General features: G+C 39.7%; 13 protein-coding genes and 1 long non-coding RNA gene across 20 annotated transcripts; 10 read left to right on the top strand and 4 right to left on the bottom strand.

Annotated features, from left to right (window-relative positions):
- Positions 1–806: 806 nt before the first annotated feature.
- LOC104423282 (vacuolar-processing enzyme) lies at positions 807–3,146 on the top strand. The gene is made up of 6 exons (XM_010035794.3): positions 807–1,047; positions 1,223–1,387; positions 1,500–1,945; positions 2,165–2,402; positions 2,566–2,772; positions 2,894–3,146. The coding sequence occupies exons 1-6, from the start codon at positions 850–852 to the stop codon at positions 3,038–3,040; spliced, it is 1,401 nt and encodes a 466-aa protein (XP_010034096.2). The 5' UTR covers positions 807–849; the 3' UTR covers positions 3,041–3,146.
- Positions 3,147–25,285: 22,139 nt separating this feature from the next.
- LOC104423281 (vacuolar-processing enzyme) lies at positions 25,286–27,733 on the top strand. The gene is made up of 6 exons (XM_010035793.3): positions 25,286–25,538; positions 25,694–25,858; positions 25,974–26,419; positions 26,663–26,900; positions 27,067–27,270; positions 27,398–27,733. The coding sequence occupies exons 1-6, from the start codon at positions 25,341–25,343 to the stop codon at positions 27,542–27,544; spliced, it is 1,398 nt and encodes a 465-aa protein (XP_010034095.2). The 5' UTR covers positions 25,286–25,340; the 3' UTR covers positions 27,545–27,733.
- Positions 27,734–36,916: 9,183 nt separating this feature from the next.
- Positions 36,917–54,430, top strand: LOC104424218 (vacuolar-processing enzyme). The gene is made up of 7 exons (XM_039303061.1): positions 36,917–37,521; positions 51,527–51,568; positions 52,388–52,451; positions 52,587–52,751; positions 52,862–53,322; positions 53,554–53,791; positions 54,284–54,430. The coding sequence occupies exons 1-7, from the start codon at positions 36,917–36,919 to the stop codon at positions 54,428–54,430; spliced, it is 1,722 nt and encodes a 573-aa protein (XP_039158995.1).
- A 2,571-nt stretch (positions 54,431–57,001) lies between these two features.
- LOC104423279 (pyrophosphate-energized membrane proton pump 3) lies at positions 57,002–65,108 on the top strand. The gene is made up of 15 exons (XM_010035792.3): positions 57,002–57,245; positions 57,940–58,163; positions 58,626–58,829; positions 58,960–59,111; positions 59,204–59,351; positions 59,430–59,562; positions 59,955–60,127; positions 61,109–61,229; positions 62,393–62,580; positions 62,785–63,222; positions 63,372–63,536; positions 63,625–63,780; positions 63,866–63,977; positions 64,149–64,368; positions 64,636–65,108. Exons 2-15 carry the CDS (start codon positions 58,062–58,064, stop codon positions 64,733–64,735), a joined length of 2,412 nt encoding a protein of 803 aa, XP_010034094.1. The 5' UTR covers positions 57,002–57,245; positions 57,940–58,061; the 3' UTR covers positions 64,736–65,108.
- A 720-nt stretch (positions 65,109–65,828) lies between these two features.
- On the top strand, positions 65,829–66,835 carry LOC104423278. Its single transcript, XM_010035791.3, has one exon. It carries the CDS (start codon positions 66,052–66,054, stop codon positions 66,511–66,513), a length of 462 nt encoding a protein of 153 aa, XP_010034093.2. The 5' UTR covers positions 65,829–66,051; the 3' UTR covers positions 66,514–66,835.
- A 381-nt stretch (positions 66,836–67,216) lies between these two features.
- LOC104423277 lies at positions 67,217–76,886 on the top strand. 2 transcript variants are annotated; one of them, XM_010035788.3, is made up of 16 exons: positions 67,217–67,530; positions 67,673–67,834; positions 67,935–67,978; positions 68,175–68,212; positions 68,861–68,954; positions 69,369–69,474; positions 69,571–69,641; positions 70,550–70,619; positions 71,119–71,181; positions 71,643–71,714; positions 71,793–71,894; positions 72,418–72,492; positions 73,322–73,444; positions 75,024–75,140; positions 75,913–75,969; positions 76,542–76,886. In XM_010035788.3, the coding sequence occupies exons 1-16, from the start codon at positions 67,471–67,473 to the stop codon at positions 76,599–76,601; spliced, it is 1,314 nt and encodes a 437-aa protein (XP_010034090.1). In that variant the 5' UTR covers positions 67,217–67,470; the 3' UTR covers positions 76,602–76,886. The 2 variants fall into 2 exon arrangements, with proteins under 2 accessions (XP_010034090.1, XP_010034091.1); XM_010035789.3 differs by having other exon boundaries at positions 67,315–67,530; positions 73,334–73,444.
- Positions 76,887–77,676: 790 nt separating this feature from the next.
- Positions 77,677–78,771, bottom strand: LOC104423276 (auxin-responsive protein SAUR72). The gene has a single exon (XM_010035787.3). The coding sequence runs from the start codon at positions 78,682–78,684 to the stop codon at positions 78,148–78,150; it is 537 nt and encodes a 178-aa protein (XP_010034089.1). The 5' UTR covers positions 78,685–78,771; the 3' UTR covers positions 77,677–78,147.
- A 14,326-nt stretch (positions 78,772–93,097) lies between these two features.
- LOC104423275 (probable mitochondrial adenine nucleotide transporter BTL1) lies at positions 93,098–96,787 on the top strand. The gene is made up of 6 exons (XM_010035786.3): positions 93,098–93,415; positions 93,685–93,834; positions 94,790–94,884; positions 95,428–95,761; positions 95,923–96,160; positions 96,359–96,787. The coding sequence occupies exons 1-6, from the start codon at positions 93,392–93,394 to the stop codon at positions 96,607–96,609; spliced, it is 1,092 nt and encodes a 363-aa protein (XP_010034088.1). The 5' UTR covers positions 93,098–93,391; the 3' UTR covers positions 96,610–96,787.
- Positions 96,788–99,364: 2,577 nt separating this feature from the next.
- Positions 99,365–103,256, bottom strand: LOC104423274. Of its 5 annotated transcripts, none has more exons than XM_039302875.1 (6): positions 103,038–103,256; positions 102,590–102,799; positions 101,656–102,176; positions 100,676–101,080; positions 100,398–100,582; positions 99,365–99,917 (listed from the first exon to the last, which is right to left on the bottom strand). In XM_039302875.1, the coding sequence occupies exons 3-6, from the start codon at positions 102,089–102,091 to the stop codon at positions 99,672–99,674; spliced, it is 1,272 nt and encodes a 423-aa protein (XP_039158809.1). In that variant the 5' UTR covers positions 102,092–102,176; positions 102,590–102,799; positions 103,038–103,256; the 3' UTR covers positions 99,365–99,671. The 5 variants fall into 5 exon arrangements, with proteins under 5 accessions (XP_039158809.1, XP_010034085.2, XP_018720092.2 ...); XM_010035783.3 differs by having other exon boundaries at positions 100,377–100,582; positions 103,038–103,255; XM_018864547.2 differs by having other exon boundaries at positions 100,377–100,582; positions 101,656–102,173; positions 103,038–103,255.
- Positions 103,257–103,856: 600 nt separating this feature from the next.
- On the bottom strand, positions 103,857–104,912 carry LOC104423272. Its single transcript, XM_010035781.3, has one exon. The coding sequence runs from the start codon at positions 104,761–104,763 to the stop codon at positions 103,984–103,986; it is 780 nt and encodes a 259-aa protein (XP_010034083.2). The 5' UTR covers positions 104,764–104,912; the 3' UTR covers positions 103,857–103,983.
- A 134-nt stretch (positions 104,913–105,046) lies between these two features.
- LOC104423273 (V-type proton ATPase catalytic subunit A) lies at positions 105,047–111,954 on the top strand. Its single transcript, XM_010035782.2, has 20 exons — positions 105,047–105,312; positions 105,836–105,962; positions 106,130–106,185; positions 106,302–106,358; positions 106,445–106,556; positions 106,674–106,711; positions 106,865–106,966; positions 107,612–107,668; positions 107,775–107,846; positions 107,931–108,032; positions 108,131–108,193; positions 108,276–108,408; positions 108,805–108,911; positions 109,081–109,275; positions 110,009–110,095; positions 110,220–110,324; positions 110,611–110,708; positions 110,840–110,918; positions 111,307–111,395; positions 111,489–111,954. Exons 1-20 carry the CDS (start codon positions 105,235–105,237, stop codon positions 111,601–111,603), a joined length of 1,872 nt encoding a protein of 623 aa, XP_010034084.1. The 5' UTR covers positions 105,047–105,234; the 3' UTR covers positions 111,604–111,954.
- Positions 111,955–112,963: 1,009 nt separating this feature from the next.
- On the top strand, positions 112,964–115,137 carry LOC104423271. Of its 2 annotated transcripts, XR_721383.3 has the most exons (3): positions 112,965–113,232; positions 113,620–114,416; positions 114,826–115,137. It is a non-coding gene; the product is annotated as an uncharacterized LOC104423271 (long non-coding RNA). The 2 variants fall into 2 exon arrangements; XR_005546875.1 differs by having other exon boundaries at positions 112,964–114,416.
- Positions 115,138–115,293: 156 nt separating this feature from the next.
- On the bottom strand, positions 115,294–123,788 carry LOC104423270 (mediator of RNA polymerase II transcription subunit 8). Its single transcript, XM_010035780.3, is given in 12 exon segments — positions 115,294–115,755; positions 115,911–115,971; positions 117,665–117,715; positions 118,252–118,455; positions 119,391–119,663; positions 120,073–120,137; positions 120,274–120,381; positions 120,854–121,037; positions 121,465–121,589; positions 122,867–122,991; positions 123,359–123,382; positions 123,384–123,788. Coding segments are annotated over 12 exon segments (1,650 nt in total). The 5' UTR covers positions 123,596–123,788; the 3' UTR covers positions 115,294–115,537.
- A 4,578-nt stretch (positions 123,789–128,366) lies between these two features.
- LOC104430875 (expansin-A25-like) lies at positions 128,367–129,394 on the top strand. Its single transcript, XM_010043586.2, has 3 exons — positions 128,367–128,544; positions 128,656–128,991; positions 129,108–129,394. The coding sequence occupies exons 1-3, from the start codon at positions 128,367–128,369 to the stop codon at positions 129,392–129,394; spliced, it is 801 nt and encodes a 266-aa protein (XP_010041888.2).
- Positions 129,395–141,162: the final 11,768 nt, after the last annotated feature.

Genomic DNA, 141,162 nt, shown 5'->3' with positions numbered 1-141,162 from the left:
TAAATGCATGGAGGCACATGCTTTGAAGATCGGTGCCTTCTGACAATTCTGGAGTACAATATAGTCCATTGATTTGTTTTGTTAAATACTATGGGTATCGGGTATAAAGTAGGACTGGGAAACACTTGAGTGCATATGTGATTGTAATCCTGTAATTTTCCGATTTATAGTGGATTGATTTGCTGGCTCTCCCCGTGGACGTAGGTTTCGACATTCGGACCGAACCACGTAAATTTCCGGTGTCCTTTTGTTCCTCGTTTTATTTCAATCAATTTCTATAGCTCCCCACATAATTGCAAAATATACGATCCGCTTCCGCTGCGACGCTGATTCATTACAACAGCTTCTTCATTAGTCTCCATCCTTTAGCATCTTACTTATCGATACCCTAATCATCTACGATAGACGCATACTTCTAAGCGCTTAAATTACCCTGTAAAGGACGCACGTAGGAAAGGAACTTATTGACTACTTCGACTTATTGAGTAATCGTTTAATACCCAGAAAATGAGCAAAATGAAGCATTAAAGAAACTATCCAATGAATGGCGAGAGAAGATGGTGATGAAGGAGGAGAATTTTGCAATGGGTGGAGCCTACGAGAAGTCTGATGTGGCACCAACGAAAATCCATGTAGTACGTTGGACGTATCATTCACGTCTTTTATGGAATGGGGTCAACGCATTCCCCCGAGGTGGATTTGCCATCAACAATTATTTCATGTAGACACACTTTAGACATATCTTTGCGCATTGAGTCTCCGCTTTCCCACCTCTATATAAACCTCCCTCCCATTCCCCCATCCCAGCCATCCTCTTCAATCTCATTTCTCATCAAACTCCCCATCGTGATGATGATGACCTCCTTATATGGCAGCCTTGTTCCTTTTTTTCTCCTCGCAGCACTGATGATGGCACCTGTGAGCGAGAGTCGGAGGAGCTTTCGAGAAATTGTGCCGAATTCGGGGGGTAGTCATGGTGAAAGTAAGGGCACCCAATGGGCTGTTCTAGTCGCCGGATCCAACGGTTATGAAAATTATAGGCACCAGGTGATCCCCACTCAAAATCAGCATTAGCTACCGCATATCATCATATTTTCATTGTATATGTATAAAATATGGTATGGAAAACTTGCTGGCAGTACATACTTCCGTAATACATGAGCAGCACGAAGATTATATATATTTGTATATATATTGACCTGTGGTATGTGTGTCTATGTAGGCGGATGTGTGCCATGCCTACCAAATCCTTAAGGCAAATGGATTGAAAGATGAGAACATTATCGTGTTCATGTACGACGACATCGCCCGTAACAAGAATAATCCCACCAAGGGTATCATCATCAACAAACCCAACGGCCCCGATGTCTACCATGGAGTTCCCAAGGTCTTAGTTCAACACTCTTTATCTAGCTACTTTTTTACATCCACTGTATAGGAGGATCTATATTGAGGTGATTGATTTTCGACCCTAATTAACCAATAAGGTAATATCGTAGGATTACACCGGCGTTGCGACAACAGCAGCCAACTTGTATGCAGTCCTTCTCGGGAACAAGACGGCCCTTAGCGGGGGTAGCGGCAAGGTCTTGAATAGCGGCCCAAATGACCACGTCTTCTTCTATTACGCTGACCACGGGACCACGGGACTAGTGACCATGCCTGTGGGGGGCTACGTATACGCGAACGACCTGATGAAAGTGTTGAAGCAAATGTATAAGGCGAAGAAATACATGAACATGGTGATATACATAGAGGCATGTGAGTCGGGGAGCATGCTGCAAGGGTTGCTTCCAAAGGACATGGGGATCTATGCGACCACGGCATCGAATGCCGAGGAGAGCAGCTATGGCTACTACTGCCCTGGAGATACTACTGACGGTGATCCCTCCAAGTACGACACTTGTTTGGGGGATCTCTACAGCATCGCTTGGATGGAGGACAGGTATTATTATGCCATTTCTCTATATTTGATAGTAACTGTACACGCACACTCGATCATAAGAAATGACTCTCTTTAGAAGGAAAAATAAAAGCTAGCTAGATGAGCACACGCCTGTCTCTATATGAGTGGCATGATTTCTATGCCAAATGTAGAAGTAATCATTCCTTGTTCTCTCTATTTCTGTCTCCATTAATCCGAATTTTGGGTGTGTGAGAACAGTGATGCCCACAATTTGGGGAAGGAAACATTGCAGGAGCAATACTTATCTGTGAAGAAGAGGACCAATATGTCCCATGTGATGCAATATGGGAACACCGTTCTTAGCCAGGCCTTCCTCTCTACTTACATGGGCCAAAGCACCAACAAAGTCTCTTCCGTTCCCTTGGAGGAGCTCTTTTCTTCGAAATCCTGGGCAGTTCCCCAACGGGATGCTAATTTGGTCTTTTTCCAACGCAAGGTCCGTCTCCATCACTGTTGATTCTGTTGCATATTAATTTATCCGTTCTGACTAGTAATTAAACAAAGAAATGTGATTCTTTTTAAATAGTGTTTCTTGCTATGTCTGTCTTGCCTCTTGAGATTGGGACTCCTTGTTGATGACTACTTGAGGGTGGTTGTAGGTGCAAAAAGCTCCGAAAGGGTCTGCTGAGAGTGTAGAGGCACAAAAGAGACTGGACGAACAAATTGCTCGCCGATCACATATTGATCGCAGCATCAACCAAATTGTCAACCACCTCTTCGGAGGCTCCAGTGACGCAAGCATGTTGACTGCTGTTCGACCTGGAGACCAACCTGTTGTTAATGACTGGGACTGCCTCAAGACATTTGTAAGTCTCCGTGATCTCCTCATCAATTACTTGTCCGATCCATATATGATACATGTGCATGTGCAGCTAATTTATCTCGTGAACAGTTTCTAATGTCGAATTTGTTCATTCTGATGTATAGGTGAGGACTTACGAGCAATATTGTGGACGCCTGAGCGAGTATGGAATGCAATACACAAGAGCCATGGCGAATATGTGCAACGCTGGAGTAGACAAGGATCGTATGGAAGCAGCTTCCATTCAAGCTTGTTCTGGAAAAGCAAAGTGAAAATGATTATTAGTGTCCTCATAATGCTTGTGTAAACCTTTTGGATTACATATATGGAGTATATGTGCTGCTTCTAAGAAATTGGAATAATTTTACATTGGCAACCCCTCCAGTTATCTTGTGAATGAATCAGCAATTTATGGGCCATACACGTCCAATCTAGATGCCATTAGCGTGCAATCTTAAAATAGATTGATAATCAATAGAAATATCATAGTTATCTCTAACTTAAGAAAAAAATCATATAAACAAATTGCCACATTAGACTTATGGCAACACTAATTAGAGTTAGCATTTAAGCGATCACCTTGTTTTTTTTAAAGAGTGGACTTAAGTAATTTGGAAAAAAAAAAAAAACCTTTTGAAAATAAAGTGAGCGTCGTACAATACTTTTGGCACTTTTAGTGTCCTTCTACCCCTTAAGGAAAATGGATTGAAAGATGAGAATATCATCATGTTCATGTACAACGACATCGCCCATAGCCAGTATAATCCCACCAAGGATATCATCATCAATAAACCCAATGGCGCTAATGTGCACGATAGAATTTCCAAGGTCATAATTCAACACTCTTTATCTAGCTACTTTTTACATCCAGTTTATAGAAGGATGCATATTTGCGTGATACAATCCTAAATAACCAATTGGGTAATATTGCAGCATTACACCATTGATGTGACCACAGCAGCCAAATTGTATGCAGTCCTCCACGAGAACAAGACGGCCCTTAGTGGGGGACGACAAGGTTTTGAACAGTGGCCCAAACAATCACGTAGTATTGCATTACATTGACCACCGAAGCACATAACTAGTTTGTATGTGTCACGGTCCATGAATCCTCCCATACTCATGACACTTGTGAGTGGTGCTTGGGGTTATCGAGTGAAGAGTGAGGAGACAAGAGGGGACGAGCACAACTCTGGTCCGTGGGAGTGGCGTTAGGACGGTTAGTGCTAGGAATTCTAGGATGGAAGGATTATATCACTTAGGAGCTCTGAAAGTGGGGTTAGCCTCCTATGCACAAACTGGTCGAGAGCTCATGCCGCTCTCCCGACGAGGCTATGGCAAGTCAAAACCATTTGTTGAGCCTAAAGAGATCTACTATCTCACTTAATGGACTAGACGCCCGATCAAAGCTGAGCGTGGTACAATCTCATACATAGAAGCTATTCACCGTATTGTTCGCTAAAACAGCTATAGAAGGAAGGCTGGCCTGGCGAATTCCACTTGTCAGGCACCACACGGGTTGTTCCGTGGCCAAGGAAACTATCAACCCGTGACACATGGTATTAGAGTAGGAATCCCTCTAGTGAGTGGATGAGTCGGAGAATCGGACTCCTCACTCCAATGTGGGTTGAACTAAGAAGTACTAGTGGTCTACTCGGTCCTACGAGGGCAGAGAGTGAATCGTCGAGGTAAAAGGTGCTCAGACAAAGTGCGGCTGTCGACTAAGCTTCTAGGATGACAATGGGGGCACTAGGAAGAATCAGCCTTCTTGGTTGGTTGCAAACACTTAGTAGTAGATCACACTATCTCACTAAGTCACTCTTTTGGTATAGTGAGTTAGACAAGAAGAACCGAATCGGTCCATGATCTCCTTAAATACTCCTCCACTTTGCTGAATGGGGATAATATTACCCATTGGACAGCTGGATCAATCGTTGAGTGATAAAGGTAGAATCCCAAATTGATTCCGTGAATTCATAAGTAAAGCTTCTTCGTATAGAAAGAAAAAGAGGAATCAATCAAATCAATCTGATCACTCGTTATACGTTTCCAACAAGGAAAGAACCTCCATTTGATTTGCCGGGGTCAAGATGCTTAGTAGGCAAAAACGATGCTGCCAAAAGGTGTGATTGGCGAAAAATGCAACACTTGCCAAAGAAAGTGCAAGTGACTGAGAATGGCCCGAACAGCTGAGATCAAAAGAGACTACCAAAGGAGCGAAACCTGTTTTGTTGGGCGACCATGACCATTCGATGTGAAATCCCGAAAGTGGTGCATCAATGGTTAAGGGACACAAGGAAGTGACAAAATAAAACGCAACGAGGGCGTTGCGTAATTGAGTGGGGAGAATGTCACAATCCATGAATCCTCCTGTACTCATGACACTTATGAGTGGTGTTTGTAGTTATCGACTGAAGAGTGAGGAGGCAGAAGGGATGAACACAACTGGTCCGTGGGAGTGGTGTCAAGACGGTTGGTGCTAAAAGTCCTAAGATGGAATAATTATATCACTTAGGAGCTCTGAAACGGGATTAGCCTCCCATGCACAAATTGGATAGGAGCTAATACTACTCTCCTAACGAGGTCATGGCAGGCCAAAATCAGTTGTTGAGCCTATAGAGAACTATTATCTCACTCGATGGACTAGACGTCTGAGCAAAGCTAGGCGTGATACGATCTCGTACAAAGAAGCTATTCACCGTATTGTTCGCTGGAACAGCTATAAAAGGAAAAGGCTGGCCTGGCGAATTCTGCTTATTAGGCGCCACACGGTCATTCCACGGCCAAAGAAACTGTCGACCCGTGACACATGCCTGTGGGGGAAAACATATGCGCAAACAACCAGATGACTCATGCTAAACTAAATGTATAAGAGGAAGAAGTACATGAACATGGTTATGTACATAGGGGTGTGTGAGTTAGGGAGCATGCTACAAGGGTTGTTCCCCAAAGACATGGGTATAGATAAGAATAAAGATGTGAAAGAAAAAAAAAACATGTTGAATTTTAAATATAATTTGATATCTATTAAAAGAAGAATAAATCAAGCTATTTATAAGCTTTTCTTTATAACTATTCTAAGATCATATATCAATTAAGGGTAAAAGAATAACCCAAGTGCCAAAACTTGACACAAGAAAATACTTAAATACCAAAATTTAAGAAAACGTGTCACGTCCCGATCCTCCAAGCACGTGTCCATCCCTCATTGATCGATTAAATAGCGACGTCCCATGACGTATCGCCAACCCATTCATTTTAATACACATGCGGAAGCATATAAATAATCCCCGAACAATAAAATAATAGGATAGGAAAGTAGGACTATATTTTTCAAACTTAAAAAAAAAAAAAAAAAAACCACAACAAACACTTTTATACAGTGTAACCCATATAGTATATACTACGATACTATTAACAAAAGTTAGGTCCTCCACAACACGGGGTTTGCAAGACAGGGGTGAGGTTTCAATCCTCATCTAGATCCTCCTCCGGGTCCTCCTGGGGATCCTCCTCGACAATCTCTCCTTCTTCAAAGCTCCAATTGGAGTCCACTATTGAGCACTTTGGAAAGTTAGGATCATCACCAAGCTTGGGATACTTTGCATCCACCACCGATCTACCCTTAGGATCTACCGTCCCCTTCCCAAACGCTACCTCTAAAATGTACAGAGATACATCAAATTCCGATACAAGGCCCACCCTTCGTCCATCATTGTAATGACGATACCACGACCGGTATTTGTGAGGCACCTTTTGAGGTTTACGCACATCAACCCAGACGATGGATTTCACCAATACATATTTCAAGCCTTTAGGTGATGGTGTATCAAAATGTGATAACCTGTCTCAGCGATTTCCTCCGGATACCAAAATGCTCCGGAGGAGGTGGAGGTGCTGCCATTTAGGGACCTGAAATGTTGTCCCACAATAGGATGAGACTACGTCTTAGTGAGTTCTATCCTCCTAAGACTCGATTAGGAAGCAAATACGGCCTAAGTGCTGCCTAAACACACCACGGGTCAAAGGACTTACCTTGGCCTCAATTCCATCCTGCAAATCAATATCATTTATAAATGCCTCAAATCACATAAATCAATCAATTCATAACATCGAATCAAATCATTGATCAATCAACTTAGTCAATTACATGTTATCACGACCACCTCATGATCGGCCCATTCAACACTATCTATAAGTCCACCCATAATACGATTGCGCACTCTATGCTGATGAATAGATAGTATAGCTCTCGCTAAGCCGACATATCGCCCGCAGGCTGATATAGTACACTAATAATGCTCTCTCTCTCTCTCTCTCTCTCTCTCTCTCTCTCTCTCTCTCTCTCTCAGCTGATCATATTACCCTCGCTAAGCTAATATACCACCCCAATCAATTAATCAATTCATCATTTTTATCATACCCGATAAAAATAACCGTGTGTGGGTACACGGTCGACCTTAGCCAAAATATAAAAATTTCACTTTTTAAACATCCCGCTAGTTTCAATAGTCCATAACATATTTTTGGCGTTGTAAACCGACACCTGGTAATTTTTCAATTAATTACCAAAATTAATTAATTAAGAATAAAATCCTAAACTCACAATTAAATCAATTTAGCACAATTTAGAGCTCAAATAAATAAACAGGCTGTACCACAATAACTAGCATAAAATTCTGGTCACCGACTATCCCGGTCTAATTTCAGGAAACTAAATAATTAATTAAATAATTACATAAAATACTAAATAAATGCCAATAAATCCAACTTAGGCAAGTAATGCCTAATTGAACGCTAAAACGAACCCGGAAAAATTCCAAGACTCGCTAAATAAATACTATGGTCTATTTACTCGCTAATTATACTAACTATCCACCTAACATGCATCGGCAAATAATTAAATTCACTAATCTAATCTAATCTAACCATCTAATCCATCTTAGCCTAAACTAATCAACCCTTAAGCATGATTAACCTACTAAGCGAGGATTAGTGAGTTAAACTCACTTGCTCGATGATTTGGTTGATGCAAAACGACGGGGACGCAACAAGGCTCACTTCTCTCCAAAGCAGGCCTAACTTTCGGGGTCGAGATCGACCTCAAAACATGCCAAACCTAAGTTGAAAACCCACTGGTTTTGCTCTTTGTTCTCGCTAAAACAGAGGAAAACAATGGCTAGTTAAGGCAAGCAGGGATCAAGGAAGGTTGAAGGGGCCAAGCCGGACCTAGGCGGGGACTCATGGTGGTCAGAGGAAGTTCTAGCAACCTCCACGCAGCCCTAGCAGCACCCTAGACGGCGAGACAGAAGGCTGGAAGCAGCAGGGGACGTCGGGGTTACATGGTGGTGGCGGAGCAACGACGGTGCGCAAGGATGACGAACGGCAGTCCGATGGTGGCGAGCGGTCGTGACAGCATGTTGACTAGTTGCGGCTTCACCTCTGGATTTTTTGGTCTCTGCATGGCAGCTTGGATGGAGGAGGAAGAAGGCTCAGACGGTAGATGAGGGAGAGAGGGAGAGAGGGAACAAGAGGGGGCCACAAGCCTTATTTTCTCTTCCATGATCCCCTTGACCATCCACCACCACCACCAGTCTTCCTTGACCTCAAATCAGCCACCAAGACTCATCTTAGGACACTTGAAATGGTCTAAAAGCCCTAGGCAAGGAGGAGTTACGAATTTCAAATATTTTTCCCTCAATTGGACATCGATCTTTCTCAACTCAACACAATTTGGCCTCAATAAATCCAATCGACATCTCTCCGATCAAATTGGTATTTTTCCTCACTAATTGATCCCACTTGCTTCCCAATTTCGTAATAAAAAAGGGTCCCCGACTTTATCTTAACAAAAACGGCCCTAGAACGACTTTTTCCCAAAAAGTTTCGATTTGTAAAAAAAATATTCTAAGACTGAGTTGACGCTCCTAAAATTAATTGTGACACAACGGAACTTTCAATTTTGAAATCAGACTCAAATTTGCGGTTAATTTCACTCAAGCACGTTTTTAACGTGACCTAGGCTATCGGATAAATTTCAAAAAAATTTAGTGTAAATAATCCGTAGTTGATTTTCTTCAAGTCATAATGAACCTACTTGATGCATTGGCGACTCTCGATTGTCATGAAAATCTTGAGAATTCAAATACGGACACAATGTACCAAAATGATAGAAAAATCATTCTAGTGCCGGCCAACGAGAATTTTCTAAATTAGTGGAGTCACCCACATTTAGCCACACATTTCAATCGAACCGACCTATCTTTGATCCCTAATTGATTTTTAACTGTGCCGTAATGGCCTCTAAAGATGAGCACCGTCGAGAAGCCGATTTCTGATCGAATTCTCAAATCTATTACATTAAAATTCCTTAATGACTTCCCTGGATAATCTAGTTATCTCAAGAGCAATCAGCTATGAGAATAACCATATAGGTGCGTCGATGAAATGCTCGATTTATTCAGTGGAAAACAGAATTGAAAAGTTGGGATGTCACAAAATGACACTTAAGTGCTACTTTATTTTTTTTTTTTTGAAAACTAGGACACCTAAATGCCAAATCTAGAAACCCCCATCAGAAATCTTACGTGGCAGTTTTTCATTATTAATGCTCACCCACGTGACTCACCTGAAAGCTAACTAAGTAAATAAAAGCCAAAACGAAATCATTTTGACTTGAATTTGAATTTTAATATATATTAATTAAACTAAATTTAAAACTAAACTTAATTTTTTTTAAAAAAAAAGGAAGATGAAGATTGAGTGAAGATTGAGCCCTCGTCGCCGTCTTCTAACCGATCGGGCGAGGCCGGTGACCCTCGCCGAATCTGGGGGAGGGTCATGACCCTCACCTTAAATCTAGGCAATGGCTCACAAGCCCTCGCCGCCAATGGGCCGAGGTCGCCGCCCCCGGCTAGTGCCTAGCAACCCCAACCGACTCTTCCCCCACCATCGGCAGCCCTTCCCAACAATAGTGGGGAGGCGGCGGCGAGGGCTCAATCCTCGCCACCTGCAATCTCCATCTCTTTTTTAAAAATTTAAATTTAGCTTTAAATTTAATTTAATTAATATTTATAATAATTATCTACTCGTGACAATAGCAAAATAACATCGTTTATGCACTTGTTTAGCCACATTAGCATGTAAAACAACGTTGTTTTGCACTTGCCTCATCAAAAAGTTGCGACGTTAGCATTTTTGCTGGATTTTCTCGTCATTGGCACTTAATCGATCTATTTTATTTCAATTTTGGGATTTAAATATTACTTTCCTAAGTTTTGGTACTTAAGTATTTTTTGTGCCAACTTTTGATACTCTAGGGGTCCGAGTCTCCTCAATTAAGTTATAAATAATTAGAAGGAGATATACATGTAATGTATATGTAGTACATGTGCAATCTTAAGAGATACGAATAATCAACAAAGACATCATAATTATCTCTAACATAGTAAAATAACCTGGAGAAATCTCTAATTATCTTTAACATCCCCTCAAACCAAAGGTGACTAAGTCAGCTTGAGGTAGAATTCAAGTCAAACAGTGCCACGATCACTTGTTTCCCATGAAATTAGCACTCAATGCTAGGCTTGGCGGATCCATGGCAACGCAGTGCATGTGATGGCTCCAAGTTTCCATTGACAACGAGATTCCAATATGTTGCTCGTCTAATCACATCAAGTTTGGTGGTGGTGTAAACTTCTCAAAACAAGAAATAAAAAGTCAAGAATCGAAGGCAAACAACACATGTCCTTTGTGATTGACTTTATTGTCGAAACAGCACTAGCACAAATGCAGCCAATACAATTGGCATGGCCACAGCAAGTAGAACGAGCCAGGTTTTGTTAAGTGAGGTTACTATGCGAAGACACATCTTCGCCGCTTCAAAAAATTCCTCCATGAAAAAGGAAAACTTAACTCAGTAACCCATCACCGTGTTAGTTGGGTTCACTCCTATGTAGAGGAAACCCAATGAGTTGCAAGCCCAAAAAGGGCTTGAGCCCATATGATAAGTTATATGAGGAAATAGGATTTCTCACTATCTATATAAAGAGGTAGCCGCAAAAAAGGAAACAGTAACAAGAGAAAAATATAAAGCAGAAAATTTGGTGTTTGGGGCAACATCTGATTTACATCAAGCTAGCGTCGGAGGTCTTCGTGGTCCGATTAAGCTGAAATTTTGTCAACATATTCGTAGCGCAATTTTATCGAATCTGAACAGTTTGATTTTCGTTTGAAACTCCATACATTAGGTTTTTCGTGGATTAATCAAAACCTGCGTTTTCTGTCAGATTTATCCTTGATCTCTTGTGAAGTTTATGTGTATTGCCAAGAATTATATTCTTGAGATCTTTGCTGCTATGTACCTCTAGTATATGCTAGAGAAGAATAATTTTGTTGATAGTGAAGAATTTTAGGTGGACTCCAGTCCCGTGGTTTTTTTATCTCCTCACGTCGAGGAGGTTTTCCACATAAAAAATCGTCTTGTGTTCGCATACTTGATATTTATTTGACTCTACTATATCAATTCCTATTAGGTTTACACAAGAAGGAATATTATTTTATTCCGCTACGTTGATTCGATATTATTTGAATTGTTAACATTCTCCCATCAGAGTGGTATCAAAGCATCATGTTATTGCTTGATTTTTTTGCCTTGTGTTAAACAATGGAAACAAATACGAGTAGAATGGTTACACTGAATGGTTTGAATTATCATATTTGGAAAGGGAAGATGGAAGATCTTTTATATGTGAAAGATTTTCATTTGCCCATATTTGTTGAGGAGAAACCGGAGAATAAAACTGATGTTGAATGGTCTATATTCCATCATCAAGTGTGTGGTTATATCAGGTAGTGGATAGATGATAATGTTTTGAACCATATTATTGAGGAAACACATGCAGGCAGTTTATGGGATAAGTTCGAACAGTTATATTCTCGAAAGACTGGGAATAATAAGTTATTTTTGATAAAACAGATGGTGGTTCTGAGATATCATGATAATACTCGTTTGACTGATCATTTAAATTCTTTTCAAGGAATTATAAATCAGTTGACTGTGATGGGAATCAAGTTTGATGATAAGATACAAGCACTATGGTTGCTTGGTACTTTGCCGGACTCTTGGGAGATGTTCCGAACATCTTTGTCTAATTTTACCATAGATGGTACAATTATCATGGATTTGGCCAATAGTAGTATTTTGAATGAAGAGATGAGAAGGAAGACACAAGGATTGTCATCTTCACATTCTGATGCTTTGGTTGTTGAGAAAAGGGGAAGAAGTGAGTCTCGAGGTCCGAGAAATAGAGATAAAAGTCGAGATAAAAGCAGAGGTAAGTATAATAAATTTGCTAATGTTGAGTGCCATTATTGTCATCAAAAGGGACATATTTAGAGGTTTTGTCGCTAGATAAAAAGGGAGAAACAAAAGGAGAAAGGTAAAGAGAAGAAAAGTGATAATGTCAATGATGACAATCGTGTTACTGCACTTAAAGAAGACTTTCTCACTATTTTTTATGGTGATGTAGTGAATTTTTTTTCTCATGAGACCAGTTGGGTAATTGATAGTGGTGCATCCGTTCATGCTACGTCTCGTAGGGATTTCTTTACATCATACAGGTCAGGTGACTTTGGATCTATGAAGATGGGAAACAATGGACTAGCTCAAGCTATAAGCATCGGTGATGTGTGCCTAGAAACCAGCAATGGCACAAGGTTAGTATTGAATAATGTTAAACATATATCTAATATCCGCTTGAATTTGATTTCTACAAACAAGTTGGATGATGAGGGGTATTGCAGCACCTTCAGTAATGGTCAATGGAAGCTCACCAAAGATTCTCTTGTTGTGGCTAGAGGTGAAAAATATTCTTTATTGTACATTATGCAGGCAAAGTTGTCCACAGACAAAATTAATGCAATAGATAGCGAAGATGCAGCTGAATTATGGCATAAGAGGCTCAGTCACATCAGTGAGAAGGGTTTGTCAATATTGGCCAAGAAGAAGCTCCTTTCAGGATTGAAATGTTCAGCGCTAAAAAAGTATGCTCACTGTTTAGTAGGAAAACAAAACAGAGTTATATTTAAAAGCTCCCATCCTTCAAGAAAGTCAGGTATACTAGAATTAGTGCATTCTGATGTTTGCGGTCCCATGAAAACAAAATCACTTGTTGGCTCTCTTTATTTTGTTACCTTCATAGATGATTTTTCAAGGAAAATTTGGATTTATACCTTGAAAACTAAAGATCAAGTGTTAGATGCTTTTAAGCAATTTCAGGCTTCAGTTGAGAGACAAACTAGAAAAAAAAATTGAAATGCATCAGAACTAATAACGGGGAAGAGTATATTGGACCTTTTGATGAATATTGCAGACAACAAGGTATTCGGCATCAAAAGACACCTCCCAAGATGCCTCAGTTAAATGGCTTAGCTAAGAGAATGAACAAAACACTGGTTGAATTGGTAAAATGCTTACTTTCACAGTCAAAGCTACTTGGATCCTTTTGGGGTGAGGCTTTAAGTATAGTTGTGCATGTATTAAATCTTACTCCATGCATTCCTTTAGAGTTTGATGTTCCTAATAGAGTTTGGACAGGCAAAAATATTTCTTATGATTATTTGTGTCTTTGAATGCAAAGCATTTGTGTATATTCCCAAAGATGATAGGTCTAAACTTGATGTGAAAATATGACAGTGCATATTTATTGATTATGGACAAGATATGCTTAGCTACAAATTTTATGATCCGATTGAAAAGAAAATTGTAAGAAGCAGAGATGTCGTGTTTATAAAAGATCAAACAATAGAGGATATTGAGAAATCGAAGATAATTTCAGCACCACAAGTTAGTGATAATTTGGTTGATTTGGATCCAGTTCCTCTTACAAATATTCTTACACCAGGTTGATGAAGAGCAACAAGAAATCAATGTTCTAAATAACGCACATGTTCCTTAACATGTTGAAACAGATAATAATATTCCTAAACTAGAAACTCAATTAGATGTTCCAGTCGGAGATCCGTTAGAGATAACGACCTTCCACCAAGTATTTTGAAGATGAGTATGTATTATTGACTGATGCAAGTGAATCGAAGTGCTATGCAAAAGCAATAGAAGATGAATACAAAAGCAATTAGTTCGATGCTATGCGAGATGAGATGCAGTCACTTTATGATAATCATACTTTTGAATTGGTGAAGTTATTTAAAGGTAAAAGAGCTTTGAAGAACAAGTGGATATATAAGTTGAAGCAAGATGAACATACTTCACAACCACGGTACAAAGCTAGATTGGCTGTTAAAGGATTTGGTCAGAGAAAGGGTATTAATTTTGATGATATATTTTCTCCGGTAGTGAAAATGTCTTTTATCCGTGTGGTACTAGGCTTAGCAGCTAGCCTAAATTTGGAAATTGAGCAAATGGATGTTAAAACAGCCTTCCTACATGGTGACTTGGAGGAAGAAATATACATGGAACAACCTGAGGGTTTCAAAGTGAAAGGGAAAGAGGATTATGTGTGCAAATTGAAAAAAGATCTCTATGGCCTAAAACAAGCACCGAGACAATGGTACAAAAAGTTTGCGTCAGTTATGATAGAACAAGGCTATAAGAAGACTTCATCGGATAACTGTGTATTTGTCCAAATATTTTATGATGATGACTTTATTATTATCTTACTTTATGTTAATGATATGTTGATTGTTGGCAGGAATGCTTCCAGCATTGAGTTATTAAAGAAATGGTTGAGCAAGTCTTTTGCCATGAAAGACTTGGGCTCGGCGAAGTAGATTCTTGGCATTAGAATTACCCGAGACAGAGATGCTAAGAAGTTATTTTTGTTGCAAGAGAAATATATTGAGAAGATCCTTCAGAAATTTTACATGGACAAGGCTAAAGTGGTTAGTACTCCTCTTACTGCCCACTTTAAGTTAAATATGAAGCAAAGTCCTACGACTGATAAAGAAAAGAAAGATATGGAAAGTGTTCCATATGCCTCAATTGTAGGAAGCTTAATGTATGCGATGATATGTACACGCCTAGACTTGGCGCACACAGTTGGCGTTGTTAGTTGCTATTTGTCAAATCCAAGCAGAGAGCACTGGAATGCAGTGAAGTGGATTATGAGGTATCTTCGAGGAACTTCAAAGTTGAAACTCAGTTTCGGGACCGGAAAACTTGAGTTAGTTGGATACGCAGATTCCGACTTGGTAGAAGATATTGATACTGACCTAATAGGTTTTCCGACTTCTAAGATCCGTCTCTCGTAAATCTACTTCTAGTTATTTGATTTCTTTTGTGGGTGGAGCTGTGTCATGGAAGTCAAGATTGCAGAAGTGTGTTGCACTTTCTACAACCGAAGTTGAATTTATTGCAGTGACTAAAGCTAGTAAAGAGATGCTATGGATGAAGAAATTCTTAGAAGAACTTAGGTTCAAGCAAAAGAGGTATGTGCTATTTTGTGATAATTAAAGCGCAATTCATCTTGATAAGAATTCATTTTTTCATTCTAGATCAAAACATATTGATGTTAGATATCATTGGATAAGGGATGTTCTAGATGAAAAGTTGTTGGAACTTGAGAAAATTCATACAAATCATAATGGCTCTGATATGATGACGAAGACTCTACCAAGAGAGAAGCTTGAACATTGTCAATTAATAGTAGGGATGATGAATCCCTCCACATTGTTGTGAGTGGGAGATTTATTAGCTGAGTTCACTTCTATGTGGAGGAGGCCCAATGAGTTGCAAGCCCAAAAAGGGCTTGAGCCCATATGATAAGTTATATGAAGAAATAGGATTTCTCACTATCTATATAAAGAGGTAGCCGCAAAAAAGGAAATAGTAACAAGAGAAAAAGAGAAAGCAGAAAATTTGGTGTTTAGGACAATATCTAATTTACATCAAGCTAGCGTCGGAGGTTGATTCATGGTCCGATTGAGCTGAAATTTTGTCAGCATGTTCATGGCGCAATTTTATCGAATCTGAACGGTTTGATTTTCGTTTGAAGCTCCATACATTAGGTTTTTCGTGGATTGATCAAAACCTGTGTTTTTTGTTAGATTTATTCTTGATCTCTTGTGAAGTTTATGTGTATTGCCAAAAATTATGTTCTTGAGGTCTTTGCTGCTATGTACCTCTAGTATTTGCTAGAGAAGAACACTTTTGTTGATAGTGAAGAATTTTGGGTGGACTTCGGTTCCGTGGTTTTTTTATCTCCTCACATTGATGAGGTTTTTCACATAAAAAATCGTCTTATGTTCGCGTACTTGGTATTTATTTTACTCTACTATATCAATTCATATTAGGTTTACACAAAATGGGAGATTATTTTATTCCGCTACGTTGATTCAATATTGTTCGAATTGTTACCGTTCTCCCATCACGCCAGTATCGTAACACAAACACCATGGCCCTTGATCAAGACAAAGTGAGGCATTTGGGTGAACACTATCAAGTGATAGGATGGATTTGTTTTGCTACAGGGAGCATCGGGTGCAGGGGTGCATTGGGTGTGCATTGCATTGGGTGCACTTATCGTTTCTTCAGCAACAATGATTTTGATACCAAGATAAGAATAATGATGCGGAAGAGAATAATTGTAGAATTCTTTATAATTTAATAACTATTAATGAAGAACACATCAGCCTAAATATAGGTTTTGTTGAATAACTATTCTAAAAAAGAATTTCAGATATGCACGTGTAAAGGGAAATATGCATGCAATTTGTATGTGATATACATGCAACATAGGTGCAATATTAAAAGATACGGATAATCAACAGAAATATCATAATTATATCTAACATAAGAAAAAAAATCAGATAGAAAGTATTAATTATCTCTAACAGGTATCTATGCAGCCACGGCGTCTAACGCCAAGGAAAGCATGGCTACCACGGCCCCGAAGCCTACCCATGGTGATCCCTCCAATTATGACACTTGTTTTGGTGACCTCTACAGCATCGCTTGGATAGGGGATAGGTATTATTATGTCACTTCTCTATGTTTTGAAGTAACTATACGTGCACATTCGATTGTAAAATGCAAAAGCAAGAATTGACTTTCTCTTTCAAAAGAAAAAGAAAAAAGCTAGCTAGATGAGCAAATAGCAAGATAAGCACGAGTGTCTGTCTCTGTATGAGGGGCGTGATTTCTTTGCCAAATTTACATGTACTCATTCTACGTTCTCTGTTTTCATCTCCATTAATCCGACTTTGGGTGTATGAGAATAGTGATTCCAGGATTTGGGGAAGGAAACATTGCGGGAGCAACACACAGCAGTGAATAATAAGGCCAATCTGACCAACGTGATGCAATATGGGAACACAGTTAGCAGCAAGGCCTTCCTCTCTACTTATATGAGCCAAAGCTCCAAGAAAGTCTCTTCCGCACCCTTGGACGAGCTCTCTTGTTTGAATTCCTGGGCAGTTACCCAACGAAATGCTAATTTGGTCTTTTTCCAACGCTAGGTCTATCTCTATCACCGTTGATTATGTGGCCTGTTGCAGAATAACACCAAAATATCCACAAATCGAAGCACAAATAACAAAAGTTAAAGCAAAATCAAAACCGCATGCAAGATTTAGCTGGGAACCCAAGACGGAAAAAACTACAGGGAGGGAGATGAGTTTACTAATTTCAACAACAAATACAAGAGTACAAACCAAAGAGTACAAACCCAAAGATCTAACAAGAAAATAGAAATAGGAAAGAAGTGAGAGAAAGTGGAGACTAGGGTTAGAGATGTGTACCTTCTATAGTCCCCCTTCAAAAAGCTCTGAAACAAATATGCATGGTTCAAAATCCCCTTGTCACTAATTTGAAAGTCAAAACTCAGCAACATTCCACCTTGACTTCAAATTTGCATAGAAGCGTTATGCCAAACACCACAAGACCTTGTGTCCTCACCACCAAAAGTGACCACACAAGGCCATCCTCTAGATGGCAAAATCAATGATGCATGTAGGAAACAAGGGATCAAAATGCCAATTCCACTTAGGCAACTTTAATGGTGAGAACGTCAATCAAGTCCTAGCAATGCTTGAACTTGGTTAAAGGAATTAGTTTAGTCAACATATCTACCGAATTATCCACCATATGTACTTTTTTTCACCATAATTGTACCTTTAGCAACCTCATCATCCATAAAGTTATGCTAGATATCAATATGTTTCATTCTTTTGTGATACATTAGGTTCTTGGTCGACTAGATCAAACTTTGGTTATCACAAATGATAACAAAGACTCCATCTTGCTTCACCCTAAGTTCTATAATTAAACGCTTTAACCAAAGTGCTTCTTTTGCCACTTCTGTCTTTATCATGTACTTTGTTTCAGTGGTAGACAAAGTTATTGTGTCTTTCAAGATTTCTCTCCAACTAATCGCAGAACCATCAAGCATAAAAACATAAATGTCAAAAATCTCTATTTGTCTAGATCGCCTACATAGTCAAAATCAATGAAACTAACAACCAAATGTCCTATATCATAACCTTTGCTAAAAGCCAAACACACATTTAAGGTACCCCAAATGTATCAAAGAATCCATTTCCCAACTTGTCAGTAAGATTTGCCCAAATGTGCGATATACCTGCTCACAACACTAATTGTCTAGGAAATGTCTAGATGAGTGCAAATCATAGCATTCATAAGACTACCCACAACACTAGAATACGGAATTCAAGGCATCTCATATTACTCTTCTTTCATTTGAGGCAACAAAGAAGCTTAAAGCCTTAAATGGCAGTACTCATTATTTTGGCATTCTCCATGTTAAAATGCTCAAGCACTTTCTCAATGTACCTCTTCTGTGAAGACTTCCCAACATGTCTGTCTCTACAAATCTCCATACTTGGAATCTTCTTAGTAGCTCTAAGATCCTTCATCTCAAACTCCTTGTTAAGTTACCTCTTCAACCATTGTATCCTTAACATGTTCTTCGCTATGATAAGTATGTCATCCACATACATTAACAAATAAATAAAAGAACTCACATAATCTCTTACAATACACATAACTATCATGTGCGCAATTGGCTAGGACTCATCATAAAGTTATCAAACCCCTTGTATCATTGCCGTGGAAATTACTTAAAACCAAAAGAGCATTTCAACCGACAAATGCGATCTTCTTTACCCTCAACAACAAATCCCTCGAGTTAAGACATACAAATTGTCTTCTCAAGCTCACCATACAAAAAAGTAGTTTTGACATCAAGTTGCTGAAGTTCTATATCATTTACAACCACTAACGCAAGCAACACATGAATGGAATTATGTTTCTCAACTAGAAAGAATGCTTCATTGAAGTTAATCTCATCCTTCTTACTAAATCAACTTTTTAAATCAACAAATGTACTAATCCACCAATTTATTATTGTATTGCAATATTCCAGCCAAGTCTACTGCCATTACGTCAAGTGTTGATTGATAGAACTGAGAATGAAATTGTCTTTCCTTCTCAGCCCAATTATATATCAAATGTGCTAGTAGATTAGTATACCAAGTTAAAACAGTCTTAGATAAAGACAAAGGAAACAACCTAAGCTTTAGACATTCATTCTTACCTGCCTCACCATATTGAGCCAAATATCAACCAGCATGCTCCATGGTCGATCAATCATCTTCACTTGTAAAAAGGGCAAAGTCTGACATTTTAAATGCTGTCGGAGAGGATGGTTCGACCCAAAAAAAAAAAAAAAAAAAAAAAACTCTAGGATATGGAACGGTGTTGACTAGAGGTGCCAAAATGGGTCTTAGACCCATATTTGACCCATTTAAATCATAAATGTGTTATATATGGGTCACTTATTTTTTGAAGAAACTAGTTAAATGAGTTTAACAATAAAAAACTTAAGATAGGAGGGTCTTAATTGGGTCTTAAATGGGTTGAATTTAGAACCCATTTTCAACCAAAACCTCACAATCTCTATCTTCCTTCTTTAACTTTACAAAAATATTTTTTACAAAAATCGAAATTATAATTATTTTTTATTTTAATTTTCTTTTCTTTTTCTTTCCTTTTTTTGTTCTTTCTTCTTCCTCCTTCCGGTGGCTGTCACGACGATGGCCGACAACGGCTAGGAGAGCCTCGAGCTCGCCGATATCCGGCAAGGCTCGAGCCTCACCGATCGGCAAGACTCGAGCTCGTCAACATTCGGTGAGGCTCGAGCCTCATCGATCAGTGAGACTCAAACTCGTTGGCGTCGGGCGAGACTCAAGCCTCACTAGATCCAACAAGGGCGAGCTCTAGCTCACCGAATTTGGAGCTCAAGCTTGCCGGATCTAGCAAGGCTCGAGCCTCGCCAAATTTGGCGAGGCTCGAGCCTCGTGATCTAGCGAAACTTGAGCTCGCCAACGTTGGCGAGCCAAGCGAGCTTGAGGCTCACTTGTGGTCGGTCGCCGATTGTTGTCGTGGCCAGCAACCATCCAAAGAAGAAGAAGAACAAAAAGAAAAAAAAAAAAAATTAAAAATTAAAAATTATATTCTTAAAAAATAAAATTTTAAATAATTAATATTTTAATTTTTAAAAGTAAAAAATTATTATAATTTGATTTTTAAATAATTATTTTAAAAATTATAAAAATTGTCTATTAAATTTGTCTTGTATAAAACTATTTTAGCAGTACCATTATATATAAGAAATCGGCTCCTGTTGTAACAACACATTGGTTGTTTGTTCAATCCTTTATTAGCTTTAGTTAAATGGGTTGAAGTATTGCCTCACCAAATGGTCCTATGTTATTGACGTTTGGCATTAGTCCAACAAGCTTAACATTTTCCACATTTGGCATAAGCAATTTTTGTTCAACATTTTGATTTGCCAAATTGTTATTATTATTTTTATAAATAGACTAACTTGATTAAATGGGTTAAAGTTCCAAGTCTTTGTAGGAGTCCCCCTAGTAGTGGAATTACTTGGCTCAAACGCCAACGTTATGATACTAAGCAAAAGTTGCGGGAACATACCCAATAACTGCTAGATTCCATGTTTAGGTGGACTCCAGTCCCGGAGATGAAAATGGCATTGATGATCATTTTTATCATGGTTAGACGTGTCTCCTCAAACAATCTCTTCATGGTGGTCACCATAACTAGATTTGGCTCCATTTCTATCCTCTGCTACTCGGTGGGATGCCTTGGAATGTCGACATTCCCACTTGGGTTTTGCTTTGCCGCTACTTGGGTGGTTGACGATTTGATAGAGATAGCCCTATCGTTACCATTTCGACTGGTTGTTGCCGACTGCATTGTCAAGGTCTTGCTGATTCCTAATTCTTGCCATTTCACTTCCTAAAATCAAACCACAATAGTCTCACCTGGCATGCCAAAAAGATGTTATACTAGATATTGGGATTTTTCCAATTAGTGAAAAACCTCTCACCCAAGGTTGATCTTTAATTTTATTTTTATTTTTTGTGAGTTCAGTGGCAATTTGGACAAGAGTTGAATTGCATAATAAGGATGAATAAGAATGAAAAGGGAAAAGAACCACAAATACGGGAAAGTGGAAATATAATGATAAATTAGAAATACATAGAGAATTTGTTCTTTATGATCGTAGTCCTCTTTACATTCACTACTCACTAAACAGCTGCCTACAAGCAATTAATACTCTACATGCAGCTACAAGTAGTTACAATTGCAATTCTACAATTTTAGGCCCCATTGACTCACATCAACCTTATTCATAAGCAGTTACAACTCAAATGCCATTGAGTTCAACCGTCAATCGATATTTAACTTCAATATGGATCTTCACTTTGTCTCCTTTCTTCATTTCCCTGCATCCGACACTTGGGCAAATTTCCTATAACATTGGTCATATATTGATTTTATCATTCAATTGATATATACATCAACCATTGTGTATCGATAGCTATACTTTATGGTCGCTGATAATCATGATTCATAGTTATCGATTAAACTCAACATAGTCAATAATGACATTATATAATTGTGTTGATTGTCAAATCACTTGTTGATAGCCATATTGATCTTATCACGGAGCTCTATGTTCGAACAAATCAGTCGGTCATTTTTCTGGGGTCAGCAAATACTCAACTTATACAAAACTGCTTGGTTTCTTTGTCGTTCACTCGATGCACTTTCTTGGGAGCCGAATAACATTCAGCAATTACAATTGTCAACTTCTCGTGATTTTAACCAGAATAATTCGATGACATGATTTTGGCGAAGGAGAGGATTTGCCAGTCGGCTTGAACTGGTGATTATCAGAGGGCCCAATTAATACTTCAAAGGCACGCCATGTGGTGTGTTTCAAGTTTCAACTCAACAAAATCGAGCCCCTTAGCATTTTGTGGATCTTCTTTTATCAAGTTATCATGCATGGGCTACCCATCCCAATGCCAGGAAGACGTATATTTATGTGTGTTTAAATATAGTAAGGGATTATGGAACAGACCATAATAGTCTGAGATAAGTATGCTATCCCACCAAGACGGCCATCATGCCTTTCTTTAGGGATTGCCTTTTAGTCTCCAGTCATCATGCATCTATTCCATAATGGCTTTAGGTTTCAGAAGTGTTTTCATATCCATAGGAGGTCCACAAAGTGAAAAGTAGAGAGTATACTCACACCTGGAATTTCTTGTCCCGGGGGAAAGGAAAAAGGAACTCAGGAAGCCATGAAAGGAGTGTGTAGAGTGTGTCCGTTGATAAGATTAAACCTCATTGGGAAGGGTGCGTACAAATCAACAATGACATGAATTAAACTTCAATTTTTAGTCAATTGTTTCTGGAGTCAGCTGTTTCTAAAAGTGAAAGAAGGGTACGCAAGCCAGCAACGCAGAAGAAGTAAGTGCAAGAGGAAAAGTTTTCATCGGCCGCCTTCGAGAAATGACAGGTCAAGTCAACCCCAAAAAAGCCAAACCAGACAACACGGAAGGCAATCTCTCAGGACTAATCAATCAATCACGCAGTCTGAGCTGCTAGAATATGAATAAGAAAAGGCACAGAGAGAGTCGGGGGGTCCACTTGAATATGAAAAATTCAAGACATTAACTTTGAATATGCAATACACCATTCTTCTTATTGTACCCCACCCGTCCGCCGTAGGGGTCTCACACTGTCTCTTGATACTGAGAAAACGACTTGCCGGAAAGCTTCCAGTATTATGTATATATTGGTTGCTTTTTCTCAACCCTCGTCCGATTAAGTCATTCTCCCACGGGAAGCATTCGAGGATTAAAGAGGTTGATTCTTTCTGGTAGCCAGTCCAGTAGTGGTCTTCTAAAGCTGAGAGAAGGATGCGAAGGAGACCACCCTCTCATGCTGCATGAGATGCTCCTATATCTTATGAAAATGGCAGGCCACGTCTTTGCAGGGTCAATACCTAAATGATGAAACGCGTTACCGCCTAACGAATTGGACTGAGGTTTAGTATTCGAACGTGATCGCAGGGGTAATACCTTCTTTTTGACCAACTGGAATGGGGTTTGCCATTTAGGTGTGAAGTGGAATCACCCCCTTGTATACTCTCAGCCACTAGTTTTGCCGCAATTGTTTTTGTCGTGGGGACTTGACACATCTTGTCCACATCTCCACCACCTTTGTCAAGTCTTTCACATTTGTGAGATCGGTTTGTTTTGGTGAAAATAAAAGCTAAAGAGGAAAAAAAAAAAATTTGCTTTTTCATGAAAATCAAGAATTTTAATTTAAAATTTCAAAATCTATAAAATATCATCTGTTAATTTGCATATCTACCTCTATATTGTACGAAAACTTCAAATTGTGTCGGATATGAAAAAGCCCAAATAAATTAGCAACATGATTTCGACTGAGTAGAAGTAAAAAGTAAAACTCAATCGGGACATGCCTAAAACATACTTTTATTTTGTATTATATATGTATATATATAGAAGATCCACATACTAAATTTTAAGAGGAATTGCTTAGGAGATTGTCAAGTGCTTTATTGGATGGTCATTGCTCTCGTGCAAAAAACGATCTTCTCAATTATATCAAACAATCAAAAAGTCCAACCCACAACGGAGACCACGCAATTCAAAAGGAAGTTCTGATTAGAAAAGTTGGTTGTACGATCTTTTAATGATGCGAACATTTGGGGGATTATCATTCTCATTGCCGCCTATCGGCGACTACCGCCCGCCACCGATTGCCGCTGGCGCGCAGTGGCAGCCGGTGACTAGCGGCAACAACAAATGGCAGCCAATGACGATGGATGAACAACCGACTAATAATAAGGATAAACGATGAAAAGAATTTTTATTTCTCAATTTTATTCCAAAAATAGAAAAATTAAAAAAAAAATTACTTCTGATTTCTGTTCCAAACCTCTTTTTGGAGTAAAAATCTATTCCAAAAATAGAAAAATGAAATAGTTTTACCAAACTAATTTCTATTCCAAGAACAAGTCTGGAATAGAAAAATAATTCTAGAACAAAAATAGATTAGTTATCATGCGTGCTCTTAGTCTCAGTCTAAAGAAAAACACCTAAAACTCTAGTTGATAAAATCATTACATATGAAATCATCCATTCATTTAATAGTTTAAGTTTTTAGAATAAATGATAGTGGTCTTCCAAAAATCTCACACTAGTGTTGAGAGAGAAGGAGCACCTTCATGGACCTATGATTAAATCCAGCATTATATTTGCAATTTTTAAGGTGTAAACCCCCCACAATATCATAGGCCTACCAAATAAACGAACAAGAGACAAATTGTGTCTATAAGGCAAATATATCTATATATAACCTGAAGATGTTTTGCTGTGAGAGCAAACTCTGGAATAAGCGGCAAGGATATACATATGAACCAAATGATAAATTGAGATGAGAGAATGAGTCAGGAATGTTTAGGGAAATCTTTCTATTTTATTTTATTTTATTTTATTTTTTGGTCGAAAGGGAAATCTTCCTATTTGCTACATGCAATTCTGCAAGAAATTATAATTGGGTCCAAAGCTGAGATATAGTGCGAAGTTGTACTTCATGTCTACTTTAAGACCCAGGTTTGTGTTGATGCTTCTCGGGATCTCATTGTCCCACGAGTCCCTTTATGTCCCTCCACCTTGTCTACTGCGCAAATTGCTCCGTCAGTTGCGTCTTGACAAATCTCCATCCTCCAAGATATTATTTATCAATAGCTTAATTATCTACGACAGGCACATCATTTTAAGCGCAGAAATTACCGGGGAAAAGACGCACGTAGGAAAGGAAGGAATTTATTGACTACTTTGACTTGTTGAGTAACCTTTAATACCCAGAAAATGAGAAAAATGAAGCATTAAAGAAACTATCCAATGAATGGCGAGAGACGATGGCGATGGAGGAGGAGAATTTGGAACGGGTAGAGTAGAGCCTACGTGAAGATTGATGGGTTACCAATGAAGTCTTTCATGGAATGGGGTCAACGCATTCCCCCGAGGTGGATTTGCCAGCAACAGTTACTCCATGTAGACACGCTTTAGACATATCTTTGCGCATTGAGTCCCCGCTTTCCCACCTCTATATAAACCTCCCTCCCATTCCCCCCATCCAAACCATCCCCCTCAATCTCATTTCTCATCAAACTCTCCATCGTGATGATGACCACCTCCTTATATGGCAGCCTTGTTCCTTTCTTCCTCCTCACAGCACTGATGATGGCGCCTGTGAGCGAGAGTCGGAAGAGCTTTCGAGAAATTGTGTCGATTTCGGGTGGTGATCGTGTTGAAAGTGAGGGCACCCAATGGGCTGTTCTAGTCGCCGGATCCAACGGTTATGAGAACTACAGGCACCAGGTGATGCCCCACCCAAAATCAGCATTAGCTACTGTATATGTATAAAGTATATTATGGACAACTTGCTGGCTGTACATTCTTCCGTACTCCATGAGCAGCACGAAGATTATATACATAATGAACTGGAATGACCTGTGTGATGTGTGTCTATGTAGGCTGATGTGTGCCATGCCTACCAAATCCTCAAGGCAAATGGATTGAAAGATGAGAACATCATCGTGTTCATGTACGACGACATCGCCAATAACGAGAATAATCCCACCAAGGGTATCATCATCAACAAACCCGACGGCCACGATGTCTACAATGGAGTTCCCAAGGTCTTAGTTCAGCACTCTTTATCTAGTTACTTTATACATCCACTATATAGGAGGATGCATGCATATCGGAATGATCGATTTCCGACCCTAATTAAACAATTGTGTGATATTGTAGGATTACACTGGTGATGCGACCACAGCAGCCAACTTGTATGCAGTCCTTCTTGGGAACAAGACGGCCCTCAGCGGGGGCAGCGGAAAGGTTTTGAACAGCGGCCCAAATGACTACGTCTTCTTCTATTACGCTGACCACGGGAGCACGGGACTAATGTCCATGCCTGTGGGGGATGACATATACGCGAACGACCTGATGAAGGTGCTGAAGCAAATGCATCAGGCGAAGAAGTACTTGAACATGGTGATATACATAGAGGCATGCGAGTCGGGGAGTATGCTGCAAGGGTTGCTCCCTAAGGACATGGGGATCTATGCGACCACGGCGGCCAACACTGAGGAGAGCAGCTATGCCTACTACTGCCCTGGAGATTCCACTGACGATGATCCCTCCAAGTATGACACTTGTTTGGGGGATCTCTACAGCATCGCTTGGATGGAGGACAGGTATTATTATGTCATTTCTCTATATTTGAAAGTAACTGTACGCGCACATTCGATTATGAAATGCAAAAGGAAGAAGTGACTCTCTTTTAGGGGGAAAAAAGTAGCTAGATGAGCAAAAAACAAGATAAGCACGTGTGTCGGCCTCTATATGAGGGGCGTGATTTCTTTGCCAAATGTACATGTACTCATTCTCTGCTCTCTGTTTCCGTCTCCATTAATCCGAATTTGGGTGTGTGAGAGCAGTGATGCCCACGATTTGGGGAAGGAAACATTGCAGAAGCAATACTTAACGGTGAAGAAAAGGACCAATTTGTCCCACGTGATGCAATATGGGAACACTGCTCTCAGCAAGGCCGTCCTCTCTACTTACATGGGTCGGCGCTCCAAGAAAGTCGCTTCCATTCCCTTGGACGAGCTCTCTTCTTCAAATTCCCGGGCAGTTCTTCAACGTGATGCTGATTTGGTCTTTTTCCGACGCCAGGTCTGTCTCCGCCACTGTTGATTATGTTGCATATTAATTTATCTATTCTGACTGGTAATTAAAAAAGGAAATGCGATTCTTTTAAACTAGTGTTTCTTGCTATATGTCTGTTTTGCCTCTTGATATTGGGACACCTTGTCGATTGATCACTTGAGAGTGATTGTAGGTGCAAAAAGCGAAAGGGTCTACTAAGAGTGTGGAAGCACAGAAGAGACTGGACGAACAAATTACTCACCGATCACATCTTGATCGCAGCATCAAACAAATTGTCAACCACCTGTTCGGAGGCTCCAATGTCGCAAGTATGTTGACTACTGTTCGACCTGGAGACCAACCTGTTGTTGATGATTGGGACTGCCTCAAGACATTTGTGAGTCTTCATGATCTACTCATCAATTACTCGTCCGATCCACATATGATACATGTACATGTACATGCACAGCTGATTTATCTCATGAACAGTTTCTAATGTCAAATTTGTTCATTCTGATGTATAGGTGAGGACTTACGAGCAACATTGTGGACGCCTAAGTGAGTACGGAATGCAATACACAAGAGCCATGGCAAACATGTGCAATGCTGGAGTAGACAAGGATCGTATGGAGGCAGCTTCTATTCAAGCTTGTTCTGGGAAAGCAAAGTGATAACGATGATCAGTGTCTCCTCTTATGTAACGTTTATGGAGATTATGTGCTCCTTCAAAGAACTTAGACTAAATTTACGTTTACAAACCCTCTAGATATCTCGTGAATGAATCAGCAAGCCAAAATGCTGAAAGTATGTCAGAATCTTTTCAGATCGTTAATGATACGGTCAGTCTTTTGTTTAGCAAATATCGTGGATCGTCCTTACAACACTTGTAACTAGATACGTACCATATCTTTTTGAACCCCGTTAACCTAAGCGAGACGACTGGATGATCGTATCACTACACCGATGGATCACAATCAATTCTTTTTAACTCTGCGTATATGAATATCTAGAAGGAGAATTGTTTAAAAAATTATAAACTTATTACACTTTTATCAATTTAGTCATCAATCTTTTAATTGTACCAATTAAATTAGAAATCTTTTCTCATTTTACCATTTGAGTTCATCTAACTAATTTTGGTAAAAAATCACTAACGTTTATATTAATTGTGCTATATGACTGACATAAATAATTTTAATATTTTTTTAATATTTTTTAATTTTAATTTTTTTCCTTTTTCTTTCTTTACTTTTTTTTTATCATTTTTAAGGGCCACCAAGTGAGGCCCGGCAACCCCGCCGACCAATGGACAAGGGTGAGAACCCTCATCCAATTGTCAATGAGGGTTTTTTGCCCTTGCACACGGCCAACGAGGGCCATCAAGCAAGGGCAACGAGCCCCCACCCAATGGCCAATAGGGGTCATTGGGCATTAGCTAGTGGCCGGCAACCCCTTCCGTCCCTTAACAAAAAAAAAAAAAAAAAACAAAACAAAAAAGTAAAGATGAAAAAAGAAAATAAAAATATAAAATCTTCAGAAATATTAAAATATTATCAAAATTATTCATTGCGCCAACCGTACCACATAAGACGATTGGTATCCGTGTTAGCAAATTCTAGCCAGAATTGATAGGATGGGATTAATTAACAACACGTGAAAAGATTTATAACTCAACTGACATGATTAAAAAGTTTAAGACTGTATTAGTAAATGTGCAACCGGTTTATGACTTTTTGGATAATTTTCTCATATTTTAATGTGAAAATACATTCTTTTTAATAATCACTTTCTATGTTATATCTATATAATTATGTATGAATGAATCTACAAGGGGTTAGAACTTAAAACGCAGTGTACTTTGAGCAATAAAGTTGATCAGGATAAATTCATGTACTTTTCCCAAAGAAGATCATTCTTTCCAAACACACTAAGATTTGCTTCTTATAAAGCTTACAGATACTTTATAACCACGGAATTTTTCATTTATATTTTTGCATAACAGGAGCATTTGTCATTTAATAGCATTAATAGTAATTGTTTCATATAATTGCATTCTAATCGGACTAGCGTGGGAACGTTCTGAGCCTAAGTGAACCAATTGGAGAAAGCCTATTGGAATAAAAATTCAGCCAAGTGAATGTTTCCTTCTATATGGTTGAACTTGCCATGAGCATAGGATGAGCATAGGACGTGGATGTCTTAAATTAAAGAGTTACTACCATAAAAAAACCTCAAATTAATTTTTTAACCACTAAAATCCCCAAAGTAATATATTTGTGATAAATTTACCCTCCATTTATTTCTATTAAATTGAATTAATATCACGAAAAATCACATGCTAGTATATCTATGACAAACGGAAGGTAAAATCCCAAACTAATACATCCACTAATTATTACGTATCATTCAACTTAACAATTTGACGATAAAATTTAGTGGAAACTAAAGAACTCGTAGCATTAACTTTAAAGCAGATTTGAATTCTTCAATCAAATTTGGAAATCAAGGATATAATATGTGCGAATCTTGGCCATTATGAGGAAAGATACGACACACATGACTGAGAGCACATGGTTAAATGAATTGAAATTGGAGGAAGATTTGGTCACCAGCCAGGTGGACAACGTAGGCAATGGCAGGATTAAAAAGAAAGGAAAGAAAATTGCGATCAATCTATTCGGCCATGCAAAGGTATATCTCATACTTGCCGAAGAGCAAAAAGATAATATATGATTATTCTTCAGAAGGAAAGAAGGATTGCAAGAGAGAAAAAGAGGGTAGGCCTACAAAGATATGTGAAGATCTTTGCTCACAGGGCAGGAGGCTGAGAACACACACTGCACAATACAGAGAAAAGAGACGGCCACAAAAGATAAGAGTGACATACGCAATAGAAGAGACACGGTTTGCAGGAGGGGAAGACATGATCTTAGAGTAGAGAGGGCGAGTTCCTACCGCCGTGCACTTCCCGCTCCGTGCCCCGCACTCCTCACGGCTGGACCGCACGCGCAACCGTACATCCTGAAGCTTCCACTCTCTGTTTCGCCCTCCGCATTTGGCATCCTCACGTTCACAAGACATAACACCTGCGGTCCCTCCCTCCGCGAGAGGAGATCACGACTGAGTTGGGAGGGTAAAGTCAGTCAACATTCATCCACCGCTTAGACTTTGAGGGGGCACACGCAGCTAAGGATACAAGAAGACATTTTTCGGTGAAGTCAGCTCGCTGAATCCACCACCGAGCATCACCGAGTCAGTCCACCGGCACGTTCAGAGGCCACGCCGTGCCAGTTCCTTACTGTGCGTCTCAGAGCCACCAACAGTGCCAGCAAGCGGCTGCATTTTCTAGAGAACCAGACTTCTCTGCCCGACGCCACAACAAACCTACCAGCCATCGTCACCGGTCACAGTCTGTCTTGCGAGCAAAACCAGCAAGTCCAGCGCCGGCGTGATTCCAGTGCACTCAGTAAGTCCCTGCAGCTTCTCGTGTAATCGCTCCAGCAATTCACAGCATGTATCTCAACCAGTGAATATCGCAGCATGTATGAAAGATTGCGCCAATGCAGAATGTAGCAAGATAACGTGTCAAAGCGTGGAAAATTATTCAAAAAGTTACAAAGCTATAGTACTTTTGCTAATTCAGTATTGAACTTTCCACCTAGCTAATTTTAGGCGAAAATAAGACATAGACATCGAGCATCCTATGTCTAAGCCAATTGAGTTAATTTCAATGTGCTTGCTACAATCATGGAAAACATCACTATGAGCTATTTGAATAGCACTTCGGTTGTCATGATGGATGATTATTCCACCATTATGACTAGGACCCGCCCAAATCACTCGGAACCGGACTGGAATCTCTGAACTAGTGGTTCTTAAGGGAACCGATCCAATTCCTGATTCCAATTTATGGGAACCAGTAGGTACTAGTCTAGAACCCGGTTCCATTGGTGGATCCATCCACTTGCCCACCTGAACTGGACCAATTATAATATAATAATATATTAATTTTTAATTTAAAAAAATTGTTATGATTAATCTCTAATTTTGAGATATGCCCAAATTTGAGTGCGAAAGATATGCAATATCACCCTCTCAGTCCATGCCGCGAAAGATATGCAATATCACACTCTCAGTCCATGCATGCCACATGTTTGAAGAAATTCCTAAACCAAATTTGTTAGGATTAATCTCTGATTTCGAATTGTCAAAAGGAGTACATGAATATATGGTGTGTGGTATAGTCTTTTTGTTGATTACAGGGTTTATTTTCAATCAGATTTAATCTCTACTGACTCCAAATATCTTCAATCTTTGGTTACCTTCGCTTTGTGCATTGGTCATATCGCTGTGAATGTCCTCTGTATTTGTGATGTGGCTACAATCGTAAGCCTTGAATGGATGATGATGAGGATGAATGCTGGCAAATTCCCATTTGGTGGTCGGAGGCAACCAGAGATGGAGGTCTGACGATGGGTCTTTTGTTTGAGCATGCGGTATTATAGGAGCTTTGGCATTCTAGGTTTACTATCCTATTTCTAGGTAATGAGATGGAGAATTCGATAAAGAAATAAAATAAGACAAAAAAGGGAAGAAAAAGCTTCTTGATCAGTTCCATGGATCCACTCGGGAAACGAACCAGACCGATCCATTTCCCTGGTGGTCCCTGCAACTAACGAGCAATTTTCGATTCCAATTTTTAGAAACCAGTCCTTAACGGGTGGTTCCCAGTTCTAAGGTGGGAAATGCCCACCCAAACCATGCATACCCCTGATTGTGATGGATTCCTATGTCTTACAATAACCATCGTAATCAAGTAATTTTGATGTTGTATCAACAAGAGCACGATATTACGCATCAGTGTTAGATTGAGCAACAATGGTCTGTTTCTTGCTTCACCATGATATGAGTAATACCAAGAAAGAAGCAGTAGCCTATAGTGGGGTAACGATCAAGAGGGTTACCAACTCAGTTAGCATCAAAATAAACATTTAACTCCAAAGTAGAGTTGGCAAAAAAGATCAAGAGGTTTACCAGCCTAATCAACATTAGAATAAGCCTTTAACTCCAAAGTAGAGTTGGCAGAAAAATGAAGACCATGAAATAAGATAGCAAAGTGAGTTGTACGCAGTGTGGTCATGAACTGACTAAGTGAACGGCATAGGCAATGTCAAGACGAGTAATAGCGAGGTATACAAGACTGCTAGCCAACTGTCAATAAAGTGTATGATTCAAAAGAGCAATTCTATCGTTTGCATCAAATTTGGCATTTGCCTCAATTGGAGTTGTAGCAGTTTTGGTATCAGTGAATCTCATGCGAGAAAGAAGATCAATGGTGTATTTTGCTTGAGAAAGCTAATAACTTAAGGATTCCGAGGCAACCTCCAAGTCTAGAAAGTAATGGAGTCACCCAATAACTTTCATTTCAAACAACTGAATGATATACTGCTGGAGTTTTGTAGTACCAATATGATCATAGCCAATAATAACTACATGTTCTACATATAATAGTAGTATAATTTATCCATGAGTAGTTTTCTGAATAAATAGAGAATTGTCATGGGATTGGATCTAAAACAATAGACGTTCCATGATGGAACTGAACTTAGAATACCATGCACGATGTTTCAGTTCATATAAAACTTTACATAAGCAACATAATTTATTAGAATCTGTATTGTACTAGGAGTTGGCTCCACATATACTTTGTTAGTAAGACCATCATTAAAAAGGGCATGTTTAACATTTATCCGAAATAGAGGCTGTTGGAAGATATGCGGATTGCGGATTGCCCGAGATGTCTTGATCTTAATTGATCATGATTTGTGTATATATGTTAATTAAATATTAGATTTAGATCTAGATTGATTTTTTAGATCATTTACTTCCTTACACAGAATACAGCTTGTATTATATCTTAGGAGATTTGTACATTCAGAATTACAATGAGAGAATACACAAAAATCTTCCTACGTCTCTCTCTCTCTCTCTCTCTCGACTCCGTCCAATCTTCCTTCTTCTCTTTGCCTTCTTTCATGGTATCAGAGCCTCTTGGTCTTTGACTCACTTCCGCCTCAAGTTGCTGCCAAAGTGAATTCTCAACCTGCAGAGGGATTAACCTTTCGGCATTAGGCATACTCTCGAAGGAAGAATTTTTTTAACTTACCATGGCTTCTTAGCAAGACCCAATCTAGCTGTTGACGACAGGACCACCGGAGAAGAAGATAGTCCTCAAGCTCCGCAGATCCAGAATCTCACTGCAGTAATTCCAGTATCCGACCAACAATCAGCTTAGGCCCAACCCGTGCAGTGGCAGCCCACATAGGCTTAGTTCCAATTGAGGCAACCCACGACGGGCCAACCATACCAGTGGATTCCATATCCACTTTATTTTGGGCCAAGCCCAAGTTCCTTATCGCCTATTTTCATGGGCCACCAGAGTTACGATGGGGGCCCACCAGCGACGAATGGGGCAAGCCCAACCATCGAGATGGAGCAGACAGGCGGGTCGGGCTAGTCGGGTAGGGGACATAATCCCTACTCGGGATATCTAAATACGGGTTATCCAGTCGGGTCGAGTGGATTGGGTCAAGGGACGAATCCCTACCCAAATTTCACTCCCGGATTTCTGCCTGTTCCAGCGGCGGCGTTCACTGGGCGACCAGAACTTGGCGATCCTTCGTACGTCTCCAACGTCGACGGACCGGAGCTTCGACTAATAAGCCAGCAACTAACCAGACCAGAGGTCTATTCGAAGTGGTCACAAGAGCTCCAACGGGCACTGGTGACAAAGGACAAAGATGGGTTCCTCGATGGAACCATCGCAATCCCCTCCAATGAATGCCTAGCCTGACACTAGCGGAAGTGCAATCAACTTGTCTGAACATGGATCAAGAATTGCATATCCCCAGAAGTCGCGGCTGAGCTTCCACCCACAGAGGATGCCAAAACTATGTGGGAAAACGTACGAGAAATGTACAGCAAACTTGATCAAGCAAAAAAATTTAATCTCATGCAGGAAATCAACGAGCTTAAACAGGGAAATATGACGGTCACGGCTTGCTTCAACAGGCTATCGTCTCTCTGGAATCAACTCGAGGCGGTTGAAGAAAAGCTTGAAGGGCCGGAATCCTATGTAGCACTGACACGGACACGCGACACGAGACACGACACATCAACACGTTATTTCTTAAAAATACAGAATTTTACACGTTTCGACACGTTATATATTAAATATATTTTTATATATAAATACATAAATAAATAATAATAAAAATAGCCTAGAATTAATTTACATGAAAAATATTAAATAATATCATTCATTATTTTAATTTGTTACAATAATACACAAAACTTAGAGGAAAAAAACATTTTTTAAAGAAAAATGCTAAAATGATATTTTTAAATTTATTTATTTATCATATATAGCATTTTTTATTACTTCTTTATACTAAAAAACTTTTTAAAAAAATAAAACAATTCTAAAAAAAAAATTGACCCCATGCGTGTATATTTATAGCAATTTTATTACTTCTTTTATTACTTCTTTTGTGTATATTTATATTTTGACCTCTCAAGTATTAGAAATTTTTAAAATTGACCCCGTGCGTGTCGGAATCATGTGTCGGAATTTTGGACTCGCGTGTCAAAAAGAGTTGAGCACATGTCAAATTTTTGACACTCGTTGACCGCATGTCGAAGCGTGTCGGGATGTGTCGGAGCGTGTCCAGGACGTGTCGGAGTGTCGGACACAACACGAAGGCTTATGGAGAGTGTTTGTGCTACATAGCCGGAATCTACCCTCAAGCAGTATAAAAAGATCAAAGAAAGAGAAAAAGCCACGCGATTCCTGCAGATCTTAAACGAATCATACCTCATGTTTCGGTCACAGATCCTTGCCATGGATCCCATGCCACCGATCGGGTGTATTTTCCAGTTGGCGATGCAGGAGGAGAGTCAACGACTCGCAACGATCAAACACACAAGGAACAGCGAGAGCATCGCTCTCGCAGCCCGCGGTGAACGGAGAGACGTAGCCGCCAGGACAACCCTAACCCTAGCTCGCGAAAGGGAAATAAAAAGTCCCTTATGGTTTGGCGACGCGGACTCCCGCGACTTTAAAAGGGATGGGACGAACGATCCAGATTACACACGAGGATCGAACGGCCCAGATTACATGCGAGGATCAAACAACCCAGATTACACGCGAGGATCGGACGGTTCTCAAGGGGTCGAGATTGCACCTAGATCGGACGGTGGACAAGAGATCGCGTTCAAAGGAGCGGATGTCCAGATCTTTGCCACGTCATCAAGGAATTTCGCAAAAAATTCAAAAGGAAAGGGTAAATTTTTTTGCGATTATTGCAAGCGTACTAACCATACCATTGACAGTTATTGGAAATTACACAGAAAACCCGGATAAAAGGAGAAAAAAATTTCCATAGCTTATCAGGTCACTGGACCAACTGGTCCACAAATTGACCAGCCTATTTCATATGGTCAGTATCAGCAACTCATGCAAGCATTGCAGAAGATGGATATATCCAACAAAGGAGGAAGTTTCTCAGGTATTTCACATTGCCTAATTAGTTCTATTTCCAGAAAGGCGTGGATTATAGACTCTGGGGCAAGTGACCATATTATATGCGACAAGGGATTCTTTTCACATATAAATGAAAGTTTGAATTTTCCTGTCTACGTACAATTACCCAACGGAAATATTACCCATGTCAAAGTGACAGGAACAGTGAATCTCAGTCCTCAGATTATTCTCCAGAATGTGCTCTATGTCCCAAAATTTCAATTCAACCTCATATCTATGTCTAAAACTTGCAAAGAGAACTCTTGTCGGGTAATTTTCGATGCTGACACCTGTTTATTTCAGGCCCTTTCGACAGGTAGACTGATAGGCTTGGGTAATCTTTCTGAATGGCTCTATTTCTGGACAAGTTTTCCAAGTAATTTAAATTTTTCCCGCAATCCATTGAATAAGAAATCATTGTGTAATTCAACTGCCAATGATAGAAATTTTACTATGCATATGAGATTGGGTCACAATGCCTTATTTTCATTTCCTGAGTGTCCTATACGTCCCCTTGCAAAGCAATCACATACACCATTTCCCTCTAGTACCTCACGGTCTAGTGAAATTTTTGCATTAATTCACGTGGACATTTGAGGACCTTATCACACAATCAATCATGATGGCTCTCGTTATTTTCTTACGATAGTAGATGACTGTTATCGGGCAACATGGACTTTCCTTATGCAATCTAAGAATCAAGTCTATTCTCACCTGAAAAATTTCATTCTGCTGTCCAAGACTCAATTCATGAAATCCATTCAGTGGATTCGTATTGATAACGAGAGATAATTTTTCAGTCATGAGTGCTCCCTATTATTCAATTCTCATGGTATTCAACACGAAAGTTCATGCGTTTACTCACCACAAAAAATGGAGTGGTTGAACGAAAGCATCGCCATCTACTAAAGTTGCTCATGCCTTAAAATTTCAAACCTCGATTCCAGAAAGTTATTGGGGAGACTGTGTCATCACAGCAGCTTATCTTATTAATCGTATGCCTACTCGGATCCTCAATGGACGAACACCATTCGAGCTGTTATTTGGGAAGAAACCTGAATTGAATCACCTCAGGATCTTCAGATGTCTCTGTTATGTTACAACAATGGGATCTCGAGATAAATTTAGCCCACGAGCACGGCGATGCATCTTTATGGGATATCCCAATCTCCATAAGGGATATCGGGTTCTTGAGATCTCCACAAGAGAATTCTTAGTAAGTCGTGATGTAATTTTCCATGAGAATATTTTTCCGTTTTCTGAAAGTGCATCTCCAGATGAAGGCTTGGAGACAGTTTCCAGCCATCATAATTTTCTCTCTAATGAGGCATCATATCAAGACCTCTCTTACATACCAGTAGCACAGCCACAGAGTCTTGTCCTAGCTCCGTCAAATTCCAATACAAATTCGAACTCTTCAAAACATATTCAAGAAGATGCATTGGAAGATTCCATTACCAATATGAAAGTTTTTGACACTGCACCAACTTCCTCCTCAAAGACATCACAGTCTACCACTAGAGCAGAGTACCCTAGGCGGTCTGGACGGGCTACAAGACCTCCAACCTGGACAAAAGATTATGTTTGTGCTACTCACCACTCTCTAGGTATTCAGTATCCGATATCCTCATATGTTTCCTTTCATAGATTATCTCCAAAGCATAGATGTTGTATTTCTCGTTTATCTGACGACAAGGAACCGTCCAATTATGAAGAGGCTTCCACTAATCCAAAATGGCAAGAAGCAATGAAGGCAGAGTTGAAGGCACTTACTAATAATCATACATGGGATCTTCTCCCACTACCATCTCATCGCAAACTGATTGGATGCCAATGGGTCTACAAGATCAAGTATCGCGCTAATGGCTCTATTGAACGGTATAAGGCCGGACTGGTAGCCAAAGGGTTCACCCAAAGAGAAGGTTTTGACTACCACAAGACGTTCTCTCCAGTTGCCAAAGACGTAATAGTCCGTTCATTCTTAGCTATTGCTGCAATTAATGACTGGCACCTACATCAAATGGATGTCCATAATGCATTCCTCCACGGTGATTTAGATGAAGAAATGTACATGGATATCCCTTAGGCATACGGAGACAGAGGGAGAATAAGGTATGTCGTCTCCGTAAATCCCTTTATGGATTAAAACAGGCATCCAGACAATGGTATGCTAAATTTGCCAGCGCTCTTACAATAGCAAGCTTCAAGCAATCCAAGCATGATTATGCTTTATTCTCAAGAACTAAAGGTATGTCATCTATCTATTTGATGATTTATGTCGATGACATACTTGTTATGGGAAATGATAGAGCATCTATAGAGAATTTCAAGGAATATTTGCATGCCACCTTTCATATTAAAGACTTAGGAGCACCAAAATATTTTCTTGGAATTGAAATTGCTCGATCTGATAAGGGGATTTCCCTTAGTCAGCGGAAGTTTATATTAGAAATTATATCAGAAGCTGGTTTATCAAGATGCAAGCCAACTGTAATTCCCATAGAGCAAAACACTAAGTTGACCACCGCAGACTATGATAAGGGAATATCTCGACATGATGATCCTGTACTAAGTGATCCGTCAAGCTATCAAAGACTTGTTGGGAAACTTATATACCTAACAATGACTAGACCTGATATCTCATATGCGATTCAGACACTTAGCCAATTTATGCACTAACCGAAGCGTTCTCATTTGGATGCGGCCTTAAAGGTCGTGAAATATCTGAAGAAATGTCCAGAACTTGGGATATTGCTATCTAAAAATGTGACATGAGGATGATAGCATATTGTGATGCAGACTATGCAACATGTCCTATTAGTCGAAGATATGTCACTGGATATTGCATTAAGTTGGGAGAATCTCTTCTTTCTTGGAAGACCAAGAAACAAGCCACTGTGTCCCTATCCTCAGCCGAAGCAAAGTATCGAGCTATGGCTAAGGCCACTTGCCAAATAGTTTGGATACGAGGATTACTTAAGGATCTTAGAGTATAAGTGCAAGGACCCACCAATCTATATTGTGATAATGATGTGGCTCTTAAACTTGCATCCAATCCTATAGTACATGAAAGAACCAAACACATAGAGGTGGATTGTCACTTTACACAGGAAAAGATCCAGGAATGAGTAATTGAGACAAGAGGAATTGGGACAACGGAACAACCAGCAGACATGTTCACCAAGCCCCTATGTCAGAGACAACACGCATATCTATTAAACAAGTTAGGCGCCTTGAACATCTATAAGCCACCAACTTGAGGGGGAGTGTTGGAAGATATGCGGATTGCGGATTGCCCGAGATGTCTTGATCTTAATTGATCATGATTTGTGTATATATGTTAATTAAATATTAGATTTAGATCTAGATTCATTTTTTAGATCATTTACTTCCTTACACATAATATAGCTTGTATTATATCTTAGGAGATTTGTACATTACAATTACAATGAGAGAATACACAAAAATCTTCCTACGTCTCTCAACTCCGTCCAATCTTTATTCTTCTCTTTGCCTTCTTTCAGAGGCTATTGTTTAATAGATGCAATGGCAAGAAGACTTCAAACTAAAGTTAGACGTGCAATTGAAGCAAATGTCTTGCCATAGTCAATTCCATACTCCTGAGTGAAACCTTTTGCTACTGGTCTAACTTTGTAGCATTCCACCATACCATCTACCTTAGTCTTACTTTGATATGCCCATCTACAATCTATAGCTGCTGGCTTTCTAGTAGGCAAATCAACCAATCCCCAAGTATGAGATTTGTCTAATACTAGCAACTCATCTGTCATTGCTTGCTACTAAAGGGGTTTAGTTCAAGCTTCTCTCTATGTACAAGGCTCATGAAGGGAAGCAATAATTGAGTAACAATGCAAATCACGAATAGAAAGTTGACTTACTCAGGTGGAGTAAAAAATAGGAGAAGAGGGAATTATCAAGGGTGAAGAATCTGTGGATGGTACAGTCAACTCAGGAGCTACCAAAGTGGTATTACCAAAGGTACCTGCATCAAGATTAGAAGAAGACAACTCTGAAAAGGAAGATTCAATCATGTATCTTCAGGAAATAGATCCACCAAAGGATTGGTAAAAAACGAAAGAGCTAGAGAGGAGTCGAAGGGATGAAGCCAAGAGAACATCTTGTATTCCCAAAAGGTAACATGACGAGATATACGGAGATTATTAGAGATAGGATCCTAGCATCGATACTCGTTGTGCTCAATCCCATACCCAAGGAAACGACATAGACAAGGATGAGGTTCTAATTTCGTGCATTCATTTGGAAGAAGATGGAAAAAACAAGCATTGCCAAAGACTCGAAGAAAATTATAATTAGGAACACTACCATACAAGAGCTCATACGGAGATATATTACCTATAATAGGTGATGGAGTACGATTGATAGTACATATAGCAATATGAGAAGCCTCCCCCAGAACTGTTCCAAACAAGAGGCTAAGATTAGAAGGGTGCAAACAACATCTAAGATTTGTCGATGTTTATGCTCTACTCAACTATTTTGTTGAGAAGTCCCTAGACAAGAGCGATTAATGACAGTACCATTTTGAGAAATAATTTGAAGAAATTTTGTGTCTTTATATTCCATAGCATTATCAACAAAAAAGATCTTGATGCTTTGAGAAAATTGTATTTTGATCATGGCAACAAAATCACGATAAATACAAGGCAATTCAAATCAATGCTTCATAAGGTAGAACCATGCATGATGAGAATGATCATCCACAAAAATCACAAAGTGGCTAGTAGGAGTAGGAGTGGGCCGAAATGTTAAAATGAATTAAATCAAAGGGAGCATGAGAGACAGATTCACTAAGATCAAAAGGTAACATGTGATATTTTGCCAACTCACTTGGCAAGCAATCAAACTATTTATTATCAACAAAACCTAAATGACCACTAGAAATTAGATGACTTAATCTTGAAAATGAAGTATTATCCAAACGAGAATGTCAAGTTTCAGATGATATTGCGGTAGCATAGTTACTAAGAGCATTTGGAATCTTTAAGGAGATAAGCTCAAATAGCCGTCTCACTTTAGGCCTATCCCAATTATTTATCCTGTTCGTGGATCCTACACACGACAACCATTAGAGAAAAAGTGAATATCAAAGCCAAGTTCACATAGTTGACCCTCATATGTCTAGTTTAAGGAGAGTCTAAGAATCACAAGAGTGTTTGATGGTGACAATGTGGACATTGAAATGTTTCCTCTATGGTTAACTAGCATCTATGAGTTATCAACTGTATGAATAATAGGTATTTGTGAAAGTAATGATTTTGACTTAAACAATTTGGTGTTAAAGTCATGTAATTGCAACAGGGGGAATCAAAGAACCATGAATTAGAAGTACTTGGAGTCACAAACAGAGCATAAGTGCTAGGGATAGAAAAATTAAAGGTAGCGAATTCTCGAAAAATGGAGCAAAGATCCTCTAATGACAAAGTAACAACGGCTTATTGGAAGAAACCTCAATAGTAACAGCAACGGTAGATGAGCGTGCAAGTGGACCTATCAGTTGCTTGTCCCTGTAGGTTGCCTAGGTTGTCACCAATAGCAAGTAGACGCAAAGTGACCAACCAATGATAATATGAGCAATATTTACTATGCGATGAGGAAGAGGCAGGCATGGCAAGTATTGCATACGTAGGAGTGGATAAAATCAGACAGTGTGCCTATAAAGTAGCAATCTAAGCCTTTTTAATCAATAACTCTAAAACAATTGCCTCAAGTCGAGGTAATGGATCTCTATGTAGAAATGAAACTTGTGAAAGCTAGTATGAGCACCTAGAGAGGGGTGAATAGGTGCAAAAACAATTTTGCGAGATATATGCAGTGCAAATCAACAATAGATTATGAAAATGAAATTCTCAAAACGAATTACGATCAAAGTAGAAGAGTGTAAAGAAGAGAATATGAACACAAAAATTATAGTGGTTCGGCTTAATCAAGCATACGTCCACTCTTCCGCACTGACAGCCCACTGGCTGGATTTCACTATGAACAAAAGAGTTATTACAGTTAGGCTCTTCCTTGAATCCACGGTGTAGAGACTCTACTACACTTCCTCAAGGTCTCTCAATGATATAAACTCTCTTTTGCGTACAAGATTTCGCTCAGTAGTTTAATTGACTAAGAACAAGGAGCTTCAGACTTTTGAATTCTTCTATCGCGCATACACTTGAACAAGTGGAACGTCTTCCTTATATACTCTTTTATACCATCATACCCGTTGGCACTTACCAAAGGAATTTCTTCCAATCTACCCGTTGGACATAATCAATTAGGAAGATCTTCGAGCTATTTAAAGAACATGACGATAGCCCATCAATCATGCTCGCTCATACAATCAGGATCTTGGTTTCCATAAGTAGAACCTTCCAAGTATATTTCGTCAATCAATGAATCCACGATTCCCAAATCAATCTTGATCAAAACAAAGGATTCCGACATGCTATATCCAACCAAAAGATCTACTCCAGTCGATAAAGTCAAATCATTGACGAAACATCCAGTTCTGGATAAGTCTTCTTCGACGGTCTAGAAACTATCAATGAGGATAGACTTTGAGTCTTGAGTCTGGTAGTCCGGAGGTCTTCAGACTTTGATGGAAGAGTCTGCAAGTCTTCAAACTAGACTGATGGAAACGTTTTGTCAGCTTCAAAATACTCAATGAGGTTTTCTCCAACAATCTCCCCCTTTTTGATGGTCACAAAACTTTCCTGTAGATTTGGATAACTTTGACCTGCAAAACACTACTCAAGCAAATATGGATATCTCATAAAGATAAATGGCTTAATAATAACACTAGAATCTGCATCCATAGAAAGTAGGTTAGTCTTATGAACAAGGCCATGAGATATCAATAATACTTAAGATAAACAGATGTTCAAACAGTCAAAAACAAATTCAATCCAAATCCAAACAGCCAAACACAAACATCAAGTCAAAAAACATTTAAATCTAAACAGTCAAAAAACTAGTCAAATCTGCACATCTCTCCCCCTTTTTGTCATCATTAAAAAGGTAGAGATGAAAAGAGAATGAAATTAAGATGGCTTGGGAACACGGACAAGCTGGAAATCTCTCATTGACTGAACAATGCCTTCCAGCCTTTTTAAGTCCTCCTTCAGTTGCCCTACTTCTTCACCCTTAGTATTTGTCTGAACTTGAAGAGCAAAGGCTTGGAGTTGATCATTCAAAGAAACTGAGGAAGCTTGTCCTGCATTCTGCATATTCTGAAGTTCGCATCCCATAGCATAGATTTGACCTTTCATCTCCAAAAAAACATCAAGAATTCTGCGAAAGTCTGCTGAATTATCAGTCTAAATACTTGCTTCTGCACGATCAGACGGTGTATCAGCATTGTCACGTAGATTGGGCGATGAAACATCATGTCCCTCCTCAGGAAATTGTGAGGCATGGATGTCCTCTGGATTTGCTGGAGAGTGACTTACTCCTTCACTGGTGACAGAAATTGAGGATGTTCCTCTTTTTTCAGGATCTTCCCCTGTTTCCATGCCTTCTGGTGAAGAAGAGTGTTCTTCATGTTCTTTTTCTACTCTCTCCTCTTCTTCTTCTTCTTCTTCTTCAATTCTTTCCTCCTTGCATCTCTCTCCTCTACTTCTTTCTCAAAATCTTCACTTTCTCCAATCCTCTGTTCTATTTCAGCCGTATCTTTTTCCTGTCTCTCCGTTGATTCTGGTACAGAACGACTCAGGTTCTTCAAAGCCATTGCATAAATGGTAATGTCATCCTCATTCTCTTCATCCTCAACGATGAGAGCTCTTCTTTTCTTGGATGGAGCAACCATGGGCTCCTTCCCTTTCCTTTTTGCAACCGAAGATATTTGATGAGTCTTGACAGGGGTTTTCTCCTTGAACTTCTCTAACTCATTGTTGAGTTCCTTTAGACGCATTTTAGAGACCATTTTCGATCCCACCACCATTTGATCGCACGCTCGACCACAAAGAATTCGGGGAGACTGAATATTCAAGTGTCTAAATAACTTGGTCACAAGAGCTGGATAAGGAAGTTGTCCCTCGTCCTTCACCATTGCCCTGTACATATGGAACATAATAGTGTGTGGAAGAGAGAATTTTTTTTTCCCAGCATTGATGGCATACATCAACTTTGCCTCCAAGTTTGAAACATCGGTCTTTGAAGTAGATTTTGGTCTGAGGTAGTTAATCACAATCTTGTGAAGTAGAATGTTGGTTGCATTCATCCTCGAATAGGAAATCTTGTCTTCCATTCTTCGATCCTTAACAAGTTCCAACGTTGCACGAGCAATAGACACACGGATAGGTTGATATTTCCCTCTTTCAACCTCAATCACATCAGCCAATGTATTCATGTCAACTACATGGTCCTGATCTTGAATACTAAAAGAGAATCTATTCGTATCCAAGAAACTAAGATTCGAATAGAAATAAGCAGTAAGTTCAGCATAAGCTTCTGTAGATTCAGAACAAAACTGTTCGAGTTGAAGAAGACTCAATTTCTCCCATAGATTGACATTCACAAAGTCAAGAAAATCAAAATCCACACTTCTAGGGTTTATCACCCCACACTTCAGCAACTTAGAGTACAGTTGCTTGTGGTCATCCGATCTAAACAAGTATATCATTTTGCTTTGGATTTTTGCCGCAACACCCATTCTCGGTTTAAACTGACTGTACAACCTATCATCGTCATTCCCATCTGGCTGACTCAGCCCTCCAACACGTGGATCAGTTGGGATATTTGCGAATGCCTCTTCCGTCGATCTAGCAGGGGCAATTCCCAAACGTTTCATCGTACGTAGAAAATAGGTTTCATTTCGATACCATTTTTCTTTCAAAAATTCATCAATGTAGTTTAAAGGAGTACCACCCCTCTTCAAAGCACGGTAAAGCTTATAAGTAAAACCAGGCTTAAGAGTTCTTACCGGTTCTGCGTCTTCGACGATTTCTTCCTCTTCTTGATGTGCAACATTCTAAAGTCTAGATGAAGGAGATGGACGCTGCTGAGAATGTTGTGGGCTCTGTTGTTGATTAGGAGATTCCTCTTCCTCGGTGAGATCAAAGTGCGTAGGCCCCTCACGCATCTCTTTTGTGGTCCCTTGTTCGCGATCCTCGAAGACTTTCTTTGAGAAGACATTTTTCACAGTATTGCAGGGATTCCAAGCTTGTTTTCCCAAGAAAGATGACAACTTTTCGAAGATTAAACAAGAGGAGAAGACAGAAATGGAAGATATGTACTCTCTTAGGGTTTTTGTGAGTAAAATGAAGAAGAATCGACAGTATATAAGACAGTTGAAGAGGTGCATACGGAACGTCGTAAAAATGAAATATAAAGATACCTTTTTGAAAAAATAACTACATTTTCAAAAATTAGATAACTGTCATTTTAAAAATTTAACTTCTTTTTCCAAAAAAAATGCATTAATCACGGAAATTGAATATTGTAACAATCAATTATGGATAGATGATCGTACCTTTTCGAGATTTGATCTAAGAGAAAATAAAATATCTTACAGTCAAAAATCTTGATCATCTGAGTCTGAGAGTCTTTAGACTTTCAGTCCTAAGTTTGAACTTCCTCAGACTTTAAGATATTAAGTCTGGAACGAATAGCTTCAAATTGATTTTTCTCTAAAGGCTTTGTAAATATATCCGCCAGTTGATTCTTTGAGTCAATAAGCGAATTGAAACTTCTCCCTTTTGAACATGATCTCTAATGAAGTGATGTCGAATCTCTATATGTTTTGCTCTTGAGTGAAGAATCGGATTCTTGGTGAGATTGATTGCGCTAGTATTGTCACATTTGATTTCAATGCATGAATCTTCAATTCCAAAGTCTCTTAACTGTTGTTTTATCCACAGAATTTATGAACAATAACTTCCAAGAGCTACATATTCTGCTTCTGCTGTAGAAAGAGCTACTGTACTTTACTTCCTTGAAAACCAAGACACTGTCCTGCTTCCAAGTAGTTGACAGATGCCCGAGATGCTCTTTCTATCAACTCTGCATCCGGCTAAGTCTGCGTCTGAGTATCCAAGAAGAGTAAAGTCTCCTTCTTTAGGATACTAGAGACCCAAAGTTGAAGATGAGGCAATGTATTTGATAATACGTTTTGCAGCACTTAAATGAGATTCTCTCGGGTCTAATTGAAACCTGGCACAAATGCAAACACTTAACAAAATATCAGGTCTAGAAGCAATAAGGTAAAGAAGTGAACCAATGATGCTTATGTATAGCTTCTGGTCAACTTTCTTTCCTCCTTCATCTTTGTCCAACTTCAAGGAATTTGACATTGGTACATCGAGTCTTTTGCAATTCTCAGTCAAACTTTTTGACAAGATCTTTAGCATACTTTTCTTGATGAATAAAGGTTCCTTCCTTCAATTGTTTTACTTGGAGCCCAAGAAAAAAGGTTAGTTCACCCATCATGCTCATTTCAAATTCATCCTGCATAGACTTAGAGAATTTCTTGCACAGACTTTCATTAGAAGATCCAAAAATAATATCATCAACATAAATTTGAACAAGTAGAAAACTTTTGCTTTCTCTTAAGATAAACAATGTACTATCTACATTACCTTTGACAAAGCCATTTTGGATTAAAAACTTACTTAATCTATCGTACCAAACTCGAGGTGCTTGCTTTAGACCATATAGGGCTTTTTTTAGTCTAAAAACAGAGTTTGGTTTCCTTAGGTCTTCAAAACCGGGTGGTTGTTCCACATAGACTTCCTCTTGGATAAATCCATTTAGGAAAGCACTTTTGACGTCCATTTGGAATAACCTGAAATTTTTATGACAAGCAAAAGCAAGTAATAATCTAATTGCTTCTAACATTGCTATTGGTGCGTAAGTCTCATCTTAGTCTATCCCTTCTTCTTGCGTATATCCTTTGGCCACGAGTCTTGCTTTGTTTCTTACAACCTTTCATTTTCGTTCATCTTGTTTCGAAAACCCATTTAGCTCCAATGATGGATTTACCTTTCGGTTTAAGAGTCAATTCCCAGACATCATTAATACTGAATTGCATGAGTTCTTCTTGCATGGCTTCAATCCAGCTTTCATTAGTTAGAACTTCTTTTATACTTTTGGGTTCTATTTTAAAAATAAGAGCCACAGCACTAGACTCTTCGCGCCTTTTGGATCTTATGCGAATTCCTTCATTAATATTGCCAATAATGAGATCTGTGGGATGATTGAACTTATGCTTCTAGTTGCTAGTTGATTTGTCAGACTATTGATCTTTTTCTTCATTTGAATCTTCGACAATTATTTGTTGCTTGTCTTCTGAAGTCTGAGCTGCTTCTGGAGATTTAGACTTTGTAGAGTCTAGAGCAAGTTCAGATTCTTCAAGTTGAGTCTGAATCGATTCATTTTGCATAGAGTCTTGAAATTTGACATTCATTGATTCCTCCACAGATTGTGTTTTTTTGTTGTATATTCTGTAGGCTTTGCTTGTAGTCGAATATCCAAGGAATATCCATTCATTTGATTTTTCTTCAAACTTTCCAACTCGATCATTTGCATTTTTCAAAATAAAACATTTATATCCAAACACGTGAAAATATGAAACAATGGGCTTCTTACCTTTGAATAACTCGTAGGGAGTTTTTTTTTCCATAATAGGCCTTAGAAAAACTCTATTAATGATATAACATGCTGTAGAAACTGCTTCGGCCCAAAAACGTGAAGAGATGTTTCTTTCAATTAAAAAAGTTCTAGCCATCTCTTGAAGCGATCTATTTTTTCTTTCCACGACTCCATTTTGCTCTGGAGTGTATGGAGAAGAGAACATATGCTGAAAACCATATTCATCATAAAATCTTGTAAAGTCTTGATTTTCAAATTCGCCTCCATGGTCAGTTCGTATACTTGAAATAACATACCCTTTTTCATTTTGAACATTTTTAGCAAACTTTTGAAGTAAGAAAAGGTTTCAGACTTACTTACCGGAAATGTACCCAAGTGAATCGTAAGTAGTCATCCACAATTACTAGGCAATATTTCTTACCTCCAATGCTTTGAGTTCTGGTTGATCCAAAGAGATCCATATGCAGAAGCTGCAGTACACGATTAATGGCAACTTGATTTATTGGTTTGAATGAGTTTCTTACCTATTTTCCCAACACACATGGTGTACATAGATCAGTCTTTTGAAATGACAGATTGGGTAGACCACGAACGAGCTTTTTTGCTGAAATTTTGGCTATTTGCTTCATGTTGATGTGCCCAAGTTTTTTGTGCCATAAGTTTGCTTCTTCTTGAATTGAGATTAGACATTGGGCTTCATCTAGTTTGACATCCAAGAGGTAGATATTTCCATGTCTTTGACCCGTGAAAAACTGAGAGGAATCTTTATTGGTTCCTGAACATATTCCCTCTTGAAAGTTGATTTTGAAGCCGGTGTCGCACAGCTGATTGATACTAAGAAAATTGTAGTTGAGTCCTTCCACTAAAGAAACATTACTAATCGTGAAACTTCCTTTGTTGTTTCCTCCAAATGAAACTTTTCCACCATTAACTTGAACAAGTTTTATGAAGCAATTTGAATTTCCTGTCATATGCCTTGAGCATCCACTATCCAGGTACCATTTAATCTTTCTCTTGATAGTGACCTGCATTTAGAAAAGAGACTCAAGCTTTCTTTAGTACCCATATTTTCTTGGGTCCATTGGTGTTAGTATGATATATTGTCTTTGCTCATACTTTCTTAACAGGTTTCCAAACCAGAGAACATTCTTTTTCAAGACGATCTGAACTATTGCACTTAGAACATTTAAGAGCACTGCGACCTACTGGTTTTACAAACACTTTTTGGAAATGATTTTTATAAGCATTTCTCGTAGGTTTTTGCTTAATTCTTTCTTTTACTTTAGGAAAATCAATTAGAGGAATGGTTTTGATAGTCATTCCTAAACCTGATTTATTGAAATAAGGTCTTTGTGCTAAAAGAATTTTCTCAAGTTTCTCAGATCCTATAGAAAATCTTTTAGAAATATTTGAAATGTCATTTTTCAAGAATGCATTTTCTTTTGAAAGATTGTCTTCATTTTCTTTCAAGGTAGAAATACTTTTGTCTAAACTTTTGACATTTTTCTTTCAGAACAATTTCCTGTTGTTTTAGTGCAGAGTTTCTCTTTTGAGTTCGGAAATCCTTTTAAGAGAAGTCTTGAGACTAAGACACAGTTCATTAATGTATGTAGAGACTTTAGTAGGGATTTTCAAGTTACTTACCTCGATTTCACTATCTAAATCTGAGTTTGTTTGGAGACGGAGTCTGATTGTGCCATGAGACAAATGTTGGCATAATCATCATCACTTTCTTCACATTCTGTATCACTCCAAGTTTCTACTTTGAGTGTCTTTTGATACTTCTCATTTTTTTCCTTTCTTCTTCCTTAGAAAGGGACAGTTGCGTCTGATGTGTCCTTTTTTCTTACATTCAAAACAGACTATATCTCTATTGGATTCATCATCCTCAACAGACTTACTCTGTTGCTTTTGAAAGCTCTGTTCCTTTGGATTGAATCTTTTTCCCTTTCTGTTTAACTTTTTGAATCTTCTTATCATGAGAGAAAGCTCTTCATCATCCATATCGTCTTCAGAATCTGTGACATCAGAATCATCATTAGATTTTAATGCAATGAATTTCTTACCTTTAGGATCTTCATCTTCGTTGATTTGCTCCACTTCATAAGGCGAAGAGTCCCAACCAACTCATCAAGAGAGTGGCATGATTCTTTGTGTCTCCCTTATTGAGGTCTTTATGTGATTTCAATCCTTCAAGAGTCCACGCAGTAGCTTGTTTACTTTCATGGGATCAAAATTGGTTGACATTGATTTTCAAGACCGTTCACTATCTCTGTAAAACGACTAAACATGTCAGTGATAGATTCTCATGTTTTCATTTTGAATTCTTCGTATTGTCTGAGCAAAATGTTGATTCTGGTTCTTTCAGTCGGTCAGTTCCTTCATAGGTGATGTGTAATCTATCCCAAACTTCTTTAGCTGTTACACAAGAAAATATTTTGTTATATTCAGTAGGTGATAATGCACAATATAAAGAATAAATCGCTTTTGCATCAAGAGCTTGTCTCTTGGTTATCTCTTCTTGAGTCATTTCTCTAGACTCAACAACTTCTTTTCCTCTTTCTGAGACAGGTGCAGTTTTAGGAATAATTTATTTGTCTACCACGTCCCATTCCAAAGGATCCTTTGATCTTAGGAATGCCTTCATCTTGTTTTTTCATATGTTGTAATCATTTCTATCAAAGTAAGGCGGTCTGATATTGCTTTGCCCTTCAACCAGTCCTAGAGCCAACATACTAGCCATGAATCTTTAACTCTGAAGTAAAACACTTCAATTCAAGTGAATACACAAGCTCAGATACCAATTGTGAAAGTTAGTATGAGCACCTAGAGAGGGATGAATAGGTGCAGAAACAATTTTGTGAGATATGTGCAGTGCAAATCAACAATAGATTATGAAAAGGAAATTCTCAAAACGAATTACGATCAAAGTAGAAGAGTGTAGAGAAGAGAATATGAACACAGAGATTATAGTGGTTTGGCTTAATCCAAGCCTACGTCCACTCTTCCGCACTAACAGCCCACTGGCTGGATTTCACTATGAACAAAAGAGTTGTTACAGTTAGGCTCTTCCTTGAATCCGCAGTGTAGAGACTCTACTACACTTCCTTAAGGTCTCTCAATGATATAAACTCTCTTTTGCGTACAAGATTTCGCTCAGTAGTTTAATTGACTAAGAACAAGGAGCTTCAAACTTTGGAATTCTTCTATCGTGCATACACTTGAACAACTGGAACGTCTTCCTTATATACTCCTTTATGCCATCATACCAAAGGAATTTCTTCTAATCTACCCGTTGGACAGAATCAATTAAGAAGATCTTCAAGCTATTTAAGGAACATGACGATAGCCCATCAATACTACTCGTCCACACAATCAGGATCTTGGTTTCCATAAGTAAAACCTTCCAAGTATACTTCACCAATCAATGAATCCACGATTCCCAAATCAATCTTGATCAGAACAAAGGATTTTTACATGCTATATCCAACCAGAAGATCTACTCCAGTCGATAAAGTCAAATCCTTGACGAAACATCCAGTTCTGGATAAGTCTTCTTCGATGGTCTAGAAACTGTCAATGAGGATAGACTTTGAGTCTTGAGTCTGGCAGTCCAGAGGTCTTCAAACTTTGATGGAAGAGTCTACAAGTTTTCAGACTAGACTGATGGAAACGTTTTATCAGCTTCAAAACACTCAAGAAGGTTTTCTCCAACAAAACTCGTATAGGTTCAAAGTCATCATTAAGCGCCATTAAATATTGCACAACACGCATATCATGATATTCAACGAACTTGTGAGCATCAGCATCAACTTCCCATTGCGGCTCAGATTAAGCCAATTGTTCCCAAACAACATGCATAGAGGACAAAAAAATCATTAATAGACCAACATGTCTCTTGATGCATGCAATGAAAATTTTCTAACAACTAATACTAATGAGCAATATCCAAGGTGGAGTAATGGCCAGCAAGCAAATCCCATGCTTCTTTTGTTCTATTGAGACAACCAAACTAAAGCCTAATAGGAGTCAAAGTATTTCGAAACCATGTTAAAATCCAATAGTTCTTGCTGTCCCACTCCTCCATAAGCTTAATAAATTTTTCTCGAGTTTCTTCAGCAATCCTTGTAGGCACGCAAATATCACCGATGACATAACACCAAAGTTTGCATACTCTCAAAAAGCTTGACGTTTCTTGAGCCCATAAGATATAATTTAATCCATTCAAGATAGTTTGAATGGGTATTGGCATGTCCATTTTATCCATTGTAATAAGCACCAAGAAATAGTACTAGGATTGCAAATACGGAGCAAAGAATGCCAAAAATGAATCAACACGTCAAAATACCTCGAGAAGCAATGGGTCAACTCTAGTCAATGGTCAACGATTGTGGTCAAAGGTTAACGGTTGGTCAATGATCAACCCTCAACTCTGATATGGTAGGTGACGTGGTAGTAGACGTCGAGGTGACGTGGTGATGGATGATGCAATGGTGGATGACAATGTTTTATCTCTCTTATTAAATTTTGGAATCCTCACCTGTTGCAGGTCGTTTACATTTATAGTCAGAGTCGAATATGTGGCTTTGGAATGTTACAATGAGCATCTTTATTTTTTAAGGTTTAGATCATATGATAATTATTGATTTATTGATGGAGGTTATCTTCGTTATGCATTTGCAATTTCTTTAACAGAGAATCATGAGAGATCCTTAAGTCTATTTATGTATTTTTAGGTTTATTTATATTAATATAATGCCCATATCAAATAATGAACACGATAGTTTCTTATTGTGATTCACCAAAAAATGATAAAATATCGCAAATTCCCTAGATGAATTACCAAAAGAAGCTTGAATTAGGAAAGTGATCTTTGGGATATATTCAGAGTCATTGTTTTGCAACTGCTTTAATGCAATTGATTTGTTAACGCTTTTGTAACTTTGTTTTGATGTATTTCTTTATTTGCTTATAAAGAGCAATTTCAAATCCCAATAAAAACATACCGTGAATAAGAAATTCTATCCTTTTCTTTCGTTTTATCAGCTGCGTTTATTGTTGTCCATATTCCCTCTGTATATTCGATGCAGAGTATAGAGCAAGATCTGTCGTCAGTACCCTGAGAGCGGGATTATCTGGATATTTTTGTTCTCATTTTTCATCTTCTCCAAACTCTCCATCTGATGACGATGATGACCTCTTTATATGGCAGCCTCGTCCCTTTTCTCCTCCTTACAGCATTGACGATAGCAGATGTGAGCGAGAGTCGGAGGAGCTTTCAAGAAATTGTGTCCAAGTCGGGTGGTGATTATGGTAATGGAACGGGCACACGATGGGCTGTTCTAGTCGCCGGATCCAGCGGTTATCAAAACTTCAGGCACCAGGTGATCCACCAATCTCAGAGCGTCAGCTACAGTATATCACCATATTCTCTTCGTATGTTTATAAAATATATAATGACATCCCTACTCTATATATATAATGAAATGGAATGAGTTGTGTGATGTGTGTCTATGCAGGCTGACGTGTGCCATGCCTACCAAATCCTTAAGGCAAATGGATTGAAAGATGAGAACATTATCGTGTTCATCTATGACGACATCGCCAATCACCAGAATAATCCCACCAAGGGTATCATTGTCAACAAACCCAACGGCCCCAATGTCTACAAAGGAGTTCCTAAGGTCTTAGTTCAACACTTTTTAGCTAGCTACTTTTTACATCCACCGTGTAGGAGGATCCATATCAGGTGATTGATTTTCGACCGTAATTAACCAATAAGGCAATATTGCAGGACTACACCGGTGATGAGATCACAGCAGCCAATTTGTATGCAGTCCTTCTCGGGAACAAGATGGCTCTCGACGGGGGCAGTGGCAAGGTTTTGAACAGTGGACCAAATGACCACGTCTTCTTCTATTACTCCGACCATGGGACCACAGGAGTTATGACCATGCCCGCGGGGGACTATATATACGCAGACGACTTTGTGAATGTGCTGAGGCAAATGTACAAGGCGAAGAAGTACAAGAACATGGTGATATATATAGAGGCGTGTGAGGCGGGGAGCATATTGCAAGGGTTGCTCCCCAGGGACATAGGGATCTATGCGACCACGGCATCCAACGCCGAGGAGAACAGCTGGGCCTACTACTGCCCTAGTGGCCCACCAGGGCGCGTGCCTATTGGCGGTGATCCCGCCAAGTATGGCACTTGCTTGGGGGATCTCTACAGCATCGCTTGGATGGAGGACAGGTACTGTTACGTCACTTCCCTACTTTGAAATTACACATTCAATCATAAAATGCAAAGTTTTTCAAAATGAAAATAAAAATAAAAAGCTAGCTAGATGAGCAAATATCAAGATAAGTATTTGTGGCTGTCTCCATATGCGGGGCGTGATCCCTTTGTCAAATGCACATGTACTCATTCTCTGTTCTCTATGTTTCTGTCTCCATTAATCTTAATTTGGGTGTGTGAGAACAGTGAAGCCAACGATTTGGGGAAGGAAACATTGCAGGAGCAATACTTGAAGGTGAAGGATAGGACCAATCTGTCCCATGTGATGCAATATGGCGACACCATTCTCAGCAAGGCCTTTGTCTCTACTTACATGGGCCGACGCTCCAATAACGTGTCTACCATTCCCTTGGAGGAGCTCTCCACTTCAAATTCCCAGGCAGTTCCCCAACGGGATGCTGATTTGGTCTTTTTCCAACACCAGGTCCGTCTTTATAACCATTGATTATGTTGCATATTAATCTATCTATTCTGACTAGTAATTAAGCAAAAAAATGTGATTCTTCTGAACTAACGTTTCTTGCCATGTCTGTCTTGCCTCTTCATATTGGGACGCCTCGTCGATTGACTACTTGAGGGTGGTTGTAGGTGCAAAAAGCTCCGAAAGATACTGCTGAGAGTCTGGAAGCACAGAAGAGACTGGACGAACAAATTGCTCACCGATCGCATGTTGACCGCAGCATCAGCCAAATTGTCAACCACCTGTTCGGTGATTTCAATGTCACAAGCATGTTAACCGCCGTTCGACCTAAAGACCAACCTGTCGTCGATGACTGGGACTGTCTCAAGACATTTGTGAGTCTCAATGATCTCCTCATCAATTACTTCTCCGATCCCTACATGATACATGTGTAATCACAGCTAATTTATCCCGTGAACAGTTTCTAATGTCAAATTTGTTCGTTCTGATGTATAGGTGAGGATTTACCAGCAATACTGTGGACGCCTGAGGGAGTATGGAATGCAATACACCAGAGCCATGGCAAACATGTGCAACGCTGGAGTAGACAAGGATAGTATGAAAGCGGCTTCTATTCAAGCTTGTTATGGGAAAGTAGAGTGAAAATGATGATCAGTGTCCCGACAATGCTTTTTATAAACAGTTTCTGAATTTCATATGGGGTATATGTGCTGCTTCAAGGAAATTGGAATAAATTTAAATTGGCAAGCTCTCTACGTGTCTTGTGAATTAGGCGGCTCATCAAAATGCTCAAATTCCGTTCGAACGTATGTCGGAATTTTTTCAAATGGTTAATTACAATACATGTAATTGGATATACACCATCACCTTTTCAACTCCATTAACCTAAAGGAGATGGCTGGATGACGACCACTTTCAAGAGAATGTTCTGATGAATGGAAGGATTGACGCCAAACAAGAGAAGCACCTGAGCCAGAGTAGAGTGACAACTAGTTTCTTAATGAACCTAATTCACGAGTTGGAGATAAAACGATTGATAGAAAACAGGCAGCAGGCGCAGACAAGCGTGTACTTAATCTGAGGCACCGCACCTCAGTTCCATCAGACCGAGCTCATGAATACTTACATTCATTTTAAAAGTAGGTTAGAGAGCACTGTCAACTAATGCTCAAATGTATTTTGTACTACTCAAAGGGATCATTTAATTTAATTTAGTTTAAATTTTATTTTTTTTGGGTCATTTGAGTTGATCGAGAATAAGATATCGGCTTTTCTATGTGGAAAGGTGATGGCTCAACCGCTGAAGGTAAAATGCAATTATGCATGTGGCTATGAGACTGATATGGTGGATTCTTGCAGAAGCAGGATCCATTTTTGGTTTGGTTGGTTGGTTGCGGTTAGGCTGAAAGGCGAGTGGTTTTTGGACTTCGCCCGTCTCAGCCAACTCCTCATTCATTTGAAGGAAGATTTCGAAGCTTAGAAATGACGTCGCGCCTCTTATCAATCGTGTCATCGGAACATGGAAGATGTACCTCCTTTATTTGTGGCATGATGGTCGGCGTCCCGTATGCCCTTGAGCAGCTGATGTCATACGGGACGCAAAGACTGGTTTTGGCCTCCTGCTGTAGCTTTGCTTGATCAGAGGGCTTTCGGTATGGAAAGGGATTTGTTGCTGGATTTGCTTGAAGTTGATTGGGGACGTGGCTAGCTTGCTTCAATGGGCGAAAGCTCTCCTTTGTCCATGGCTCGAAATCTGTTGCAATCGTCACACTAGTTATCGTGCGTTCGAAGCTATTTAATGTTTCCAGTCGAAACAATGGTGCAGTACCACTCATAACGTAATTGAGCAATCTTTAGCACTTTTGTCTACAAATTATTATCGGACGATATCATTACCGGCCCGTAATTTTGCATCCGTTCCAGCGTATGTACTTGGACCACAATAAAACAAATAACTTTGACGTAAACATCAACTAATTCACATGATTTGATGGGGAAGTTGTTGGGAGTGCGTAACAAAACTCCGATACCTTCCACATAGGGAGATCACGAAGAGGGAGTCCAAATTCGAACCCCGTAAATATATCCAATTGAATCCACATTTACTCAAGAGATTACGTTAACGAAGTTATGAGTCAATTATGATATATTAATTGCTTTACACCACATCAATTATTTGGTGTGGGACTTCCGTGCATCATAACAATCTTCCCCTCACGTGTGAGATTAGTATTAGGCCTGCTCTCTTTTAATTCAAGTATCTTTCTAACCCAATATCATCCTTATGGTCCACGTCGGTACACCACAAAGCCTACTAGTTCGGAAACCACAATCATTGACTTTGATAACACTTTGATTCGAGAACAGTAATAAGCCCAAACAATGTCGGATTAATGCAACAAGATAGAATAATTTCCCATCTTGTGTAAATTTAATAGAAACCAATATAGTAGAGCAAAATAAATATTAAGCACGCAAACATAGGATGATTTTTTGACCAATTAGGATTTGAGCTCCTTCTTGGTGATCTCTCTAGGCACGCACTCTCAACAAATGGTGTAAGATCTCGGGTTTACTAATAAGTCTAGACCCAAGAGTTATAGGTTGTTGTGACTCCTAATCAAGGCCCAATATGTAAGGTGGAGATTAATGGGATTTATTTCATTTCTATTATAGAAGGAGTAGGTGGTTAATTTATAAGCGTGAACGAAAAGTTCATTTTTTGAGCTAGTTTTTGGAGTGGAAAAGTTCAAGATCATCCAATAAACATATTTATATATTTATTTTTTTCCCCAAAAGAAGGCTATCTTCTGTTTCCACATTCGCTAAAATTTGCTTCTTCCAACGCTTGCACAGACACATCATAACCGTAGAATTTTTCGTTTGTCTTATTTATTTATTTATTTTTCACAACTACAGAATTATCCAGAACAATTAGATAAAGAATTTTCAACCGGGAAGAGAGAGAAAAAGAGAGGCGGAAAAGATGACATGGCAACCAACCCGATCGAGCTTTGCAATTGATTGGTTACGTGGCGAGACGGCATTGGAGATGGTGACCTGTCGAGAGAGAAGCGAATATGCCGAAGAGAGCGTATCGACTGCAAAACTTTTAAACATTTCGGTGAAAAACGCAGCCAAGCCAAGAGCAAAACGAAAAAAAGAAAAAAAAAAAATAAAAAGGAAAAAAAAAGGGAAGAAGAAGGAAGAGAAATCGGAAACCGAAGAAGAAGGGAGGAGGAGGAGGGAGGAGCGAGGGAGGTTGCAGTTTCTTCCGGGGCAGAAGGAAGAGAACTCCGTTTGCTGAGTTGACTCGGATTCCGATCGATCCTGCACCTCCCGTCGACTTCATTTTGCAGTCCGAAATCAATCGGTGGCGTCTCGGGCCTCGGGCCTCGGGCCACGATACACAGCCGGGCGCGCCATTCTCTCCCGCCGCCGGTAGCCAGCCGACCAGGTGACTTCCCGGAATCCCTTCCTTTTTCCCGTATCTCGACTCCAGAATGCACCGCCTTCCCTCGATCTGCAAGTCTATCCCGAGATGCCGAGTCGCCGCTGCCTTAGATCTTCCCTCGGGAGTTCGTCGCCGCGGTGGCCTCGACTGGTTCGGTGGTGTCGGATTTTGAACAGATCTTGGGGTTTCGCGTCCCTGTTTTGCTTTCAGTGCCCCCGACTGCGCCGCTCGTGTCTTGCTCAACTCCGAGCGGGCTTTTATCTCGTCTCTTTTCCCCGTTTTGTGTCACGCGGCTGGTTCGGTCGAGACGAACCCGAAGAATGTGACCGCTGGATTTCGATGATTTGGTCGTGGTCGCGGATTTGCGGTAGAAACCTCTCGCTATCTGGTCATGTAGCTGTGTTGCGGTTATGCTGGGCGTTGTGCGAGTTTGCTTTTCCTATGTCGATTGTTAGTTTCCTTTTTGTATGTGATACGTGCTGGATACTAGAGTGCCATGGACATTGGTGTTAATGACTTATTGATGTCAGATTCTTCAGGCATTCGTTCTTGGCTGGGGAAAACCGTGTCTAAAGTAGTCTTGCCTTCGTTTAGATTTCTCGGTAAAGGACTAGGGAAGAAGTTGCTTACCTAGAAGGAGAGCGGAGCTGTACTCTTTCTTTAAACTTGAAAACTCATCCTAGATTTGGGCTTGCAGATTCTGCTCCTGGTGGCTGAAGCACGAGTACCAAAATTCAGCGACCAGGTTTAGGGGGTGACTCGCCCCAAGTTGGTGAGCACAACCCTTTTCCTGTTGCACGGAGAGTGAACTCCTCCCAAATGATTCCCATGGATGATGACATGGAGAGTGGAGTTTTGAGGTCCTACCAGGACAAGCCCAGGACGTTTCCAAGCATGCGCAGTAAGCCTCACACCCCACGGGTAAGGATATGCTGTCTTCTTTTCTGCAATTTTTTCATCAAAGTGTTAACTTTCTTTGGTTTTACTGTCGCGGTGATCATTTAGCCCTGTGTATGCTGTTAGTTTGTCACATCTTTTCCATTTTCTTCCCTACTTATATCCTCCACCTGCCATTGACTTGATAACGATTCCATTGGAACAGCATTTTAATGCATTTTATAGGTTGCCTTTACAATATTGGGTTTACTTAACCATACCACTTTACCCAATTTCTTGTTTCAGCATTGATTCGTGCTCATCATAGTTTAAAAATTGTGTAAAGTTTTCAAGGATATGTGTGGCTTTTCTTGTTGACCCTCTTTTAGTGGTTGACTCTCTTGCTTGATGAATGATAAACAGTATGTTGACTGTTGAGCATCTTTATTTGCTTTTTATGACTTAAGTTCAATCTCAGGGATATATTGACCCCATTCTATTCTTCAGATTATCCGCTTGTTGATGGGAATCAATGTTCGGGTTCTTCTTATATTGCTGCTTTTGGTATTCGGAGGGGTCTTTTACATTGGTGCAAAAACTTCTCCAGTCATAGTGTTCGTCTTCTCTGTTTGCATTATCAGTTTCCTTTTGTCAATACATCTCACGAAGTGGGTACTTTCAAAGGATGAGGGCCCTCCTGAGATGGTTCAGGTACATTGTTTTTGGCAATTACCTCATCTATATGTTTTGCTTCTTATTTCCTCTTATTTATGTTCTTTCTTCTGGGCTTAAGTTTTTTTTTTCGTCTGACCATTTTGAACTTATGATATCACTTGTTTAGATATCAGATGCTATTCGTGATGGCGCTGAAGGTTTTCTTAGGACCCAGTATGGGACTATCTCCAAGATGGCAGTATTACTAGCTTTAGTCATCCTCAGCATTTATCTGTTTCGCACTCCCTCACCACAACAAGAATCTTCTGGTCTGGGGAGGTGATTTCCACTGTTACTGGTTGAGTGTAGTCTTTTCCTCTTCTTTTTTATCCATCAATTGACAAGCATATTCATTGGGCTCATTGGTACAGGTCAGCATCTGCTTTTATCACTGTTGCTGCATTTCTTCTGGGGGCTTTGTGTTCAGGTATTGCGGGCTACGTTGGTATGTGGGTGTCTGTTCGTGCAAACGTTCGAGTCTCTAGTGCTGCCAGACGATCGGCAAGAGAGGCATTGCAGGTTTTTCATCTTCTTCTGTGCTGATTATTTGTTGGTAAAATATTGGATTATGTCACTATCAATGAGAATTATGTACAGATAGCTGTTCGTGCGGGCGGCTTCTCTGCATTGGTGGTGGTCGGCATGGCTGTTATTGGAATAGCTATCCTATATGCTACATTTTATGTTTGGCTGGATGTGGACTCTCCAGGTTCCATGAAGGTTACTGAATGTATGTCTCGATTACTCCTTGAGTTTTCCATAGATATAGTGCCTTAAAGTAAAAAAGCTTATGCTCTGGCATAAGTTTTAGTCGATCATCTATGGTTAGCTCCTTATTGTTTTGTAAATCAAGGACTATATTATGCATGGAGCATTCTTGTTGTTGTTCAGTGCAGAGTGAGATTCATTCCTAAGATCCATTTATCAGTACATTAGGCCACAAATGCTAATAGGGTATTCTAGCATGTGCAATACATGGCATCAATTTTTGTTTGCTTTCCCGAGAGAGAGAGAGAGAGAGAGAGGAAAAGAGGGGGGTGTGTGCGATGTTTGAACGGTGCCTTTGGAGGGGCAATGACGTTATAAAGTCTACGACATGACTTCTATGTTTGTTATTTGCAGTGCCCCTTCTATTGGTCGGATATGGTTTTGGAGCATCATTTGTGGCTCTGTTTGCTCAGCTGGGTGGTGGAATATATACAAAAGCAGCTGATGTCGGTGCTGACCTCGTGGGCAAAGTAGAGCAGGGAATACCGGAAGATGATCCACGGAATCCTGCTGTAATTGCTGATTTGGTAATTGGTTGTTCACTTGTGCTTTCTAAGACCAAAGATTATTTGCTTCATGGTGCAGACATGTATTACTGTTTTTTTGCAAGTTTCTTTATTAGCATTGTAAATTTTTGTTTCTAGAGGTCAGGACCATTTATATGGTTGGTGAGACAGTTACATGATGTTATTTTACTTGCACTCCCAATTTCTATTTTCTTTACACATCTCATGGAGAATAGCATCACACATTTGGCTTCTTCTTTGGATGATAGGAGGTTGGTCTGTTTTTCTCAGTCATCAGGTCTCCTGGGTTCCAATATGATGCATTGTTTGTGTTGATTTGTTGACTGAGTTTTAAAAGTGAAGATTGGGGATGGTTGTTTGGGGAGATGCAGTTTTCTTCAGTTGTGGCATTTGGTAATATTGGGGAAAGAGTTCATTGCTTTAAGCTCAGGATTTAAAAAATATCCATCGTATATAAATAGACAATCCACAAAGACACAAGGTGCATGATAAGTAATTCACCAGAAATGAATGATTTTCACAACCTTTGTGGTGAATGAATGTTTTAATGTAATGAACCTGATTTGGCATCCTTAGTTGAGCAGTTATTTTAAAAAAGGACTTGAATTGTTGGTTGCTCATAATGCAAGTGTTGTTGGAGCCGTGTTACTTCGTGCTGTTGATTTGGCATCCTTGTGTTACTCTAGATATGTAAATACATTAGTCCATTTGTAGCATCAAGAAGCAAGCCTTTTTCCTCCACAGTCCTAGACCCTGTGGCTCAGATAGGTGCCTTCTGTCCACGTCGCCCTTTCTTTTGTATGTTCTTTCTCTTCCATTGGTGTGTGCTGAGATAAGAATCCTAAAGCTGGCTTCTAAGCATTCGTTCAGCTAAATTTGTCTGTTTGCCAAATTCTTTAGCAATTTTGGCTCTATGGGTAGGAACTTTTCCTGCGAAGCAAATTATCTTCTGAGCAGCAGACTTAAGTTTGTTCATTGTAGGTAGGAGATAATGTGGGTGATTGTGCAGCTCGAGGGGCTGATCTTTTTGAAAGTATTGCAGCTGAAATCATTAGTGCTATGATACTTGGAGGAACAATGGCCCAACGTTGTAAAATTGAAGGCAAGTCTTCCTGCCCCAACAGAGAAATAATCAGGTCTTTTAGTACAAAAGTAAGATAGATGAAGAAATGACACATTTCTTGGTATATATTCTTTCTGGCCATACACTTATGTTGAATTTAAAGTTACACATGTTTGAATCGAGCAGTTCTTTCGGCATGATATAGCCCATTGTAGTATGAATTTAAAGGGGTGCAACCCAACTACTGTTGCAATATATAGGAGAGAGAGGCCTGTCAAGTAAAACATAATTTTCATTTTCTTTTTTGAACTGTATGTCACAATGGTTTTTATTTATTTATTCTCCAAACTAAAGCTTGGTGTGTCTTGATAGTTTAGTTTGGAAGTTGTGTTGCAGCAAAGTTCACTTAGCCAATGTGTAAGTCCGAATGAGTGAAGTTGAATTGGAAGTTTTGATAATCTGATCACACTCACAGTTAGTTCAATGATTGAACTACTGTGAGTGGTGAAAATTTAGGACACGGGAGTGTTATTTGTTACTTTAGAGCTGGAAAGACTGGTTAATGTACAGCATCTATTTTGATTGGGGATAAATGCTTCTGTGCTTCTGTGGCTTCAGTATTGACTCTAATTAAAATTTCTTCTTCAGCATTTGTGACTGAAAGCAGAAACGTGAGACATTTAAAAGTCAATCAATCAATGGAGTATCTTTTTAATGGGAGAGCTAACAATTGGGGAAAGGTGCTTTCTTTATGGGTACATAATGCCTTACGGCTTAAAGTTGAAAATGCCAAACTCTGTAAGAAAACAGCATACAAGTACAATTCTTGAACCCTACATTCTACCAAACATAATAGAGGACCTCTATCAAACAATAAGTTGGAAAGTTCATCCCAAAAATCTCATCCAGAGCTCACCGAACAACCTACAGAGGTGGTTGTGGTTTCTCTGAGTGAACATGGAAAATAACAAAGTTGTAATGATCCACTCTCGTTCATAAAATGGTCTCTCAAGTTGCATTTTTAATAGCCAAAACAAAATGGTTGTAATTTTGTAAGAGTTTCATCTTTGAAAATCAACTCGATGGAAGTTGTCACACAATTCTCCATGCTGAAGATGTTAAGAAATCACAGATTGAAGTGACAACCACTGCACTTCTTTGCTTATTTACGAAGACTAATTTGGTGGTTTGCTTTCATGCAGATCCATCCGGCTTCATCTTGTTTCCTCTTGTTGTCCATTCCTTTGACCTGGTAGTGTCGTCAGTTGGAATACTTTCGATCAGAGGAACACGTGAATCTGGTCTGAAGGCGTCCATTGAGGATCCAATGGCAATTCTTCAGAAAGGATACTCTGTTTCTATAGTTTTAGCCGTTCTTGCTTTTGCCGCGGTATTGTTTCTCTGACTGTTCTCAAATTTTTTTCCTTTGCTTTCAGTATTCATTGAAGGATACAGATGCAGAAAACGCTTTCTTGTAATTATTTCTGTTGTTTGTCAAATTTAAAATTCACCAACTTGCCCTTGCCTCTATTTTTGGTATAAGTCATGTGAATAGGTTCTGACACTTGATTTTACTGGATTGAAATCTACACAGTCTACACGGTGGATGCTTTATACTGAACAAGCCCCTTCTGCATGGCTGAACTTTGCTTTGTGCGGACTGGTTGGTATTATGACAGCCTATGTTTTTGTATGGATCACAAAGTATTACACAGACTACAAGCATGAGCCCGTGCGCACGCTAGCTCTTTCTAGCACCACAGGTCATGGGACTAACATAATTGCTGGAGTAAGCTTGGGTTTGGAATCAACAGCTCTTCCAGTCCTTGTTATAAGTGTATCGATAGTTTCAGCTTTCTGGCTGGGCCAAAGTTGTGGTTTACTGGATGAGGCTGGCAATCCAACTGGAGGTCTCTTTGGAACAGCCGTAGCGACAATGGGCATGCTCAGCACTGCTGGCTATATTCTCACTATGGATATGTTTGGTCCAATAGCTGATAATGCTGGTGGAATTGTGGAGATGAGTCAGCAGGTAATGACTGTATTTCTTTTAAATTTCCACTTCATTAAAAAAAATTAACTTGAAGGAAAGGTCGAAAAACCTTTAGTTGAGAGAATTTTAAGCTCTTTCCTAAATTTGAATGGTGTGGACCCTCACATGCATGCATTTATTTCATGCAGCCAGAAAGCGTTCGGGAAATTACTGATCTTCTAGATGCAGTGGGTAACACCACTAAAGCTACAACCAAAGGTTTTGCAATTGGATCAGCTGCACTTGCATCTTTTCTTCTGTTCAGTGCTTACATGGATGAGGTGTCTTCATTTGCTCGTGAATCTTTTAAAGAGGTGGGTGATTTCTCGGTCATGTAAATCCTTCTATTTCAATAGCTTTTGAGTGTAGCATCTCACCCCGCAACTGTTATTTGATATTCAGGTCGACATTGCAATTCCAGAAGTCTTTGTTGGGGGGTTGCTAGGATCCATGCTTATTTTTTTATTTAGTGCATGGGCCTGTTCAGCTGTTGGCCGAACTGCACAAGAGGTTGTTGCTGAAGTGAGGAGACAATTTATTGAGAGGCCTGGTATAATGGTGGGTATCTATTATCAGAGTGTATTCTCTGGTGCTTATTTTGGTCAGGTTACTTGATGACCATATCCTTCTTTTGTTGGCTCAGGACTACACGGAGAAGCCTGATTATGGTCGATGTGTTGCCATAGTAGCATCTGCATCATTGAAGGAGATGATAAAACCCGGGGCTTTGGCTATTGTTTCACCTATAGCAATTGGTGGGTCGTAATTGTTCATATTGTGTGAACTTATTGTTAGTTGGATGATAAGTAGGTCATGACTTCTTGTCTGTTGTTTCTCCTCCTCGGCCACTTCTGAGCTATAAGCTTATGTTGTGTAGGCAATGAGATGTCCGCCATGGTCACTAATCTTTGCACGTATCTTTGCAGGTCTTATTTTCCGGATTTTGGGGCATTACACAGGACATCCTCTTCTTGGGGCCAAAGTTGTGGCTGCCTTTCTAATGTTCGCTACAGTTTCTGGTATTCTTATGGCTCTCTTCCTGAATACAGCAGGTGGTGCCTGGGATAATGCGAAGAAGTACATTGAGACAGGAGCTTTTGGGGGCAAGGGTAGTGAGAGTCATAAAGCTGCAGTCACTGGAGACACGTGAGTTTGACAAAACTTTGCCATTTTGCTTAAATAAGGGCGAGAACATCTTATAAAATAAGTGGTGATTATGTTTGATGGGATTGCATAAAGATGCATGGTCATGCCTTCCTATGTGTGCTTGCTGTGCTTTTTATGACACGCTCATTTGTGCTCTTGTATGCTGCTACTGTATCTGCCAGAATTTGAAAACCTTGTGATAATTCCCTCTTTACACATGAACAGCAATAACCTAATTGCTTACTGATTTTGGTCTGTCGGATGCAGTGTGGGTGACCCCTTCAAGGACACGGCTGGACCATCCTTGCATGTGCTGATAAAGATGCTTGCAACTATAACACTTGTCATGGCTCCTGTGTTTCTGTGAGAGTTTGTCCATATATACCGGGATTTTCAATAGTGAATCCAAGCCGGCACCCATCTTCATCTGAGTAGTATACTTTGCCAAATGCATTAGATAGGAGTTTTTGATTTGATGTATATCCCCAGGGTGTCGAATTGAATGTCATACTAACATCTTTGTTTGAATAAAAGAGACGTTTAAGTTGCTATTCATTCTAGTACACCTGGTGTAGCAGAAAATCTGTTGGGGGCTTTTAAGTTAGGAACGAAGGCTACTCTAGTGCCGTGAGTTGTGGCAGCTCAGTAGGGGGGGCTTGGTTGGGCGTGGATGCGCAGTTTTGTAATTCTCTGCTGTCATGAAATACTGCTTCATTGAGATTAGGTAGCTTTCTTTGGAATGGTGTTGGTTCTGTTCTTCGTGCAGTCAGACTACTAGGAATTTTGCTAATCTTTTTCATCATTTTTGAGTTCCAACTCTTTAACACGAGTATTCAAGGAGTGAATCTCGAATGTATCGAATCAATGAAAGCGCGTGCCCTCTTTAAATTACCAAAAGAGATGGACTTGTTGAATCGCAAGAAAGTTGATTTAGGCTTCACCGAAGCGCGCTAAAACAAAAAGTAGGTGCGCACGTCTCGAAGAGTTTTTATGAGTACCATTGGATTTCAATTGCAGAGCGCTAAAATTAGGTTCTGTATGACCGACGCTCACAAATTAAATGGGCCTTTCATCAGCAGCACCCATGACTCATGGCTGACTCTTCTGAAGGAAGTCAAAAACATTGATAACAAGTTCGTTAAAGAAGGAAAGATAAGGCGAGGTGGCATCAAGAGAAGATCGACGACTGATCATGTCATTCCTTGTGATGTGATTTATAAGAGGTATTTGTGGTCATTTCGCGAATCTGGGGAAGGCAGACAATGTGCCGCGATCAAGAGAAAAACGTCAACATCCCCTCGAGCAATAACCTCTCGACATTCGAGGAAATCCACCCAAAAGAAAAAGAAATAGCGGAGATCAGCTACTTTGGGCCCAAGCCCAAGCCCAAGGTCTAAAACCCACATTGATTTCGCCAAGTCGGAGTTGGAGCGAACTTGAAAAGCAGAAAGAACGGAAGAGTAGCTTCGCCGATCCCACTTTTGGTCTTTTTCCAGGTCCCGGTTTCTTCTCCTCCTTATCCCTTTCCCTCTCTGAGGAGACAAGCCCATCCTGCAGCACCAGCGAGCGGCGTTGCCGGCTTGCAGCTCCACACTCTAGGGTTTTGTCCAAAAAAGCCCCCCCCAAAACTTCACTCCCCAACTCTCTCTCTCTCTCTCTCTCTTTGTGTGAAGGAAGAGGAGGATGCAGAAGCCGGGGAACCCCATGGGCGCACTCCCAGGGCAGGAGAAGACGAAGGCGGAGGCCCCCGGTCAGATGAAGAAGATGCCCAAGATGCCCAAGATGCCCTCCCCTCAGGATCTCCTCTCCCACTACGAGTCTCAGGGACTGGACTCCCGCCAGGCCTCCCTCAAGGCCATTGACGACCTCCAGAAGTTGCTCTTCCGCGTCGTCTCCTCCTCCCGGGGCCCCAGGGCCGACAACAAGGCCCCGCCCGACCAACCCCCCCGGAGGCTGGACGCCGTCAACGGCCGGCTCGCCGTGCTGGAGATGAAGGTGGACTCCAAGCCCGGGTACGCGGGGGCGTTCGCCATCGGGGTGGCTTCCGGGGCCGCCCTCAACGGGATGGGGAGCCTCTTTCCCCACGTGCTGCGCTCCCTCTCTCAGATTTGGACCTCCGTCACGGATCCTCACCGTCACCAATGAAAGCCAAACTGGAGCAGCAGCAGCAGTAGTAGACTGATCCTTTGTTGCTTTCCGCCATTGCCCATCAATCCAATTCGAACTCGGGACTATCTTGATTTGTTGTTGGGTTTCTCTTTTTCCAATTCCGTATTTGAAAACAGAGGAGGAGCAGTCCGTGGGTCATCGTCGCCAGCCGCCATGTACCCGTCGCCCCTTCGTTGTCGCATCGTCCTGTGGTGGATAACAAGGGAGCACGGCGATATCCGACGTTGTTACTCCTACTAAAGACCTGAACTTTAAGATTAAAGAGGCGCCCTCGGGTTCCAACTCTTGACTTTTATTATCACTGATATTGGTCCGTTGAGTTCTAATAACATTCCGAATTCTGGGAATAAAAAATCTTTAAGCAACACGGAAATGTAATCGGCTCTGAAAAGATTTTTCTTTTTTTTTTTTGTTAAAAAAAGGTTATATAATATGGACCGAGATTGGGCGGTTTCTTTGTCCCCTCAAGGAAATGGTACATTTTTCGTGCTACAGAGAGATTTCACTTTATCAGAAGTGCAAATAGTAACAAGAGTTTATGACGTCAATAAGAATTCCAGCAAAGACGATTCATGTCTCCGTGCCGATGTTGTAGATGATGTAATGACTCGCTCCACATTATTATTGGCGCATTCTCGAGAAGGGAAAGGTTAGAACTTTTTATTCGAGATTTGGTTTCGAAGATCGATTTGCTGAAAGAACGCCATTGGATTGCCATGCCCGTCGAGCGTGACCATTTTTTTGTTCACATTTCCCCCTTTGCAATTCATTCTATGGGCTTAAATGAACTAATGGGGGAAGAGTAATTCTGGCCATTGCTTAAGTCAATCTCAGCTCCCTCTTCCATCCTCCAGCCAAGCGTAGTGTAGGTGCTGCCCCGGCCACGTCGACGACTGACGTGGCAGGCGAAGGATTTAGATATGGTTTTGGCCAATGGTTAGGAGGGTCCTGTCAGGAGATGAGCAGCGAGCAGCTCGCTCGAAAGCCATACAGGTAAAGGCGAGCGCGAACTGAAACGGCGCCGACGGCGATATGATAGCAACTGTTGCTAATTTTCTTTCGTCGCCCTTTTCGGAGCAAGACCACCGTAGTTTCGTGCCATCTTTTGAAGTGACGATGCTTCGATGATCCCCAGAGCTCCGGCGCAGCGACGAAGAGGCGGGTCCTTCGGATTATGTCTCTCGCGGCCACCCCCCACTCCGCCACTGTCTGCCGGAACTTCAACCCATTCGGCCTCCGACGGATAACATGCTCCTCCTCCGAATCCAACCCGAGGCGTGGCTTTGGGACCAAGAAGGTACGCCACCTTCTCTCCCTCTTCCTGTTCTTCTGCACGTGCTTCTCCATGACGAGTTCTGAGTCAGGGAGTGAACTTTGCTTTTTTCTCAAATTGTCAGACCAACAAAATCTCCAAGGACGGCGATCCCTCCTCCCAAAAGAGGTATACCCAAGATCGCCTGCACTCCCATTTTCTGGCTCTGCAGTTTTTAAGCGCAATTCCGGCTACTTCATTTTAAAGCCCGTTCTTTTTCTTGTTTGCTTTTGTTTCGTTTGCTATCTCCTAGGTGAATTGTTCCGTCCTGGCAGGCTGTTTCCCCGCGTCGGTTTCGCTGATCTCATGTCTTTGCTCGGTGCAGGAAATCCACGCTCGATCAGCCTGGTCGTCTACCGAGTCGTGAGTCCATGAATCTCTCTCGTTTTCGTGGCCAGCCATATATGGATGTTGTGCTTTTTTCTTCTGCTTGGCAAAACCGAAGCTTCCAAATGATACTCCCAGATTCTTAGATTTGATTTTCCTGCTCAATGGTGCCCCCATAAAATTACGAGTACAAAATGGTTGTAGGATCAAAATTTTAGGACCAACTGTCGAATAGAATGAGTGCTCCACCTGGATATAGCTTTTTCTGTTTTGAAAGAACGTTCATCCCTTGTTCCCTTTTTTTTTCTTTTTTTTTTATTTAAGTGGGGTAGCATCACCTGCTGCACTAGTGAAGTCTCAGCTTGTGTGTCTTTGAGTATTTGCTGGTGTTATGTCAATGCCTATGTGTCGCTCATGGTTCACCATGTTTAAAATGGATGTTCGTGAAACCACATTGTCTTTTTGTCTTTCGTTTCTTCTCTGTTGAGTTCTTAGGTAATGCATTTCAAGGCACAATTCATTTTGATTTCATTTGTTTTCTTCATCTCCAGCTGAAGGCCCATTTGTGTTGTATTCTTTGGAGTTATTTTTTTCTTCTTTTTGCTTGTATTTACATGACATAGGTAGGAAATATTTCTGTCTTTGATTGTGCATCATTTCTCTTATGCGGAACTTTTCTTGTAGAGGCACCTGGTGTAAGTTCCAGGTTTGATGGGAACTATAGAAAAAGTACTTCTACCGACCTTGACTTTGAGGAACGGCTGAAAGCAGTTAGAAGGTGCGGCCTCACCATATAACACCTTGCTTCATGACATGCGTCACTATGTGAGACACTATCTGAAGATTGAGGTGTGTCCAAGATGCTGCCTGCATCATTGGGACATTCACTGTCTGCAGCAACTGAACCGTATAGACATCTAGCTTTTAAGTCATTCTTGTCACTTGGACTTGCTAGAGAAGCGCCGTTCAGAGTCCAGAACAGGCATATTATTCTGTGTGGTCACAATCTCTAGTTTACATGTTGTGACATATTGACTGAGCTCTCCAAAATGGTTGAATTGGACACTTATCTTTCAATTGATAATTGTCTCCAGGAAAACATTTTCTCCGTTCCTTCTCAATTTTCTCCTTCCTTTTCTTCGTGTGGAAGAGATTAGGTTCTTACAGCAAACTAAGCATCCTTCCTCTTCAGGTCAGCAATTGAGCAGAAAAAAGTAGATGAAATGAAAGGATTTGGAGCTATTGACTATGATGCACCGGTTGAGACAGATGATAAAACCATTGGACTTGGTACAAAGGTATCATTGTGATCACATGTTGAATTTAGAAGTTCACATTTTGGAATTGTGGTCAGCTGATCCTAAACCTCTGATTTGAATTTTAATGTCAAATAGATTGGAGTTGGACTAGCAGTTGTCATCTTTGGTTTGGTTTTTGCTCTTGGAGATTTTCTTCCCTCCGGAAGGTACGCTTTAATGAAGGCCTTTTCTGCATCTTTGAACTTGTGGGCGTGTTGATCCCTTTTCCAGTGTCACTTCTGTTTGGATGAGACTTCTTGACTTAAGACAGGCTCATGTGTGTCTGCACTCAGCAAACGCTAAAAGATTGTGTGGTTTCCCTGTGCAAATGCACATTTGTGGGATTTCTTAGTATTATAGACTTTGATTGTTGGCAAAGATTCTGTTCACTAATTTCTACTCATGCTCTTATCTTCCTTGTGGGTTTTCTTGAACTATTACTCTATAATAAACTATCCATCTAGATCTTCCTCCTGTTCTTCCACTCAGTTCGCATGCTTGTTCTTTTTGTGGGCTTTCTTGTGACTCAAGGTGCTCTTAAGCTCCTCATTGTCACTAACAAACTTTTGACATTAGTGATGGCTATCTACTCATTTCTGGCTATTATGCATTAGCTTGGCTTAGGCCTTCTCTTGCACCGCATCACATTGTGAGTGAGTGTGAGAGTTTAATTACAGAAAGCTAGACTTAGTTTTTCATTTCCCCTAAAATCATTTCTCATATACCATGTGACTAATTTTAGTGAAACTAATAAAAGTTGAATGGCCGAAAGCAAATAAAAATTGCTAATGGTGAGAATTATTCAAGGTTTTCTTTTTAGTTATTTGGAATATAGACTGAGAAGTAACCACAGAAATAATCTGTCTATATCCTACACAATGAACTTTTAGCAGCATGGCAAAAGAAATGGAGGAAACTCATTAAACCAAACCAGCTATGGATTAGCTAGCCAACAAGGACCATTGGTAGTTATGTGCCCTTAGCGTCTCTTAAAACCTCTTTCTAAAGGGTTGATCTGCAGTCTGCACACCATTATGGTTGGAGTTATTGATCTTTTGAAACCTTTATATTCCAGTGATAGTCCCTCTGAAGAAGCAGTGGTGGCCAACAAGAAGCTCTCAGAAGAAGAGAAAGCTACTCTTCAGGTGCTTGAGAATGAGCTGGCTTGATGTTTTCACTGAAAGTATTATTTTCTGCATGAAATAAGCCAATTTTTGGTCTTGAGGAAAGTTCACATTTTCAACAGACTTTGACTTCAAAAGCAATGAAATCCTTGCATACCACTATTTACTTGCTGAAAGTAATCTTCACTGCACATATTTCAGTGTTGTGATTGAATTGTTCTCTTGAGAAGAAGTATATGAGGGAGATGAAGTGTAAATGAATAGAGTTGAATGATATTTTGTTTTCCTACACTTAGAGCTGAGGTAATTAAATTTTTTGTGAGTTGCATGACACATGTTATTCAAAATCCTTTCGAATCTGAGCTCTTGGTCATCTCACATTTACAAGTATTAATCCGGTAGGATGACAGATACTGTTGCCCTTTCTCTTGAGCTTTACATTGAATGACCCAAGAGAGTGCATAATTATTCAGTCATAGTTAATACTCAAATTCTTTTCTTCTATTGAGATCTGTTACAGAAAAGGCTGCAAGAGTTTGAAGCCACACTTACTGCTTCCCCAAGAGATACCACAGTGCTTGAAGTAAGTAATGAGTCTAATATCAGCTCTCTATTTGCGTTTTGCTCTCTATACCAGATATAGACTCATAAGTTTATATCTGCTATGCATGGCTTTGACTTTTAACTTTACAAAGAAGAGAGGATCTGTGCTATTCCTATATATGACAATAGGTGACCTTGAAAGGTGCCCATTTATTGAGTAAGAATTATGAACTTTCAGCTTGCATACTGGTTGAAACACTCTCAGGTTGAAGCATGTATATAATATTCAAAGGTGGTCATTCTATAAACTTCAACATATATCTATATGCCATATACCAGGGCACCTGAACAATGAGATACACCATAAGTGGATAGATAGCTGTGCCAATTGTCTTTCTTTTCTCTGTGTATGCAGGTTTGCCTTTTAGTATGTGCATCTAATATGCGTTTATTAAAATTGCTTCATCATCTCTGCTGCATCAGTTTCTTTTATGTCTATAGGGAGCTGCAGTAACATTAGCAGAACTAGGGGAGTATACTAAGGCAGCTGCTCGGCTCGAGGAGTTGACTAAGGTTTGTCGTTAGGCCAACATGATTCTTAGTATAACGTGCACTATTTAGCAAGCATCTTAGGCTCCAACATCTCTGCAGGAGAAATCTAATGATCCTGATGCTTTCCGTTTACTTGGGGACGTCAAATTTGAACTCAAAGATTATGAAGGGAGTGCTGCTGCATACAGGACTGCGAGCAAGGTGTCCTTTTAATCTTTTTCAAAAAAGGCAGGACTATTGTCTTGTTATTTTGATTTTGTTGCTTAAAACATAGGGGAAGCTCTAGTCGAGTCAAGTAGACATGAGTTCTGACTTTCATGGAACTTATTAAAATTGAACTATTTTGAGTTTCATGCCTATATGCATATCATTTGTGTATCATGGCTTGTCAACTCGGACAACAACAGAAGAGGCAACATGGCTGGTGTTGATCTTGCCCTTCTAGAAAGCTCCAAGGGCTGATCCCAATTCAATAGACTGTTCATTGTATCATAAGTTGGCTGTACAAACAGAGTGGGATAATGCTTTCGAAAGTTTCAAATATTCCATTGGCACTTGCACGTCAAGAAACTATTAGTAGTTACAGGAGCATGCATGTGAAAAAGATGATTGCATTTAGCTACAATTTATTTGTAAAAATATAAATTGGATTCCATGAATGCCTTAACCCATGAGATCTGCTCTTACATTGATATCATCAACCTATCCTTTTAATTGTCTGCAGTTGTCCACAGATATCAATTTTGAAGTTCTGCGTGGCCTTACAAATGCATTACTTGCTGCCAAAAAACCAGATGAAGTGAGTCATGGATGTCATTTGAGTTGTTATATTATAAGCTAAGAACATGTTGGTGAAGCTGTGTTTTAGCATTAAAGGTATACTAGATACAACATGATGTAGCATAAATTGTCTATGGTGGTATTCATGGATTTAGCAGTAGATAGCCTGCAGACCTTCTGAGGCGGTAGAGACTTCTGATAAGGATACCTGCCCTGCCCCAGAGACGATGCTTTTAATTTTAAGCAACTTTTTGCTTGGATGCGTCTTCTTATTTTCAGCAAAATGAAAAGTTTGTTAGAGCATTTCCATAGTAAATAATGCATCCATTAAACAGATTAAGCTTTGCATTAGCCAATTTTCACCACACTGTAACATTGTGGTCTCCAATTTTCACCAAGGTGTATTTTTTGCTTCATTTTTTTTCAATACACAGATCATGGTTCTAATTACACAGACTATGTAGCCTTAAATAACCATGTAATACCTTGTATTTTAAAATACATAACTTCATCAGTAATGTGCTTTCTTAAAATAAAGCAAGAATTCGGCAAAAAGTCTTAATTATGTCATGGACGTAGGCTGGAATCTTGAGAAGTTCATTTAATTCATACATGTAGCTCTGCCTCTTGATCTCTCATCAGAAGAGTAGGGAGTTCGTTGTATATTTTGTGAAGTATCAATATCTCAGTACTTGCGCCACATCAGTTTGAGTCTTAATTTCGGCAGGCCTTATCTGCACCTGTTTTAGCCTATTCTCAATACAGATTGTGTACCTATTCATCTATTTGGTAGTGTTCAAGCTATCAAGTTTAGTGACCTGCAGCCATTTATGAATTTCTTTGATGAGGTGGATCTGCAGGCTGTTAGAGTACTCCTGGCCTCTCGAGACCTCATGAACTCAAAAAAGCCAAATGTTGAGGCAGATGGCAATACCATGGAAAGAAGTAAGCAGAACGTGGATCCTATTCAAGTGAGTTCTATTATATTCTTATCTTCTATGACACTGAAGTTTATGCAAACACCTGTTTGGCTAGATAGGCACTAAGAACATTAAGAAAGCAGATGGCATCAACTTCTAGATCACACATTACCTGGAAAGAACCCTGCTTGTGGAGACCTACGATTCAAATGTGATGCTAATGCTGGTAAGAAGCAGTATGTTTTGAGACGAAGATCGGTCTATGCTCCCCCCAGAACAATTGTCCATTTCAATTTATTATCTTTGCCTCATTTCCCTTTTCTTGGTTTGGGGGGAGGTAAGAAAGTTCTTCTGTTAAGAGCTCAAAGTGGCATATCCATGATCTGGTGTCCCTGCAGATGGAAAATAGCCAAACAATTAGAGACAGATGAATGCAAAAGTTTTAGTAACTAGGTTAACTACCTGACCAAGTTCTTAAAAAGACTAACTAACCCTCCTTGGCTGCGCTTAATTAAAGAGGGATCATTTAGGCGCTTCTCAAATATTAGCAGAATACTTCAGTATCTGCCCTTGCTCCGCAACACCCCTGTAGGTTACAGCTCAGCAAGAGAGACTAACCACGACACTCATCACACAGAAACTTCTCACCTGCCATATGCAGTTTCATTTTGAAGACGCCCCACAAGCTGATACCAAACAGCAGGCTTTGAAACATAGCATACACTGCCAATCATCTGTGCTACAGCCCGGTAGCACAACAGTGTGGTGGGTCATTGCATTCATGTCCCATTTTTCAAATGAAGGTGAAAATTTTAGTTATAATTTATTAGGGGAGGGTGTCAACAATCTTTAAACATTACAAAGACAGAAGAGCATAAGATTCTGCCACTCATAAGTCCTTAGTTTCTCCATAGAGATAGTAATGGTAATTATGCTGAATTTGTGTCTTTATGTTGAACTTGTGCTTATATTCTTTTAATTATATTCGGGAAGATTTCAAGAAAAGATGAGCCTTCATAGAGACACTGGGATTTTTACAGAATCATTCTTACTAAATGATCCCATACTGTACTTGGCAGTGTTTGACCACCAAACGCAGTTAGCCTAGTGATTCTGGCACTCATCAGTAGTCGATAATGGCACAAGTTCAATTCTTAAGAGTCAGAATTTCGTAGGAGACCAGTCCATCCTCATGCAGAAAAAGTTGTGGTCTGCTAACACACTAGTGGTACCACAACAATTAGCTTGCCGACCTTGGACCGTTGGGTCATGAGTGGTGTGAGTAGGTGTGGCTCAATTTGAACTTATTGTAGTGGGTGTGGGACTCCTACGTTAATGTCCCAGGAGATTGCTAACATAGGCCGACCCTTCCTACCCTTTTAATAAAGAACAATTGTGGCAGCGGTTGACTGCAAATGTAGGTCACTTCCAAATTACCAAAGAACTTAACTCATCAGAGAGGGTGTTTAGCAAGTTCTTGTGCAATCTGTCAGTATGCATAGTATTTGTGTAAATAATTAGTCCTAAACCTTCTTTTAGCCATCATTTCATCCTTTCTGTTAAGACAAACTCTTATGATCCTATTGCAAAGAATAGTCTCTATATTCAACTTTTCGTCAATACATTTCAGGTTGATTTACTTCTTGGGAAAGCCTATTCAGATTGGGGCCATGTTAGTGATGCAGTATCTGTTTACGATGGGCTCATCTCTAGTCACCCAAATGATTTTCGGGGGTACCTCGCAAAGGTCTCTTTTTTCATCTAGTAATTTGCTGTTTCTTGTTTAATTATCTGATGCAATTATGATGGATATCAGTGCTGCATTTATTTTATTTCTAACACATGCACATGCTTAGTATATTGTCATTACAGTAGTTTTTTTGTTTATCATTCCATGAATATAGCTATTTTGTTAAAAGAGGGACTCAAAAAAGATCAAAGAGGAAAATAAAGATTGCGCAAGAGAGAGCTACCTTGCAAGATATAGTTAAGCCTGTAGTTGTATGTGCTTTCTGCTTCCAGTATGCATCAGACCAAATGTAGTCTACATACTTTCAGCTTTACTTGGCATAGTTGAGGTGGCATATTTAACTCTCTTTCAGTTACTGAATATGAGAGTACATTAGTAATGTTTATTACAGCTGCCCAATGGGTTCTGGCAAATAAAGGCAAGATAAAAGAAGAAGAAGAAAAACTGCCAAGTTGGTTAAAGCTGAAGGACCCTCTTGTTTTCCTCTTTCGGGATTGAGCCAAATCAATTGTGATTTTAAACTTATAGCAACCATTACCACCTAAATAAGGCTAGGGATGGGATTGTTGTTCCTCAAAGTGAATTTTTTTCTTCCAAAGGTTAGCCCGAGTTTCTCCCAATTTCTTTTTCTGGTATAAAAGAGGCTCAAACGTGGTTTTTTTTCTTTCTGTTATTATTATTCTTCCTGTTGGCTTGTTTACTGTTTGGCTTATGTGACCTCTGGAAAATTTAACTGCCAGATAACATGTTTCTTTCTCCTGTTTTCCAGGGAATTATATTGAAAGAGAATGGTAGAGCTGGAGATGCAGAGAGGATGTTTATACAAGTGAGTATAAAAGCTTGGGCAGCCATAAGAATGTCTTAATGGGCATATGCATGTGGTTTTTGCAGTCTAAGATGAAGTGGATGGCCTCTAGTTAGAAACTTTATTGATAATGATGCTCAAACTCAAAATCATCATACGATATAGCTGGTGTCATGCCTTTCTCATTTTTTGCAATGGTAAATCAGTTTAATTGTCATCAATGGAGCTTTACAGTATTCTGCTGATATAGTCCTAGACAGCTCGTTAGAAGAGCATTTTCATGTAAGTAATTTATTAGGGAAGGAAGCAACGTGCAACCAATATGAGTTGTCACCTTAAGAATTAATTTTACGTTTTTATGCCAAATCTTTTGAAACATGAGTCCATCACAGAGGTTCAAATATTCCTATTGTGGAAGATGTAAAATGCAGTATTCGACCCCATTTTAATTGTTTGGCGGGGAGAGTTTGCTTGCAGTCATTGTTGGACTGCTTGTTGCTAGTAGACTCAAAGTTGGATGTTTTCATTGGAATCTTTTAGCATTAATTTACTCAAATTGTATTGTGAACTTGACTCAATTGCTTACTTTGCAGGCACGATTTTTTGCACCAGAGAAGGCCAAGGCACTTGTGGATCGTTATGCAGGACAGTGAGTGACTTTCTCCACTGCATTCACTTGTTAGGGACGGGAGCCTTGACTCAATTTAAAAGTCCATTTGGCTTTATAGGATTGTATAGACATGAGATAGATGACTGCTTGTATGATTTCGTTTGAGTTGTTTTATATAATGAATGGATATTAGAAAGGTTTATTTCTTGTAGTCTGTCGAAATCTAGAGCCATCAAAGACCGAGGTTATGCTGTTCTTTTATTTTTGGCTCCTATTATTTGGAATTTCATTTAGATGGATTAATTCATCCCCTTGATGCCTTGTCGTGTCTCTTGGTTCATTTTCTCCTCTGTTTGATAATAAACTGCATAAGCTCAGTCCAAATCTATATATTGCATAATATGTGGCTTGAACCACTTGCTTGCTGAACTTGTACTCCGTATATTGTTATGCAAAGACATGAGCAGGGGCATGGACTCATGCTCCTGCTTGAACCACCAGTCTAAATGTCATTCTCTGGAAACTGGTGAGACTATGGGAGTGACTATGATCTAGGAACACAAGGCATTTTGATCTTTAAGTCCAAGTCCAAGTGAACGCGTAGATCCTCCCTGTTTTCGAGGGAGTGTAGCTGTAACTTTTTAGAGGTCTGTGGGCTTTATTGGAAAGAATAAGACAGGATACGATAAAATAATATATATTTTATGTGCACTTTGTTTTAATTGTTAGAAAGTCTAACCCGAATTTCTAACATGGTATAAGAGCCAGTAACCCCTAGTAACCCCTTACGCAAAGGTGCGTGGTAAAAAAATTTCACATGAATGTGCATAATCAAAATTCCCTGTGCAATTCGTAATCCAACTTGCTCGTGAGAGGGTGTATTGAAGTATTATCCCACATCGATTGATAACTGGTCATAATGTAGTCTCCTTTCGCTTGTCAGTTTAAGCTTTTGAGTTAAGCTGTTGAGTTGGAGTTTCTAACACTAATTCATGCAATTTGATAATGATCTAGAGAGTTATAGTAGACATTCATGCAGGATAACTCTGTTTAGCCACAGAAGTGGACTAGAGTCGATCTTAATTTCAGAGTACATGTAATGGCACAACAAGGGAAAGAGCATGGATCAGATAATGATCTAGAGAGTTATAGTAGACATTCATGTAGGATAAATGTGTTTATCCACAGAAGTGGACTGGAGTCGATCTTAATTTCAGAGTACATGTAATGGCATAACAAGGGAAAGAGCACAGATCAGCTAGAAGCATCAGTGAGCTGCAAGGTGGTAATGGTTCAATTTCTGCTTCATTTAATGGTAGATATAATTAAAGAGAGCAACCCTTGGTTTTACTTTTCTGTTTTTATGGCCAATAGCAACCCTTGGTTTAAAGTCGCCAACTAAAAACTATTTCTCCCCAAAACAAGTCTGCCTTTTGGCCATCAAAGAAAGCCCACCTTATTCACTCCTATTTTTATGTTGCTCTGTTCTTCATTGCCACTCCTACATTGCCTTTAAAAGTATAAGTAATATCACTCAGAGGACCAAAATACATAAAGAAGAAAGTAAGAGAGAAACATGAAAGCAGAAGTTATCTGCACATTTGGGGGTGATGAGAAGGTGTGAGCTCACAATCGGATGAGCCACAGCTAATGGCATCTTTCTCTACATACTCATGCGAGAAGAATGTGACGTCTCTTTTTTCCTCGACAGCCTTCAAGATCATCTCGAAAACACGCACTTCACATGGAATCTTGAGAACTCCTTCCTGTTGGAAGCCAAACTCTTCTTCTGCTTCTTGCAGAAGTATCCCGAATGCCGGGTGTCTTAAATGCTCAGTAGGGATCACAAATCTCTTCAGCTCTTTCCCCACAGAGACGGCCAAAAAGCCTTTGGGGACGGCGTCACTAGACGATGCTGTGACGTCCGAGAAGGAAAGAGTTCTCTTCAGAAACTTGATGCTTTTGCTGCCATTTCCCGTGGAAGTGGTAGTTGAATTGGAGTTGCCTGTGCTGCTATTGCCACTTCTGTTGGTGTTCTTGGGGGCGTTTGCGATCTTTTTCCATTTCTTGAGGATCTGTTGAAGCCTAACAATGTCACTGATCTTGTTAGACTTCTTAGAATCCATGAAGTTGATGTGCCTTCAAGAAAATGGGATTTTCGCAAACGTCTCGTATTGGGGTCGAACTCAAATGGTGGTGAGGTTTCGGGATTTATAAGCTAGTTGAGGGGGGGTGCTTGGTCAAGGTGCGTCGGAATATTCAATGCATGTTCTACTCCGTTATTTAAGCAATACGTCGAACTTAGAGTCCGTCGGTTGCTGGTTGCAACTGCCTCTTACGAATAATTAAAGGGAATACCTGATGCATTTGGCCTTTCTATCTTGGTTTCTGTGGCCCTTTTTACTATATTGTCTTTCCGTGCCTCGGATACAGATCCACATGAAAAGTCAGTACTGAACTGCTAGGCAGTGCTCGGCTTTTCGTGCGTTATATTTTATTAACTGTAAATGTGTGTTTGTAAAGCAAACTATACGGTGCTAGACATTAGACAAGCAGGTGCAGAGTCTCCTCTTTCCTCACGAATATTACTGGTTTCTCTCTGATTCAACTGTCTCAACAGTCAAACCGCCTAGAAAGGCATCATCCTCATGCATGCTCCTCGTAATAATTGACCCTGCACAGCACATTGGTGTTGGTGTTTGGAGCTCTGGTTAGTAATTAAATGCACTGATTGATGATATATTAATCATTGGCGAGCTTTTCACGACCCCTTTTGTTTAATGGGTTTGGGATGGCCGAGCGAATCCTAGAAGCGAAATGGCTTTGGAGAAACCCATGTGGCCTCCCCATTCTTTTTCTTTTTATCGCAAAGTATGGAATGATGTTAGAATAAACCACGAAGCCCATGGGGTTGACTTCTTAAATTGCACTAATGAAGCGAAGGGAACATGCAACCCCTTTCTTCAGCTTTCATCTTCACATATTCGACATCATCGGAGCAATGCATCATCATCATGCCAAAGTTAACCAACTTCATTTCTTCTTAAAGTAACCCTGATGCACATGATATGATCGTACTTCGCGATGTATGATTATCTTTCAAGGACTAAAAAAATGCTGTAGGAAGATCTCTCTGTATAAGAAAATGTGGAGATGCAGAGGTATCTGGTGTACGTCTTTGTACCTTAGGAAGAAAAACATAATTAAATGCCATCTCCATATATTGTCAAGATGATGCTGCAAACAATGAGCTAAGTCCATGTGGCTTGATCGGTTACCTCATCATCAAGAATATATATAATAGTTTGAAGGGGAAAGGCTCTAATGAGAATTAGTACAATTTGCATTGTACAATTTGCATTGTATAGTTTGATTAGGGGGGGGCTGGGCTGGAAACAATGACAATGACAATGACAAAACATAGTTGTGGAGCATCTTAAGATAGTTTGACCAAGTGGAGAGCTATTTTATGCGTCAGAACTAGATAAGACAAAATGGTGCAACAGTTAATTAAGGATATAAAGTGAGGGGGCACTTGCCCAATTTGCAAGGGAAAGAGGAGATCTGGTTGCTCGGTCAAACTTCGATGGAGACGGACAATTCGTACAATTCCCATTAAAAGCAAGGCTTTGAGCTCCAAGCTTATGCTCTCCAACTCAATAAACAAAAGAGGATTCCTTCGGAAGAAGCAAATGGCTAATTAAGTTAATCAACCCATGATTGCAGGGCTCATGATGAAATCCCACCTCCCGAGGAGGGAGAAACATTTCTTTTATCATTCTTAGTTTTGGCCTCTCATGGGTTTCCCATGGCTTATGCTCTGCCCCTGCTAATAATTTGGATCTGGTTCACATGACCCTCCTCATTTGAAAAATACAAGGAACCTCCTCCAATTCAAAGCAACGAGTACCTCTCTATCTCTCTCCCTCCCATCATCTCATCTGAGTACTCGCACTGTATGCATGTGCTTGTACGTAACATCTGATAAACTGCAACTTGACCAAGAACAGTGGGCGATGATGGGTCGTTTCCATCGGCCATTCCTAGACTAGTAGGGTTTGAAAGCCAGAGCTGTCCATTAGTGTTTAGCTTAACCTGAAACTGAAAGTCTCTTGAACCGATACTACTTCTAGATAACTCCCCATTGTAGCAGAGAACCAGATTAAATTAACACCGTCCAAATGGCTCGACGACGTCATCGCCATAAAGACCATTTTTAGACTACAAGCAATCATAATTCAGTTTTGGATCTAAGACCTCATAGCAAAACCAAATCGAATTTTCTTGACCGATTGGCTTGATCGTCGGGTTGCGTTTTCACACGACTCCCTTTCATTGAGTTATTGATTCAAAGGGACCAAATATCAAAATTTTATGGTCCTCATTACCTTGTTAACTACCGTAGATATAAAGTGATTGATGGTCCTCCTATCAATCTAATCTTCTTCTTTTTTAAACCTTTTTATTTATTTTGCTGTAGAATGTACAGCATTCTTTTATAGTTCATCGTCCGTTTGGGGTATAATCCCCTTGACATCGTCTCTATGAAATCAACTTGCATTGAAACCATCAGTATGTACACAAGATTCCAATATGACTTCTCTATAAGCTACTGCGTAGAAGGACTACAATTCAATATACGTTCCACCGAATTAAAAAGAAGAAAACAAAAAAAAAAAAGAAGCGAGAGAAATCATTGGGGGCGGAACCGGACGGATCCAGCAGCTATGGACAAGGAAAGAGGAGCGATGAATCTCTGCTCCTGGCTAAAGGCCATCATCACTCACGTGATGTATATAAGCCCCGCAGTCGAAAAAACTGAGGAACAGTGATGGGCTTCCACTAGCCCAGTCACATGTCAGGCCATTGCTCTCTGCAGGAAATCCAGTGCAGCACATTCCCACATGTGTCGGATTGGGGGATGGAAAATCATCGCCTTCGAGTCGTGAACGTATACCATGGGCTAAGGAACGACGAACGTCAAAATCACGGGTACGAATATCTTTAGGCTCCTGCAACGTTACTTCCTACAAAGAGGCGTACCGAAAAAGGCAAACGTCAAGTGGGGAGGTGGCAATGGCATCTTCAACTTTTGGAGGGAAAGCAACGGGCGAGCCTCTTTGGTCAATTCCGATTTTGTCTGCCACTGCAAAAGCCTTCCTTGCCTTCACCGTCCACGCGGAAGAACACGAATGGGATGGTCCCTCTTCTCAAGAGAAGAGGGACCATCGATAGTGTATTCTTCTTGGGGCCATTTGTCCCACTTCCCTTTCGAGGATTCACACGTTCTCATCGAGGCAACGGCCCTCCATGCGACTGATTCCATTTTCACCCTTCTGCCTACACTTGCATCACCTCAAGTTTGTTTTTTGATTCTCGCAAAATGTACTTACAACCTCCTCATAGCAAACCATCAACTCCCCTGTCCCCACATAAATGATCGGGTTTGTTTTCCCGTCATGAACCCCATAAGTTAGTGATGTCAACTTGAAAGGCATGTGATATCGTGACCGTATAATATAACGTTACAGTCAATATTTAACAAATGAATCATATAAATAGGATGCTCGCTAAAAGTTAAACAATGCATATATATATATAGTAACATGGTAGCCTATGTTTGATAAATAAATGTTATTTGTGGATTAATAAAATTTCTATCCATCATCCCAAAAAATTATATTCCATGCTTGACAAATAGATGAATATTAGAAAATAAAAAGCTACTATTAGCAACTTACTAGAAAATGTCTATGCATTATTGCGGAAAGTCTACAGAACGAAAATGATATTTATTTAGAGGGTTATGTGTTATGGATGATCATATATCATAAGTAAATATAATTAAGGGCATAATTATTGATAACTCTTATGATAAAACCTTCTATCTATTATATTTCAAATACTCTATAGTTTATGAGAACGCAATTCAACACTCGCTATCAATTAGGGATAAGCATGGTTCCAGGATAAAACTGAAAAACCAGACCGGTGAGAATCTATCCGATTCCGGGTTTCAAGGTATGCAGGATAAGTTCTAAGTTTCAAAAATTAGAGAACTTGTTTCGGCTAGTAGGCTTTAGGTTCTAGGTAGATAGAACTTAAAACAAGTTTTTGTGTTTTTCTTGATCTATACATTTGCATGATCATACAGTATTGCTTGGCAAGTGTATAATCATGAACCACAAATCTAAATTTCCATTTTATTATTAAGACTTTTACTTTATTAATATTTCATATTTTTCGTATAAGTCAATGTAAGTTGTGAGAAGTGATGGTTATTAAAGATGATAATTCACTGCTATAATTCGATTAATAATACAAGTAGAACTTGAGCAAACTCTAAAACATGTGACAAGATAGGTTCCAAATTCTAGCATATGCAGAATATGTGAAACCATTTGGTAAAGCATTTTGCTATATTTTATAGATAAATAGTATTAATAAATCGATAATGTGTTACATGACATGATACCAAAATTTTAACAAAAAAAAATTAAAGTGATCTAACTTGGATGTTAGCACATATTTTACATGCAAATACAAATTAGTTAATAATAGATTACTGAAAAAATTGTCCAAAAAGTCTTAAATTGATTGCAATATTGCTAATTCAGTCATAAACTTTTTAATTATGCCAATTAAATGCTAAATATTTTCATAATATTGCAAGTTAAGTCTATTTGGCCAATTTTGATAGAAAATTGTTGACGTAAATGCCAATCATGTCACGTAGATTGGAAAAACTTGAAAAAGTTAAGAATTAAAGTTGCATAATTAAAGGTTTTAGAACTGAATTAGCAAACATGCAATAGGTTTAGGATTTTTTAGATAATTTTCCCATAAATTACCCATTAACACAATTACTTTATTGAAGAAAGAAAACGACTTCAAAAGGGCACTAAAACATAACAGTGCATGCATGATGCTAGAGGATAATTAAAAAAGTCAAATAACATGATGCCCTTTCTATGACAAACAAATAATCCTAGAGGATCAATTCAAAAAATTCGTAACTAAAGAATTGTAGCTAATCTCTTATAGTTAAAGTGGCTACTATCGAATTGATAAAATAGATGCTATTAGATAAGTAAGGATGCCCGAACCCTTGAAATGCCAAAATTTAATACGGATGGACACTTAAATGTTAAAAGTTAATAAAGTGACACTTAAGTACTAATCAGAGCAAAACAGATTAGTTAAGTGCTAATGACAAGAAAATTCGGCTAAAATGCTAACATGATGATTTTCCAACTAGACAAGTGCAAAACGAAGTCATTTTACATACTAATGTGATTAGACAAGTGCAAAAACGACGTCATTTTATTGATATGGTTAGATAATTAATATAAATATTAATTAAATTAAATTTAAAAAAATTGAAGATGCAGATTACAGGCAACAGCCCTCGCCATCGCCTCCCCACTATTGCTAGGAAGGGCCGGCAACCCATTTAGATAAAGAAAAGGTTCTAAAGAGATATTTCGAATAAAAGAAAAATAAAAAAGCAAAATACCTCTTCTTCCTTTTTTTCTAAATATAAATGTTTTAATTTAATTAATATTTATATTTTAAAAATTAAGAAAAAGACAAAATTATGTCATTTTAGTTCTTTATTGCCGACTCAGCTCTCCGATATGACATGTAGGCGAGTTATATTATTAAAAAACGGTCACATAAGATTTCCGATCACATTGGCCGAACTTGGCACTCAAGTGTCTCATTTTTTTTTTTTAAATGTCACTTTCATAACTTTTAGCACTAAGTGTCATTCCGTGCCAAGTTTTGGCATTCCAAGTGTTCTTTTGCCAATAAATAAGAAAACCAATCGTGGCAAAAAGTATTATAACATATGTTTTGTCAAAATTTCTCCCAAGATGAATTTTTTTTTTCAAAAGTCATTATTTGGTTTTTGTCAAAAGAAACGAGTTTTATGACAACTCCGAATAGGAAATATCACAAGTAAACAAGAAACAACTATAACTTTATTTCATATGAATTGTACAAACATAAATCGTACCAGAATTTGATCGATGACAAATTGGAAATACATCCACTTCTACGAAATCAAACATAAATAGACTATGCCGGAATTTAATCGACCAAAAAATTTGAGAACACAAAGATACTATACCGAAATTAAATCGACGACACAATACCTAGGATATAGATACAAACCAGGATTTAATCGACAACGTAAATCTAAAAGCTACACTCAAGAAATACACCGAAATTTGATTGATGACATGAGTTTGGAAATTAAAAAAGATAACTAAAAGATAGTAGATTTATTTATTTTTGTGCACATTGGGTTATCCAGTAGACGAATAATGGTATTTGTAGTGGTTGTGTGATAATCATTTCTAAGTAGTTATATTGCGATTGCGGCAATGTTCCCTCATATCCGAGAGTTTTATGCCCATACTTTCATGACATCATGATCTTGTCTTCAAACGGTTGTTCCTTTAAAATCACGCGTTAATTGCTACACAAACACCCCCCGGGGCGGTTCTATTTTCTAGTGACGTCAAGCTTAAAACTACATCTTGAGGCCCTTCGTGCATTCTATCCTTTTTAGATGTCTTAATTGATGATATGTTGACCTTATTAACCAATACTTTTGTGGACCACCGTCAACCATATGTTGTCGTACATCGACAACTTATCAGTAGCAGTCATTGATATGCATTAATATTGGTAACAATCCTTGTGGTCATCAAACATGGAACGCGTGCTTAATGATACTCTATATTCTAGTCACGTGCTTTTATTCATATCGACAACTTAGCAAGTTTTTGGTGCAGATAATACCATATGATGTCTTAGCCAAGATATTATCATGTCAGAGGGTCATTTTACTTTATTATGCATATTTCATGAATAAGAAAAACTTGATAACCCTTATGATTAAGTGCACATTTGGAGGCATTCTTATCATCTTGCAATTTAGATAATTGTGAAAGATTTGAATGATATATAGGTACATAATAATACAAAATAGTTACTAATAAATGATTTTAGACAATCATTAAAAAAAAAGGGGGGGGCATGTACATCGATAACTTTGAAGGATAACGATGTTAAAAGATTATTTGAAAATTACACGTCATTCTTACATATAATTAAGTACAAGAAAATTAATAAAAACGTTTTTCCACAAATATGGCCTTAAAAATGAGAAAATTTCAAATGAAAACTTGAAGTTGAGTCATTTTCTTAAAGAAGTGCCCAAAGTGTTAGCTAGGTTCACTCCCATGTGGAGGAAACCCAATGAATAGCAAGCCTAAAAGGGCTTGAACATATATAATAAGTCATATGGAGAAAATGATTTCTCACTATCTTTTAAATGGTAGTTGCAAAGAAGTTATCAAAGACGTAGTAATAAAAGAAAAAGAGAAAACAGAAAATTTGGGATTCTGGATTATTCTAATTTACATCAAGTTAGTATCGAAGGTCGATTCGTGATCCGATTGTGCTGAAATTTTGTCAGCGTGTTCGTGGCGCACTTTTCTTGAATCTAGACAGTTTGATTTGCATTTGAAGCTCCTTACACCAATTTTTTGTAGATCGATCAAAAGTTGTGTTTTTTGTTAGATTTATCCTAGATTTTTTGTGAAATTTATGCATATAGTCAAGAATGATGTTCTTGAGATCTTTGCTACTATGTATCTCTAGTATTTACTAGAGAAAAACTTTGTTAACCCAATTTTGTTGATAGTGAAATTTTTGGTTGAACTTCAGTCCCATGATTTTTAATCTCCTCACACTGAGGAGGTTTCCATGTAAAAAAATCGATTTGTGTTTGCGTGCTTGGAACCCATATTAGGTTTACATAGGAGGAGAGAGTATTCTATTCTGCTGCATTAATCTGATATATTTGGATTGTTATTGTTCTCCCATCAAAGTGGTATCAGAGCTTTGGTTATTGCTTGATTTTTTTTTTTTTTTTTTTGCCTTGTTGTTCAACAATGGAAATGAATATGAGTAGAATGGTTACACTGAATAGATCAAATTATCATATTTGGAAAAGAAAGATGGAAAATCTTTTATATGTAAATGATTATTATCTACCCCTATTTGCTTAAGAGAAACTGGAGAATAAAACTGATATTGAATGGTCTATATTTCATCGTCAAATGTGTGGTTATATTAGGCAATGGGTGCATGATAATATTTTGAATCATATTATTAAGGAAACACATGCACACAGTTTGTGGAATAAGTTCGAATAGTTATATGCTTGAAAAATTGAGAATAATAAATTATTTCTAATAAAACATATGATAGTTTTGAGATATATGATGATACTCACTTGACTGATCATTTAAATTCTTTTCAAAGCATTATCAATTAGTTAGTTGCGATAGGAATCAAGTTTGATAATGAGATACAAGCACTATGGTTGCTTGGTACTTTGCTGGACTCGTGAGAGACATTTCGAACGTCTTTGTCTAATTTTACCATGGAATGTATGATTATCATGGATTTAACCAAGAGTAGTGTTTTGAATGAAGAGATGAGAAGAAAGACGGGATCATCCTCTTCACATTCCGATGCCATGGTTATTGAAAAAAATGGGAAGTAAGTCTAAAGACCTAAGAAATAGAGACAAAAGTAAAGATAAAAGCAAAAGCAAATGCAATAAATTTGCTAATGTTTAATGTCATTATTGCCATCTAAATATACATATTCAAAGGTTTTGCCATCAATTCAAAAAGAAGAAATAGAAAGAGAAAGGTAAAGAGAAAAAATGTGATAATGATAACGATGACAATCATGTTACTGCACTTGAAGAAGGCTTTTAATTGTCTTTGATGGTGATGTAGTGAATCTTGTATGTCATGAAATCAGTTGGATAATTGATAGTAGTATATCTATCCATGCTACATCTTGTAGAAATTTCTTTACATCATACAGGTTAGATGACTTTGGATTTGTGAATATGGGAAACAATGGACTGGTTGAAGTTGTAGACATTGATGATATATACCTAGAGATCAACAATGGCATGAAGTTAGTATTGAATAATGTTAAGTATATACCTAATATTCATTTGAATTTGATTTCCACACGCAAGCTGGATGATAAGGGGTATTATAGCACCTTTAGTGATGGTCAATGGAAGCTCACCAAAAGTTATCTAGTTGTGGCTGAAGGTGAAAAATATTCTTCGTTATACATCATGCATGCAAAGTTGTCTAGAGAAAAAAATTAATGCAATAAACAACGAAGAAAAAGCCAAGTTATGACATAAGAGGCTCAATCACATCAGTGAGAAAAGTTTGTTAATATTGGCAAGAAAAAGCTTCCAAGTATGAAAAGTTTAGCGCTAAAGAGGTGTGCTTACTATTTAACAAGAAAACAAAATAGAATTACATTCAAAAGCTTCCATTCTTCAAGAAAGTCAAGTATACTTGATTTAGAACATTCTAATGTTTATGGTCCTATGAAAATAAAATCATTTAGGTTCTCTTTATTTTGTTACTTTCATAGATAATTATTCAAGGAAAATATGGATTTATATTTTGAAAACTAAAGATCAAGTATTAGATTTTTTTTTTTTTTGAAGCAGTTTCAAGCTTCAGTAGAGAGACGAACTTGAAAAAAGTTGAAATGCATTAGAAACGATAAAGGGGGAGAGAGTATATTGGCCCTTTTGATAAATATTGCAAATAATATGATATTCGACATCAAAAGACACATCACAAAATGCCTCAGTTAAATGATTTAGCTAAGAGAATGAACAGGACACTGGTTGAAAAGGTGAAATGTTTACTATCACAGTCAAAGCTACCTGGATCCTTTGGGAGTGAAACCTTAAGTACAGTTGCACATGTATTAAATCTTACCATATGCGTTCCTCTAAAGTTTGATTTTTCTAATAGAATTTGGGTAGGCAAAAATGTTTCTTATGATTATTTGTCTGTCTTTGGGTGCAAGGCATTCGTGTATATCCCCAAAGATGAGAAGTCTAAATATGATGTGAAAACACAATAGTACATATTTATTAGCTATAAACAGGATATGTTTGGCTACAAATATTATGATCCAGTTGAAAAGAAAATTGTAAGAAGCAAAGATGTTGCAGTTCTGGTAGATCAGACAATACACAATATTGAGAAATTAAAGATGATTTCAACGCCATAGATTAGTGATGATTTGGTTAACTTGGATATGGTTCCTCTCACACATATTATTCCTGCACAGGTTCATGATGAGCGATAGAAAATGAATATTCCAGACAATAAAAATGTCCCTGAACATGTTGAAACAGATGATATGATTCATGAACTAAAAGCTTCATTAGATGCTCCACTAGATATTCTAATCAAGAGATTTGTTAGAGACCAACAACCTTTCACCAGATATTTTGAATATGAGTATGTATCATTGACTGATGCAGGTGAACTAAAGTACAATGCAAAAGTAATAGAAGATGGATGCAAAAGCAAATGGCTTGATGCTATGCATGATGAAATGCAATCACTTTAAGTTAATCATACTTTTGAATTGGTGAAGTTGTTTGAAGGCAAAAGAGTTTTAAAGAACAAGTGGGTATGCAGGTTGAAGCAAGATGAACAGACTCCACAATCACAATACAAAGCTAGATTAGTTGTTAAGGGATTCAATCAGAGAAAGGGTATTGATTTTGACGATATATTTTCTCCGATGGTGAAAATGTCTTCTATTCGTGTGGTACTAGGCTTAGTAGCTAGACTAAGCTTGGAAATTGAGCAGATTAATGTCAAGACAACCTTCTTACATGGTGTTTTGGAGGAAGAAATATATATGGAACAACCAGAGAGTTTCAAGGTGAATGAAAAGAGGACTATGTGTGCAAGTTGAAAAAGAGTCTCTATTGTCTAAAGCAAGTATCGATACAATGATACAAAAAGTTTATGTCAGTTATGATGGAATAAGGCTATAAGAAGGCTTTGTCGGATAACTGTTTGTTTGTTCAAAAATTTTCTAGTGTTGACTTTATTATTCTCTTCCTTTATGTTAATGATATGCTAATTGTTGGCAGGAATGCTTCATGAATTGAGTTGTTGAAGAAATAATTGAGCAAGTCTTTTGCCATGAAAGACTTAGGAGCAACGAAGTAAATTCTTGGCATTAGAATTACCTGAGACAAAGATGCTAAGAAGTTGTTCTTGTCGCAAGAGAAGTACATTAAGAAGATTCTTTAGAAATTTAATATGGACAAGGCTAAAATTGTTAGCACTTTTCTTACTGCCCACTTTAAGTTAAATGCAAAGTAGGGTCCTGTGACTTATAAATAGAAGAAAGACATGGAAAATGTTTCGTATGCTTCAACTATAGGAAGCTTGATGTATGCAATAGTATGTGCACGTCTAGACTTAGCACATGCAGTTGGCATTGTTAGTTATATGTCAAATCCATATAGAGAATACCGGAATGCAGTAAAGTGGATTATGAGGTATTTTTAGGGAACTTTTAGTTTGAAACACAGTTTCGGGACCATAAAACTTAAGTTAGTTTGATACATGGATTCCTAGTTGGCGGGAGATATTGATACTTGTATATCTACTTTTGATTATTTGATTTTTTTATTTTTTTATTTTTTTATTTTACCAATGGGGCTATGTCATGGAAATCAAGGTTGTAGAAGTGTATTGCACTTTCTACAATAGAAGTTGAATTTATTGTAGCGACTAAAGTTAGTAAAGAGATGCTATGGCTAAAGAAATTCTTGGAATAACTCAAGTTCAAGCAAAAAAGGTATGCGTTATTTTGTGACAATCAAAACAAGATTCATCTTGGTTAGGATTTATTTTTTCATTCTAGATCGAAACATATTGATGTTAGATATCATTGGATAAGAGATGTTCTAGATGAAAAGCTATTAAAACTTGAGAAAATTCATATAGACCATAATAGTTCCGATATGATGACGAAGACTCTACCAAAGGAGAAGCTTGAACATTACCGACTAATAATAGGGATGATGAATCCCTCCACATCGTCATGAGGGGGAGATTTGTTAATTTGGTCCACTCTCATGTGGAGGAAGCCCAATGAATAGTAAGTCCAAAAAGGTATGAGCTCATATGATAAGTCACATACATAAATAGGGTTTCTCACTATGTTTTAAGTGGTAGATGCAAAGAAATTTTCAGAGACGCGGTAATAAGAAAAAAAGAGAAAGAAGAAAATATAGGATTTGGGAATCAGTCTAATTTATATCAAGCTGACACCAGAGGTCGATTCCGATGAGATTGAGCTGAAATTTTGTTAGCTTGTTCATGGTGCACTCTTCTTAGATTTGGACGGTTTAATTTTCGTTTAAAGCTCCCTACATTAGGTTTTTTGTGGATTGATCAAAACTTACGTTTTTAGTCAAATTTATCATTGATCTCTTGTGGAATATATGCATATTGTCAAGAATAATGTTCTTGAGATCTTTAGTGCTATGTACCTCTAATATTTACTAGAGAAGACCTTAGTTCAAATTTTGTTGATAGTAAAGATTTTTGGGTGGACCTCAGTGCTGTGATTTTTTTATCTCCTCACACCGAGGAGGTTTTCCACGTAAAAAAATCGCTTTGTGTTTACGTCCATGATACTTATTTTGCCCATCATGAAGTAGACCTTGTCTCAAATAAAAGTTTAAAATGGTCAAGTTAGTCTCAATTAAGGGCTTAAACTCACCAGCCAGCCAAGTCTTAAACGGTTGACTTTTTTTCCGGTGACTAAAATAGGGATAATTTTGTCCAAAACTTGCAATTGGGTAAAAAATGCATGAAATCCCCAAATTGAATTGGAATTAGGGTTGTTCCATTTGTTTCTTCCTTTGCTTGCTGCTAAAGCAAAGGGCGAGCCCTCTCTCTCTCTCTCTCTCTCTCTCTCTCTCTCTCTCTCTCTCTCACACACACACACACACACACACACACACACACACACACATCCATAGTCACAATGGCATTGTCGTGGTGGCTCCCAAAGTTTTCAGCACAACTTTTATATGGGGAGTGCACAAAAAAAGTCAGATACCTTTACTAGGAAGATCACCAAAAGTTAGCCTAAATCCGAACCCATCAATATATCCAACTAGACCCACCTTCATTCAAAAATTTAAACTAATGAGTTATGAGCCAACTAGGATATATCAACTACTCAACGCCACATCAATTCTCCGATGTGGAATTCGTGAGTATCTCTCATTCATGTGTGAACTCCAATGTTTGGTTTGCTCCCCCTTAATTCAAGTATCATTTTGCATTAACTTATATTTACTTGAATCTCCAACACGCAATTTCATCCTTGATATTTTTTTTCCAAACTGAACCATCAAGTCTGTCATTAGATTAAACTCACGTTGTTACACCACAATGCCCACCTGCCCAAAAATCATGTTGGTAACCAAATCCCTCCTTGAGATATTCATCAAACATTGATATACATTAGGGTGGGCCATCAATCAACTATCAACTCTAACAGCATTTGTTGGGAGTATGCAACAGAAGTCTGATACCTTCACTAGGGAGGTTATTTTGGTCTAAATAGGATATATTACTGCTCAACATCACACTAATTATCTAATGTGGAATTTCTCTAACGCAACTCACACATATATGCAAACACTTCAAGCATAATGCAAAATGGTTGCAAAAGATCTCATAACGCTCATTCAATAGGTTTTAAAATGAATTAAAAACAAATTACAATGGATAAGAGGGAGAGAACACCTTCATTGAAGAGAGAGAGGGGGGGAGAGTGGCAAGCAAAGATTTAGCAAGGAGTGGGCAAGAGCAATTCGCTTAAGTAGTAGGCAAAGGAAGAAGCAAACGGAAGAATTCCAATTCAATCTGGGGACTCCATGCATTTGTACACAATTGTAAATTTTAGACAAAATTATTCCTAAGGTTAATACCCTAAAAAATCCTAAACTAGTATATTTGTGACAAATTTACCCCAAACTATTTTTTTTACCACCAAAAACCCCAAACCGGTATACCTTTAACAAATTTATCCCAAACTAGTATATTTGTGACAAATTTACCCTCTATTAGTTTTTGTTCAATTTTAATTAAATTAAATTATATATGACAGTTGATTGGTATACTAATTTGGGATTTTAGATTTTTTTTGTTTTTATTTTATTTTTTATTCCAAAAAATTGGGACTCGGATCGAGTCAAAGATATCGAACTTTATGTCGATTGTATAAAGACAAGTATTGTGTTTCATTGAGCTCGTTATTCTAAAATTACCTTATTTCTCATTTATTCTCGGAAATAAAGAATTAATTTTTTCTATTTGTGTTTTCATATTAAATCTATTTCCTAACCATTCAGCGATTTCGGAAAACGACAAAATTAATTAATATTACCAAATAAATCTATGTACATTTTCTGTTCTGGGAAAATATATATATATATATCAGAAACTTTACCAGACACATCCACGGGGCCTCTTAAAGTCCTAGTAAATGTAATGGGTAAGCACAGTGACATGGAACCCACTTGCGCTCTTTTGCCAACGAATCTGAAGACCTCCCAAAATTGACAACGTCCCAAGTAAAACCCTAAAAGTCTCCCAGACAGGAGGCAGATGAATGCCCCCCCTGAAATCACTCTGTTCACGCTCGATTTTCCCCGAAAAGGCGGAAAAGGTGAAAAGAAGAAGGGGGAAGAACCCATCAACTATGAGCTCCCTCTCACCCAAAATGATGAACCAGGAGGCACCGACCGATTCCTCAGAGAAGTAGTAATCTTTTGTCGCTGAATTATCAAACTGTGCCCATCATCGCACGACAGGGAAGCGATAAAACGAGAGGAAGAGAAATATCTGTGCTCCTCAACCCCGTCCAATGAACCCCAAGTCTCCTTCCCAGGCACGTCAATCTCATTCCTCCCGATCTTTTGTCCTCTTTGTCCTCAATTTCCTCACGCTTTTTGTGCTTTGCTTCATATGGGTCTGTGAATATCTCCACACTTGTCATCTGCATCTTTAAAAAAGGAAGAGAACCCAGAAACAATATCGTTAAAAAGAGAACAACTCGCATATTCTCTCTTCCTGCAAAAGCTTTAGATGTAAAGTTGGCTTGATACTGATAAGAGCTTCGATAAAGGAAAAGAATTTAATCTGGGCATGGAATCACAGTCGCAGAAGAAGACTTATGGCGGGGTCAATGCGGGCTTTGGCGACGTCTATGGAGTGTTGATGCTTCCCAAGGAGATGATCGACCTTGACAAGGACCCTCCTCCTTTTGAGCTCCGGTTTCAAGTTCCCGACGTTAAGCTCGTTCTCAAAGTAAGTAGAATGCTTTTTTTTTTTTTTTTTTTTCCTGGGTAGTTATTTTCCCTTTTGCGCTCTGGACTTTTAGTCTTCAAGAAGTGTTCGATTATGGAGGAACACGGGATATTCTCTTTCCAAGAACTGCCTTTTAAGTGAATAAGGAGTTAACCCATGATTTACTGAGCTTGTAGATGAACTTTTTAGGAAAGCAGGAGCCACTTTTATAGTCTGGATTCCATGGCACTCCGCTTTTTTATGTGTTTGGCTGATTCGTGGTATAATCTGTTTTGTTCTCCTCTGAAATCTGCTCTATAAAGGTTGGCTACTGAACAAATTGGCAATTGGCTGAGCACAAATATTCAACTTTGGATACAGCGTGTAACTGTTTTCCCAGAGCAGAATCTTTGATGATCTTTGTTTGACTAAAATGAGATTGGTTGTTATAGACTTCCCCATGGTTTGAGTTGTGGTAATATGTTGTTGTCCCATTTTGAGCTCTTCACTACCCAGCTGATTTTAGTTGTTGGTGATAGCCTATGAAGTCGATTCCGTTGTGAAATTTTTCTGCAATAAACCAGAGTCAGCTAAGTAACAGTGGAAGTATAGCTGTTGGGTTCGTTGGAGATTACTGAAAAAAAATGTTCTTACATTAGTATTCTGGATCTGGAAAAGCAAATTACAAATCAAGCTAAAAGTCTGTCATTTAAAATCTAGACTATATGTGCCATCTTTGTTTTGTGTTGTAAAAAGAATCCTTATGTGAGGGTTAAAGTTATCTTATTATGCTGCTTGAACTCTTGGATTTCTCCGTCGGAATTTCTTGGTCACATTCCCTCTATTTACATGAGCATCTGTAGATGCTACTTTCCTGTAGTCTTGTATTATTTGCGTCTTACCAATTGCAAAGGTCATATTGCCAATTCTCCAGAATCGAATTTTTAAGTTCATCATCCATTCTGTGTAAATGCAGGATTTCTTCAGGACTAGAGAAGTTGGTGAGTTTCTTAGTGGGGCTTTGGCTGGAGCCATGACCAAGGCTGTCCTTGCTCCTCTAGAGACAATCAGGTTCAAATGGTTCTATTGTCATCGAGCATGTTATTTGCATTTTTCTCACAATATGAAATTTCAAATGCTATCCAGTCACGCCTAACTATTTTGTAGACAAAGAAAGTATTCTGTATGATAGCTTTCTTCAATTCTTATCTTGTAAATCTTGTTCCATAGGCCCCCAATACATGTAAAGTTTTCAGTTGAGGTGTTTTCGGGATTACTAATTTACTGCGCTTACAATCTATTATTCTCATCTCATGGTTTAACTTTATGGAGGACATGTCTGTCCAGGAGAATCTGTGATAATTATTAATTTCAGTACTCTTGTGACTTCAATTTGCAAAAACCAACTTTATAATCCAACTCCACCCTTTTAATCCACTGACTTTCGGTCCTCTGTACTCTGAAACTCTCTTTTGGTAAGCAACCAAGTGATGGTTGTATTCCTACCCAACCTTGGCAGCTATGGTGTTGAAAGTATTGTCTCTGGCCGCCTTAAGATTTCTCTTATGAAAATCTTCAAAATATATGAGCTCAGTTGTCACTTGTAATTTACAGAACAAGAATGATAGTTGGCGTTGGATCAAAACATATTGCTGGTAGTTTCCTTGAGGTCATGGAGCAGCAGGGATGGCAAGGACTTTGGGCTGGCAATGCAATCAATATGCTCCGCATCGTTCCCACCCAGGCGATTGAGCTTGGAACATTCGAGTATGTCAAGCGAGCGATGACATCTGCACAAGAACAGTGGAAGCAGGATGGGGGTCCCAACTTGCAATTAGGTAGTCTGAATTTTAGTTTGTCCCTTTCCTGGATCTCTCCAGTTGCCGTCGCTGGTGCAGCTGCTGGCATTGCTAGTACTCTTGCATGTCATCCCCTTGAAGTTCTGAAGGTATACAACTTATGCTTCCTTTCTGTGTGCATCAATGTCTTGGCTTACTTTTGTTTCTCATTGTTTGAGTTGAACGCAGATGATTATCTGTTCTTAATTCACATGGTATCAAGATGCCATATGAGCTTTTCAAAACTGATATTGTCCTTATTCTCTTGTAGGATCGGTTGACTATCAGTCCAGACATCTACCCTAGCTTAAGGGTTGCCTTAAGTAAGATCTATCAAGATGGTGGAATTGGGGCATTTTATGCTGGCATTGCACCCACGCTAATTGGAATGCTTCCATACAGTACAAGTTACTACTTTATCTATGAGACAGTCAAGAAGTCTTACTGTTTAAAAGGGAATAAGAAATCCTTGAGCCGTCCTGAAATGCTTCTAATTGGAGCATTTGCAGGTGAGAATCCTTGTTAGTTACAATGCTGGTTGATCAATGCTACCCTAGGCATTTTATTGTGTAACCTTTTCAGTGGTCTCTCCTGTATTTATTAGAATTTTTTGTCATTTAGGAGTTGTAGAACCATTGGAAGCATTTTTACTAGTTCACATGTCTGAACAATTTTTCTTTTTGCCCTTTTCTCTATCACTTGGCCAGGTTTTACAGCTAGCACCATCAGCTTCCCACTGGAGGTGGCGAGGAAGAGGTTAATGGTGGGAGCTCTGCAAGGGAAGTGTCCGCCCCACATGGCAGCGGCACTGGCCGAAGTCATTAGGGAGGAGGGTCTGTTAGGGCTGTACAGAGGGTGGGGCGCAAGTTGTTTGAAAGTTATGCCCTCGTCGGGCATCACCTGGATGTTCTATGAAGCTTGGAAAGATATTTTGGTTGTCGGAAGAGGTCCCATGTAACGGCTTGAGAGCAAGTCCGATGTAACGGCGCGAGAACAAGTCCAGCCATATTTTTGGTGATCTGGGCAGGGGCTCTTTTTTGGAGAATTTTGCTGATGTAACGTGGGTCATTTACTTTTGCCCATTGATTAATTTGACCCAACAAATTTTTATTGGAAAGAATTGTTTCCTTCTCCTATTCTCCTTTTGCATGATTTCCTTGCAATCCATAGATCTTTGCGTGCTTCTTATTGATTTCTCACTACTGCAAAGGACTAAGCAAGAGTAAGCAGTTCAAGGTTTCATACAGATTTTATTTGGAACCTAGAACTTATCTGTTGGAATATATTCCTTATATTTTGGAATTTAGATCTTATCTTAGATAACTTAGAATTTGGCATTTACCAAAATCAATTTTAGAATTTACTCAAATTCCACCCATATTATTAATTAAATAATAGCAGTGAATTAAAACATTTGGCGCGTTTGGTAACATTTCGTTTAAAAATTGTTTCGGAGAACAAAAATAGAAAAAAGTGTTTTTGTCCTAACAATTTTTAAACAAAAAAACGCATTTGGTAAACTTGTTCGGGAATAAAAAATAAACAAAAATACGTTTGGTAAATTTGTATAATTTTTTTATTTCTTTTATTTTTTAATATTTTTCTATTTTCTTTCTTATTTTCTTATTTATTTTTCCATTTTTTCTTTTTTTTTTTTTTTTTTTTTTCTTTTGGCTGGTCGCGCCCATGGCCGGCGACCGCCGACGAGGGCCAACGGCTCGCCTTGGCCGGGCGAGCTCGAGCTCGCCCAGATCCGAGGCCCAAATCCGGCGAGGCCGGCTCGCCGCCACCGCCGGCGGCCGACCTGGCGGTGTGGCCAGCCGAGCCTCGCCGGATCCGGGGGCGAGATCGAGCTCGCCTAGCCGGCGCGAGGTCGAGCTCGCCTTGGCCGGGCGAGCTCGAGCCCAACCTCGCCCAGCGGCCGGCGAGGCTCGGCCTCACCGGGCCACCGCCAAGAGCCAACTTGGTGGTGGCCCGGCGACGCTCCAGCGAGTACGCCGGCCCTCGACGGCGTCGCCAACCAAAGAAAAAAGAAGAAGAAAAGAAAAAGAGAAGAAGAAAAGTGTTTCTAAAATTTGTTTTAGAAACAAGAAACAACTTTTTTTTGTTTCTTGTTTCTGTTCCAGATGTGTTTCTGGGAACAGAAAAATAATTTTGGAACAAAAACGCACCCAAACACGTTTCTATTCCTTTTTTATTCCCAGGAACAGAAAAGTTGTTTAAAAACAAAAAAAAAGAAACGAAAACAAACGCTCCCTTAATGGCTACACTTCTTGTTACAATTCAATGACCATAAAAATCCATAAAAATATGAATATTAATAAAGTTAAAAGTGTCGGTCATAGAATGAAAGTTCACATTAGTGCTTCTAAATTATATACCCATTATCGAACGGCATGATATATTGCAAAATCGTACGAAGACATGAACCAAGAAAAACATTAAAGCCTATTCAAGTTCTAAGTTACGAGTTTCATGTTCCTAATTCATTCGACTAAAAATCTAAAATCTACCTATCGAAATAAATTCTTCATTTTTTGGAATTTAGAACCTATTATGTACACCTTCAACCTGGAATCTAGAGATTCGTATGGGTTCAGTTATCATATTTCAAGTTTTACCCTATAATCATATTCACCCTTGGGAGTGAGTGTTCTAAAAATTTCTATCGGTTCGGTTCTCAGATTTCACATTTTACGCTGAAGTCATACTCACCCTTAAGAGTAAGTGCTTAGTGTAGATTAGAAGAGGATTGCGAAAATGCGAAGCCACAAAAAAGAAGGGGGTAATGAAAGCCAAGCCGATACTACCATTTAGTTACAACAATTGCAATGGTATGCTGTAAATGTATCGATTTTGTGTTTCTTTTGGATGGGTAAATCTGGACTTAAGTCCCATTTGGTTCAACATTCTCAAAGGCCTTTGGGGCTCTCCTTGAGAAAAATATTAAGCATTTGGTTCACATTTTTTAGGCTCCATTTGCCAAATGCTAGCATTTGGAATGATGAAAACTCAAAGCAAGTTCAAACCTGCTTTGGGCTTTCAGCATTTTTGGAATGCTAAGTTGAGGTTTAATGAATTTTTTTCTTGCCAATATTGCCCTTACTGAAAATCATATTTTCCTCTTGTGCCCTCAAAAAACACTGTTCATCATCTTCTTCCTTGGATTTGGCCACCGTGAAGCTCAGCCAACGGGCGGCGCTCGGCCGCGAGCAATTAGATCTTACCATCAAGGCGCCAAATCTGGCCGTTGAAAACCCTCGCTTGAGGTCGCACGGCCTCAGGCGACGTCGCCTGGGTCGCGCCAACCTCAGGCGACACCGCCACCGCCACTAGCCACCTCCCACCACCACCACCATCGCTATTGAGCTGCTCCCCACAATTTTCCCCTCTCCATGCAGCTACATCTCCTCCTCCATTTTCTTATTTTTTCTTCTTCTTTTTTCATTTTTCTTTTCACCCTAAAGTTGCTTTGCAAAATATTCACAAAAAATGAGTTTCAAAATACACTTGCCTTCACAAAATGCCCATTCATTCAAAAATACTTGCATTGTCATTTCTCAAAGTTGAACCAAACGGGCCTTAGTATATAATGCGATATGCATCAAATCAAGAAGCAATATTGAATTTTTTTCTTACTTAACTAATCATCTTTAGAGATCAACGGTCACGTCAGTCAGGTATGTAAAACGGGAAACGGCTCAAAGTAGAGATTTGGAAAGGCATGGCAAAATCTACATGCTTTTAATTGAACAAGTTCCTCATCACTACACAGGACTGGACAACGTGCCTCTCCCTCATTTTCCCATTCCAATGCATACCCAGAACTCCTTCAAAATTTCAATTAACAGCCACCAGAGCACTAGCATTGACCGACCATACTCTACAAAAATAAATCTATGATCCACTAATGACTGTTCAGACGCTGCTGTATTGTCCATTGAAACAGAAGCAAGTCTTTTCAAGTATTTTTGTCTCTACACCAAATCTAAATCACCTAAACAATCTCTCCAATGACATTCAACAAGGAAAAAGGATAGGAGAGGGGTCCCTATGCAACTTCCCATCAGACAAATCCAGTTTCTTCATCTTTTCCTCGCACCAGAAAAAGTGTCCCTTGACGATCCTCTCCCTCCTAAGAACCATGGAACATAATTTCGCATCTATGAGGGCAAATAGCAGCTGAACGTCATCATCTGTTTGAGGCCATGATTTCTTCTTCCACCCTTTCTTCTTCCTGCGCAGTTCCTTCAATTTCACAGCTTTCTGCATATGGCAGCAGTCAGACCGAAGAAATCACAAAGTTCGATATTTTACTAGCAAGTCATATTCACTGCCGATTAGCAAAACACAAACAGCAGCCAGTTTATTCCATCTAACTGATGCATAGGTCCTAAAATACAATTTAAAGAGCTTAGCCAGTCAGATTAAAGCTGTATTGGTCATATAGCAGTCTACAGAGAAGCAATATGGGAAGATTGAGGAGATTCCAGCAGCAACAGCCACTGGTTATGCTCAAGAATGTAAGGGACATCAAAATGCCAAATTCAAACTTTTTCTGGTGAGCAGATATAAATAAACAATTTGAAGAAAAATACAATTACCTATCCCAGAGAAAAAGAAAACAAATAGTAAGAACTAATTAAGCCCGTGTATTGGAAATGAGAATGAATCAAAGACTAATGCTGGAAAGGCAATATGTAATGAGTGATGAGAGAATTTCACCTTCTCAAGAGATGACTGAACCTGCTGTTGAGGGCTAGCACAATGGTTCTGATTTGCAAACAAATTTAGAACTCCAGTGGACTTCCTATTGTCTGTTTTCAGGAAAAGATGAAAAGTAAGGATGGTATTCTCCATAATTCTGAGGAGATCTGGTGCAAGAACCAATATATCTGAGCCAGCTTCTTCTGCCGCTTTCTGCTCCGATCCTGTTGTGGCACAAGTGATAACTTTTACAAACAAAAAGTCCATTTGTTCCGATCACGTAATCTATTTTCCATTTATGTCAGCAAGGCCATTACCTTGGATATTTGGAACCTGAAGAAGTTTAGGCAAGCTTTTTCTTGCACGTGCATAAATTTCTGGTCGAAGCCCCGGTTCGAAAGGTTCATTTTCGATAAACCTTTGGAGTAGAACGTGAAATTGTTGAAACTGTTGAGCACTACGGCTGTAACATGTCATATTTTCAGGCTGGCCAGAGATCTTTTGGCACAGCTGAGTGTATTGGCAATGAAGTGCCTCCCATGTTAAGCAAGTTTGAGCTAGATAAGCTGTCTCAAGATCATCATAAGGATTACCTTCCGACTGTTGCAGCTTCTCCATTTCTTCATCAGGCTCTTCAATCTTCTTCAAAGAAAGGCAGCGAAGGGGAGAAGTAAGTTTCTTAGATGCAGTTCTGGGTGATGGTGTCAAGGGAACCTGCGGAACTGCATTACAATACAATACAGACCATATAATTGTTATCAAACTTGCAGAAGCCACTGCAGCAATGAATAGACATCTCCATACAGATGAAAATTCAATTTTCAACGTACAATTAGCAGTTCACAGTACAACTTGAAGTACATCAAGATGCTATACCAATCAACTATGATCGCGTGTGCTCTTTCACAAGAATAAATGAAACACCTCCTCATACCTCATCCAATTTCTCTCACCAACAAATGAAAGATATTGTATTGGTCCAAAAAGACAAGCTTTATTAACAACAATAGATGAGCAATGCAAATCCTTTCTTTAGCACATATTGACTCGCTGCTACTAAAAACACTTACACTGACACAAAATGAAAGAAACTAACTGCAAGACTCCTAATATAGAAGTCCAATAGAATCCAAGGGAAGTTACTAATAAATTGATTGGGAAAAAGAATCCTGACAACAGACAAAATCATGTCAGTCCCTGTGAAAGTAATCGCAGCGTAAAACCATCAGCTGTCACCAAAGTACCATGTTTCACATTAGCATATAACAAGCCTAACATGAAAAATATAACAAATTACCAGCTTCACCGAGTTGCTGTGCACTCAATCGATCAAAGATCAGCATCCTTTCACAGTACTTTTCATAGAAAGCATCAAATCCACCCCACCATTGTCGACCTTCAGCTTCGACATCTCTCCACTCACTAGAGCTTGTCTCACCCTCTTCTCCCTCTTCCTCGTCATCTTCAGGGCATGAGTCCTCCTCAGGAATCAAAACCAGGAAACTGTTCCGCCTAAGTTCTTTCAACCGTCTCTTCACTTCATTTGTTATAAAGTCATCATCGTCTTCATCCTCCGCATCAGCAGCATTATCTGTGGAGACCGACTTGCTAAAATCATCAACGCCATTTTCACTGTCTGGTTCCTCATGTGGCGGAATGGACTTCCCCTCATTGTCCTGATCCAAGGTAGGCTTGCGTGCCTTCCTGAACTTCTTGACTTTGAAAAAATCCATCCCGACTCTTCTTTTATGTTGAATCAGATCGAATCCTTGAGCATTAGCTGAATGCAGTTCTTACCAGTACCGAGCCTTACGTCTTCTGGAAATAATATTTGATTAAGTTAGAAAGAACGCCTCATTTCCTCTTTTTCTTTTCTCCGAATCAGACGTTCCAGGAGAAATCACAGACCAACAATATGGTAAAAATCAGTAGGCAAAGCTTACCTCAGCTCCACTATCTAACCAAAAAAAGCTTTGGTTTTTCGACCAGCACTTACATTAAATAAAAGGAAATTCTCTCACAAACTAAAGTAACAGGGGGGGCGTAACCCATCTTCCAAAAGAAAGACTACGATATCTAACGACCCTTTTAAACCTAGGTCCATCAAGCTCCAAAAGACAGATCAATAAGCATTTAAATGGATCAGCAACCACTACAAAACGGCATCTCCTAAGATCCAGCAGTTTTTCCAGCAAGTCTACAGCTTTACTCACGAAAGCAAAAGCACGAACCAGGAGGTCAAAGAAATCAGCATTTTTGGCGTGCCCAAGATTCAGCATTTGCGTTACGAAGCCTCAGAATCATCCACGGCTTCAGCACTCAGTAGAAATCTCCATGAAACGAGAAAGCAGAAGAGGGGGGAACCCATAACCTTCAAAGATCCAGCTTTCGAGATCCCATTAGCTCGTCGATGGACCAGGACTAGTTTGCAGCGAAGATCCCTTTCAAGAACCAAGGCATTGCCAAAATAAATAAATAAATAAATAATAAAAGAGAATGTGACCGAGGAGGAAACAGCTGAAAGAGAGCCGAGAAGTAGGGTTTGAGGGAAAGAGAGGAGGGAGAGGGTGCTGGTCTTGGTCCTTGGAGAACCCAAAGCAGAAAGACAGTAAAATGCAAAATGCAAAATGGAAAATGGAAATTAGGAAAGAGCGAAATGCAGAGCAGGGGAGTAAATACCGTGCGTTGGTGTTGGCAACAAATGGTCGCGATTTTCCTTCCTACGATAAAAAGTTGGTGAAAGGCGTCCCTGGTGATTAGGGAGGGAAAATGAATCGAACGGGACGGAGATGTTAAAGCTCAAAGCCCCAGAGAAACAGTAGGAAGCAGTGTTCCAGTGTCAGGACCTCGTACAGAGAATATTGTCAGAAGTGTCCTTTACTCCCCTCCCCTCACAAAAACCCCAAAAACCCAAACAAAATCCCGCGCTCTCGGTTTAGTGAGCGAAAACACATCCTTGTCCACGGAGCATTAGCATAATGACAAACCGGGTCCCAACTTTCTCAAGGTCAAAGGTGGAATCTTGATGAAAGAGAGAGGACAGCCAACCCAGCCGCGAGTTAAGGATCTTCAGGTCAGGCTCTCCATCATGTCGATCCTTGTCACGCCCTCACTCATGGAAGAAAGTTCTTTTTTTTCCCGTCTTCAATTAGCTCTACTTATTGCACCCCATTCTTTAATCATACCATAAAGTAAAAAGGAGTATTGAGTCAACACTTGGATTAATGCGACAAGATTGGGACCGCAATGCGTGCCGGGGGGACAGTCAAATCTCATGCTTTATAACGATAAAAGTGGGAGGTGAAAGTGAACTGATGTCACTACTGTGCTGTGCAGGTGGGTGGAGCTTCGGATGGTCCACGGTCAAACGTTACAGATGCTGCCCGCGACATCGAGAGGATTTGCTGAGTTCAATGTTGTCTAAGAAAAGCCACTCCGTGAAGAGAACATAATGAATACATATATATATATATATAGAATAATATACTAATCGAGACATAGGTAAAAGACCAACCAATTGATAAAAATACTCTTCACATCACTGAGGCAAGACGTGCCTTTCGATTAGTTGCAAAAAAAGACTAGAAAAAGCTAAAAGAGATTCCATGGAGGTCATGCACAACAGCTACAGGGGCCTCTCGCCGCGGAGCACCTTCCTCAGCAGCGATTCCCGCCCTGGAAATGGGTTGCATACGGACTCCGGCGACGCCGCCGCCGCTCCTTCATCTCTCACTTCCCTCCGGCTCCCGCCGACGATGGCTCGGTTTTGACTTTCACCTGACTCTCTCTTCATCCTCAGCCTGTGTCTCCTCTCACTCCTCCTCTCCTCTCCTTGAGATGGCGGTTCGGACGCAGGGCACTCCTCCTTCCCTTTCCCCTTCTCCTTCCCTTTCGGGTCATCCGATTTCCTGGGGATCCTCCCGCCCTTGGAGGTGCCCAGAAGCTCGAAATCCACCCGGCCCCACCCGGCCTTATCCTCGTTGTCCCACCCGAACCTCTCGCTTATCTCCAGCAGCTCCGACACCGCGCTCCCCGACCCCACGCCACCTCCCCCGCCGCTCAACACCCTCTCCGCCGACTCCCACTCCATCCGGTCCCGGTAGACGGGGTCCTGCAGCACCTGGTCGGCCAGCCGGGCCCACTCCTCCGTGTCGCGGGCCCGGAGGTTGTTGGAGACCCACCTCAGGTAACCGGAGGGGAGCGTCCCCAGCATCTTGCCCTTGTGCCTCCCGAAGTCCATCACCCGGTCCCTCGCCGGCGTGGCTCCGCTCCCGGGGAGGGCCGTTCTTGTCGTCGGGGAGCGAAGAAGACCGGGGCTGCGGCGGCGGCGGAGGAGATTCCACTGGCTGTCGTGGCGGCCATTGCTCGACGGAGGAAGGTTCATCGTCACCCGTAGCCCGATCATCTTCGACCCTCCACTTCACCGATTGCTTCAGATTCCGGAGGTGATGAAGCGGAGAACCAGTTATGGCCGCGATAATGGAAACGTCGTCCTTGAATTTATGATGCGAGGACTGAAGCTGAGAACAAGTAAAAAGTGCGGGACCGCCGCTCTGTAATTTCCCTTTTCTTCTGGGCCGGTATCCCAAATTAACTATTTTCAAGGCGGGAGGCGAAATACCGAATTAGCCCCCGTCATGTCGACCGCAATTCCCATTGCTGCCATTCCGTTCCGCGATTAACCATCGTCTCCCCCTGCAAGATTTGATTTTGCAGGGCCACTCTCTCTCTATCTCTATCTCTCTCTCTCCGGTCGGGAATTTCTGAGTTGCGCGACTTCGTGGATTGGAGCGACGCGGGCCTCGATCGGATCCTAGCCAGTTTTCCAACTCGTCGCCTTCGCGGGAGGCTCGGTTGCAGCTCGAAACCGGCCATAATGCCGTCCGTCTACGGGGCTCGTCTGACGACCTTCGAGGATTCGGAGAAGGAGAGCGAGTACGGTTATGTCCGCAAGGTTCGTCCCATCTCTCGCCCCCTTCCAATCCGTTCGATCAAAATCCCCGCCCTTTCCTCCTCTTCCCGATTTCCTCTGCTCCGTATGTCAGTTTATCGGATCAATGATCCGCCTTTTCCTCTGTCGTCGTTGGTCATTTCGTCGTCCGTTGCATCCGGGGTTTCATCGGATCGGGAATCGTCCGTGTTGGGGAATTTCGTGATCCCGATTCTTTGATCTAGGATCTAATTGCTGGCGCTGCCGATTGGGTTGATAGGAATGCGAATCGCCCTGTCGCTGTTGGGTAGTGATTTCGGTGGCAAACAATGAGAACGAAGCCCGTGAATAATGTTTAGCGCGGTCTCGTAAGATACGTCGACAAGGCAGAAGATGCCATCTTTTTTTTTTCAGGGCATGGGTGAATTATAGCCGTGCTTGGTTGTCTCCAATGCAGAACAACCGCATCATGCTGAGAACTACATCTAACTAAACTTCAATGTCGTCGGTTTCAGAATTCTGAGGACTCATATCAATTGACGTGCAGGTTTCAGGTCCGGTGGTTGTTGCCGATGGCATGGCTGGGGCGGCAATGTACGAACTAGTTCGCGTGGGTCATGATAAACTCATTGGGGAGATTATTCGTTTGGAAGGAGATTCTGCGACGATCCAAGGTTTTCTTTTCTTTTCTTTTTTCTCCTTAGCGCCTGAATTTATTTGTCCAAATCGTCATCCATGGGTTTTTCTCAAACTCATTCAATTACTGCAATGCATTATAACCAAGTTGTCTTCTTAATGACGGAACCTAGAAGAAAGCTCATTGTTTTCCTTTCATTTGCAGTTTACGAGGAAACAGCTGGTCTCATGGTGAACGATCCTGTTTTAAGGACACATAAGGTAACGCTTCTTCATCCTACACTCATATGTCTCCTGTACTTTTGCCAGGTGGCAAGTGATCAAAATCAATGCATCATCTGCTTGCTAACCGTGCAATGTTAATGCCATTGTAACAGCCTCTGTCGGTGGAATTGGGTCCTGGAATTTTGGGAAATATTTTTGACGGAATTCAGGTTCGCCTCTGGCTTCACTTGCAGCTTAAATCTTTTGCCCCTGATTTTTTAACCGGTGAAAATGTTTCATTCTTCTTGTCGAGCAGAGGCCCTTGAAAACCATCGCAAAAAGGTCTGGGGACGTGTATATTCCCCGTGGTGTCTCTGTGCCGGCCCTTGATAAAGACATACTTTGGGAGTTCCAGCCTAACAAAATAGGTGAATCGTGTGAATTTAATTTTAATTTCATCTGAGGCAGCTACTATATGATCTGCGATTGAGTAATGTTTGTGTCTTACCTCACCTCATCATCTGGGTTTAATTTGCTGGTATCAGGTGAAGGAGATATTTTAACAGGGGGAGACCTGTATGCTGTAAGTTTATCAGTTTTTGTCTTTGTTTCGCTAAGTCATCCCTTTGAAAAATGGCTTCTTTCTATCATGTTAAGCTGCAAAGTTATTTCTCTGATGCTAGATTTGCTATTGCTTTTGTGTGATATTTTTTTGTGGTGTCATCTTCTCTGACAGACTGTCTTCGAGAACAGCCTAATGCAGCACCTTGTTGCACTGCCTCCGGATGCAATGGGGAAAATTACTTACATTGCTCCACCTGGTCAATACTCACTAAAGGTACTGTTAAGTTCCAGCTCTTGCTCCTAATTTGCAATCTGCCTTGAAATTCGATGCAGTTACCCTCATGTTGGTAATAGGGGCCATCTAAATTATTAAGGTTACTGGAGCTGTAATTGTGATATTTTCCGGCGTTGCATTGCATGCATCGCTCAAATGAGATAAATTGAGACATTGTGTGCACACTGTTTGTGAAGGGACTTCACTTCCCGCGGAAGTCTTATCCCACCCTGGAGGGAATCAAACTTATTCAGGAAAATGCATGAATGAAGAAAACTACATCTGTCAAGGAAAATGCATGATTGAATTGATAGAAGTGCCACTTCGTTGTCGAAATTTGGATAATTTGTCCTTGCTGTTAACTCTGAATGCTAAAACATTTCCATGGCCAATCGAAGAGAGAGTTCTCTTTCCTTTTTGATTTTGTATGATAACAGCTGCTCTAAAAATATGCAAATTGTAAATTTCTTATTCTCTACTCATGGTATCAAATGGCTAGTTAGCTGTCTTCTTAGTTTTTATCTTGACCCAAGGAAATAGACATTCCAGATTTTAGAAGAAATGACATGCAAAATCGCCATCTCCAATTCCGTTGGTCAGTATATAGCCATGTATCTGCTTTTGTTAATTTATATGCAATGGCAGGACACTGTTCTGGAGCTGGAGTTTCAAGGTGTGAAAAAGCAACTTACCATGCTTCAGGTTTGCTGTATTTTTCATCCCATATGTTTTTTAGCTTGAGCAAATAAAAGTACAAGTTGTAAATTTGAAAATTTTCTGGGAAATTTTTGTATTTGGTCTTTTTCAGACTTGGCCTGTACGTACGCCAAGGCCAGTTGCATCAAAGCTTGCTGCAGATACCCCTTTGCTTACTGGGCAGGTAACAGATTGAAAGTTTAATTTCAGGTCATGATGTCTTTTTTCCTCTGTTTATTTTTGTTCATGACATTTTTTCATGTGACAGCGTGTACTTGATGCACTTTTCCCTTCCGTTCTTGGGGGAACCTGTGCTATTCCTGGTGCATTTGGATGTGGTAAAACTGTCATCAGTCAAGCCCTTTCCAAGGTGATCTATAGCTTTTTCCATGGGAATTGTGTCTTTAGTTTCATTGTATTGCCTATGCTATGAGTAGTTGACTTTTTATACATTTGACTCATTTGCAGTACTCTAACTCTGAAGCTGTAGTTTATGTTGGCTGTGGGGAACGTGGAAACGAAATGGCTGAGGTGCATATTGTCCCATCATATAAAAGAAGTATCTTTGTTAGCATGTCAAAGATCTTGAGTTTGTAAAATTCTCATGATGCAGGTCCTTATGGATTTTCCACAATTGACAATGACATTACCTGATGGTCGTGAAGAGTCAGTTATGAAGCGTACAACTCTTGTGGCAAACACTTCTAATATGCCTGTGGCTGCTCGTGAGGCATCAATATATACAGGTAATTTCGTTAACTTTTATGGTTGGCTTTATTTGGTGATTGCAGAAGCAAGGTTTTAGAAATAGGTTGGCTATGCTTTGCACCCTAATGTTTAGAACTGATAGTTTTTTTTTTTTTTTTTTTTTTTTTTTTTTGGTAATGATGTTTAGAACTGATAGTTCATCTCCGAATTTTTGGAGATTGTTCATTGCTTGTAGTTTGTTAAGATGTCATTTTTCAAGCATGGAGGACAAACTTAACACGGTCTTTATAAAGAAAGAAATGTATCCTGTTCTGCATGCATGATTATTTCCTTATTTTGTCTTTTCCTTTTTTGTCAATTCTTAAGACTAATTCAAGTTCTTGCTGAAGACTACATTTGATTGATTCTCAACTTATATTTGTATGGATTTCTAGGTATTACAATAGCTGAGTACTTCAGAGACATGGGCCGCAATGTCAGTATGATGGCAGATTCAACATCTCGTTGGGCAGAAGCACTTCGTGAAATCTCTGGACGATTGGTAGGTATTTCTTTGTTAGCTTCAGGAAATCACTATTTTCTGAAAGCTCCCAATTTTGTTGGCAAGCCTTTTTGTCCACTGTTACGATGTTTTCTTTTTTCTGGAAAGTTGTGTACTTCTGATGGCTTTGTCATCTAATAGGATGGTATCTTGTTGTCTTCTTACGCAGGCAGAAATGCCTGCAGATAGCGGGTACCCTGCTTATCTGGCAGCACGTTTGGCATCTTTCTACGAGCGAGCTGGTAAAGTGAAGTGTCTTGGTGGTCCAGAACGAACTGGTAGTGTTACAATTGTTGGTGCTGTCTCTCCTCCTGGAGGAGATTTTTCTGATCCTGTAACATCTGCAACCCTTAGCATAGTGCAGGTATAGTTGAACCCCTTATTTGAATCAGTAATCTTGATGATGCTTCCATCACATGAGTTCAATCGTATGAGGGAAAGTTGAAACTCTAAAGAGCACGAGTGTAACGACCTGGAGAATTTACCATACTTCATGAAAGTGCAGATGAGAACTCTTTATTTTGCATCTACTCTCTATCAATATGCTTTTTATCTGAAAGACATACTTTTTCACAAATTGGAGGAGATAAAATATATGCACAAACACTACTGAGTTCAACGCGGAACCATAGAATTGCTGTTGAGTGGATGGGAGGTGGGTAAGAGAAGGAAGATTCATAGACCATGTAAATACCGGCCTTTTTACTGAGGCCCTCATTTTGACAGCTACATTGGGAGTGGTGAAGTTTATCACTTAGGAAATTAGCCCTAGATCTAACTAGTCTTAGAAGACACTATCTTGAGGAGATCATTGACATTCTTACAAGAAGAGAAGGTTGAATTTGTTCTAAAGTCACCATCGGAGATTGTATACTATTGAAATGCAAAAATACTATCCTGAACTGTCACAGACTGCTCATCTGACACAAAGTCTGAGACCTATGCATTTTGGTCCATGGGTCATTAATTTTCAGCTTACTTTATCATGCATAGGATGTCTGCCGTTAATTTGTTCGCCAAAGTTGGGTGGAATAGCTCAAGTTTCATCCAATCAGGTGCTAAAGCTTCATGCTGATGATTATCCTGATGGGTTTCAGGTCTTCTGGGGTCTGGATAAGAAACTTGCTCAAAGAAAACATTTTCCATCAGTGAACTGGCTCATATCCTACTCGAAGTACTCAACAGTGAGTTCTTGAGCTGTTCTCTCATGCATGCAAGAGTTTTTGTCATTGGTGAATTCCAGTCCACCTAATGCATGCTGCAGTCATATATAATCATTGGGATTTTCTTTTTCTCTATGGTATATAGGCATTGGAGTCCTTCTATGAGCAATTTGATCCAGATTTTATCACCATCAGGACAAAGGCTCGTGAGGTACTGCAGAGAGAAGATGACCTCAATGAAATTGTTCAGGTACTTTATTTGTCCGGTGACTAGGAATGACTAGGCACTAGATGAATCATTATACAACTGATCCAAAAGTTCTTCATAAGGGCATTTCTGGTTGTCATTGCATAAAGGACCTGATCTTGGAATTTTTTATCTGGTTTTTCTGCTCGTGCTTGCAATTATGTGAGAATGGACGAGAAATTGCATGAGTGCAATAAGACTGAATTGAACCTTTAAATAGTTGTCTTCATTATTTCTGGTTCTGCCTTACAAATATAGACCAGTTTTCACTCTTCATGACTTTCTGCAGCTTGTAGGTAAAGATGCTTTGGCTGAATCTGATAAAATTACACTGGAGACTGCAAAACTTCTGAGGGAGGACTATCTTGCTCAAAATGCCTTTACCCCGTAAGAGGAAGCAATTCTTGTGCTATCTAAAAAAATATGTTGTTCATGCGTTGCTACGTTTTCTTTCTCAAAAGTGTTGCTTTGCCCCTTTTTTTCTTTATGTAATAATCTGTCTTGCTTGATTGTGACAGATATGATAAATTTTGCCCCTTCTACAAGTCCGTGTGGATGATGCGCAATATCATCCACTTTTATAATTTGGCCAATCAGGTAGATTTGTACCCTTTGCTACTTCGCCTCTATTTTTTTATTTGCTTTCTAAGTCACAGGATCATGGTGGTTACATGAACCTGTCGTATCTTTGGGGGAAAGGTAGATGATATTGGAAGTAGAAATTTGGAAAGTCTTTTAACACTGGGGACTTTTACTCCAGAAATAGTCACTTCCTATATTAGGATTAATGTGTCACTCCCTATATCAGGATTAAGTTAGTTTAATTAATAATGTGATTAAATGTGAAAATCAGAGTTATACATGGGGAAATATGCAAAAGGAACATGCCTTTGCTTGCTTGAAGGACAAACTTTCTAATAAGTTATGCATAGCGAGCAAAATTTTATTTTTTTAATTCCTGTTGACTCCCAAAATGTTAATGCAGGCTGTCGAAAGAGCTGCTGGTATGGATGGGCAAAAGATAAATTACAGCCTTATCAAGCATCGGTTGGGAGATCTATTTTACCGTTTGGTGTAAGCATCGTACTTTGCTAATTAGTGATGGAAGGTTTTTCCTCCATGGAGCTTGTTCTAGAAACCTAATTCTCTGTTAATTCAATTCTATAGGTCCCAAAAATTTGAGGATCCTGCTGAGGGGGAGGAAGCTCTAGTGGCCAAATTCAAGAAGCTACATGAGGATCTTACTGCAGGTTTCCGCAACCTTGAGGACGAAACTCGATGAATTGAGTTAGGAACTTCAATTCTTAATGGATTTTCGGCACAAAGTCACCTGGTCACCTTTTCATTCTATATCTCTGCTTTCTGAGTGTCCGTGAGGGAGAGATCAGAGTATTAGATTTTTGTGCATCCCGCATTAGAGATTGTTTTGGTGATTTCTTGGTGTTTATTCAATTGTACCTATTATATTTTCATGTATCCTACCCCTACTTATAGTTGTGACTTTACTGATAAGATTTTAAGATCTATAGGTTTCCATGGATAAATGTATTTGTGCAGTGTAGTAACAATATTGCAGGATGTGTTTTATTAGTATTTGGAAATGGCCTCATATGGCTATAAGCTCGATTCCCTATTTCAAGTCTTCTACTCCTGCCTTTCGGAGTTAACACAAAGGTTGCACTGCCGATTCAACTTTATCGCAGTCAAACTTTAAACTCGTTCCTCCTATAGAATGTGTAAAAATAGGAGCGTTTGCTGAATTGACGAAGTAAAGGCTAAAGCTAGCTGCTTGAAACTTTAAGTCGTCTGGCTTTCTGTGAAGGAGGAATATATGATAAGAAGGCCAAGGCTAGTTCCCTTTTTCTTTTCTCTTTTGGGACAATAGGCTAGTTCCTTTGAACGATGAACTTTGCAGTCAGCTATAAATGGTGAAATACCATCGAGAATAACTATCGAGGCTTTCTTTTCTTCTTGGGAGAAGCATGAGGCACCTAATGCAACCCTAAGTCTAAGATGACATAACCTGTGGGTGTGGGACTCATCATCTGAGCAGCTTATTCGTGCGAAGTAGCACAATCTCAATCTTGTTCATAATTTCATGTAAACAGGGAGCTTCTAGTATATTTTCTCATGATTTGGGATCCTTTCTCTTTTAGCAAGCTGGCTCTATTTCGCTTGGGATACCATAAAATATCCCTTGGAAGTTAAATTAGTTATTGAGATGCATTTGACTTCGAGGTGTCATTATCTCGTCAATGTAAATTGAGTCGAATAAAAGGGATCTGACCTTTTTCTTTTGATACCATGGCCGTAAAATAATAATAATAATAATAATAATAATAATAATAATAATAATAATAATAATAATAATAAATAAGGAACTTTCTTTTCATATCGTGAACATTAAGGTTGCATGAATCGCAAAGCTTTAATAATATGAACTCTATTTAGTCAGATTACATGTCAGCAACTGAATGATAGGTCTGCATAGAGAATGTCATGAATGTTTTTGGTCCTAAATAAATCAATGCATAGGGAATCATCAGGTAGCTGATGATGACTGGTTGGCCCATGACCGTTAGGTTATAACTAAGAATCAAAAAACTGCTGGGAAGCTGCAAATCCTTATAGCTGGTGCAGCTCATACTGACCAGTCAAGAATTGAGAAAAGAAAAAGATGGAAAGATCAGAGCTTGCCAAATTCAACTCTTCCCGAGCATATCCATCCTCTCTTCCCATTAGTTTGAACCCTGGCAATCCGAACTACCGTTTCTCTCTTCCTCTCTACACACGTCATTTTTGCCACCACTTGCCAGTTTACATTTGCCTGAACGCCACTGCCGGCGGTGTTGCTGGCTCATAAAGAAGTTGATGAATTGGAAAATAACAGGAGTTCATGCCTTGAGGACTGGTAAGCCTTGCATTATCTTCCCTCCACGTTATTTTTCTTGATAACTAGACGGAATGTACTGGTACTACTGCTCTGCAGAGTTTGTTCTTCATAAACTCTTCTGCTGTGAGGAAAATGTAACCTGAGCCTGACTCTAAATTGTTCGAAAGCACTTCTTCATCCGTCTGGATTTTATGGGAAGGAGTAGCGCATCTGCTTCCCCACTTGCAACGAATACGAATGCTATTTTTCTTTTGAGATTTATAGCTAGGAATACATTATAAACCATACTACAGCGTTGTTGCGTCCTTCTGGGACTTAATTAGCTAGAGGAGTTTTGAATGGGAATGGTAAGTTTTAGAACCCTTTTCTTTTGAAGTTCAACTAGTCATATTAACATTTGGGCAGGAAGCATCCACCCACCAGTCAAAAAACTAAACTAGCGAACGTGGAAAGTGAATTCCCATTCAAAAGGAAAGCACAAGCAGCGCTACAAAGCTTCTGAATTGGAGTTGGAGCTATATTGTATTCTTTTTGCAGGTTTGCATATGCAATTTATTTGGGTACTGAGGTTGCTGCCTCTGAAATCGATGTCACATGCTGTTGGATGCAGCATGACTTTCCATTGTTTCAAGTTCTCATCATGATGAACATAGGCCGGAGTGGTTTATACTATATGCTGCGATCACTGGATTGACTCTCAAAAGTTTCCTGCAACATTTGCTCGAGTCTGGTGATGAAGGTGGCTGACGATCATCTGGGTCCATTATTCTTGTAGGCTTCTTGACTTCTTTTTTTCCCCTTCCTTTTTCCAGTTTCCAGGAGAGATCCTTTTCCTCTGACCCAGCTCATATCAACCAGTTAAAAAGAACAAAAACAAAGAAGCCAGGGAACCATCAGAGATTACCGAATGCAATGGAAGATGTGGAAGAGGATGGCCAAATTTCTCCAACTTCATCACCACCAACACCGCCATCACCTCTTCCGATAAGTACAGGACCTGGCAATCAAAAATACTATTTCTCACCGTCTCCAACTCTTACCCCGCCATTTTCACCACCGCAGTCCAGTCATACATCTGCAGAAAACCTCCCCCTTCTGCAGGAGGCATCTGGTCCTAGTCGAACGCCGCCTTTGGCATTTTCCTTGGACCTTAAACGAGCGGATGAAGCGGAGGATTCCAGAAGTTCGTGCCTTAAGGACTTGTAAGCTCTTCGCTCTTTTCTTTGCTAATTAGTAGGTGGGCATCAATTTTCAACAGGCTTAGTATCACTTTCACCTGTTCCTGGGACTTCAATGGCTTAGCAGATCTTTGAATGGTAGGTTTTTTAGTATTCGAAACACCAACTACTTGGCTGTGTAGACATTTATGACCAGGAAGCCTGCAACTACCAGTCAAACCTAGCAATCCCGTCAAACAAAAAATGCGGGGAATCAATTTCCTTGGAAATTTTCAGAGCAAGGAAGCGGAGCTCATCTATTCATTCAGCCTGTTGGCTACACGACCCGGGCATTAGGCCTGCTGTACCTTGCTAGCAAGTGCATGGAAGACAAATACAAAGTTGAGTCGCATGTTTCCAGACCTTAAAACTGACGAGCTTTTTCTGAACACAGGTTGGAGTGGTTTGTTCGAAGATGCTGCAACTGCTACATCGAGTCTTAAATTTCAAGGAATCATCAGCTAGAGTAGCAACGGTGAGCGGTTAATCATCAGCTACAGTAGCAACGGCAAGCGGTTAATCATCAGCTACAGTAGCAACGACGAGCGATTGTTTGTAACCATTATTTTTTTGGATTTTTACTGTTTCTCAGGACCAATTAGAATCTTCTAACCTGCAACCTGACTCATACGTCGGAGATTGTAAACTTTACACGTTCATGTGTAACTGCCCATACGAACAAAAACATCAAATTTGTTTTAGGAAATGGTCAAATTTGACTGGGAAGATCCGAGTTCGTTGGTCCAGAAAGTCCCTTTCCTCCAATCATCGTGACATCCTTACGCCTGCATTCCGTCTCTTTGTTTGAAATAACTTGGCCCACTTCGCAGAACAAAGAAATGGAAATCACAAAAACACACACTGCGCCCAAAACTGTGAAGCAAAAATTTCCTTTTCTTCTCTATTTTGCCAAAAAGTGAAGATCAGAACATGCGTCTTCCTAATCAAGCTTTTCCCTCACCATATATACTCCCCAAAACAAGTTTCTATAAGCAGGACTACGCCAAGAAGTTCCACCCTCCAAGTATCGCAGTGGCAACCCCTGCATCAATCCAAGAGTACTGAGATGCTCGAGCAACAGCAAATATCACCATGAAACCAGTGTCTCACTGCTGATTTTGCTGCCTCTGTTGTGAGAAATTTGGGTGATTCTGGGATGCGTTTGGTAGGGTTACCATCCCAGACTGCAGACCCTGAGCATTTGGTGCCATGTTACCAAATGCGCCCTGTGAACCAGGTGGCTGCTGCTGCTGCTGCTGCTGCTGCTGCTGCTGCTGCTGTACAGGAATCATATTTGTTGCATTGGCTGCTCCCATATTATAAACTGCAATGTAAGAGGCCCATCATACACTATCGCCATAATCCAAGTTTGACACTTTGAATCCAAGAAACATTCATTTGATCATGCACCATCCTCTCCCTTATACAGTAAGTGAATTTCAAATGCCAAGTAACAGAGAAGAAAGTGAAAGCTCATACTTTGATCGTTCAACATCTGGGAAGCATGGCTCCTCTGGGGATTGGTTCCAGATAAGCCAAACTGAAAAAGAAATTCCCAACAAGAGAATAAATAGTGATGGAAATTAACAGGCCAATAAGAGTTCTGCCTTGAATATTACACCAAAACATCGAGTCTATCATGAGCTAACATTCACCAGTGAAGAAAAGGCATCTTCATCAAAGTATTGCATGAACAACCAATCAAGTCAAGATACCAAAGTAAATGTAAGATTCTCATTTTATGAAGCTCAGTTCTGAAGTGTCAGCACCAACTTCATCCAGAGCACGCATTCAACAGCACCATCATGACAGAAACGAGACATAATACTGAACCAAAGGAACTTCTGGCATAACAAAGAGAAATTGCATTTGACCACCCGTAAGTGTGAGTTTGTGATACTTACAGCCAGAAAATTGGCTGCCCTAAAACTATCATTTTCGCAACAAACAGCCTTCATTATATTTATCCATAAAATTCAAATGAATCCAGGGAAAATGGTGCAACGAGATTGTATAAAATTTTGTGAAACCCCTGTCAACTATTCTAAAACCTTAAGTGATTAAATGAAGACATAATTTGAGATTTAATTAAAAATGTTAATAAACAACTTTTTTTAGTTATATCTTTATCCTTGGTTTGAAGTTATAACTATTTAGTCACACCTCCATTTTAGGAGAGCATAAACTATAAAAATGTCTCTGTTGACTTCTGCCACCTGTTAAAGGAAGGTCGTGAAAGATGTTGATAACGGCATTCCCCCTGATTGAGGAGAAAAAGCCAACCCCTTGATCAGATAAAACTGCCTGCCCAAAGCGTGACCTAGGACCCACAACTAAAAATGTACTTTGCGACAAGATGTGGACATTCCCCATGCTGTGGTTCCCTCCGGTCTGTTCCATGGGTGTCGATGCAACAACAAAATGTTACTTGTAACAAGTAGTTTTGTTGTTTGGTTGATTGGTCGCATTTTTTTTTTTTCATGAAATGGATTGAATTAGTATTAGTCTGGATACACCCCTTAAGTGCATGTCTCAACAACACAAAATGAGAGTTTTGCTTGTTAAACTTTGTGAAACCCCTGTTGACTATTCTAAAAACTGAAGTGATTAATTGATGACATAGTTTGAGATTTAAATAAATACATTAACCATCCTCCTCAAGCGATAGCTGGATTTAACCTAAGACTAAAACATGGAAATATATAATAGGTTAAGCATATAGAGGGTCTTAGCACCTGCTTTGATAACTCATTGTAATGTTATGAAATTTGTTCTAAAAATTTAAGCTCTATATTTAATTAATATTTAACAGAGATAAATAGGTGGCAAATTAGAATCCTTTTCTCATGGATCAACTGATAAAAATTTTCATCAACAGGAATTCAAAAGTCCTGCAAAACGTTAGCTATAATAAATTACGCATCTTATGGGCATCTTCTTCCATCCATAATATTGGTCCTCTCTACATCCATACACTTACACCCAGCAATTTTTCTTTTGCAGGACATATGTTTTGCAATGTACTTATAATGAAAGATTCGCTTTTCAGAAAGAGGTCTATTATTTAGATTGAAATGGATCTAAAAACTTTCTATCAGGATGAAACATTGTAGCTGAAATAAACATTCAAGGAGAGTTATTCACTTGGCCATTTCTGGTGACATTCCATCCCATGAAGAAAACTAGAAAACTGAAATTCCTCTTCTACTTGGAAGACAGAGTAGAAAGCTCACCTGCATCCTTGGAAGAAGAGACTGCGACTGCATTGTAGAAATATTTGGTATCTGAAATAAAATAAACAAATTCAGTGTACTTCGTCAGCAAAAACAGAGTGAAGATTAGCCCATGAGTTGAAAGGTAATGGAATGTCTGGACTGAGATAAGGAAGAACACATGAAAAAAGGATGTCCACAAAACTGAAATTCATGCATCCAAATAAGAAGAGCCATGCACACCATTTGCATGCTTGAACATTTAAACGTACTAAGCGAATATGCAACTGCCTGAGGCATATTTACTGCATAAGTATGGTAAAAGGTACAAAAGTGTTCTTCAGTATTAACCACTGATAAGCCCCCGGAAAACTATGAGCCAGATTGGGAGTATAGTTAAACTAATTCTCATGAAAATTTTTAGTTTTGGTCACCATATTAAAGATTAACCATCATTTAAGGTTTTTCAAGGGAAGAAATCCAGATGATGTACTTAATGCTTGAATATGTCCACTGAAGCTCGTGATGGAATCCTAAAGTCATAAACTTGTTTGTAGTGACACAGATGGAAAGACGAAAAAAGAACCAAGGAAAGAGCGATATCTGACCATTTGGTTATTTGGTGCTGTCTGAGCAGCATTGAACAATGCACTATTGGCAGAGCCAGAAAATTGGTTTAGATGACGACTAATCATGTTTCCTTGATTGAGCTGGCCTTGACCAATGCTATGCTGCAGAGGGCCAGAAGGCAACTGCCTGCCTTGAAATTGTTGGTGCCCCAGTGTCTGAGTATACTGCATCTGCGGTTGACCCTGAAACAGCCAAAAATATATATCAGATTGAAGCAAGCATTAGCAGAAATGGACACAAGCTTCTCAAAGTTGACTAGAGCTGCAATGCGATTATTGGACAAGAAATAATGACATTCAGCCTGTAGCACTTGCATGAGTGTCCATTTTGGATGTTATTTGATTTACATAAACTGTTCAGCAACAAGAAAAAGTGGGGATTGTTGCAGTGAGCTAGAAAACTTTAAGTAGACAGACAAGGCCCTTGACAATTTATAAGAGTTCTGCTTAAACTACAGAGGTACTTCCCCATTAGTGTATCAAAAAATGACATCAATTGCAACTACTCACACATCAGCCTTTACTCGGAGCTTGGTTCAAAATTCATTAATCACTGAGAATTAGCACTTGGTAAGGCTAACATGTTTGGCAACACTTATTAGTAATCTAAAAATTCAATTAAGTCAAAGATCACTTAATGGGTTAAATTGAGAGGGGTTGTTAAATGTCAAGTACAAAGATGTCCCGCACTTCTTGACTATGGGATTCGCATAGACATTTTAACACATGAGAGGGGGAACTTAAGCTACTAGCTGCATGGACATTTTAACACTCCCTTAGCACTTTGCATTTACCTATATTATGTACAAAATGCCGTTCTATGCACAGGTTTCAACTAAACATCATATGCATGAATCAATACTCATTTGAAAATCTTCTAAAAGTCTATTTTATTTGGACAAAATCAATAAAATGAGGCAATTTATTTAAAGATCCATGCTACTTAACATCAAATCCAAAGAACAAGGATAATTATCCCCCAAGACAAACAAAGAGCATTAGTCTGTTACCAACAAAGTTTTGCTTGTAATCTTAGAAGTTCTTCCCATGATATCTTCAAAATGCACGCATGTAATTATTATTTAATGCAGAAGCATAAAATTAGCCATAAACCTCACCTGGCCCAGAGCTGACATGGTAGGCTGGCGGAATTGTTGTTGAGCAAGAAGAATTTGCTGATGCTGAGGTAATTGCATCATCTTCTGCCTTTGTTGTTGCTGCTGCTGCTGCTGTGGTTGCTGTTGTTGCGATTGTTGTTGAGGAGATGGTGTGTTCATATTTGTACCAGACCTAGGGGAATTAGCATATGGCATTGGAGATGCAGAGCTGTTATCAAAAGAACTGGCACCTGGAGAAGCAGCAGATCTTCCAAGTAGTTGTGTCCCGGTGCCCTGCTCAATTTTAGGTCACACGAGAAGCTCTAAGGATAAGAGGAGAAAGTCCAAAGACTTCAAAGGAAAGGTCAAGCTCAAAGAAGACGTTGAACATTAAATCAAGCGATTTGTCCCAAAAGTCCGTAAAATGGGACTCATTCTAAGACCAAGGAAGCCTGCACAAAAAGATAAGGAAGGACTTCTTGCTAAAGCATATACAGAGAAGAAGCAGTTGCCCATGTGACTAAACAACTATTTTCTTAACGACAAATCTCATTTTACAAAGATTCACGAAATGGCTCAAATTCTTGAGGACCACAAGTTAGGACTGTCCATATCGCCTAACCAGGATCTTTGCTTCATAACTTCTGCAGAAAATATACAGCATGAACCAATGAAATGGAAAAAGCAAAGCATATGGACACACCTGCAACAAAGCTCCCGTACCACTCATGTTGTTTGACGATGCAGAACTGCTCTTTTGGTATATTCCTGAAAAAGAAGCTTCCAGAGTTGCTTAAGAAGTTATCTATGTGCCATGTAAAAGATGATAGAATTCAAGAACAGGCTTTCCAGAAAACAATCCGGGAAAACAGCAAAATACTTCATTGTCAAGTAAGAAAGTTACCAGATGCATCAGCCAAATTTTGCATTCCATCACCTACATGGAGCACATCTGAGAGATGCATAGGAAGTGCTGGTGGCATCTGCCTCTGGTCTCCAGATGTTCTTAATCCTTTATTCACAAATACCGTGCTCTAAATCAGTGTGAGAAAAGCACTCAAAGGAAGTGCAAGAGCACCAAGAACTGACATCATTGACATTAGGAAAATGCAAAGAAAATGAAAGAAAGAACTGGATAAGATAACACAGCTGCCGTTGCTACATATATACTGTTTCCAATGTCATCATTTTGGTATCACAAGAACCAGAACCATTAACATGTCACCTTCCAAATTGATGTGTTTTATGTGTTGACAAGCAACCTGTTGTTCCTCATGACAGATTAATTTCCCCATCTGCCTAACTTACCACAACTTTTGCAAGAATGTATCATCTACTTCTCTATACAGTTCAAGAATATGTAAGCACTCATTCCAAGTTGTACAGTGAACCTTGAGTAGAGAAAGAGGCGAAGGAACAAAATGCAGACATGATCAACCAAGGTAACGGATGAAGATAAGAGCTTTGGAGTAATCTGTTAACACCTTCACCAAAATTTACAGCAGCTCTGAGAATATTTTCCTGTTCTTGAATTTTAGCAGCCTGAGCCTTGTCCAGGGTTGGAGCAATTGTTGGACCTTGACGAGCTCCAAAACCATAAGCTTTACGTGTATCTGACAGAACCTTTTCGGCACTTTCACATGCAGCAGCAATCATGTCAATTCTTGCCTGCAAATGAAAAAGAATGAGCACTTTCATACTCACTACAAAAGGTCATTCTGGAAGGCATGTGCATATCAACCTTTTAAGAGTTTTCAAAACAGCATATTACAAATCGACATCCATATCACTTAACCAAAAAAAATGGCATTTATATCAATCATTTCACATTTCAATGTGTTTTAACATACGGCAACATTTTGGGAGACAAAAAACAAAGTAGTCGTTGATTCCTTAAGGCTTATTTATCTTTTCTATTGCTTTACTAGTCTTGACTGATTGACTAAGGTACCCTAGGGGTTTGCAGCAGGCTGCATGACTAATGCCCCATGCCTAGATATGAATTTAGTTGAGTATATATCGCTTACAAGAAGAACAAGGACAAGACTGGAGGCATAAGTTTAAGAAACATGCAGAAAAACCATCTGATAACCACCTTCAATTTCTCAATCTGTGAGGCAACAGGCAGGTTTTGCATCCCTTGCAGCAACTGCTCTCTCTTTGAGTTATCATCTGTCTCCATCTCAGGTAATAGCTTTGACGACAACATTACAGGAAGAACTGTAATATCAAAATTTCCCCAGTACTTCAGTCACATACAAAGTGCTCATGCAACACATAGGATTGGGTATGAAACCAGTAATAGCTTGGACACTCAGTTTTCCATAGTTCTATCCATTTACTGTGGAATCCAAAGAAATTTTATCGTCAAAAGTATTACTCCCATTCTCACAAGTTTTGGTCAGTTTGTTACACCATATAGGAAATTCTCCATTCAGACATGCTTGCGATACTGTTTTAGACAATTCGCAATTATTATTAGTTTCTTTCAAGAATTATGTCAAATAAACAACATTTTAAGTTCAGGTAATATAATAAAACGAGTAATGCACTGCTATATTTGAATGCTCTATTAGTAGAGATACAAAACTCCTTAACAATAAACCCTAAACTCTAAAGAAAGTAATTGATTTGAAATTTTAGAAAATAATAAGTCAGGCAAAAAGTATAGATCATCTGATATTTAGGTTATTGATAGATAATAATTAACGAGCAATGCCTCAGAAAGAGCATTTCGGTTTTCCATGGAATGATGATCGTACCAAAAAGTTTGTAAAACTTTTTTTCTAGCCTAAAGGTCGATTTTATTTAGATTTAACTGATAATTTTTTCGTATCAAATTGATGAATGAAATAAAACACAGAATGATAAAAAGGATATGTTTCATGAAAAAAGGAAGTGAACATGTGGGCCTGTCTCATGATAAGGGATGAAAGAACGAGAAACCTTAAAATAAGAAAAAATAAACTAGATCAGAAAAAGGGGAAAAAATACCGGTGCCAGGTTATGTTCAAACCTGGGATTTTTAGTACGCTAAAAGAGGCTCATAACTACTAAGCTACCCATCACTTTTTGAAATGAAGTTAGATCGAATAACACATATCAAAAATATGCAGCAGTGATGATGAATTATTCACATACAGACACGCGGCTCCGCAGGATAGCCTGACCAGGTGCAAGCACGTTAATGTAAATTAAAAGTCTTTGATAGCTACAGAATGCATTTGCTTAGCAGAAAGAAAACAGGAAGGCCTGCCGTATATTGACATGGTTCGGCAGAATCTGGAACAATGGAAAATGATAAACAATGTACTCATGCATGCCTATGGAATGGTGAGGATACCATTTCAACTCTAAGTTGTCAGACACTTTGAGAGAGATCAGTAACTTAAGGGCCAACAGAACTTGGAAAAGGAAAGACGCCTCATCCCCAGTTGATGAATTGCTCTCCTCAAACTCAGAACACCAAGGATAATGGGAAGGGGATATGTACATACTTGTAGAATTCTCTGCATTGACATTCTTCGGGTGCACAACAAACGCCTTGGAAACCGTCCTAATCTCCTCCACGATCTTGAAAAGCTCAAGATTAACCATAGCGTACTGCCCCAAAATATCTTGCCTGGTAAACAGCACAAAGATTTGAATACAGCTGGAGAAGGGGAAATTGAAATCGTACATTTAGCTGGACAACAACAAATCACGGCGATCGAAAAAAATTCGACGAAGGCCAGATGTTGATGTGATCGTAACAGCGCAATTAGGCCGGTACAAATCTGCCATCTATATGAGCACGTTTAGGCTCGACTGAGCAACTTAAATGGAAGAAATCGGCAGTGGAACCAGAATTACACAGAGGATTCAAGTCTCGGATGTCCAATAACCAGGCCAGTTACCCGCCCTAATCCATATTCAAACTGCAAATACCAAATGCGTGCACGATGACGAATAGCCAATTCTGAGCAATCGAACTGGAGAGAGAGAGAGACCATTTAGGAGTGGCATTGGTGCGGGTAGGTGTCGAAGTCTTCGAGGATGCGGGAGACGGCCTTGAAGAGGGTCGTGGCCCTGCCCTTGACGGACTCGAGGCGCAGCTGCTGCTGCACGGCCGCGTTCAGCCTCTCTGCGGCGACGGGCGGCGGCGGGGGCTGCTGCTGCTGCTGCTGCTGCTGCTGGGTTTGCTGTTGAGACTGGTTCGGGGGGATCGCCCCTTCCATGGCCGCCATCCTTCCACGGATCCTGCTCTCTCTCTCTCTCTCTCTCTCTCTCTCTCTCAGTTGCTGCTGCTGCTGTTCGACGTCGCCATCGGAACCGCAGGACCTGCGCGCATTTGCTCCGGCAATTCGGTATTGGCGAAATTCAATTTGCAATCGGACCCTCTTCTTTTCTTTTTTTTTCACTAGGCGAGGGGATGAATTGGACGTCTAATCCTTTCTCTTTCATATAAAAGATGTATTTTCTCTATTGTATATATATATATATGATGTATTTTGAAGTAGCCAATTATATGATAAAATTCTTTTCTTTCTTCATGAAAAAATATGGCCAATAGGAGCTTAATAGTGACGCATTTCTTTTTGGTAGAAAATCAGGTTTGCCCTGATGGAAAAAATTGAGTGTTACGCAATCTCAGCAAACAAGATATCGATCTTTAAATGAAAAGTTACCTTGTCACATTTATATAATTTTAAACAGTAAAATGGGGATGTTGCTTTTCGAGGTATTTATAATAAATTATTCCACCTAACCCAAAATAATTGTTATCCTTGAGAAAATGCTAAAAGTAAAAGTTGTAATATTGAATTTAAATAATGAAGAAGTGATAAAGCCATGTTGTGGGTTTTTTTATTATTTTTATTTAGCACTAGTGAAGGGGCCTATTTCTCACGGCACTCCATTTTAATCGCATAATGAGGGTGCAAAGTTTCAAACCCCTCCCCTCCCGGATGAGGGGGCAAGGCGCGAACCAGCACGTCTATTGCGTGGGATGAGTGGCTTTATTTTATTTATTTATATAGTTTTCCTAATTTCCCACTTTTCTCATCACATTCTTAGTTATAAATGCAGTGTTGAATATTATGCTACTTAATAAGAGAATTAATTTGAATAGTTCAAAGGTGATTCCATAAAGTTAATAAGAGAATTAATTTGAATATTTCAAAGGTGATTTCATAAAGTTTTGATCGTTTTCATATATGGAGCTCTTCGATTAATGTGCTTATATTCTTACCATATCCCAATGCATATGATAAAAGAATATATTTTCATTAAGATGGAATGGGAGTATGAGTTACATTTTGTTGAAATGTTCTTTTTAGAATTTTCCTTTTCCAAATTGAAGAATGAGAAAGTATATATCATAATATTCATGAAAGACTGGAGTAGGACAAATATGGGATAACGTTTTAGAGTTATGGATTCATTGTTTATCCTCGTTGTTTGAATTGAAAAGTATGCAATAAGAGATATTCTTTTGCTTCTTCTTTTTTTGTGATTTTCAAGACAAATAATAAAGCTTGACCAATAAATAAGGTAAAAGATGATTGGTGCAATGCGATGCCCAACATATAAAAACTTTAGCTTTATTACAACTATATCTTTCTACTTTTTATTTTGCATATTACTATTTTCAATTCTACACGTTAAGAAAGTCACACAATACCTATCTTATCATTTTTTGCACACCTTGCCCTACCTAAGTTCAACCGCTTAATGATACTTCATCATCAAACTTACAATAGATTTTTTTTTTTCATTAGTTGATCATATAATGTATTTTACGGTAATGTTACTCCATTAACATTTGTAATTTGCACAACTACTACACTACAATACGATTAACAAGCCATTTTGCTTTCTAGCGCTATCTATATAAGGAGTTTCGTGAGTGATGATCTAGACACAAATCAAATAACGAATGTGAACTTCTAATAAATTGCTTTTCATTAACGGGTAGACAATTGTATTGTTGACTTCTTGCATTAACATTATCAAGATAAAAATTATTACACGTATAATATTTGTCTAATTGACTTATGGACACCCTTTTTTATCAAAATAAAATGGAAAGTGAATTAGATGGATTTGCTATTCTCTAGACAGACTATTTGAATTTTTATTACAATTATGTTGATTTGATTTTCTTTATATGTTCTGCGTATCATCAAGTGCTATTCTAATTCCCTTCTCTTGAGTGCGGGTTGCAAGATAATTGCCATGATACTACTTGGAAAGTAGTTCGTCGAGAGTCGACTCGAACATAATCTAAATAGAAGGAAAATCATAATAATTTTTTTCGACTATAGAGAATACAATTTTGAATAGATTTAAATGGACAGAAAATCTAAAGAAAACATTTTTACTTTTTATTTTGACGATTTTTGAATCTTTTAAGAAGACAGGGGTAGTTACTATGAAGTAAAAAAAAAACACATATGAAGCCCTAAAAGTACAATAATAAAGAAAAAACACATATGAAGCCCTAAAGTGGGCCTGTACGGGGCTTTTATCTTCAGGGTTTCCCCACAAGAAACAATAATAAAGAAAAAAGAACAAATATCACAAAAGCTAACCCCGAAACATACTCTACATTTACAACAACTTGTGCCAAAATCACAAATACTAGAGAAACTTGAAAATTTACATTTTGACGAAGCAGACAAACTTCATGAGGATTAGGTTTTCCTATCCAAGTAATCATGTAGGGTGAACCATCCCCAGAATTCACTAGTCCATTTCATAATGTGTTGTAGTCTGCAAGATTCAAAAGATCGATTTATCGCTTTATAAGCGTGGAGTGGACCAATCTCATGCCAGATATGCTAGTCACTGTGCTTGGTCGAGGAGTTTCCATGTTCATCGCATGACAGTGTGTGCTGGTATAGCCAACAATGACATCTCCACAGGGGACTAGAGTTCCGACAGCGTCTTCTTGACTTTCTCCGCCGCCTTGCGGGCACTCGCATCCGCCATCTCCGCAGCGTATCTGGCCGAATCCTCCACCGCGGACTTCCCCTTCTCCAAGCTTTTGGCCACCGCCTCTCCCACCTTCTCTTCCCACTTCCTTGGCCTCCCCGCCTCCTTTCTCAAAGTCCCCCGATCCTCCCCTAAAACTTCAACCCACAGACACGTTCCACATGAACTTGGAATATGAGGAATGGAATCGCAACAAGTTGCAGCGTAACTTACTCAAGGTTCGGGGGGAAGAAGTAGGCGTGGGCTTGGCAAGCGAGGGCGGCGAGCTTTTCCCGGTTGAACGACAAAGCGCTGCTCATGATTTGATGAATTATCGACCGAGGTTTCTGCTCGGGGTGACGATCATCCGCTACCGTGGGACGCTCTGCTAATACAAACTGAAGCACAAAAAGCGAGCAAAGGAAGATCAACGTTCCTCTCATGGCTTTATCCATGGTCGACCCCTCAAGTTGATCATGCGGAGGAGCAATGAAGAAGAAGAAGAAGAAGAAGAAGAAGAAGAAGAAGAAAAAGGGTTATCTTGACACGTCCGCGTTCTGATGAGAAGCCATGTAGTATATGTCGTGGAGGACGTGGGCAGTGTCCACGTTCCCAGACGTCCGTGCGAGAAGCTTCTCAGGCTTCCTGCACGGGACGACTCGTGCAATTTTTATAATCTTTTGTCTTGAAATTGAATCATTGGGCAACTCAATCCTTCATTTATTGACGTTCCGATGTCTTACACGATGACTCAATATTTTTCATCTTTGAAGCAAATAAAATTCCATAGCATTTTTAACATTGAAAAATGGAAAGAGAAAAAGGATATTGTCCCTAATCCAATGAAATATGGGGCAGTCATATTGCGAAATTGGTGTCCTCCTCCCTATGAGCATTTTACCTGCGATGCCTGTGTTGGCTTTTGTTCTTAAACCCACCTGACACCTTTGTCACTCCATTTCGTTTCGAATTGTGCATTTGCACAGAAGAAGGGAAAGAACTCCAATAAGGGATATGGTCCCTTGGACGTTTACCTGCACTTTTTTTTTTTTTTTTTTTCAAACTTGTGATTCGCAGAAGCTTATGGTTCAGTGCAACTATATATTCCTCCTCGTAAATTTCTTTTGTGGTAGTTTTTGCTCATTATTGGTTTGGTTTTTGTAAAGCTCAGTTCAAAAGCTCGTATCCCGAAACTCTCTCTAAAGTAATTTTTCTCCGTTTTCTCCTTCCTTTTCGCTTTTCTCGTGATTGTTCCCAGTCGCTAGCCAGAAAAATCTAGCTGCGACTGTAATGAAGCAATGCCAGAGGTATTAAGATTTCTCAGCCGAGCTTGTCGATCGACTAAATAAATGAAATGTTGAAGCAAGTTGAATTCATGCATGTTGACGATGGCTTCGTTTTCTTGTTGCAAGTTCTTTAATATGATCTTGTTGCGCCTCGTAGAAGTCACTCCATAATACCTGATGATCTGCATCGGCTGCCGTCAGTTCATTTGTCTTTGTACTACATTTATCATTAGTTTACCAAGAAACCTACAAATTATGCATTGGAAATAAAGAGAAGATGTATAAAATCAGGAACCGTTACGGATGTCATTAAAGACAACTTAGCAAGCGATATCAATTGAATGGTGGTAAGTAAAAGGCTTGTTCTGCACCTCCAAATGGGAGACTCTTTGGCTTGAGGATAGCAGATGATGATATGGTAGAAAACGCGATCAAGAAGCGTGGGAACCCTGCGAATTCGAACATTGTAACGTAAGTTCTCCAAACCTAATGAGAAACAAACACGGAAAAGTACATTGATGCGGCCTTATTAACTGGAAAAAAGACTTATGTAACTAATGGAGCGTGCCTGGGTCGTTACGCTTACATTTTGTCGTCTCTCTCTATAGCCACGGTCGACTCCTCCACTTGGCGGGCATGCATTGCAGATCCCAGCTATATACGTACCCCTCACGTCGTCTTATAACCTGCAGAGGTAACATCGCCCTGATCTGTTCTTTACAAATAGCAAAAGTCAAGACCAGAGCAATTCGACAAGATGGCTCGGCCTGAGTACCCTCATCAGTCAACAGTGATGCTCGGAAGTCTTGCATTGATGATGGTTCTTTTGTTCGGTGTCGCCGGCGGCAACAGCCACAATGGTGGCAGCCTCCAAGGATGGGATTCCAGCGCTCATGCCACATTCTACGGCGACATGCGTGGCAATGAGACCATGAGTAAGCTACTTTAACTGCAAACTGCACTGACTCTAATCACGCACACGCACAAGTCCCTCAACGTGACATATATTTATATTATATATCATTCTTGTTGGCTTTTGCACATAGAGGGAGCTTGTGGGTATGGCGACCTGTTCAAGCAAGGGTATGGACTGAAGACAACAGCCCTAAGCACCGTCCTCTTCAACGACGGAGCGACTTGCGGAGCCTGCTACGTGATAATTTGCATCCATTCCCCCTGGTGCTTACCCAACCGGCCCATCATCCGCGTCACTGCCACCAACTTTTGCCCGCCCAACTACTCCAAACCGACTGAGGTCTGGTGCAACCCGCCCCAAAAGCACTTTGATCTCTCCCTGCCCATGTTCCTCAAGATCGCTCGCTATCGTGCCGGGATCGTGCCTGTGGCATTCCGCCGAGTGAAGTGTGGTCCGAAGCAAGGAGGTATGCATACATATAGTCACGCAAGAACTAAAAAGAGGCCTCGAGTCCGATTCCTGCGTTATGTGTAATCCTATTTAATGTTATAAGTGAAGTGATATGGGTGAGCATACGAACAGGGATGAAGTTCGAGATGAAAGGGAACGAGTGGTGGCTGCTGGTGCTTGTGTACAATGTCGGGGGAGACGGGCAAGTGGTGGACGTGAAGATCAAGGGGACGAGGACGGGCTGGGTCGGGATGACTCGGAATTGGGGTCAGAATTGGCAAACCTCGGTCGACCTCCGAGGCCAGGCCTTGTCCTTCCGGGTCACCACCAGTGACCGGATGGTGCTCCAGTCCGACAACGTGGCGCCGCCCGATTGGCAGTTTGGCCGGACTTATGAGGGCAGGAATTTCGCCGATTGATAGTGGTGTTCAAAGTTTGTATAATGCCCTTTGTAATAATTCGAGATGGTTTTGTATTGTTAGAGTAGAGAGGGGGAGAAACCGGGATAATCAAGAATCACAAGTGTTGAGCTAATTAGTGATTTGATGAAAATAGCCAAAAGAATCAAACCTGGCAGATCGCCCAACCATTTTTCTTTTGACGATAACCAGACTGATTTTGGGACGATTCTTGATGGGCTTCCCCCCTGATTTTATTCGATAGGCGATTCTTTTGCTTTTTCTCTTTTTACTGGGAGTTTTACCCCAAAAAAAAAAAAAAAAAATTGCTTATGAAAACTCATTAAACATTCATAAACAGATATTACAGCCAATTCTCGTGACACTGATTACGCGCATAAAAAAAAGGAAAAAAAAGGAGCTAGTGCCATTGAAAACTACAACAAAATCAATTTAGTAGGTTAGTGACTATCAATATCAAGGGCGAATAATTGGGTCAATTTATCGTAGAGTTGTCAAAATGGATCACAAATCCATTTGTTCACTTATATTTGTTAAAATGAGTCATACATGAGTCACATAGAACTCAATATATGGGTTATGAATGAATTTTGAAAAGTAAAGTCCAAAAAAGATGGATATTAATGGATCAGTTAGTCGCTTACTTACAACCCAAATTAAATATTGAGTCGGTCCGTGAAGTCACCAAGTCTTTTTAATTTTCGGTCAAAAAGCTATCCATTCTTCAAATGCGACAATTTAAGAAGAAAAACTACAAAATATGGATCTAGATCACATATGATTTAGGTACAAACCAAGTCGGGTGCGAATTGTTGAATTTATATGTGTATAAATGAGTCAATTTGGGTCAAAACATTTGAAATCTGACCCAAACACAATCCCCACCCACCTATTTGATGAGCCTCATTTCATCAAGGATCAAACCGATTGGTTTCAGGTGGATTTACGTAGGGACCGATTCAGTTCCTAAGGAAAAAATTGAGAAACTAGATTTGATCAGTTTCTTATGCTATGGCCCAAACCGTCAATTTAGGAGAACAAGCCATGTACTACTTTTTAGTCGGTTTGAAAGCAAACCCACTACAGAGGCAAGTGTCACGACCTAGAGAAATGACACGACCTAAAGGGTTTTTAAACGAAGGACTATGGCTGATCCATGAAGAACAGTTAAACCTCGAAGATTATAACTCCTAGGGGTTTTCTTGTGTATTCTAAAATACTCCTAAGGGCGAACAATAGTGTACTTGTGCACTCTTGTAATAAATCATGTAAATTGGAAGAAGCAATTTCTACCGTTAAATTGAGGAGGGATTTACGACTATGGTTAGGCTTGTATAAATAAGGGTCTCTACCCCCTCATTTGTATCATCTCGCAAGTAATGGTACTCTAGAACTTCTCTCTTTAAAGACTCTTGTGAGTGTGAGCAAGTAATGCCAACCTAAAAATAATTCCTAAGATCACACAGAAGAACGTTAGATTGATCGATCCATGACAAGTGGTATCAAAGCAAGTCAACCCTAATCGCAATGGATCAACATCCGCCAATGGTGAGAAGCACTGCGATGGGAAAGCCATTAAGGAACGGAATGGAAGGCTACTAAGCAACAAGGTGCCAAGACAAAGAAGGATGTCTTCATCAACTTCATTGTGAACTTGCCCAAGTTTGAAGGGTGTTGGACTCTCATGGCCGTGTCGGATCAGTTTCCTAAGTACGTGAAATTTGTGCCCGCAACAAAAGATTGTTCGACCAATGAGGCAATCAAATTATTTACGAAGCACGTCGTTAAGTATTAGGGAGTATCACAAATGATTGCGAGTGGTTGTGATCCCTAATTCACAGGGAGATTTTAGACCGAGCTCTTTAAGCTTTTGGGATCAAATCTCAACTTCTCCACAAGTATCTATTCCCAAAGTGATGGTCAGATAGAACGGGTGACTACGCTCCTAGAGTTGTGCCTCGGACATTATGTAAGCATGACGCTACAATCGAATTGGGAAAAGTTGATTGACGTAGTCTGATTCTCTTATAACTTGCAATGAAGCAAGTCTACAAGCCAAAGCCCATTCAAGACTGTGACGAGACAGCAACCATAACTTGCGACGAAGCAAATCTACGAGCAAGAGTCCATTCAAGATCATGATAGGGCTACGACCACTCACCTAGAGTACAGTTGCAACAGGCTCTTAATTCATTAAGAAGTAGCATGGGCAAGCATACTTGGTATGGACATGTCTATGTAAAGCCTCGAAGCACGTGAAAAAAGGGGATGACAAGAAGCAATGGCACATGGAGTATCAGGTTGGGAAGCTAGTGTTGGCCAAGCTATACTTTGTTATTTGATACCAAGACATGCACAATGAGTTAATCCGATGCTACGAGAAGCCATTTTGATGACTACAACAAGTCAGGAAGGTTTGTGAAAACTAAAAAGTACATATGATGTTATATATTAGCGTGCCTAAACCTTTTCATGTGGACAAGGAGCACTTGGATTGAGGGGGGTTGCAATAGGCACCACTCGGGGGCAAAAACCTCATATGATCGAGATGTTGACTTCATCATGGCGAATTAAGTCATGTAGAAGCAACACTGCATGCTAAAACGAGTGTACCTAATCCGATGAAAGGTTGGTCAAGAGAGTGAAGCTAATTGGGAACCCACTGAAGCACTTTGACAATTCAAGAAGCAAATCGATTCATTCCATGACTAAGATGAGGGCGTCTATCACAGTCTAAAAAAGTGACACAACTTAGAGGGTTTGTGAACGAAGGACTAAAGAGAGGCCTCGAGTTCGATTCCCGTGTTATGTGCTATTCTATTTAATGTTATAAGTGAAGTGATATGGGTGAGCATACGAACAGGGATGAGGTTCGAGATGAAAGGGAACGAGTGTTGGTTGCTGGCGCTTGTGTACAATGTCAGGGGAGACGGGCAAATGGTGGACGTGAAGATCAAGGGGACGAGGACGGGCTGGGTCGGGATGACTCGGAATTGGGGTCAGAATTGGCAAACCTCGGTCGACCTCCGAGGCCAGGCCTTGTCCTTCCGGATCACCACCAGTGACCGGATGGTGCTCCAGTCCGACAACGTGGCGCCGCCCGATTGGCAGTTTGGCCGGACTTATGAGGGCAGGAATTTCGCCGATTGATAGTGGTGTTCGAAGTTTGTATATTGCCCTTTGTAATAATTCGAGATGGTTTTGTATTGTTAGAGTAGAGAGGGGGAGAAACCGGAATAATCAAGAATCACAAGTGTTGAGCTAATTAGTGATTTGATGAAAATAGCCAAAAGAATCAAACCTGGCAGATCGCCCAACCATTTTTCTTTTGACGATAACCAGACTGATTTTTGGGACAATTCTTGATGGGCTTCCCCTCCTGATTTTCTCTTCTTATATTCGATATGCGATTCTTTTGTTTTTTTCTCTTTTTAGTGGGAGTTTTACCAAAAAAAAAAAATGCTTATGAAAACTCATTAAACATTCATAAACAGATATTACAGCCAATTCTCGTGACACTGATTACGAGCATAAAAAAAATAAAAAATAAAAAGGAAGAAAGGAGCTTGTGCCATTGAAAACTAAAACAAAATCAATTTCGTAGGTTAGGGTGCGTATGGTAACGTTTCTGTTCCTAGGAACAGTTTCTTTTCAGAAACATTTTTTTCTATTCCTATTCTCAGGAACAATTTTTGAGTATTCTAAGGCGTTTGATAACTATAAAAAATTTCTGTTTTGGGAACAGAAACACGGTTGGTATAATTCCAAAAACTTTTGTGACTTAAAATTTCTCTTAATATATTAATAATTTTATTACATTTTTTTCCTTCTCCTTCCTTTTAGCCGGTCGCCGGCTTGGCCATGGCTAGCCGGTGACTAGCCAGATGAGGTCGCCGGCCTCAAGGGAGCCTCACCAACCACAGGCGAGGTCCCCCTGAGCCTCGCCTAGCCACCGTGAGGCCGGTGCAGTGAGGCCAAGCCTCACCAGCCACCGTGAGGCCGGCGTCGCCAGATCCGGGCAAGGTCAAGCCTCGCCTGGCCACGGTGAGGCTCCCCCGAGCCTTGCTGGTGGCCAGTGACCTTAGGGCAACCTCGCCGGGGGCCAACGAGGCTGCGGCGAGGTTGTCGGGCCTTGTTTGGCAGGTCGCCGACCATCATCGGGCTGATGACCAGTTGGGGAAGAAGAAAGGAAGGGAAAAAAAAAGAAAAAAAAAAGAAAAAAAACTTGTTTCTTGAGTTGTTCCAAGAAACAAGAAACACTTTTTTTTTTTTTCGTTTCTATTCCAAATCTGTTTCCGAGAACACAACCAAAAATTTACCAAACGCGTTTTTGTTCTATTTTTGTTTCGAGGAACAAAAAAACAGAAACGGGTGTTCCTCGGAATGTTACCAAATAGCCCCTAGTTTTGGTAAGTTTTCGATTGGTTGTGCCTTTGACTTCCTTACTCCTTCTCTTCCTCCCATTCTTCTTTCCTTCCTCTCATGAGTGCAAAACCCCCACCACCAGCAAAACAGCCCCTCTCTCCTCTAATTCTCTCTTCTTCTTTCAAGCGGCTTCCTCCCTCTTGATTCTAGTTCTGCTTTTCCCTCCATCTTTGCTGCACGCCTCCACCACCTCACCTCAGCATCTCCATCTCAACTTCATCTCATCACCCCATCAATTACCCCCATCCATCTCATGCCCGACTCCACCACAGCACCTTCACACCGCCCCTTGCACCGAGCCAACACCACCCCCAACAACCATAGCTCCACCACCACCTTCATGCGACCAGCAGCAACCCCATCATCGTCTGCCAGCTCCATGTCCAACCGCCTCACCACCGCACCACCACTAGCTTTGCTGTCCAGCCGAGCCACCGAGAACAGCCCCCAAGCACCGAGCTCTCCCCCTCGGGCCGAGAGCTTGAGGGGACCATAACCGCCATCATCGAGCCTCCGTGCAAGCCGTAGTTGTCTCGTGTTTTCGTCGTCATTGCGCCGCTGTCGAAAACCGTGAGTTAACTTACTAATCTTTGATTATGCCGTTAATTGCGCTTATGGATGGTTAGATTAGTGGTAATGAGGGTAGTTTAGCTTGATCTAGTGGATTTTCAGGGTATGAGAGCTAGATCTATGTAGGATTTTAGCTCATATGTATGCTGTGATGTGTGGGAAGTCTTGCATGTGAGTTTCTTGAAGGTTTATGGCTACTAAGCTTGCAAGAGACGTGCTCAAAGGAGCTGAGTCTGGATTTCTCTTTAGATCTGTCTACTGGATACTCGCTGTTTGCTATTTTCATGGGTTAAAATATGCTATGATTTTAAGGTTGCTTCCTCTTGAAAATTGTTCTAAACATTTTCATTTATGACATATATTTTACTCAAGATTTTTTTGGATTTAAAAGAACAAGATTTTAGCTTCGTTGCATGCAAGGTAGAATCTTGTTTTGTGCTGGAACCCATGATCTTTTGGTGTTTAAAAGATTTTTATCAACTCTTAAGGTTCGATTTTTGAAAGAGTTTCTTCACAAAAATTTTTCTATCACATTTTGAAGTTTAACATAGTCAAATTTTAGAGCAAACGGACGAGTTTTGGACCTCGAACTAAGCTGGTTTTGAAAAACATAATTTATGGACACGGACACAGTTTTGGTAACGATTTGAGCGATTCACTGCTCATATTCTAGAAAGATCTGGGTCAAGGTGTCTTCATAAAAAGTGTTTGTTTAAGTGTCCTTTATAACATATTTAAATTTGAGAATTTTCTGAACTCGTTTGATTATGTTTCTGGAATTAATCTTAGAGACGTGCAAGTGGACTCGGTTTCTGCCGATGAGGGCCAGTTGTGGTCTTGTGGTTGTTCTTGGTGTCTTACTTGCTGGAAAATGTATATTTTGTGATTTGGTTGATTCTTGGTATGTTGAGAACTTATGTGTGATTCTGATGGCTTGTACGTCCTATGTTATGCAGTTGATTGCTTGATGATAGTTACCAATTATTATTACAAAACTCGGTTTTAAAGGCAATTAAATTGAAAAATGCGATATGTCGGGTTCGAACGCCAAATTTTATGTACTAAATAAAACCGTGGAGTTTTAAAATGGGAGTGTAATAAATTTGACCGTTTGATTTCGAATACGTGACCACGCACGATTATTTTACTGGGATTTTTAATAAAAAGAAAAATTGGCCAAGTTCATTATTTGAAAACAAGGCATTTGAACGCAAAGCATGGTGTTCTTGGCCAAATATATGCATGTATGGTCACTTAATGAAACCCGTCCTAATGCGTTTATGCGGGACAATGCTTAATTAAGTTTAGATGCTCCCACGTCAACAAGATGCCAAGTCGCGGTTGAGGCCGGACCAATGCTCCTTTATGGAATGCCGTCTAGGCGGGGAGTGCTAGACGTTGCCATGCCCAATGGGACGAAACGATGCCCGGTTACGCCAAATGACCGCCGACTTTTGTGTTGGTTGTGGCCGAGGGTCGTAATAATCGGAACATGCCTGAATGGTTGTAATGCTTACGCCTGATTATGGGGCAAAATTGTTAGGCATGGTGTGGGACGTGTCATAACGGTTTTACCTTATAATCGGGACCCTTGTGAATGTTTAGAGGGTGAGAATTATGTGTTCCGATTATTGATTTCGTTTGTATTTATGACGGCATATGTGATGTGCTAACCTGCAGGGTGTGCCGAGGCGAGGTGAGTTTGTTTGTGGTGCCTATTTAGGCTGCTTCTGGGCTAATTTGCATCCTAATCGGGGTTTAGGGTTTAACTCACTGAGATTTTATCTCATCCCATCGAAGTTAAACCTTTTTCAGGGCCGTAGCATAGAGATTTGCTGAGTGCGGATGTGGTGAGCGCAAGATGCGACACCTTTTGGCTAGCCCTATCGCTAGTGAAGTTTAGGTTAACCCTAGTCCCTGAGGATTTTTGAGAGGGTCGATAAGAAGTGACCGTAGAAAGGCTTGCAAATATTAAACTCCTTGGGTTAAACGGTTGATAAGGAAATCGTTGTTTTTGGGAAATTGTTATTAGTGTTTACTATCCCTATTGTTTGTTTATTGACTGGGGGTTTATTTAATTCGCTTCTACATGCGTTTAATTGAAAGATAAAAAGAATGGGTCGGCGATGCGTTCTGGGACGTTGTATTTTTAATCGACCACCGAGAGATGTGCGTGCGCTCGGGGTTCGGGACGTGATAGTGAGAAGGAAGACACGTTCCATAACCTTTTTCTACATGGTGATTACCACGTCTATCGAAACAATCTCTTGCTACTTAACTACAGGTTTTTTTTTTTGTCAGTCCTACTCTATTCCTACTTTACACTCACTCTCAAACTTTTACCCTGCCTCTTGCAGGGCGTGGGAGTCGAAACCCACTCCTGAAACTTATGCGTCCCCACCCCATCCCCCCCTGAGAAGGTGGGGATTTGAACCCCTCACCTCCCTCTTCCATGTTGAAAGGATGACCACTGGAGCGAATCCCACTGGTTAACTACAGGTTTACATGCTCTTTATTTTCCCATTGTAGTTCTAGGCCATAGTCCAGCCTACATATAAAGAGCAGTGCTAGAATATTTGAATATTGAATAAATCATTCATTTGACTATAACTTTATATAGATGTGGTCTCCCTCCACCTATTAACTTAGAGTTCAACTTTCTTATTGGCATCATCCATGAAATAATCTACACCTACACCTACTAAATTCCAATAATTAGAAGACTTTAGAAAGATTTAAACTTAGAATTTCCTGCTCTAATATAATATGAGATTTTTTTAGACTAGTGCCATTTGTTCCAAAAGTTTCACTTGTTAGACGAAGACGTGATTTAATATATAAATATTATAACAATTATGATGAAATTAATCGAACTCTCAAAGAAACTTGAGTGTTGTCCGCCATTGATGACCTCTTTCTCAAATTAGATCAGCTTAGATGCTTGCCTTCCAAAACAATGGATATATAATTAGCACAATTCACTTCCCTTGGATTATATCATAACATATCTTCGAAACATTAATAGGTGACTTATGTAAGTATTACAATCTCAATACAATAAACGAGTCATCCAATCAATATCAGTTGTTGGGAAAATAAAAACAGGTAGCCTCGCTCGTAGTTCAATTCATTTACATATTTTGGCTCGAGCCATGTTCTTTTTTGAGTTTTCTGCTTCATTCGCAGTGACCTTGGATCACAGCGACTAGCCCGTGTTTTCGCATGTGTTAATACTCTTTAGCGGTAGCTCTTGCTTTACAACGATGTGTTTATGGTAACAAACCCGCGATGAAACCCAATAGCTTACTCATTCCAATTGTTAAAAAGAGCTTCTTTTTTTAATTTGCTGGACATGATCATTAAGGGCGCGTTTGGTAACATTTCTGTTTAAAAATTGTTCCAGGGAACAGAAATTAAAAAAAAAAAAGTGTTTCTGTTCCGGGGAACAATTTTTTAACAAAAACATGCGTTTGGTAAACTTGTTCCGGGAATAAAAATAAACAGAAACACGTTTGGTAAATTTATATAATTTTTTTATTTATTTTATTTTTTAATATTTTTCTATTTTCTTTCTTACTTTCTTATTTCTTTTTCCTTTTTCTTTTTCCTTTTTCATTTTTTCATTTTTTTCTTTTGGCCGGTCGCCGGCCTCGGCCATGGCCGGCGGCTCGCCGGCCACGGCGAGGCTCGCCGGCCTCGTGAGGCCGAGCCTCGCCATAGCTAGGCGAGGCTCGGCCTCGCCTTGGCCGGGCGAGCTTGAGCTCGCCCGGATCCGGCGAGGCTCGGCGTTGCCGGGCCACCGCCGGCGACGCCGACAGCGGTGGCCGGCCAGCCGAGCCTCGCCGGCCGCCGGGTGAGCTCGGCCTCGCCGGATCCGGGCGAGATCGAGCTCGCCCAGCTCGGGCGCGACGTCGGGCTCGCCCGGATCCGGCGAGCCCGCCTCGCTTAGCGGCCGGCGAGGCTCGGCCTCACCGGCCCATCGCCGAGCCGACTTGGCGGTGGCCCGACGACGCCGAGCCTCGCCGGCCGCTGGGCGAGGTCGGGCTCGCCGGATCTGGGCGAGCTCGCCCAGCCAAGGCGAGCCCGAGCTTCGCCAAGGGCCGGCGACGCTCGGCCTCGCCGGGAGCCGGCAATGCTCCGGTGAGTACGCCGACCCCCGACGGGCGGTCGCCGGCCCTGGCCGAGCCGGCCACCGGCCAAAGAAAAAAGAAGAAGAAAAAAGAAGAAGAAGAAAAAAAAAAAGAAATGTGTTTCTCAAATCTGTTTCAGAAACGAGAAACAATTTTTTTTGTTTCTTGTTTCTGTTCCAGATGTGTTTCTAGGAACAAAAAAACAATTTTGGAACAAAAACGTACCCAAACGCGTTTATGTTCCTTTTTTGTTCCCAGGAACAGAAAAACAGAAAAGTTGTTTAAAAACAAAAAAAAGAAGTGAAAACAAACGCCCCCTAAATCAACGGGTTGTCTAATATGCCCCGGCATGCCAAGATTTGGTGTCTGTCGTATCATACTGGTAGACGAGTCAAAACACGTGAAATAAGGCATCTATATTTCTAGATCTTGATTTTGCGTGAGGATTTCATATGAACTGTCATGGAAAATACACGCTAGTAGTTAGCCCATCTGCTTCTTCTTTAGTATCATGCATTCACTTTCATAAGCCTCTGCCCAGCAATTTCTCGGCTACAAGACGAGCGAGCAGTGTTGCATCCAAACCTCACAGGAGATTCATTTTTGTCGTAGTCCTTGCAGATCAAGTACATGAGATTTCGATTCGTGAAACAACAACTTAAAGTGCGCGCGAGACGAGTGAAATAGTCTCCTTAGAAAACACAGGACCACCAAATCAACAATTCGACATTGCGGCTTGAAGATTGTCGCAATGTTGTTCAACGAATAAACGTCAGTTCTTGCGGAGGATCAGTCCAACTCTCTTAAAGCGAAGACGATGGGCAGAGTTTGCCTTTTCTCTTTCTCACAGGCATCGATCTATCCGACTTCTCCTGTGTAAATCCATTAGTGATTCATTGAGCAGAATTCCACCTGCAAACCGAACGAAAATGAGTCATTCCTTGGCGTAGAATGGAAATCTGGAATCTCTATCAGATTAGCTTTTGAGTAAAGGATGCCTTTTTTCGACCGAAAAAATAATAATAATAAAGGATGAGTTTTACAACTTTGTCTGATATATCTTAATATAATATTTGATTCCCTTATTTTAGTCGGACTCTTCCTTTAACTTAATGTAAAAAATTAATTTAAGCTTCATAGTTGTTAGCTTTATGACTGATTATTGAACTAGTAATGATTTTCTTTCCTCTAATGGTGTTTCTTTCTACTCTCTTCTGTCTATTTTGTTAAACAACTCTTGTGTCAGACGAAAAAAAATCCTGCAACAGGAATGAAGTGTAATTGGACTAGTTAATATATCTTAATTGATCAATAATTTATTATTCTAGTTTTTGAATAAAGGTGAGTCCAACATGAGTTCAGACCTAGGTTCCGTCTTGATGAATTTAATGGGTAAATGTATTGGGCTTCTATTGCATTGCCTAGTAAGTGGTATTAGAGTTGATAATTGACTCATGGCCTCCTCCCTATGGGTATTATTGTTTGGTGAATATCTCCATGAAAGAAAATGTTGGATGTATCCTTAATCAAGGCGGTGGATGGTGCCTCCCTTGCTTCTCGCTAAGCTAGGTTAGGCCAAGCAATTGAGGTGGAGTTTGAGGGGTAGATACCGTCCTCATCAGCGGCTACCAAACTTGGTGGGCAAGTTGGAGATCCTTGAGTTGAAATAATATCAATGCGAAAAGATATATGTACTAAGGGGGAAAATGCCTTACGCAAGTTACTTGCACGTGAGAAGAAGATTTGTTAAGGTTTGAAAAGATATTTGTACTAAGGGGAAAAATGCCCTATGCAAGTGACTTACACATGAAAGGGAGATTTGTTAAGGTGTACATTTGAGAATGCTAGGTGGAAGCCTCACTTTGATGATTAATATAATATGAAGTAGTTGAGATAAATACACCGCAAGTTTCATAGAAAGAAATGGTCATAGTCGACCGCAATATATTTTTTATTTGTTGCTTTGAGAATAACATATGCATCGCAAAAAGAAAAGCAATGTTCAGGACTCTTGGCATGTGGGTTGCCTAGGATTTATGGAAATGATAATAAGGACACCGTCGAATGGGTCTAGACATCCCAGATTTCTTTTTTTTTTTTTTTGGTAAAGGTAAAGAATGACATCCCGAATTTTCGATCATGTTTTCTATTGAATAAATCGGGCATTTCATTGACACGCCTATAGGACTATTCTCGAGCTAATCACTCTCGAGATAACAAGACTATACGGGAAGCCATTAAGGAATTTTAAGGCAATAGATTTGAGAATTCGATCAGGAATCGGCTTCTCAACTGTGTTCATCTTTAGAAGCTATTACGGCATAGTTAAAAATCGATTTGAGATCAGAGATAGGTTGATTCGACTGAGATGTGTGGCTAATTGTGGGTGACACCACTAAATTGGAAAATTCTCGTCAGCCAGTACTAGACTAATTTTCTTATTGTTTTGGTACAATGTGTCCGTATTTGAATCCTTGAGATTTTCACGACAATCGAGAGTCACCAATGAGTCGAGTGGGTTCATTGTGGTTCGAAGAAAATCAACCACGAGTCATTTGCACTGAATTTTTTTAAAAAAATTACCCGATAGCATAGGTTACGCTAAAAACCCGCCAAATGGAAATTAACCGTGAATTTGAGTCC

This window comes from Eucalyptus grandis, chromosome 10, assembly GCF_016545825.1.
Source record: "Eucalyptus grandis isolate ANBG69807.140 chromosome 10, ASM1654582v1, whole genome shotgun sequence".
Taxonomy (NCBI): Eukaryota; Viridiplantae; Streptophyta; class Magnoliopsida; order Myrtales; family Myrtaceae; genus Eucalyptus; species Eucalyptus grandis.
The sequence above is the reverse complement of the archived record's forward strand: the minus strand, read 5'-3'. Positions and strand labels throughout refer to the sequence as shown.

What these genes read in the sequence shown, in the direction of transcription:
- LOC104423273 (XM_010035782.2), top strand. Translation starts at nt 105,235, where the DNA reads ATGCCGTCCGTCTACGGGGCTCGTCTGACGACCTTCGAGGATTCGGAG. An exon ending in GTGGAAACGAAATGGCTGAG is followed by an intron (nt 108,194 to 108,275) that starts GTGCATATTGTC and finishes CTCATGATGCAG; the next exon opens with GTCCTTATGGATTTTCCACA. An exon ending in ACCTCAATGAAATTGTTCAG is followed by an intron (nt 110,325 to 110,610) that starts GTACTTTATTTG and finishes GACTTTCTGCAG; the next exon opens with CTTGTAGGTAAAGATGCTTT.
- LOC104423279 (XM_010035792.3), top strand. Translation starts at nt 58,062, where the DNA reads ATGATTCCCATGGATGATGACATGGAGAGTGGAGTTTTGAGGTCCTAC. An exon ending in CTGCTGTAATTGCTGATTTG is followed by an intron (nt 60,128 to 61,108) that starts GTAATTGGTTGT and finishes TGTTCATTGTAG; the next exon opens with GTAGGAGATAATGTGGGTGA. An exon ending in TTGAGAGGCCTGGTATAATG is followed by an intron (nt 63,781 to 63,865) that starts GTGGGTATCTAT and finishes TTGTTGGCTCAG; the next exon opens with GACTACACGGAGAAGCCTGA.
- LOC104424218 (XM_039303061.1), top strand. Translation starts at nt 36,917, where the DNA reads ATGAAAGTTTTTGACACTGCACCAACTTCCTCCTCAAAGACATCACAG. An exon ending in ATCAAAACTTCAGGCACCAG is followed by an intron (nt 52,452 to 52,586) that starts GTGATCCACCAA and finishes GTGTCTATGCAG; the next exon opens with GCTGACGTGTGCCATGCCTA. An exon ending in ATCGCTTGGATGGAGGACAG is followed by an intron (nt 53,323 to 53,553) that starts GTACTGTTACGT and finishes GTGTGAGAACAG; the next exon opens with TGAAGCCAACGATTTGGGGA.
- LOC104423281 (XM_010035793.3), top strand. Translation starts at nt 25,341, where the DNA reads ATGATGACCACCTCCTTATATGGCAGCCTTGTTCCTTTCTTCCTCCTC. An exon ending in ATGAGAACTACAGGCACCAG is followed by an intron (nt 25,539 to 25,693) that starts GTGATGCCCCAC and finishes GTGTCTATGTAG; the next exon opens with GCTGATGTGTGCCATGCCTA. An exon ending in TCTACAATGGAGTTCCCAAG is followed by an intron (nt 25,859 to 25,973) that starts GTCTTAGTTCAG and finishes GTGATATTGTAG; the next exon opens with GATTACACTGGTGATGCGAC.
- LOC104423275 (XM_010035786.3), top strand. Translation starts at nt 93,392, where the DNA reads ATGAACCCCAAGTCTCCTTCCCAG. An exon ending in ATCCCCTTGAAGTTCTGAAG is followed by an intron (nt 95,762 to 95,922) that starts GTATACAACTTA and finishes ATTCTCTTGTAG; the next exon opens with GATCGGTTGACTATCAGTCC. An exon ending in TCTAATTGGAGCATTTGCAG is followed by an intron (nt 96,161 to 96,358) that starts GTGAGAATCCTT and finishes TCACTTGGCCAG; the next exon opens with GTTTTACAGCTAGCACCATC.
- LOC104423278 (XM_010035791.3), top strand. Translation starts at nt 66,052, where the DNA reads ATGCAGAAGCCGGGGAACCCCATGGGCGCACTCCCAGGGCAGGAGAAG.
- LOC104423282 (XM_010035794.3), top strand. Translation starts at nt 850, where the DNA reads ATGATGATGACCTCCTTATATGGCAGCCTTGTTCCTTTTTTTCTCCTC. An exon ending in ATCGCTTGGATGGAGGACAG is followed by an intron (nt 1,946 to 2,164) that starts GTATTATTATGC and finishes GTGTGAGAACAG; the next exon opens with TGATGCCCACAATTTGGGGA. An exon ending in GGGACTGCCTCAAGACATTT is followed by an intron (nt 2,773 to 2,893) that starts GTAAGTCTCCGT and finishes TCTGATGTATAG; the next exon opens with GTGAGGACTTACGAGCAATA.
- LOC104423276 (XM_010035787.3), bottom strand. Translation starts at nt 78,684, where the DNA reads ATGGATTCTAAGAAGTCTAACAAGATCAGTGACATTGTTAGGCTTCAA.
- LOC104423274 (XM_010035783.3), bottom strand. Translation starts at nt 102,091, where the DNA reads ATGGATTTTTTCAAAGTCAAGAAGTTCAGGAAGGCACGCAAGCCTACC. An exon ending in ACAGCAACTCGGTGAAGCTG is followed by an intron (nt 101,081 to 101,655) that starts GTAATTTGTTAT and finishes ATTGTAATGCAG; the next exon opens with TTCCGCAGGTTCCCTTGACA. An exon ending in TCAGGTTCCAAATATCCAAG is followed by an intron (nt 100,583 to 100,675) that starts GTAATGGCCTTG and finishes GTGCCACAACAG; the next exon opens with GATCGGAGCAGAAAGCGGCA.
- LOC104430875 (XM_010043586.2), top strand. Translation starts at nt 128,367, where the DNA reads ATGGCTCGGCCTGAGTACCCTCATCAGTCAACAGTGATGCTCGGAAGT. An exon ending in GCGTGGCAATGAGACCATGA is followed by an intron (nt 128,545 to 128,655) that starts GTAAGCTACTTT and finishes TTTTGCACATAG; the next exon opens with AGGGAGCTTGTGGGTATGGC. An exon ending in GTGTGGTCCGAAGCAAGGAG is followed by an intron (nt 128,992 to 129,107) that starts GTATGCATACAT and finishes GCATACGAACAG; the next exon opens with GGATGAAGTTCGAGATGAAA.
- LOC104423277 (XM_010035788.3), top strand. Translation starts at nt 67,471, where the DNA reads ATGGTTAGGAGGGTCCTGTCAGGAGATGAGCAGCGAGCAGCTCGCTCG. An exon ending in GATTTTCTTCCCTCCGGAAG is followed by an intron (nt 69,642 to 70,549) that starts GTACGCTTTAAT and finishes TTTATATTCCAG; the next exon opens with TGATAGTCCCTCTGAAGAAG. An exon ending in TTCGGGGGTACCTCGCAAAG is followed by an intron (nt 75,141 to 75,912) that starts GTCTCTTTTTTC and finishes CCTGTTTTCCAG; the next exon opens with GGAATTATATTGAAAGAGAA.
- LOC104423272 (XM_010035781.3), bottom strand. Translation starts at nt 104,763, where the DNA reads ATGATCGGGCTACGGGTGACGATGAACCTTCCTCCGTCGAGCAATGGC.